Here is a 144,179-nt window from a genome sequence, read left to right as displayed (position 1 = left end):
CACAAACCATGTGCCAAGACGTCAATGCATCAAAAACCTCTTCCCATTTATTTTGCAACCTGTATGGTGGAGCTGTCAACATATTTCATATTTCACATGAAACTGGTATATTTGTCTATTTATGACAATTCTTTTCAGTCAATTTGTATCTTTAATATATGGCAGACAAACAAGTTCCCTCCACTTGCCTCCTCCATTTTTGTGGTAATGAAGCAATCAGTTGGTTACAAGTTTGGATTGAGCAGACATTACCATGTATTTTCGATAGCTGCATATGTGACATAACGCCACCGTTTCTAATAAGCACTAAAAGTGGTATTATAATAAATATAATACCTTTTTTTAAATTAATCAGTATATTTGAGTTTAACCATAATGTTTGTTGTAATATATGTTCTACAGGAAACACAGGTCTATTCAATGCTGGTCTGACCAATCGGAATCCATGCTTCAAAATAGTTTTGATCAAGAGGAATGGGAATTGTTCTGGGTAGCCTCTGAGAATAACATAGACTAATACACGGATACAGTGACAGAGTTAATCAGGAACTGTATAGGAGATGTTATACCCACTGTGAATATTAAAACCTACCCAAACTAGAAACCATGGACAGATTGCAGCATTTGCTCAAAACTGAAAGCGCGAACCACCGCACTTAACCACGGCAAGGTGACTGTGAAAATGGCCGAATACAAACAACATAGTTATTCCCTCTGTAAAGCAATCAAACAGGCAAAACGTTCAACATTCAACGGCTCAGACATGAGACGTATGTGTCAGGGCCTACAGACAATCACAGACTACAAAGGGAAAACCAGCCATGACGCGGACACCGACTTCTTGCTTCCAGACAAACTTAACACCTTCTTCACCCGCTTTGAGGTTAACACAGTTCCCCCAATTCGGCCTGCTACCAAGGACTGTGGGCTCTCCTTCTCAGTGACCAACTGAAGAAGACATTTAAGCGTGTTACCCCTGGCAAGGCTGCCGGCCCAGACGGCTGGAGAGTTTATGGACATATTCAATCTTCCCCTATCCCAGTCTGCTGTTCCCACTTGCTTCAAGACTTCCACCGTTGTTCCTGTACCCAAGACAGCAAAGGTAACTAAACTAAGTAACTATCGCACCGTAGCACTCACGTGTCATCATGAAGTGCTTGTGAGGCCTCTCATGAAGTCCTCATGAGAGGCTAGTTAAGGATCATATCACCACTACCTTTAAAAAATATATATATTTCACCTGTATTTAACCAGGTAGGCTAGTTGAGAACAAGTTCTCATTTAAACTGCGGCCTGGCCAAGATAAAGCAAAGCAGTGCGACACAAACAACAACAGAGTTACACATGGGATAAACAAACATACAGTCAATAATCCAGTAGAAAAAGTCTATATACAGTGTGTGCAAATTAGGTAGGATAAGGGAGGTAAGGCAATACACAGGCCATAGTGGCAAAATAATGACAATATAAGCAATTAAACACGGGAGTGATAGATGTGCAGAAGATGAATGTGCAAGTAGAGATACTGGGGTGCAAAGGAGCAAAATAAATCAAATAAAAAGAGTATGGGGATGAGATAGTTGGATGGGCTATTTACAGATGGGCTATGTACAGGTGCAGTGATCTGTGAGCTGCTCTGACAGCTCATGCAGTTAGTGGGGGAGATGAGTCTCCAGCTTCAGTGATTTTTGCAGTCTGTTCTAATCATTCGATGGCAGTTATGATCTCGTTTAGGACCTTGATCGTGGCTGAGGTGCACCCATGACCAGCTCGGAAACCAGATTGCATAGCGGAGAAGGAACGGTGGGATTCGAAATGGTCGCTGATATGTTTGTTAACTTGGCTTTCGAAGACCTTACCTGATACTGTAGACTCACTTCAATTTGCTTACTGCCCCAATAGATCCGCAGACGATGCTTACGCCATCACACTGCCCTATCCCATCTGGACAAAAGGAATAACCTAAAGTAAGTAAGAATGTTGTTCTTTGACTATATCTCAGCGTTCAAAACCATAGCACCCTGAAAAGCAGTTAATGTCTTGAGTGAATAAGTATACAAGCCCTTTGTTATGGCAAGCCTAAATAAGTTCAGGAGAAAAAAAATGGATTAATAAGTCGCATGATAAGTTTCACGGACTCACTCTTTGTGCAATAATGTTGTTTAAAATGACTTTTGAATGACTACCTCATCTCTGTACCCCATGCAATTAATTATCTGCAAGGTCCCTCAGTTGAGCAGTGAATTTCAAACACAGAGTCAACCACAAAGACCAGGGAGGTTTTCCAATACTTTGCAAAGGGCACCTATAGGTAAGTGGGTAAAAAAAAAGCAGACATTGAACATCCCTTTGATCATGGGGAAGTTATTAATTACACGTTGGATGGTGAATCAATACACCCAGTCAATACAAAGATACAGGTGTCCTTCCTAACTTGCCGGTGACTTTAACACAATTACAATTATTTAATGTTTGTGATAGGAAACAACATTCTAGTTATGCCACAATACTAAACTGACAGAGTGAAAACATTGCATCCTGTTTCTAAACAAGGCACCAATGTAAAAGTGCAAGAAATGTGGCAATGAAATTACATTTTATGTGCTGAATACAAAGCGTTATGTTCGGGGAAAATCGAACAAATCAAATCAAATCAAATGTATTTATATAGCCCTTCGTACATCAGCTGATATCTCAAAGTGCTGTACAGAAACTCAGCCTAAAACCCCAAACAGCAAGCAATGCAGGTGTAGAAGCACGGTGGCTAGGAAAAACTCCCTAGAAAGGCCAGAAACCTAGAGAGGAACCAGGCTATGTGGGGTGGCCAGTCCTCTTCTGGCTGTGCCGGGTGGAGATTATAACAGAACATGGCCAAGATGTTCAAATGTTCATAAATGACCAGCATGGTCATATAATAATAAGGCAGAACAGTTGAAACAGGAGCAGCAGCACGGCCAGGTGGACTGGGGACAGCAAGGAGTCATCATGTCAGGTAATCCTGGGGCATGGTCCTAGGGCTCAGGTCCTCCGAGAGAGAGAAAGAAAGAGAGAAGGAGATAATTAGAGAACGCACACTTAGATTCACACAGGACACCGAATAGGACAGGAGAAGTACTCCAGATATAACAAACTGACCCTAGCCCCCCGACACAAACTACTGCAGCATAAATACTGGAGGCTGAGACAGGAGGGGTCAGGAGACACTGTGGACCCATCCGAGGACACCCCCGGACAGGGCCAAACAGGAAGGATATAACCCCACCCACTTTGCCAAAGCACAGCCCCCACACCACTAGAGGGATATCTTCAACCACCAACTTACCATCCTGAGACAGGGCCGAGTATAGCCCACAAAGATCTCCGCCATGGCACAACCCAAGGGGGGGCGCCAACCCACTCAGTTGACGCACCCCTTCCAGGGACGGCATGAGAGAGCCCCAGTAAGCCAGTGACTCAGCCCCTGTAATAGGGTTAGAGGCAGAGAATCCCAGTGGAAAGAGGGGAACCGGCCAGGCAGAGACAGCAAGGGCGGTTCGTTGCTCCAGAACCTTTCCGTTCACCTTCCCACTCCTGGGCCAGACTACACTCAATCATATGACCCACTGAAGAGATGAGTCTTCAGTAAAGACTAAAAGGTTGAGACCGAGTTTGCGTCTCTGACATGGGTAGGCAGACCGTTCCATAAAAATGGAGCTCTATAGGAGAAAGCCCTGACTCCAGCTGTTTGCTTAGAAATTCTAGGGACAATTAGGAGGCCTGCGTCTTGTGACCGTAGCGTACGTGTAGGTATGTACGGCAGGACCAAATCAGAGAGATAGGTAGGAGCAAGCCCATGTAATGCTTTGTAGGTTAGCAGTAAAACCTTGAAATCAGCCCTTGCTTTGACAGGAAGCCAGTGTAGAGAGGCTAGCACTGGAGTAATATGATCAAATTTTTTGGTTCTAGTCAGGATTCTAGAAGCCGTATTTAGCACCAACTAAAGTTTATTTAGTGCTTTATCCGGGTAGCCGGAAAGTAGAGCATTGCAGTAGTCTAATCTAGAAGTGACAAAAGCATGGATTAATTTTTCTGCATCATTTTTGGACAGAAAGTTTCTGAATTTTGCAATGTTGGAAAAAAGCTGTCCTTGAAACGGTCTTGATATGTTCTTCAAAAGAGAGATCAGGGTCCAGAGTAATGCCGAGGTCCTTCACAGTTTTATTTGAGACGACTGTACAACCATTAAGATTAATTGTCAGATTCAACAGAAGATCTCTTTGTTTCTTGGGACCTAGAACAAGCATCTCTGTTTTGTCCGAGTTTAAAAGTAGAAAGTTTGCAGCCATCCACTTCCTTATGTCTGAAACACATGCTTCTAGCAAGGGCAATGTTGGGGATTCACCATGTTTCATTGAAATGTACAGCTGTGTATCATCCACAACACTTCACTGAGTACCACTCTTCATATTGTCAAGCATGGTGGTGGATGCATCATGTTATGGGTGTGCTCGTCATCGGCAAGGGAGTTTTTTGGGGATAAAAGAAAAGGGTAAAGAGAACTAAGCGCACGCAATGTCCTAGAGGAAGACCTGGTTCAGTCTGCTTTCCAACAGACACTGGGATTGAAATTCACATTTTAGCAGGACAATAGCCTAAAACACGTGGGGAGGACTTTTGTTTTCCGGCTGTAACACAAATTGCGGAATAAGTCAAGTGGTATGAATACTTTCTGAAATCACCCTACGTACAGTCACTGTGTGGTCGTCTCTAATGTCAAGTCATAAAGATGTGTAACTGAACATCCCCTAGCTTGGTTCCTTGGCAGTTGTGGGAATTTACATTTTTGGGAATGAAACCATGCTTTTCCTGACCGGTAAAAACATAACTTTTAAAAAAAATTCAGGGAATGGACATTTTGAGGTTACTTGAATGTTCTGAACATTTTACTATGGTTCTGAGAAAGTTTTCCTGGAAGGTTCTGTTAACGTTCAGAGAATGTAAAATTACAGATTATTGGAAGGAAATTAAATAACATTCTGAGAACATGTTTGAATAAGACAACACTGCTAGCTTAACTGTTAGGCATTAACTTTGCAAACGCGTCTTTATTGTTGCACAGCGTCAGTGAGATTCAAACCTATGTTCTTCTGTTCTCTACCCATGGAATTAGTCCACTGCGCCACCAGGATGGAGATAGCATGCCATGTCTTTTGAACTAATACAAAGCTCTTCAAACAGATCCCATTTCGAAGGAAACAAGCACTCATTAAGGTCAGGTGTGGTCAATTAATGGGCGTGGCCATCACACCTGAATACACTTAACAAGATTGAGGGAGTTTTGTTGACACTGAGAACAGAATGTATACATACCATTAGGAAGGTTTTCAGACCCCTACCCTTTTTCCACATGTTATGTTACAGGCTTATTCTAAAATGTATTAAATTAAACATGTTCCTCATCAATCTACAGACAATACAACATAATGACAAAGAGTAAACAGGTTTTTAGATTTCTTTTTGCAAAATTATTACAAATAAAAAACAGAAATACCTTATTTACTTAAGTATTCAGACCCTTTGCTATGAGACTCGAAATTGAGCTCAGGTGCATCCTGTTTCCATTGATCATCCTTGAGATGTTTCTACAACTTGGAGTCAACATGTGGTAAATTCAATTGATTGGACATGATTTGGAAAGGCACACATCTATCTATATAGGGTCCTACAGTTGACATCAGAGCAAAAAACAAGCCCTGAGGTCAAAGTGTTTTTTATTAAATTTTTCCATTTTATTTTGATTGAATATCCGAAACATACAATATACTTGCAGTGAAGCAGCTCAACAAGTACACCACACCAGTCTTCCAATAGATTCCCATTCTGAGCAACACACAGAAGCATCCAGGGCCAATGCCCTGCTTAAGGGCACGTTGACAAAAAAACGTGAACCCGAAACCTCAAAGATCCCCCCCACAGTCCCCCAATAGCTGTCCCTCAACCATTCGAGACCCCTCCCACAGTCCACAGCCCCAAGAAGATTTTTTTAAATAAAAATCAAAAATACAATTAATTCCATTCCCCACCAACAAGAACCCCCCAATGCACCCAACAACCAAGAAAATGAACGAAAGAGAAAAAAGACGGAAGAAAACAGCAAACAACAATGCAAAAAATTTTTTGGGAACAAAGACATCAAGGACAACTAAAATCATAACAGCAATACCAACTGTATATGTTTGTGTTCATGTCTGGCACTATTACATGTGTGTGTGTGTGTGTATATATATGTGTGTATTTGAATGAGAGTGTGTGTGTACAAACGTGAACAAACACCTGCACGGCATCAGCCTCATTAGCTGTAAAAACACTGCCCCTTAGTGTCATTCAAACATACTTTTGTATTGTTTTTGTTTTTTTAACTTTTATCTTTGACCATCATTCTATCTCCCGCACAGCAACACCACTCCCACTTGTCTCCAATTCCACATCTCAACCCTCAGCATCCTTCAACCCATCCCCCCTATCTCCGCTGGCCACCCTCTTTGGATTTCTAAGCAACGTTTATCTTTCAACTATGCTGGGATGTTTAGCGTACAACTGAATCTATCTAATCAAATAGAATCCACATATTGCAAGTTGAAGATAAATACTTTTGCTAAGAGTATTAATATATTTGTAATTGACTGACCCCGGTCTCTCCAGATTTCCTGACAGTACCATTTCTATGGTCAATTTTAGATCAATGCTAACCATTTTCAGCCATTCCTGAACCTGAGACCAGAAACAGGCTACCTGAGGGCAATACCATAATAAATGGTCTATTGAGTCTGTATCCTCACAACAAACTCTGCAGAGCTTCGATGATTCTATGCCCTAAATATTCAACATTTTATTGGTGGCAAGAATTCTATACAATCATTTTAGATGAAAAGCACCAAGTCTTGAATCTTGTGTCGTTTTATATATCAACCATGGAATCGGTACATCAAAAATCTCTTCCCAACTATTTTGCAATCTGCATGGCACAGTTGTCAACATCCTGGTCCTCAAAAGAAACTGGTATACCTTCCTATTTATGCTATTTTCATTCCACCGCCAGTTTTGATCGTTTATATTGGGCAGTTCCCTACATCTTCCCGCTGCCACCTGCCTCCTCCATTTTTGGGGTAATGCTGTAATCAATTGGTTGTATTCTAGGATTGATCAGACCTTCCCGTACAATTCTGATAACTACATGAAGGAAATAACTCTTCCATTCCAATTTACAATATCATTTAAGAAAAAAAATATCCTTTTCAAACATCTTTCCCATAAATACAAGTATCAACCAGAACATTTGAGTTCAGTCATAATATTTGTTGTAATATTTCTTCAATCTTTTCAGGGGGATGAAATTGAAATTGTATCCAGCTCTGCAATGCTTGTTTGAAAAAGAGAGATACTTTGAAAAAAGTATAATTTTCAATTAAATCAAAAATGAGACAGGGCAATCTGTACCAAGGCAAAAAGGTCATTTTTAAACAATGGATGAGCTTTTCTAGTAATCTACTTGAGAACCATTTAGGGTTTAAGTAAAACATTTGAATAAGTGAAGCTTTTAGAGAGAGGTTTACTGTTTTTATATTTAAAAATCTCAACCCACCCAATTCATATTCATTATTTTAACTCAGCAAAAAAAGAAAATGTATTTTTCAGGACTCAGTCTTCCAAAGATAATTAGTGGAAATCCAAATAACTTCACAGATCTTCATTGTAAAAGGGTTTAAACACTGTTTCCCATGCTTGTTCATTGAACCATAAACAATTAATGAACAATTAATGCACCTGTGCACCTGTGGAGCGGTCGTCAAGACACTAACAGGTAGGAATGAGCGTTACACCGAGGCCGTCCGTCATGGTCTGGGGCGGTGTGACACAGCATCATCGGACTGAACGTGTTGTCATTGCAGGCAATCTCAATGCTGTGCGTTACAGGGAAAAGAGAATTACGGGCATTTGAAAAATGCAAGCATTTATAAATAAAATCCATTCTTTATCAAATGCCTTTTCAACATCCACTATGAATACCAGGCATGGCTTCTTGGATGTTTCATGATGTTCTATTATTTCTTGTAGTTGTCGTATATTATCTCTAATGTATCATCCATGTAAAAAAAATATATGTTTATATTTTTATAATATATTCCTTTTCCTTTAGCCATGTAAAGACTGATCTGTTTTATAATCTGCTAAATCGTTACAATTAGAACTGGCTATACTTATTTCACCTATTACCATAACTAGATACTATTCTCAGTCTAAATTGACCATAATTAGTGCTTGTAAAGTTACTGCCATCAGAGGTATTATGAAGGTCAAAACTAGAGCTTCCAAAGGTCTGATGGTTCTATAATAGGTTCTAGCAATATTTGTTTTATTCCCTTGCCTGTTTGTCTGTGAGCCAATGCCACAGATGTTATTTGTGTAGTAAATCTGAGTAGGTTGATGTGTATGATATTGGATGTGATTTAGTGAGAGTATGTACAATGTCTGTATAAGAGTAAGACTATAATGTGTGCTGTCCAAATAAATAATAACTCCACCAATTTGCGTGGTTGTATCCTTAATATTCATGATGATAATTGTAATCCATATCGTATCACCGTCATAGTTGCATCATAATTACCTTTAACATAATTGAAAAACACATCCCAGCATTTCCACAGCAATTGACGTTTCACATGATCATGAAAGACTTTGCATTACTCTAGAGACGGCTTCACTACAGTACAACTGTTTTCCGTACAATATGTTATTCCCCAATGCCCCTATTCTGATTTCTTCCCCTTGCTTGATGTAAACATCTATACAAATACATTAAAAAAGACAGACAAACAAGAGACATATTAAATTATTAAACAGTTCTTGACAATAGAGGTGAGAGAGGAAGAAAAGAGAGAGAGAGTGAGAGCGAGATCAGGTGTGTGTGTGTGTGTATGTATAAGTCCGTATGTGTAAGTGAACATGTAATTGAGTACTTGTGTGTTCATATCCACGTCATAATGTTAAGATATTTTTACAGTTCCCATACTTTTTTTTAGTACAGCCATGGTGTTAGGGAGCTGTCTCGGGAATAGCTGTCTATCTATAAAGAGTTTGTCCACAATGAGAAAGGCACACTTACCCTTCTCCCTCTGTTGCCTCTACCGGATGCAGTCTCTTACGACGTTCGTTTATCTCCCTTGGAAATTGGTCTTTGAGACCGAATTTGGTCCCTTTAAGCTTCCTTCCCTTGCTTTTGATCAGCTCCTTTTGTTGGTAGTGTTCAAATTTCGCGATTATTGGTCGGGGACTTTTGGTCTTGTCGCTCCGAGCTCCAAGTCTGTGAACTCGGTGGAAAGCCATCTTGTTTACAGCCTCTATAGGAAGTTTCAAGGCGGATTGCATGAATTCTCTGATCGTGCCCTCCGGATTATTGGATGCGTCCTCAGGAATCCCAGAAAAAACTATATTTTCACGTATGCTACAACTTTGTATGTCTAGTAGCGACTCCATCACCCTGTTTTCCCTGAGTAGACAACCCATGTTGGAATTGTAGATTTTAACCTTGGCTGTGAGTGCCTTGTTCCCTCCTTGGAGTGTGAGAATTTCACTCAGGCTAAATTCCAAACTCCCCCTCAGCCCTGCTACCTCCTCACACAACTTTTCAAGTGTTGCATGGATTCCAGCCAGAGCACTAGCCTCTACTTCAACGGTAAGTAAATCGTCTGTCTGTTGATGAATGTTTTCCTTTTTTTTGTCAGGTTAAAGTTAGTTATTTTGTGAGGTTGTCGGATCTTTCCATGATGGAGTATATTTTTCCTCCATAGCGAAAAGCTGTTGGTCCTCATCGATTTCCCCCAGGATCTCCTTAGTACCCAGCAGGAACTGGGAGACTAGTCAGGATCGAGGGAAACACGAACGGCGCAAAGTACAGAGAGATCCTTAGGGAACACCTGCTCCAGAGCATTCAGGACCTCAGTCTGAGGCGAAGGTTCACCTTCCAACAGGACAACGAACCTAAGCACACAGCCAAGACAATGCAGAGGTGGCTTTGGGACAAGTCTCTGAAAGTCCATGAGTGACCCAGCTAGAGTCCAGACTTGAACCTGATCGTCCACCTCTGGAGACTTGACAATAGCTGTGCAGCGATGCTCCCCATCCAACCTGACAGAGCTTGATAGGATCTGCAGAGAAGAATGGGAGAAACTCCCCAAATACAGGTGTGCCAAGCTTGTAGCGTCATACCCAGGAAGACTCAAGGCTATAATCGCTGCCAAAGATGCTTCAACAAAGTACGGAGTAAAGGGTCTGAATGCCTATGTAAATGTAATATTTCAGTTTTAATTTTTTTATACTTTTTCAAAAAATATATATAGTTTTTCCCTTTGTCATTATGGGGTATTGTGTGCCCGATTTTCGAACATAACAAAATGTGAAAAAAAGTCAAGGTGTCTGAATACTTTCCAAATGCACTGTATGTTAATAAATAACTAATGTTAACATTACTAATGTTTTCTTGGAATGTTTTCAATGGTTTGAGAACATGACTTTAAATAAAAACATGAGGATATCTGTAGAAAACATTATGCTGAAATAATGACATTTCCACAGAATAATTTGGTTTCATTAACTTTCTCTGAACGTTCTGAAAACATGACTTTAAAATAATTTGAAATAGAACCATGAGGAAACCTACAAAAATTGTTATGTTGAATTACTGAAATTCTCACAGAAGAATGTTGTTTCTTTACGTTCTTGGAACCAATTAAGAACATTACTTTTACAATCTAAACATTATCCTGAAGTGATGAATTTCCCACCTAAGAAAGATATTATGGTTCTCTAAATGGTATGTGCTAACTGGGTATCCTGCACCATTCTCTGAATGTTGTGGGAAAGTTGAATGCAAAATAACCATAGGACAACTACGTTCTCACCAAGCTCTAAGAAACATATGGCTCTCAGAACATTTGTGCCAGCAGGGAATGTTATAATACTGAATTATCATAAAACTTGTTTTTCAAATGTTTCAAATGAATTTGACCCCCTATGAAACATTGAGTTGTGTGGCACACTTTCAACAACACAGCAAGAACCCACTCACACGGAGATGGATGAAAACATTTTGTCCTATGATTCTTCCACACAACTGCATAGACCTCAACTCACAGCCATGCCATTGTGTGATGGCCTATTGCCATGCTCCTGCCTGCCTCTTTTCTTGCTGCCTGTCTGTCTAGTGTGGCAGGGGTTAGAGGTCAGAGATGACATGACAGATGTGATGTCAAGTCTCCCCATCCTGGCGTCTCGGCAACGAGAAACGTGGCTGTTTCTAAGGGGAAGTGACCCGTGTCTGAAGGGTTCCTCTGTCGTCCAATCAGAAGGCTGCTCAAGCCTAGCGACGGCTACCTGTGTCAGATAGGTCTCTCTCTGAGGGGAGGCGTGACACAACAAGCCATTTTGACATTCTGTATGTGTGTCTGAGTATTACCGAGTGCTGAAGCTAATCTAATTAGGCATAGTAGTTTACATTACAACGACAATGAGGTTTAGGTGGCGAAAGAGAGAGTCATAGAGAAAGAACACCAAAGATAAGGAGTGAGAGAGATAACTAGAGAAAGAACACAAATGAGTGCAAGAGAGAGAGAGAGAAAACTAGAGGGGGATTGATTATAGAGGTGGAATGCCAATCTGTCCCTGTCTGTCTCTCTGTGCCCGTCACTCAGACTGAATATTATGCCCAATGGGAGGCAGAGCTGGCATTCCCAAAATTATCATCCTCTGACCCAACAACCACACAACTTTCACTACTGTTTCTTCTAACTCAGGGGTGGCCAATCGTTTTTTAAAAAGGCACTCTTACATGTACTGTGTCACATGTATTTAAAAGTATAGGATACTCCAAAGACTTTGGTGAAAGCAGTTTGATATTGGTATAACACACACACACACACACACACACACACACACACACAACTGTCCTTCGCAAAATCCACAGGAAATAAATGATCATACTTTACCAAGTAGTAAGCGCATTCTTCATAAAAACATGAGCACCATTATCACAAGTCTGATCCCATAGGACAAATCACAGTAAGGATGCTAGTAACTTCAGAAGTCATGGTAAGCAAAGCTAAAAGCTTGACCTACAGTATTGGGTGTGGTTAGCCTCTGTCTCTGTATTTTATACAAAAAGCCAAATACAAATCTGTTTATTACAGTGCCTCACAGTGTGCAGTGACATAAAGCTATGTTATGTGTTATGTGAGAAATAAGGGCGGCAGCGTAGCCTAGTGGTTAGAGCGTTGGACTAGTAACCGGAAGGTTGCGAGTTCAAACCCCCGAGCTGACAAGGTACAAATCTGTCGTTCTGCCCCTGAACAGGCAGTTAACCCACTGTTCCCAGGCCGTCATTGAAAATAAGAATGTGTTCTTAACTGACTTGCCTGGTTAAATAAAGGTAAAAAAAATAAAAAAGTGCCTCAACATTCTCAAACTGTGCTCCAGTCCAGTGGTTCTCAAACTGAAAAAAAAGATTGTATTTCTATGTTTTTCTATGTTTTTTCTTAAATCCGGAACTCAGTCTGGCTTGCAATTTACTGTTGAAAGCTGTGATAGGTGTGCATCATCAGTTGTCCACTTGTCATGTCAGTCATTACATACCTTAGAGAGCTATTCATGACTTGTAAGAAATGTCCAGATCAACTGGTCCGTGTCAGTTAATGTTTTTAGCCCATAGATTTTTGTCATGTTTGAGTCACTCAAATATCACAGGAATGCCAGTGTCAGTCTGTGTCGTTTAAGATGACGGAGGGCAATATTTTTTTTTAATGAGCATGGCCTTTTTTCTATTACAGCATATTGGATGGCTGTCATTCATATTCACCCAGTTCAATGTAACAGTGATAGGTTTAGGCTACTACATGATACTCCAATTTTTCTTATACCCATCCTGAGGTTGCTACAACCTAGCCCATGAAAAAAAGTTTACAAAAAGTTTACAAGTAGGTCGAAAAATGTGAGGTGACAGTGACACATTCAATACCGGCTTGCACACTCTTGCCTGCATCTAGCTGATCTAGGGTATAATCATTAGTCCAACAGTTACAAGAGTTTCTACTGGACAAATTTGGGTAACTACATCCTCTCACCTTTTTCCTTCTTGTGAAATTCAATGCAAAATGCATAAGCTATGTGACAAGGCAAAAAAAACTTTCCAAGACAAACCATATCATAACCACTACACACAGCCTACTTCATTGTCACCACATTAGCTAAAGTGACATCATAGTCAACATAGCTGATAGAACTACTGTTGACTAACCCCATTCCGAACAAATTTGCGTAACCACGGCATTCAAACGAGGCTGCAATGAAAACTAATGGGACTGTGTTGGCATCAAAATCTGCGGTGTGAACTACGTTTCTATTCAAGCGTCGATTGACATGGTAATGGCCCGATAGTATTGGAGAAAAGTTGAAAAAAACTGACCTCTGGCGCTGTACATTAAATTGTGACATGTCATGATGTAACGTACAGCACGCATAAAGAAACTCATTGTGTCGTACAGCCTCACTCCACCAGGTGTAGCGCTTCTCTCGCAGTTTTAAAATAAGAAAGAGACAGGGACAGGGTGAGGGGGGGGATACCTAGTCAATTGTACAACAGAATGCATTCATTTTTTGTGTCATCACTGCAAGCCATCATGACTCTCAAAAGCCAAGACAGCCGCTGTTCACTTCTGAAGGTAACTAAAAACCAGATTCAAATTTGACACAAACCTTCAAATAGGTATGTAATGTCAGTGTTTCATTTACGTTTTATTGACATTTTTGGACAGATTGGGTGAAAAAAAGCTGTTTCCCCACACAGCTCATCTCCTTCTTTCCCGCAGTAGGTTTCGCTTCCCTAAACGTCATTTTTTTTAAAGACACGACGGAGCTCATTGCCTTCTTCAAACATGCAGAGACCATAAAGGTCTCGTCATTGATTTTGCAGGAAAGGGGAGAAATTGTGCTTTTCAATGTTTTTCAATATTACAGTTGACCTGGAAGTATTACATTTCTTGGGTGCTAAAATAAGGTAAATTGTACATTACAGCGCGATGTACAGAAATGTGTTAGCTTACAGTAACGTGTCAGTAAACCTGCTACAATCATGCAGTACAGTGTACATTCAGCAAGCAGTTACATTGGTGGGCCCCGGTGGCAATACATTCGTAAAACCAAAAGCTTACCTTGGCTTGAAAGAGTTCCAGTGTTGTGTTTGTTAGTCATAGGCAGTTAGCTAATGTAGCATCCCTCCGTTTGAGCCAGGTGTTTGAGTAGGCTAAACAAGATAGCTGCATATGCTAGTTAACTGAGAGTGGGAAAAAAAGATGACATATCTCTATCTTGATTCTCCTTCATTTTTGAAGAAATTACTTTTTTCAAAATTGTTCAACTATTGTCTTTCTCTCTCTTTGAGTCAACTACTCAACACATTTAATGCACTGCAGTGCTAGCTAGCTGTAGCTTATGCTTTCAGTACTAGATCCATTCTCTGATCCTTTGATTGGGTGGACAACATGTCAATTAATGTGGCAAGATCTCTGCTAGGTTGGAGAACGTCCTCTAGAAGTTGTCATAATTACTGTGTAAGTCTATGTAAGGGGGTGAGAACCATGACCCTCCTAGATTTTGTATTGAAGTCAATGTACTTAGAGGAAGACGGAAGCTAGCTGTCTTCTGGCTACACCACAGTGCTACCCTAAGGAGTGCTGTTGAGGCTACTGTAGAACATTGCAAAACAGTGTTTTAATTATTTGGTGAAGTGAATATATTTAGTATAGTTTTATCTAAAAAAGGATAACTTTTTAAACATTTTATGAAATTCACTGAGGAGGAAGGTCCTCCCCTTCCTCCTCTGAGGAGCCTCCACTGATGAATACACATTAGACATGGCAAAATGTATAGAATTGCAAGAAAATATGCTTTAAACTGGCAACATATTCTCTCCACTAACAAGAGCAGTGTGAACGGTGCTTGTGCTCTTAGAAATAGACGTAGAGCGCGGGATGTTCCAAAATAATGTAAGGGGGGCCCTGAGTGAAAAGGTTTGGGAACCCCTGCTCTAGGGGGTCTCAGATCTCCAGAAGATTGGCAGGGAATAACCCCAGCTTCCATACAGTGTTGACTTTCAGATACCCATTCACCTCCTCTCCTTTCTTCACAAAAATCTGGGAAAACAGACAGAGGAGTGCTGATCTAGGATCCAGTCCATAAAATCTTATTCATTGGGATCTAAAAGGCATATCTGATCCTATATCAGCACTCCTATGCTGAGACCTTGTGAATAAGGGACCTGGACTAGAGGAAGAGGAACTACAGAAATCCACATCTATAATTGATTTCATATATAATTCAGTAGTATAGACTCAGCATGTGTCTTTAACCTCATGCATACGCCAAATCAATTCCCTGAATATATTTAGAAGGAGTAGCAGCCTTGGACAGGCTACAGTGATTCAAAACTGCCTGGTCAGTGTTTTGGGTCTGGTAATGGGGGTCTGGATTGGTCTTTAACTAAGACTCAGATAACACAATCCATGGCGACTCCAACCAACAGACATATATACTGTAGACCTGTGCCAAAGTGTGCCGACCTTAAAAATAATTCATACATAATTCAGCATTCATTGATCCAAATGCGAGCCAGGCAGACCAAGATCGAAGACTACAGTAGAACTTGCAATGTTACAAATTAATTACAAATTAATGGCAACATATCCATAATTGTAGAATACTATGTGCGTTATGTGCTGGAAGTGCAACTCTAGCTTGTGTCTTATGACAGAAAGACACTGCAAGACAGATTTACTGTTAACTCTTTAATACCAATGTAGCCAGAAGAATGATGCAGATTAGCTCAATATGTGTGTGTGTAATGCCCGAGAAGCCGGTGTTTTGTGGATATATTGGCACGGCTGCTGTTTGGTCTCGGGGAAGCAAACCGTGCTAATATATCCAACAAACACGGGCTTTGAGGGCATTATCACTTTTATACAACAAGGTTACCAACATAATCAAATAATTGTCGACATATTTTCATTAAAAAAACGTTATATTGATTAATTTATTCGTACCATTTCATCCTTCCACAACATATAGTCCCGACAGACATCTAGGGTTGCTAGAGACACGACCCAGTCGTTCGTTCTTTTTATTCTGTATCTATAGACGTGACCCAGTAGTTCGTTCTAAATGTTCCATTGCCATATTGACTGGCAACGGTCTTACCCCTTGCTTGCTAGCTAGCCAACTACGGCTAACTTGTAGTCACATCAAACAGTGCAGACAGAATAACAACAGTAGCTGCATTTGTTAAATCGGTTTTCTAATGACATTTACATTGGATACATCCATGACTATTGGAGGCACGATTTCGCTTGGCATAGAAAATGTGCTCTCTCGTTAGGACACTGTTGTTCAGAGGAGCTAGCAAACAACACAGCTAACACAATAACTTCAAACTGAAACTGGAAAGACTGTAAATGAGCTGCACTTCATTTCGTTTCACCTTTCTTCAATTGACATTTCTTTGTATATATCCATAAAACTTATGCTAGCTGATTCATAATTTCAATTGGCTGAGAAACGCTGCCTGCCTCTCTCTCTCTCTCGTCCCGACCCCTACACGTTCATTAAATTAATGTGGGACAGATGAAGATTGAGTTTGAATAGTGAAACAATGTTGCAAATGTCAGAGACAGACAGTAAAGTTTATACAAATCTCCATTGTTGAAAACTAAGTCTAAAAGAAATGTGAGATAATGTCTAGATGCTTTTTACAGTTGAGATGTCTGGGCTGATACAACAGTGGATTGCGCAGTCAGATGGCATATGTTTAAATAGGCATTTAAACGTCATATAGTGGGGAGAACAAGTATTTGATACACTGCTGATTTTGCAGGTTTTCCTACTTACAAAGCATGTAGAGGTCTGTAATTTTTATCATAGGTACACTTCAACTGTGAGAGACGGAATCTAAAACAAAAATCCAGAAAATCATATTGTCTGATTTTTAAGTAATTAATTTGCATTGTATTACATGACATAAGTGTTTGATACATCAGAAAAGCATAACTTAATATTTGGTACAGAAACCTTTGTTTGCAATTACAGAGATCATACGTTTCCTGTAGTTCTTGACCAGGTTTGCACACACTGCAGCAGGGATTTTGGCCCACTCCTCCATACAGACCTCCAGATCCCTTCAGGTTTCAGGGCTGTTGCTGGGCAATACGGACTTTCAGCTCCCTCCAAAGATTTTCTATTGGTTTCAGGTCTGGAGACTGGCTAGGCCACTCCAGGACCTTGAGATGCTTCTTACGGAGCCACTCCTTAGTTGCCCTGGCTGTGTGTTTCGGGTCGTTGTTATGCTGGAAGACCCAGCCACGACCCATCTTCAATGCTCTTACTGAGGGAAGGAGGTTGTTGGCCAAGATCTCGCTATACATGGCCCCATCCATCCTCCCCTCAATACGGTGCAGTCGTCCTGTCCCCTTTGCAGAAAAGCATCCCCAAAGAATGATGTTACCACCTCCATGCTTCATGGTTGGGATTGTGTTCTTGGGGTTGTACTCCTCCTTCTTCTTCCTCCAAACACGGGGAGTGGAGTTTTGACCAAAAAATATAATTTTTGTCTCATCAGAACACATGACCTTCTCCCATTCCTCCTCTGGATCATCCAGATGGTCATTGGCAAACTTCAGACGGGCCTGGACATGCGCTGGCTTGAGCAGGGGGACCTTGCGTGCGCTGCAGGATTTTAATCCATGACAGCATAGTGTGTTACTAATGGTTTTCTTTGAGACTGTGGTCCCAGCTCTCTTCAGGTCATTGACCAGGTCCTGACGTGTAGTTCTGGGCTGATCCCTCATGATCATTGATGCCCCACGAGGTGAGATCTTGCATTGAGCCCCAAACCGAGGGTGATTGACCGTCATCTTGAAATTCTTCCATTTTCTAATAATTGCGCCAACAGTTGTTGCCTTCTCACCAAGCTGCTTGCCTATTGTCCTGTAGCCCATCCCAGCCTTGTGCAGGTCTACAATTTGATCCCGGATGTCCTTACACAGCTCTCTGGTCTTGGCCATTGTGGAGAGGTTGGCGTCTGTTTGATTGAGTGTGTGGATAGGTGTCTTTTATACAGGTAGCGAGTTCAAACAGGTGCAGTTAATACAGGTAATGAGTGGAGAACAGGAGAGCTTCTTAAAGAAAAAAACGAACTGGTCTGTGAGAGCCGGAATTCTTACTGGTTGGTAGGTGATCAAATACTTATGTCATGCAATAAAATGCAAATTAATTACTTCACAATTCGATTCGATTTTTGTTTTAGATTCCGTCTCTCACAGTTGAAGTGTACCTATGATAACAATTACAGACCTCTACATGCTTTGTAAGTAGGAAAACCTGCAAAATCAGCAGTGTATCAAATACTTGTTCTCCTTACTGTATATTTAGCCAGTGGTAACTTTTAACCAAATCAGCATTTAGGATTAGGCCCACCCGTAAAAACACGCATAAATATGATGTACAAAGTATATTTTTTGTTGTTGATTGAATATCCAAAACATACAATATACTTGCAGTGAAGCCGCTCAATAACTACACACCAGTCTTCCAACAGACTCCCATTTAGAGCGGCACACAGAAGCATCCAGGGTCAATGCCCTGCTTAAGGGCACTGTAGTATCTGGGATCTACATCTGTTTATATTAGTTACTGTGCTGTTACTAAGCAGTAATGCATTACGGCAGTGTTACGTTACTACACCTAATAGGAAATGCACATGCACACTGGAATGCCGCGAACTGTAGAGCTCGAGGGGTTTTGACTAAACGAAAACTAACTGTACTCCCGTCTCCTGCCTGGTCATTTCTCCACAACACAAATATTACAGTGGCGACGAGGATGGGATTAAACTACATAAACGGACATTGCATGAAGGGAAGAATGTTGCGTGAGTAATGAAACTCAAAATAATTATGTAATTCGTCAGTTATATTTTTTTTCTTTCGCCAGTAGAGAAGGCTAAGCACTGCTAGCACTGCTAGTACAGTATTCAGGAGCTGCCAAGTAGCAAGACTATTGGAGTCCAGAATAGCGACACTGCCCTCTGGTGGTTAAATAAAATAAATTGTCATTGAACCCATTGGAATTAGTCGATCTAAGTGGAGAAATATTGTCAACAAAAAAAAGGAAGAAGGAACGTAACACGGTGTGTACATTATTACAAATGAGTGCAGTGAATGAAGTAATTGCAGAAACTTCTGAAGTGAAGAAGTAGATGAATATTCAGAAAATTAAAGAATATAAGGAAACTGAACAATTACCTGTGAAAATGGCAACCATTGGTCGAGTACCAGAGTTTGAGGCTACAAAAGAGGATTTTAATTCCTATTTGGAGCGTTTTGAGCATTGGCTGGCTGCAAATGAAATCAAAGATGGAAAGAAAGCAGACGTATTTCTCAGAGTTGAACTATGCAGAACTGACTGAAACTCTTTCAAGGTATTTCAAGCCTTAAGCCAATTCTCATTGCAGAACGTTTCAGATTTTACCAACGTCACCAGAGTCAAGGGGAAACCGTGGCTGACTACATCCTTGCTTTGAAAAGGCTGGCAAGTACATGTGAGTTTGCACGATTTCTTGATGATGCTCTCCGAGACAAGTTTGTATGTGGTCTCACAGGTGAAGCATATCACAGAAGGCTCCTGTCAGAGAAGGACCTGACCTATAAGAAAGCCTGTGATATAGCACTTGGACTCGAGCTTGCCCACAGGGATACTATTGAGCTATCGGGACATGCAGAATGTCAGAAAGGTGTTCACAAGGTCAGTGATGCACGTGGTGGAAAAAGCTCACAGAGGTCACACTTTTTTCAGTCCCGTCCTCAAGGTTACACAAGAACAAAGCAGCCCACATCTCAAAGGTCTAAGCCAAGTTGCTACAGATGTGGGGGAGATAATCATCAGCACAGTGAATGTCGATTCCATAATGAAAAGTGCCACAATTGTGGAAAGGTTGGACATTTACAGAGAGTGTGTAAAGCCTCAAAACGCACAGCAAGAGCGCACAAAGTGTCAGACGCAGCACAAGAAGAGGAAGGTACAACTGAAACAGTAGTGGAACTGTTCACAGTGTACACAGCTCAACAACTAAAAGATGGAATCTATCTCAACATGGAGTTAGCGGGAAAACAGGTTAAAATGCAGCTGGACACCGGAGCGTCTGTATCTCTGGTTCCAGAGAGACTCTACAAAGAAAAACTGAGAGTGTCCTCTTCAGCCCACGTCCATCCGCCTTTCTTCATACACTGGTGACACTATTCCTGTGTTAGGGCAGATCCAGGTACCAGTCCGGTATGAGGGAAAGGAGTTGACGCTACCGCTTGTCATTGTTAAAGGAGAAAAATCAGCCTTGCTAGGCAGAAACTGGCTACAAAAGATCAAGTTGAACTGGGGAGAAATCTTCAGTCTGAGAAATGACAAACCAGTGAGTCAGGCTACACTCACTAACATGCTGGAGACGCACAAAGAACTTTTCAAAGATGGCTACGGTGAAATACAAGACTTCACAGCAAAAGTCAGAGTGCAAGAAGGAACCAAGCCTATCTTTCACAAACCACGTCCGGTTCCCTATGCTCTTAAGGAAGCAGTAGAGAAGGAACTGGAACGCCTACAGAAGAATAACATAATCACGAAAGTAGCGAGGAGCGACTGGGCCGCTCCGATTGTTGTAGTCCCAAAGAAAGTCAAGACCGTCAGAATGTGCGGTGACTACAAGGTCACAGTAAATCGCTGCATACTACCAGAGGAATATCCACTACCAAACGCTGAAGATCTGTTTGCCCCTCTAGCTGGTGGGAAGGTTTTCAGTAAACTGGACATGGCATTCGCTTATCAGCAACTGAAGCTGAATCCGGAGTCAGAACAGTATCTGACCATCAATACACACAAGGGGCTATTCAGATTCAATCGCTTGGCCTATGGAATCTCGACAGCTCCAGCGATATTCCAACAAACAATGGATCAGATCTTGGACGGTATAGACCATGTTGTGTGCTTCATGGACGACATCCTCGTGTCAGCACCAACCATTGGAGAGCACCTTGTAGTGCTGGACAAAGTGATGTCAAGACTGGAGAAATACGGAGTGAGAATGAAACTCAGCAAGTGTGAGTTCCTCCAGGACTCAGTGGAGTATCTCGGTTACAAGATTGATGCACAAGGCCTGCACCCAACCAACAGCAAGGTGGAAGCAATCGTAAACGCTCCAGCACCCACAAATATCTCAGAGCTGAGGTCATTTTTGGGGCTCCTGAACTATTACGGAAAGTTTGTGGCAAACTTGTCCACATTGTTGCATCCGCTTCACCAACTGCTGCAGGCCGATACAAAGTGGAATTGGTCCCCACAATGCGAAGAAGCATTCAAGACTTGCAAACAGCGTCTGCTAAAGAGCAAGTGGCTTGCCCACTATAACACAGAGATGAAGCTGAGACTCTCGTGTGATGCATCTCCATACGGAGTAGGAGCCGTCATCTCACATGTTCTACCGTCAGGTGAAGAACACCCTATTGCATTTGCATCACAGACTCTGTCACCAAGTGAGAAAAATTATGCTCAAATTGAGAAGGAAGCCCTGAGCATAATATTCGGAGTGAAGAAGTTTCACAAATACCTCTACGGAAGGAAGTTCCAACTGCTGACAGATCACAAGCCTCTGTTGGCCATCCTTGGACCAAAATCAGCTATACCAACCCTTGCTGCACTTCGAATGCAACGTTAGGGTCTGATATTGTTAGCCTACGACTACGAGATTGAGTACAGACGATCCAGTGATCACGTAAATGCCGATGCACTATCAAGACTACCATGCAATAGTGACTCCGACAGTGAAGATGATAGAGCAGTCTTCCAGATCTCTCTCATTGATGAACTGCCCATATCTGCTTCTGACATAGCAGAGGAAACAAGGAAAGACCCAGTGCTTTCCAAAGTCTTGGACTTAACATTAGGCGGTTGGCCAACCTTCGTAAATGACGATAACCTTCGTCCATTCATCGACAAGAAAGACCAGTTGTCCACTGATCAAGGGTGTGTTCTGTGGGGATCAAGGGTGGTGGTACCTCACAAATTCCAGGAGACTGCTATCTGACCTGCATGAGGGACATCCAGGGATCACTCGAATGAAAGCACTCGCTCGCAGTTATCTGTGGTGGCCTGGATCAGGACATTCAACAGCATGTAGGCCACTGCTCACCTTGTGAAGCTGTTCGCAACAAGCCTGCTGCTGCACCTCTTCATCCATGGTCCTGGGCTGCTACACCTTGGGAACGCATCCATGTGGATTACACCGAAATTGACAAGAAACATTTCCTTGTTGTCGTCGATGTCCATTCCAAGTGGATGGAAGTGTTCCCTACTCAACTGACCACAGCTGAGAAGACCATCAATCTTCTCAGACACCTGTTTGCATCCTTTGGACTAGTCAAGGAGCTCGTATCGGACAATTCCCCCCCCCCGTTCACGTCAAACGATTTTGAAATGTTTCTCAAGAACAACGGAGTAAGGCACATCCTGTCACCACCTTACCATCCGGCATCAAACGGAGCATCGGAGAGAGCCGTGCAAACCTTTAAGAAGGCCTGGACTAGACTCGAGGTTCAGTCTGTGCCCATCCACCAAAGGCTTCCCCGGTTCCTGTTTACTTACCGTAACACCCCACACACAGTAACGGAATGTACACCAGCTGAACTGTTTCTGAAACGCCAACCACGTACCCGCCTGACATTGTTGAAACCAGACTTGTCAAGCACTGTGGCAAAGCACCAGCTACAGCAGAAGAAAGCTCATGACAGACAATCAAAGACTGTCAGAGAATTCAAAGAGGGTGATGGTACGTGATTTCAGACACCCTAAGTGCCTGTGGAACTCAGGTGGGATCTTGCAACGCAGAGGATCTTTGACTTACCAAGTCCAAATTGGTCATCGCCAGGTCAACGTTCATGTGGATCATCTGCTACGGTCCAACGCCCCAGCAGAGACATGAGAGAACAAGAACAATAACGACCCCCAGGACTATTCTCCTGACTGTGGACGTACGGGAGAGACAGAGCCTGACCTTCCACCCGAACCTGGCCCACCACAGGAAGCCCAGGAGGAGCGGAGATATCCTATTCGACAGCGAAGGGCACCTCAAAAGCTTGACCTGTGAGTTGAGCTGGTTAAGGAGGTAACGGACAGTAAAACAAACACTTTAATATGTCCTAGATAAAAGGAAAGAAAAAGGACATTACCTGGGTTAGTTATTAGGACACAAACTCCATCTTCGGGGCAGAATAATCCCCTGGATTTGTGCTGGGCTCTGAAAAGTCTGCTTCAACCCAGTAGTTGAAAAATGTGAAAGAATGCAAAATGAAAGAATGCATTGTTCAGATATTGCATTAGTAGTTACTTAACATATTTACCTTGTTCTCTGGGAGTTAAACACTATGGGGGAGGAGTGTAGTATCTGGGATCTACATCTGTTTATATTAGTTACTGTGCTGTTACTAAGCAGTAATGCATTACGGCAGTGTTACGTTACTACACCTAATAGGAAATGCACATGCGCACTGGAATGCCGCGAACTGTCGAGCTCGAGGGGTTTTGACTAAACGAAAACTAACTGTACTCCCGTCTCCTGCCTGGTCATTTCTCCACAACATAAATATTACAGGCACATTGACAGATCTCCCACCAGGCCCAAAAAAAGTGAACCCGAACCCTCCAAGATCCCCCACAGTTCCCCAATAGCTGTCCCTCAACCATCAGAGACCCCTCCCGCAGTCCACACCACCAAGAAGAAAAATAAAATAAAAATACAATTCATTTCATCCCCCCCCCCCCCCACTACACCAACAACCAAGAAAATTAACTGAAGATAAAAAAAGAAAAAGACAGAAGAAAACAGCAGACAACAATGCAACCCGCTACCCCTCCCTGCCAATAAAACAAAAGCACAAAAGGACAACTAAAATCATAACAACAATGCCAGCGGTATATGTTTCTGTGCGTGTCTGGCACCATTACATGTATGCGTGTATTTGAATGAGAGCGTGTGTATATGCATGTGAACAAACACCTGCATGGTATCAGCCTCTGGCAAACCGGAATTAGCTGTAAAAACTGCCCCTCCGTGTCATTCAAACGTACTTTTATTATGTTTTATTGTACAATGGGAATATGCATAAATATAGCAGCAAGAATATACATAATAACATGGAATATGTACACCCAAATAACAGTAGCCATTATAGGAATATGCATACATATGTGACTGGAATATATACGGTCAAAATTTTAGAACACCTACTCATTCCAGGGTTCTCTGTGATTATACTATTTTCTACATTGTAGAATAGTGAAGACATCACAACTATGAAATAACAGATATGGAATCTTGTAGTAAACAAAAAAGTGTTAAACAAATCAAAATATATGTTATATTTGAGATTGTTCAAATAGCCACCCTTTGCCTTGATGACAGCTTTGCACACTCTTGGCATTCTTTCAACCAGCTTCACCTGGAATGCTTTTCCAGTAGTCTTGAAGGAGTTTCCACATATGCTGAGCACTTGTTGGCTGCTTTTCCTTCATTCTGCGGTCCAACTCATCCAAAATCATCTCAATTTGGTTGAGGTCAGGGGATTGAGGAGGCCAGGTCATCTGATGCAGCACTCCATCACTCTCCTTCTTGGTCAAATAGACCTTACACAGCCTGGAAGTTTGTTGGGTCATTGTCCTGTTGAAAAACAAATGACAGTCCCACTAAGCCCAAACCAAATGGGATGGCGTATCGCTGCAGAATGCTGTGGTAGCAATGCTGGTTAAGGGTGTCTTGAATTCAAAATAAATGTCAGACAGTGTCACCAGCAAAGCACCTCTATACTATCACACCTCCTCCTCCATGCTTTACAGTGGAAAATAAACATGCATGTGGAGAACATCCGTTCACTCACACAGCGTTTCAAAATTCTCCAATTTGGACTCCAGACCAAATGACAAACTTCCACCGGTCTAATGTCCATTGCTCGTGTTTCTTGGCCAAAGCAAGTCTCTTCTTATTGGTGTCCTTTAGTAGTGGTTTCTTGGCAGCAATTCGACCATGAATGCCTGATTCACACAGTCTCCTCTGAACAGTTGATGTTGAGATGCGTCTGTTAATTGAACTCTGAAGCATTTATTTGGTCTGCAAATTCTGAGGCTGGTAACTCTAATGAACTTATCCTCTGCAGCAGAGGTAACTCTGGGTCTTCCTTTCCTGTGGCGGTCCTTGTGAGAGCCAATTTCATCATAGGGCTTGATGGTTTTTATGACTGCACTCGAAGAAACATGACATGTTTCGTATTGACTAACCGTCATGTCCTAAAGTAATGATGGATTGTCGTTTCTCTTTGCTTATTTGAGCTGTTATTGCCATAATATGGGCTTGGTCTTTTACCAAATAGGGCTCTCTTCTATATACCCCCCTACCTTGTCACAACACAACTGATTGGCTCAAACGCATTAAGAAGGAAAGGAATCCCACAAATTAACTTTTAAGAAGGCATACCTGTTAATTGAAATGCATTCCAGGTGACTACCTCATGAAGCTGGTTGAGAGAATGCCAAGAGCTTGCAAAGCTGTCATCAAGGCAAAGGGTAACTATTTGAAGAATCTCAAGTATAAAATATATATTGATTTGTTTCACACTTTTTTGGTTACTATGTGTTATTTTATAGTTTTGATGTCTTCACCATTATTCTACAATGTAGAATATAGTCAAAATAAAGACTTTTGACCGGTAGTGTACATATGCTTAATCCTGTACAAACATTATGCATATATTATATTATATTAAATAATTAAGTGTTGCGTCGACCCAGGGAGCAGCATGGAGGCCCGAGGATGGAGAGCTGTATAGACCCAGAGAATTTGTTCATAACGGGCTTGCCTAGTTAAAATGGTTAAAAATATATATAAAAGGGACAGTGAGCAGCGTGGCTCTGGACAGGCACCACCATGAGCAGGCGAGGAACCCGGGACCATGAAGCTTGACAGGGACTGATACGGGACTGCACACGGAGAAGAGAACTGGACCCCAGACTTAGGTAAGGAACTGTAGGGAGAGAAGAAAAATAAAGCTAGATATCAGTGGTAGGAGGTAAAGCCCCAGACTGGAAACATGATGCATTACAAGTCAAACGCTCCAATGGAGGAGGTTGATGCATCACAGGCTGAGTAGATGGCTGCAGCATGGGCTGTATTCCTATACAGCAGGTTCTAGGACCAGCTGGGGCTTGAGCTGTGGAGCTGGCTGAGGCTCAGACTGGGCAGGCGAAGTCAGCTTTGGCCCCAGTAGAGCAGACGGACCTGGCTGCGGCTTGTACGGTGAAGCTGGTATGAGTTTGGGCTGCAACTTTGGTTGAGCTCATTGTAGAGCTGTTTGTAGCTTTGGCTGGTAGGATGGCTGTGGCTCTGGTAGGACAGGCAAAGTCAACTGTGGCCTATGTAGGTTATGCAGAGCAGGCTGAGCTGACTGTGGCCTTAGCAGAGCAGGCAAAGTCATCTGGACAGGTACAGAATGGGTCCCCAGTGTCGGTGATAACTGAGGCACGATGGAGGGGACCAAACTTGGTCAGGAGGAGTGACAGGTGACTCCTGGATGGCAACTCGCAAGGCTCATAAAACAGCAGGTTAACAGCGTCCGATTGAGGCTCCATGGCGGAGGTCGTGACGAGTTCCATGGTGGCAACTGGCTGAGTGATGAGCTCCAGGGCGGCGTATGCAGAAACTCTTCCATGACGGGTTGCATGGATGTGCGAGTCAGGAGAAGAATGGTTCTAAGCTGGTGTCACTCCGTGGCTGGCTGGGAGGCTGTGGAGCGGGCTGGGGACCAGGATGAGGCACATGGTGTAGAGCAGACTGAGGCTTGTGTGTCCATGGACTCCTTGTGGGCTGGATTCCAAGGCAGAGGCTCGGCTCAGGAGGATGTAGGCTTCTGGAGAACCATGAGGGAGGCCACTGAATTTGCTAAGAGGGTGTGCAGGAAGAAGCAGCACGCTGCACGGTTGTCTGGCGTCCTAGTGGGAAGCCATGCTCAGAGAGCAGTAGAGTGCTTTCAGGCTCAGGATACGAGTAGTAGTGCTGAGGGCTGGTTACCTCTGGGTATGGGAGGCGGCGTCCTTCGTCGGAGGGCTGCCGAGTGCACATGGCATCTTCCATGTCTTTGCACAGGAGGGTTACGCTCCGACAAAGGCGGCTCACGCATTGCTCCACCTGGCGGCGTATCTCGATGTAGTAGCTCTCGTAGGCCTCGTAGCGTGGGGGCACAGAGCATGGTAGACCTTCCATGCTTGGTAAGGATCTTCGGGGATGGAATATGGACTCTAGTGTTGTGGGGAGTAGTTTGACACGTAAGCCCAGCGGATGCCCCAGAATCCGCTGGATCCCGGCGGGATGGGGATGGTGTCGACTCCTCCCAGTGAATCTCAGGCATTACACTTGGTTGCCTACGAAGGAACCCATCACCTTGCACCGCTTCCCGAAATGCACTCTAATGATGTAGTTAGCTGACAGGAAGCCAGCCCTCTTCCCGATCTTACCCTGAAACACAGGTAGGGAGCGAGTTGAAGTGATACAACTTTCACTTCCCATCTTATGTGCTAAGTAAAAAGGGCTAGCAGTGTCCTGTGAGATTTGCCTACTGTTCCAGATCAACCCCTAGCCCCTAAAGCCTGTGCACTTCTTAAAAGGTATAAGCAATACCAAATTGTCCACGTATGATAAGGCATGCTGGATCTACACAGTAGCGGTGCATGGGTAAAGTCACTGAGGAAGCCAAGCCAAGTCAGTAAAAAAAACATATTGCAACCTATGGTGTGATAATTGGGTTGTTTGCTCTATAACCCATTATTTTATACACCACCGTGATATATGATAAGGCCGTGACAACAAAATACAACTGTCACAGTGGAGGAATGAATTAAACTACACACATACAATACCAGTCGAAAGTTAACACATCTACTCATTCCAGGGTTTTTCTTAATTGTTCATATTTTCTACACTGTAGAATAATAGTGGAGACATCAAAACTATGAAATAACACATATGGAATCATATAGTAACCAAAAAGTGTTTAAAAAAAAAAATCAAAGTAGCCACCCTTTGCCTTGATGACAGCTTTGCGGCCGTAACAAATCATTCAAATGCCACGGTGGCAACATGTTATACTCTATTGGTCTGGACTGCATCAGATACATGGGCTACACATACTGAGGCAGATGGGGCACTGTTTCCCTCACTTGGATCCTTACTCCGGGGAGATTCAGCCCCTTTATCCAAACACAGAAAGAGATTTTTAAATGTAATTTATTTATTTATTCAATTATTTGGGGAAGCCTGGCTTCCATTGACATCCATGTATACACACCACTGGATCTACTACCTTTTTTTTTCCTGAAACCTATCCAATCCTTTTAGATTTACATTAAATGTAGTACGGGTTAGGGATCGATTTGTCATTCAGACCCTCATTGGGGTCATCTATCACTGTGATCCGGTCCCCCTGCACTACAACAAACACACAGATCAAGATCAAGATTGACATGAAGATCAAGATGGGGAGACATCAGGACAGCGAGAGAGTGAATCAGTGCATGGAGTTAGGTGAACATGAAGTATGAATTACTATAGGCTACAGTATAATTATTAGGCAGTGATGACTCCGGGTCCTCTTTCTCCACAGCCTTGATGCAATACAGTGCCAGGTATTAGTGAGGCAGAGAATAAACCAAGCTTCCCCTCTGGCTGAGGCTTCTTATTCTGACAACACACAGCAGGCAGTCACTCACTATCATTATCACTCTCTCTTACCTTGTCATCTGCGGCAACTGTCTCCTTTCTTGTTTCCCTCCCAGTTTGCTTTGTGAAACGTCACACAACACACACAATGTCAGCCACACCATTCTTTAACAATCCCATGTATAGTCATACAAGCACTGCTCCCTATCCGAACAAACAAACACTTGTAAAAGTTTAGCACTGGCACCTGTTTATCCTCTGTTAGCATGCTGTGTGAGGTATCTAAGAGTGTAGTCTGAGTCATCACCATCCTCCTACTCCTACTATCTATCAATTTATCCTGCTAATGGTCACCACTAATCCTTTTTATTACCATAAGTATTTATATATTACTGCTACCAGTCACTTTTCAACCCTGTTTGTGTACATGCATATTCGCATATCACACTTATACTGACACTCTTGAACACACACACAATTACACTTACATAGACTGCTGTCGTACTGTTTACTATTATTGGCGCAGCGGTCTAAGGCACTACATCGGTGCTAGAGGCGTCACTACAACCCTGGTTCGATCCGGGGCTGTATCACATCTGGCTCGGGATCTGGAGTCCCATTGGGCGGTGCACAATTGGCCCAGCATTGTCCGGGTTAGGGTAGGGTTTGGCCGGGGTAGGCTGTCATTGTAAAATAAGAATATGTTCTTAACTGACTTGCCTAGTTCAATAAAATAAAAATGATACTAAATACTATTTATCCTGCTTACCAGTCACTTTCTCTTAATCCCTGCCTACATGTACAGTTGAAGTCAGAAGTTTACATACACTTTAGCCAAATACATTTAAAAACTCAGTTTTTCACAATTCCTGACATTTAATCCTAGTAAAAATTCCCTGTTTTAGGTCAGTTTGGATCACCACTTTATTTTAAGAATGTGAAATGTCAGTCTAATAGTAGAGAGAATGATTTATTTCAGCTTTTATTTCTTTCATCACATTCCCAGTGGGTCAGAAGTTTACATACACTCAATTAGTGTTTGGTAGCATTGCCTTTTAATGGTTTCTTACGGCTCGGATCCCGCTAGCGGGATCAAAACCGACAGCATCTGGTGAAGCTGGGGCGCGCCATATTCAAATGACGAAATTGTAATATTAAACATTCATGAACATACAAGTGTCTTACATCATTTAAAAGTTTAACTTGTTAATCCAATCGCGTTGTCAGAATTGAAAAAGGCTTCACGGTGAAAGCATACCATGCGATTATCTGAGGACAGCGCCCCACATCAAAATACTTTTTCAACCAGCACCGGCTTCACAAAAATCACAAATAGCGATAAAATAGATCACTTACCTTTGAAGATCTTCCTCTGTTTGCAATCCCAAGAGTCCCAGCTACACAATGAATGTTCGTTTTGTTCGATCAAGTCCTTCTTTATATCCAAAAAGTCTGTTTAGTTGGTGCCATTGATTTCAGTAATCCACTCCTTCAACATGCATACAAAGGAATCCAAAAACCTACCGGTAAACTTTGTCCAAACAAGTCAAAAAAAAATTCTAATCAATCCTCAGGTACCCTAATATGTAAATAAGCAATCATATTTCAGGCGGAAAGAACAGTGTTCAATAGAAAAGGAAAATAATGAAGAGCGCACCCTCGTTCACGCGCGCCAAAAGTCAACCTGCCCTGATGAGAACACCTTGGATAAACTACAACTACTTGTTAGTTTTTCAAGAAACAAGCCTGAAACAGTGTCTAAAGACAGTTGACATCTACTGGAAGCCATAGGAACTGCAATCTGGGTGCTATTCCCATAGGCATGAATTGAAAAGGCCTGTGACCTAAAATTAAAAATTAAAAAAACATTTTCCCGGATGGATTTTCCTCGGGTTTTCGCATGCCATATCAGTTCTGTTATACTCACAGACATTATTTTAACAGTTTTAGAAACTTCAGAGTGTTTTCTATCCAAAGTATATACATATCCTAGCTTATGGGCCTGAGTAACAGGTAATTTACTTTGGGCACGTCAGTCATCTGGAAATTCAGGGTTTTGCCCCTAGCCCTAACAGGTTTTTAACTTGGGTCAAACATTTTGGGTAGCCTTCCACAAGCTTCCCAGAATAAGTTGGGTGAATTTTGGCCCATTCCTCCTGACAGAGCTGAAGTAACTGAGTCAGGTTTGTAGGCCTCCTTGCTCGCACATGCTTTTTCAGTTCTGCCCACAATTTTTCTTCAGGGTTGATATCAGGGCTTTGTGATGGCCACTCCAATTCCTTGACTTTGTTGTCCTTAAGCCATTTTGCCACAACTTTGGAAGTATGCTTAAGGTTATTGTCCATTTGAAAGACCCATTTGTGACCAAGCTTTAACTTTCTGACGGATGTCTTGAGATGTAGCTTCAATCTATCCACATCATTTTCTTGACTTATGATTCCATCTATTTTTCCTGCAGCAAAGCACCCCCACAACATGATGCTGCCACCCCCGTGCTTCACGGTTGGGATGCTGTTCTTCGCACCAAATGCTTCAACCGATCGCTACCCACACCTGCACGCCTGTCCAGCATCACTACTCTGGACGGTTCCCACTTAGAATATGTGGACAACTAAAAATACCTAGGTGTCTGGTTAGACTGTAAACTCTCCTTCCAGACTCACATTAAGCATGTCCAATCCAAAATTAAATCTAGAAATCGGCTTCCTATTTCGCAACAAAGCATCCTTCACTCATGCTGCCAAATATACCCTCGTAAAACTGACTATCCTGCCGATCCTTGACTTCGACGATGTCATTTACAAAATAGCCTCCAACACTCCACTCAGCAAATTAGATTCAGTCTATCACAGTGCCATCCGTTTTGTCACCAAAGCCCCATATACTACCCACCACTGTGACCTGTATTCTCTCGTTGGCTGGCCCTCACTTCATATCCGTCGCCAAACCCACTGGCTCCAGGTCAGTGGTAAGTCAGTGGTAAGTCTTTGCTAGGTAAAGCCCCGCCTTAGCTCACTGGTCACCATAGCAGCACCCATCCAAGCACGCGCTCCAGCAGGTATGTTTCACTGGTCACCCCCAAAGCCAATTCCTCCTTTGGCCACCTTTCCTTCCAGTTCTCTGTTGCCAATGACTAGAACTAATTGCAAAAATCACTGAAGCTGGAGACTCATATCTCCCTCACTAACTTTAAGCACTAGCTGTCAGAGTAGCTCACAGATCACTGCACCTATACATAGACATCTGTAAATAGCCCATCCAACTACCTCATCCCCATACTGTTATTTATTTTATTTATTTTTTGCTCATTTGCACCCCAGTATCTCTACTTGCATTCATCTCCTGCACATCTATCACTCCAGTGTTTAATTGCTAAATTGTAATTATTGCACCACTGTGGCCTATTTATTGCCTTACCTTATCTTACCTCATTTGAACACACTGTATATAGACTCTTTCTGCTGTGTTATTGACTGTATGTTTGTTTATTCCATGTGTAACTCTGTGTTGATGTTTGTGGCGCACTGCTTTGCGTTATCTTAGTTGTAAATGAGAACTTGTTCTCAACTAGCCTACCTGGTTAAATAAAGGGTTAAATAAAAATAAATTTAAAAAAGATCATTAAGGACCAACCACTCCAGCCACAGCCTGATCACTCTCACGCTATCATCCATAAGGCGAGGTCAGTACAAGTGAATCAAATCTGGGACCGAGAGAATGAAAAAAAGCTTCTCTCTCAACGCCATGGAATCACTTGCCACTTTAATAATGTTTACGTACTGCTTTACTCATCTCATATGTATATACTGTATTACATTGTACTGTATTTAGTCAATGCCTCTGACATTCCTCGTCCTAATATTTATAAATGACATTTTACTTTTCGCTTTGTATATTCTTGTGAATTGTTAGATACTACTGCACTGTTGGAGCTAGGAACACAAGCATTTCGCTACACCCGCAATAACATCTGCTAAAATATTTGATTTCATTTGGGGAATTAGTGGGGGGGGGCTCCTAAAATAACCTTCAATAGAGATACAGAGAAATGCAATTTTTTATTAATGGAGAGTGACATTGTTCCTAAATAAACTTGACAAACACACACTGAAAGCCCAACGCCCCCCACACAACCAGGATTAAAACTGTTGCCAGGAGCTCAATTGAGTAGCTCAATTCTCACTAACTGTTTAATACCTGCCTATTTTTCACACATTATTTGGTGTGTTAGCTAGTTGGGGAATGTGGGGACCACTGTGTCAGACTGACTGAGAACACTCAAAACCGCATCTCAAATGGCACCCTATTCCCTATATAGTGCACTACTTCTGTCAGTCTGACACACAGTGGTCCTCACAGCTCCAACAGTGCAGGTCCCACTGTGTTTCCCGCCTCCTCTGACTAAGTTCTGAGGGGCTGGAGGGTTGTCATGGATATCCACAGAGTGAGTCCTTATCGTCCAATTTGGAAGGTCGGACTGAACAATACATGTCAAGGACAAAATATTTGCAACAAATATATTATGTGGACAACAAATAAGTGAAAAATATGAGACAAATAGTCCCAATCAAAATCTCTCTGGATTTAAAAACAAATCTGTTGAAGAGGATATTAAAGTGTCAAACGTAGCCACTGTGTCACTATGCTCTTTGGTCAAGTCCTGGCGTCTGTGGAACAGCAGAGGGAGCTGTAAGATGCTGTCGAGACAAACAAGCCACTGCTAAAGCTGCTACTGCTGCTCTTGTGACTACTGTGCCATACAACAAACAAATACATTCACTTGTAACTACTGTGTATTTACCATGTTCCCATGTCCTTTTATTAGGACATGTAGCTAGCTACCATGGCATTTGCTGTAGCCAAAGTAGTTCTATAAATCTATGATCATGGTACTTATTATAGACTATTTTACTGTCAATTTAGTACACAAGTGGACAACAGAACGTGGTACATCAAGGGTAATGACATACATCATGTACAAAATGAATTGTATATATTCTTATTACAAGTGATTTATTACTGCATAAAGGCATCCTAAATACTCAACTTCCTTTTGACAATGGGGTGGGATCACCTTGCTTCTGAAAGTTCCTCAGCAGCTGAAGAGGTCCGCATCCAGCCAGAACAGTCCACTCAACTCAAGCTCTGTCCAATAAAAACATGGGTGGCATCATAGGTCCTTCGTTTGGGTCTTTACATAGTCAACTTCTCAAATGCCACCCTATTTCCTACATAGTGCACTACTTTTGACCAGGACCCAGTAGTGCAATAAGTTTGACCAGGACCCAGTAGTGCACTATGTAGGGGAACAGGGTGCCATTTGAGACACAGAGTCAACTGTCCAAATGGGGTTCAACAGGTGGGAGATTGAGTGAGTAATGGTGTAGCCCAACCCTGTTTATTGTGGAATTTGTGTGGGCATGTAAGAGGGCATGTGTGCGTGTGTCAGACAGCAGAGTAGCAGAAAATACAGGAGAAACCTTTGCTTTACAAAAAGTATATATTACATGACTCACAATCTTAGAATGTGAATTTCCAATCAATGACATTGGTGACCATCTGGTAATTTAGAAGTCAAGTGTTGAGTGTTTGCATTTAAGGCCTAATACCTCACCCAGGGCCTTGCTTCAGGTTGACATGGTAAACATTGTTAATAAATCAAATTAACTCCAGTATGCATGTCCCGGAACTCAAACAGCGTTGTTGTACCTTCAACAGTGAACTGGACAAGGAGATTGATTGACACATCTCTAAACTGTACAAAGTCATTACATCTGTCCAGTGATGCTGACGTCAACAGGTGACTCACTTCAGGATTCTAGAGGGGATAGAACATAGAGCTAGGGCGCATTGGGAAGTATCAGACCCAATGATTTCACACTTTTTTTTACGTTACAGCCTTATTCTAAAATGGATTAAATTGTTTTCCTCAAACTACACAAAATAACCCATAATGACAAAGCAAAAACAGGGTTAGGGTTAGTTTTTAGAAATGTTTGCAAATGTTTGAAATATCACATTTACATAAGCATTCAGACCCTTTACTCAGTACTTTGTTGAAGCACCTTTAGCAGCGATTATAGAGTCTTGAGTCTTCTTGGGTATGACGCTACAAGCTTGGCACAACTATATTTGGGAAATTTCTTCCATTCTTCTCTGCAGATCCTTTCAAGCTCGGTCAGGTTGGATGGGGAGTGTCTCTGCACAGCCATTTTCAAATCTCACCAGAGATGTTTGATTGGGTTCAAGTCCGGCCTCTGGCTAGGCCACTCAAGGACATTGAAACCTGTCCCGAAGCCACACCTGCATTGTCTTGGTTGTGTGCTTAGGGTCATTATCCTGTTGGAAGGTGAACCTTCGCCCCAGTGAGGTCCTGAGCACTATAGAGCAGGTCTTCACCAAGGATCTCTCTGTACTTTGCTCCATTCATCTTTTTCTCGATCCAGTCTAGTCTCCCAGTCCCTGCAACTGAAAAACATCCCCACAGTATGGTGCTGCTACATGCTTCACTGTTGAGATGGTGCCAGCTTTCCATTTTTCCATTGTAGAACAAGGCTTAAACGTAACAAAATGTGGAAAAAGGGGTCTGAATACTTTCCGAATGCACTGTATACACTCAGTGGCCAGTTGAGTAGGTACACTGCCACATTCACGAAAATGGACACTGAGCGATGTGGCAGTGACTTGCTATATAAAGCAGGCAGACAGGCATGAAGTTACTGTTCAATATAACGTTAGAATGGGCAAAATGAGTAACCTACGCAACTTTGAGCATGGTATGATCTTTGGTGCCAGATCCAGTATCTCAGAAACGGCTGGCCTCCTGGGTATTTCACACACAACAGTGTCTAGGGTTTACAAGGAATGGTGCGACATACAAAAAAACATCCAGTCAGCATCAGTCCTGTGGGCTAAAACAGCACGTTGGTGAGAGAGGTTGGAGGAGAATGGCAAGATTTGTACAAGCTAACAGGCGGATTAAATAACAGGCGGACAGTGCAGATTAAATAACAGCGCAGATTAAATAACAGCGCAGATTAAATAACAGCGCAGTTCAACAGCAGCGTGCAGAACGGCATCGTAGAACGCACAACTCGTCGATCGTTTTCGCAGATGGGCTATTGTAGCCGGCAACCACACAGGGTTCCACTCCTATCAGCTAAAAACAAGTGTCTCCAGTGGGCACGTGATCACCAACACTGGACAATTGAGTGGAAAATATTGACTGGTCCTGACGAATCCAAGTTCTTGTTGCATCATGCTGATGGTGTAACGGATGTGAAATAACTAGCTAGTTAGCAGTGGTGCGCGCTAATAGCATTTCAATCGGTGACGTCACTTGCTCTGAGACCTTGAAGTAGTGGTTCCCCTTGCTCTGCAAGGGCCGCGGCTTTTGTGGAGCGATGGGTAACAATGCTTCGAGGGTCACTGTTGACGTGTGCAGAGGGTCCCTGGTTCGCGCCCAGGTCGGGGCGAGGGGGCGGTCTAAAGTTATACTGTTACATTGGTGCCGTGACCCGGATCACTGGTTGCTGCAGAAAAGGAGGTCAAAAGGGGGCGAGTGTAACGGATGTGAAATGGTTAGCGGTGGTGCGCGCTAATAGCATTTCAAATCGGTGAAGTCACTAGCTCTGAGACCTTGAAGTAGTGGTTCCCCTTGCTCTGCAAGGGCCGCAGCTTTTGTGGAGCGATGGGTAACGATGCTTCGAGGGTGACTGTTGACGTGTGCAGAGGGTCCCTGGTTCGCGCCCAGGTCGGGGCGAGGGGACGGTCTAAAGTTATACTGTTACAATGGCAGTCAAGATTTGGCGTAAGCTGCCTGGTGTCAACAGTACAAGCTGGTGTCCTGGTGTGGGGTATGTATCCTGGCACACGTTAGGGTCTTGATGCGTGTAGGGCTTGTAGGGAAGCATTTCACTGTAAGATCTACACCAGTTGTATACGGCACATGTGACAAATAACATTTAATTTGTAACCAATTGAGCGGCTTTTTAACGCTATGCCCCGAAGAATTCAGGCTGTTCAGGAGGCAAAGAGGGGTCTGATCTGGTACTAGATGGGTGTACCTAATTAACTGGCCACTGAGTATATAATACACAGTGTTCTATTTAATTCCATGGGACAGAAGAAAGGAATTTAAAAAGGAGCAACTTGCTTCATGATACCCCCAGAACTTCTTAAATTCCTTGGATAGAAGAAAGTCTGTGTTCCATAAACTGCAAAACACACCTCAATCTCATGATTCATATTGCTTAAATAAATCTAACAGCAAAGATTCCACCCAGATCTGTTAAAACAATGACAACAAACACTTTTTTTTTGCTTTTATATTTTTAAAAACAAACCAAAAAAATAACATTAAATAAAATTTACAGCAGACATTATGCAATCATTGTGCACTTTTAACTATTTAATCTGATACGTTCTGCACAGCTGTCAACAAAAAACACAACCACAATGAAGATGAGAGAGGGGGTTAGAGGGTCAACAGGAGAATGAGGTAAGTTGTGGGGTATATTGGGTTAAGAGGGGTAGGGGAGAAAGGTAGTTTGGGTGGGGATCGTAAGGTAGGGGTATATGGGGTAATTAGGGATAGAGGGGCGGTGGAAAGGGGTAATTATGGGAGTGGGGTGGGGGAGAATGGGTAAGAAGTAACAGGGTAGGGGGAGCACAGGGTACATTTGGACAATGGGGTAGGTTGTGAGAGTAAGGGTAGAGGAGGGTATGGTAGTGGGGGTAGGATAGAACAGGGTAAGAGGGGTAAGGGTAGGAAGGGGTAAGTTGGAGTTGTGAGGTAGGAGAAAAGGGGGCAGAAGGAACAGGTTGAGAGGGTATCATAAAGGGGATCCTAAACTTACCCACTGAAAAAAAAAAATCACTGAATATATAGATTTATTCCTTACATCACTTATATAAATATATCGAACCGCAAAAGAACAATACTCTTCTGAGAAAAATAGCGCAATACAGAAACCCACAACAACAGTATAAGGCAAACAGAAAGCCAGAGGAGAGAGAGGAGTGAGTGGGGGTAAGCAGAGGAAGAGAGCATGAAAAGAGTATGAGACAAGTGGCGAGAGGGTAAGAGAGAGTAATAGAAAAAAATAGAAAGAGTGACTGTGCATAAATATGTGCGCCTAAGAGCGGGGCGATGGGAGGGAGAGCGAGGAAGAGGAAAGAGAAAGTATAGACAGAAAAAGGAGGAAGGCTGGAGGAGAGCAGGGGAAGGATGGACTGAGGTTGAACTGTCCAGTGTGTTCAGGTGTGTGCTACGTGATCCTGTTGCCTGTCTGTACATGAGTGTGTGTGTGTGTGTGATGGCACCCATTTATGGCAACAGTGATCCACATGCTCACGTGTCTTATGTGCTCTTCAGGTATCAATAATATAAAATAAAACAATCAAAAACAAAAACAATTATTTTATAATTTGCAAACACCATCCTCTCCATTTGTGTTCTGTGTTCACCTCATCCTTTTAATGTGTGACGTCTTATCCATCTTTTCTCGTTTGTCCAAAAACTGTCCAGTTCCCTCAGTCCAACTCCTTTCCACTCCTCATTTCCAAAAGTATTTTTCTTCATCCCCCTCTCTTTTCACTGGGAGCTGGCCCTCTCCAGTACTCTCAGGTCATAGTTCTTTTTGGCGGCCCTCAGTTTGAAGAGGCTGACCCCACTGTTGTTGAGTTTAAAAGAAGCACTCTGTGCAGCCATGGTGGAGGGGAACACAGCCACCACCGTGTAGAGGTGAGCTGGGTCACTGCCGGGGCCATCACCCTTCCCCCCTCCAGCCCCAGGACAATGCCCAGGGCCGTGATGCACTCCCGGGCCACCATAACCTCCACGGCCCCCTGCCACCGGGTCCTTGAGCCACTGGATTTTGGCACCACACATGGAAAGCTGGTTGAAGAGCTTCTCAGCCTCTGGACGACTAATGCCCTCCGGGAGATCGGTCACCTCCAGCACCCGACTCACCACTGGAGACAGGGAGGAGAAAGATCAGACACTAATACAACTACTGTTTTCATCCAGGCTATTTATTGTAAATAATAATTTGTTCTTAATTGACCTGCCTGGTAAAATTAAATAAATTAGTTAATACAAAAACCAAGAATTTGTGTTCTGGATGTGCGTGTGTGTGTGTGTGTGTGTGTGTGTGTGTGTGTGCGCAGGACGTAAGTCAAGTGTATTGAATCGTAGGCACAAACCTTGAGTCGAGGTCATCTGGATCTTGAAAGTACAAAATATACTGCAGATATACCACATCGACCGTAATGAAGACGTCTGTGTCTGTTGTCTTACCTACGTCAGTGGTGCCCAGGTCTGTAGATTGAGACTTCAGTGTCTGCCTCTTCCCTCTTGCACCATGCTTCATTCCTACTTGGCTCTGCAACACACCAACAGCTAAAGTGTCAACAAGGTTACAGGCTAGTAGATATGCAGGAATGTAGTGGAGAGATGGATGGATGGAGTGGTAGCGGCAGTGCGCTTCAAGGGGGGTGAGAAGGGAGGGATGGAGAGAAGTAGTACCTGATGCGAGCTGTAGTTGGTCTGGCTGTGCATGAGAGGGGGACATAGGCTATACTGGAGAGGCTGGCCCAAAAGAGAGTAGCGCCCATCACCTGCACACACACGGGACACAGCACAAACATACACATGCTAAAATACGAATTGACTAATGTCGGTTCAATTATTTCAATTCCATTTAGTTTTTGTTCTTCCTCTGTGAGCGAGAGGTAAATCAGATCAAACCTAAAATGTGCAATGTAGTAGGGAGTTGCAGTTTCCAACAGGCCAATAATCCACATGGTTAATTACAACATTTTTTGGGGGCGATAAACTATGACCCATTGCGCGCCTACAGTACTTGTCCGGTCTGTGACAAGAATACACAAGAAAATACATGATGTAAGTGATGGATAGTTTGTGTTCAGCAGTCAGTCAAAAGTAAACCTGATTTACTCTGAACTACTAAAATAGTGATTTTGTCAGACTGCATAAGTAGCAGCTCTATAGATATTAAAATACCTGGAATGAAACAAAGTCATCTAATAAAACAAATGTAATATATGAAATATTGTATTCAAGTAAATAAATGATGGTTGTTAAGTGATAAGCAGTAATGGGCAGTCATAACCATCATGTGACTTTAATTCATTGTTTTATTCTGTGTTAACAGCATTCTACCCACATAATACATAGTGCATTTAACGTTTTAAAAAGGAAAATTGCACCGTAATCGACCTCAAAAAGCACTAATTGCTCAGCACTAGTGAGAGGGCATGTTATACATGAGATGGGTGTGTGTGTGTGTGTGTGTGTGTGTGTGTGTGTGTGTGTGTGTGTGTGTGTGTGTGTGTGTGTGTGTGTGTGTGTGTGTGTCTGGGTCAGTGCCAGCCATAAGGGTAAGGTGAGTAATGCAAAGTCAGGTTCTCGGGCCTATTAGTGGCTGGCCAAAGACGAGATGGAAAGGTCATGAACAGGTCAGAGTGGAAGTGGGTGAAAGATAAAGGACTAGGGTTTTATCTTAACCGAGGGGCCGTGTTATATTTTACAGCAAAGGCTGCAGCAGAAGCAAAGTCCTTCATCACCGGCTCTTTGGTCTGCGCGATTGGCTGGGGGAACAACGCATGTGCGCTGGTGGCGCAGTCGTGGGGAAACTTGAATGCTCTCATATCTCTTCTGTGGGGAAACTCATTTAAACTTGTTTAAATCTGTCTGAAGGCTTTCATACAGTTGAAGTTGGAAGTTTACATAAACAAGTTTTAATGACTCCAACGAAGTGTTTCAACAGTTTTAGAAAGTCGGTTAGGACATCTTTGTGCATGAAAAGTAATTTTTCCAACAATTGCTTACCTTATAATTCACTGTGTCACAATTCCAGTGGGTCAGAAGTTTACATACACTAAGTTGACTGTGCCTTTAAACTGCTTGGAAAATTCCAGAAAAGTATGTCATGGCTTTAGAAGCTTCTGATAAATAATGTCAATTAGCCTGAGTCAATTGGAGGTGTACCTGTGAATGTATTTCAAGGCCTTCCTTCAAACTCAGTGCCTCTTTGCGTGACATGGGAAAAAAATCAAAAGAAATCAGCCAAGACCTCAGGAAAAAAAAATCTGGTTCACCCTTCAGGGGAAATTTCCAAACGCCTGAAGGTACCACGTTCATCTGTACAAACAATAGTACGCAAGTATAAACACCATGGGCCATGCTGCCGCCATACCGCTCAGGAAGGAGACGCGTTCTGTCTCCTAGAGATGAAAGTACTTTGGTGCGAAAACTGCAAATCAATCCCAGAACAACAGGTACAAAAGTATCTATATCCACAGTAAAACGAGTCCTGTATCGACAACCTGAAAGGCCACTCAGCAAGGAAGAAGCTACTGCTCCAAAACCGCCATAACACCATCCGAACCGTGAAGCACAGGGGTGGCAGCATCATGTTGTGGGGGTGCAGGAGGGACAGGTGCGCTTCACAAAATAGATGGCGTCATGAGGAAGGAAAATTATGTGGACATATTGAAGCAGCATCTCAAAACATCAGTCAGGCAGGATGTTAAAGCTTGGTCGCAAACGGGTCTTCCAAATGGACAATGACCCCAAGCACACTTCCAAAGTTGTGGCAAAATGGCTTAAGGACAACAAAGTCAAGGTATTGGAGAGGCCATCACAAAGCCCTGACCTCAATCCTCTAGAAAATGTGTGGGCTGAACTGAAAAAGTGTGTAAGGAGGCCTACAAACCTGACTCAGTTACACCAGCTCTGTCAGGAGGAATGGGCCAAATTTCACCCAACTTATTGTGGTAAGCTTGTGGAAGGCTACTCAAAACATTTGACCCAAGTTAAACAATTTAAAGGCAATGCTACCAAATACTAATTGACCCACTGGGAATGTAATGAAAGAAATAAAAGCTGAAATAAATCACTATTATTATGCTGACATTTCACATTCTTAAAATAAAAGTGGTGATCCTAACTGACCTAAGACAGGGAATTTTTACTCTGACTAAAATGTCAGGAATTGTGAAAAACTGAGTTTAAATGTATTTGGTTAAGGTGTATGTAAACTTCCGACTTCAACTGCACAGTATCCTTCACTATCTATTATTTAACATCTATTGCATCTTAGCCGCTCTGTCACTGCTCATCCATATATTTTATACTTATATATTTTCATCCCATTCCTTTACTAGATTGTGTGTATTAGGGTTTGTTGTGGAATTGTTAGATATGACCTGTTAGATACTGCTGCACTGTTGGATCCCGAAGCATAAGCATTTCGCTACACTCACAATAACATCTGCTAACCATGTGTATGTGACCAATAAAATTGGTTTATATTCCAAATATTGAGTTGCTACCATACCCTGTACACAATCCATGTCCCAACTGTCTCAAGGCTTAAAAATCATTATTTAACCTATCTCCTCCCCTTCATCTATACCGATTGAAGTGGATTTAACAAGTGACATCAATAAGGGTTCATAGCTTTCACCTGGTCAGTCTCATGGAAAGCGTAGGTGTTCTTAATGTTGTGTACACTCAGTGTACAGTATATTCAGAAAGTATTCAGACCTCTTGATGTTTTCCACTTTGTTATGTTATAGCCTTATTCTAAAAATTATTAAATAGTTTCTCTCTCAATCTACACACAATACACACCTATAACGACAAAGCAAAAACCGTTTATTTTTCAATTTTTTCAAATGAATAAATCAAATTTAGAAAGTACTTTGTTGAAGCACCTTTTGCAGCGATTACAGCCTCAAGTCTTCTTGGGTATGACACTACAAGCTTGGCACACCTGTATTTGGGGAGTTTCTCCCATTCGTTTCTGCAGATCCTGTCAGGTTGGATGGGCAGAGTCGCTGCACAGCTATTTTCAGGTCTCTCCAGAGATGTTTGATCGTGCTCAAGTTCGGACTCTAGCTGCGCCACTCAAGGACATTGAGACTTGTCCCGAAGCCACTCCTGCGTGGTCTTGGCTATGTGCTTAGGGTCCTGTTGGAAGGTAAACCTTCGCAACAGTCAGAGGTCCTGAGCACAATGGAGCAGGTTTTCATCAAGGATCTCTCTGTGCTCCATTAATCTTTCCCTCGATTCTGACTAGTCTCCCAGTCCCTGAAAAAATATCCCCACAGCATGATGCTGCCACCATCATGCTTCACCGTAGAGATGGTGACAGGTTTCCTCCAGACACGAGTTCAATCTGGGTTTCATCAGACCAGATAATCTTGTTTCTCATGGTCTGAAAGTTCTTTAGGTGCCTTTTGGCAAACTCCAAGCGGGCTGTCATTTGCCTTTTACTGAGGAGTGGCTTCAGTCTGGCTACCATAAAGGCTTTATTGGTGGAGTGCTGCAGAGATGGTTGTCCTTCAGGAAGGTTCTCCCATCTGCACAGGGGAACTCTGGAGCTCAGTCAGAGTCACCATCAGGTTCTTGGTCACCTCCTTGACCAAGGCCCTTTTCCCTGATTGCTCAGTTTGGCCAGGCAGCCAGCTGTAGGAAGAGTCTTGTTAGTCCCAAACTTCTTCCATTTAAGAATTATCGAGGCCACTGTGTTCTTGGGGACCTTAAATTCTGCAGAACTGTTTTGGTACCCTTCTCCAGATTCGTGCCTCGACAAAATCCTGTCTCTGAGCTCTAAAGACAATTCCTTCGACCTCATGGCTTGGTTTTTGCTCTGACATGCACTGTCAACTGTGGGACGTTATATAGACAGGTGCGTGCCTTTCCAAATCACGTCCAATCAATTGAATTAACCACAGGTGGACTCCAAATTGTAGAAACATCAAGGATGATCAATGGGAACAGGATGCACCTGTCTCATAGCAAAGGTTCTGAATACTTATTAACTTAAATAAGTGATTTCAATGTATTTTTTAATAAATGTGCAACAATTTATAAAAACCTGTATTTGCTGTCATTTTGGGGTATTGTGTGTAGATTGATAAGGGGGGAAAAAATTGTCAATTTTAGAATAAGGCTATAACATAAAATATGGAAAAGGTCAAGGGGTCTGAAAACTTTCCGAATGCATTGTATATACATATGTGTGTGCACAAGCGTGACTGTGTGTGACTGCACACCTGTGTGTGTGTGTGCCCGTGTATTGTTACCTTGCGCAGGCCCTGGTCCGGGCCGGGGGAACTGTGACAGTAGGGGCAGGGGGCCGAGGCCAGGACAGACGCTGCTCACGCTGCCTGAGGGGGAGAGAGTGGGGGACTGGGTAGGGGAGGCCAGGGGACTGCTCATCTGAGTACTGGCCTGGAAAGGAAAGGGGGGGGGGGGGGGGGGGGTCAGAACTCTGCAAGGATCCTTTACATGAATGCTATACAGTATGTGTGTGCTGTATTGCATGTATGTGAATGAGTGAATGTGAGTGAGTGAGGTATGAGCATAGTGGTATAGTGTACCTGTTGTGTGTTGTCAGGTTTGTAGAGTTCTCCAGGCTTGCTGGGCCTCTGCTCTAGGCTGTAGTATTTGCAGGGGTTCCACTGTACCAGAGGAGGGTTCTGGGCAGGCTGCGGTCCGTTGGGGACGCTAAGCTGCATGACCATCACCCCGGGGCCTGGGGGTGGCACTCCTGTAGCACACAGACAAAGTTGAATGATGTTACACATTGCAGCAGTGTTCTTCAATCCAGGCAAGGCCACATTTAGTATAACACAATGTAGTCAAGTGTCCTGAAAAATATATAGTGGAGAACACACTTTCCGTAGAGTTAAGAATGTTAGCTCTCTTTGTGGCATTTCTATTTGCAATGGCCCATGTACAGTATGTTGCAACCTCCTAAATGCAACGCTGGTCTCGGCTTATATGTCTAGGCTTATATGTCAAGGCCAGTACGAACACAGCCGATTGACGTAATCAACAAAGTCCGAAAACATCTCTTTGTGAACCAGATGAACAGTCACCTGAATATTGCTGCTGCATCTGCTGAGGGTTGCAAGGGGATGGAGACTGGCTTATCTGGTACTGCTCTGAGTTGGGCTGCAGGTACCCCACTGATGGGCTGGGAGAGACACACACACAGCGACAGACACACACACACACACTGTGTAAGCACTTGGCAGCCCGCCACATGCACAGACGGTAGGCATATCACGCCGACAAGCTGCGGTCTGCTAGACTTCAATTACAATGCAAATATTTTGTTTAGCAAGCGTGTAGAAGGAATCTGAAAGCAGCAAGTGTGTGTGTGTGTGTGTGTGTGTGTGTGTGTGTGTGTGTGTGTGTGTGTGTGTGAGAGAGAGTGTCACAGAAAATACATATTCAAATGTTCAAGAGGTTGCTTATTGATTCCAGTCTTGTGAGTTTCTATCCTATTCAATAGTTTGTAATGACCTCCGTGTCAAACACTTAAGAGTGCATTCAAGCTGTTGACGTGTCAGCAGGAGAACGTGTTACAGATAGACGCACTGGCAGAACACGTCTTGTCACAGATAGTGTTAAACAACTTAATTCATACCTGGATGGATTCAGACCATTACTCTGCTTCTGGAATTCAGACAAATTCTATGCAATGCTTTTGTTTTCTTATTAAGCGTACTTTATTACAATTCTGTGAGTTCTACAAGTGAGCTGTAACTAATACTTATTAAGAACATGTTATCTAGTGTTCGATCTCAAAATGTCTGCTGTGGCATCACCCGGGTGTGTGTGACATGTTGGGAGTAGTGGATTTTTTCCCTATACAATATCAAGCACTTATATAATAAATCTTATTTTACCCATCTACCTTGTGCTGTTCTGTTGTGTGGGGGTGATGACGCTGTAGTATATGGGCATCCCTTGGCCTGGCATGGGTCCCTGTACCCCCTGGACAGTCTGGAGAGACTGGCTGACCGGCACCATGACTTGCTGCTGGTACTGCTGCTGTACCACCTGCTGAGACTCATTGGCCACCGGCACCTGATGGGAGATGTAGAAGGTGATATACTATAGATATCGCTTAGCCAGAACAGGGCGTAAACTAATGACACTGTGGAATACTTGACTTGGGAAAGGTTATTGGGGTTCATTTATGTTCTGGGGTTTGTCTTTGAACGAAACAACACATTCATAAATATCCCTAATCGAAGAGAGAAGTTGTCTGGCTCCTCTTTAGATCCACGTCTTAAAGAGACAAGAGTCACAAACCGGTTAAGACTTTTATCAAGAAACGGGTTGTAGTTATTTTACCATGTTGCATTGAAAATGTACAGCTGTTCATCGTCGACATGGCAGTAAAACGCTAGGAATACCATCAACAGAGGTGGCATACTCAATAAAAACAGAGCCTTCAGGAACTCTGAAACATTCATGTACACTTTGCGTGATTTAAGAATGCACATCATCATGCATGGAATTCAAGTCAATTCAATACACCTACATGTAAGACAGGCAATTTGCCTTTCTTAATTGCCCCTGAGGGAATAAATCAAGTTTCATTGAATTTACTTGAGGGCCTACTGTACCGGATATGAGGACATTTGTGGGTACTGGACCATCATCCCTGTCATCTGTCCTTGTATGCCCTGCCTCTGAGAAGTGATGAGGGCCTGGTTCTGGGGCTGCTGAGGTACTCCTATCATCCCCTGGTACTGGGGCTGCTGGCTGGGCATCATGGTCTGGAGACCTGATGGAAACAACATGCAGTGTGTTAATACAGGTGTGTGTGTGAGAGTGTATTCTGGGAATGCTGCACTCCTATTCCCCCTGTACCTACTGGTGATGACCATATCACGTCATGGTTATGTTAACACAGGCTGTCTAGAAAGGAAGGAATGTACACCTAAAGCCAAGGAAGACCCGGGTCTGGAGCTTAAAAAGTTGCCATGGACAGTATAGCAGGGGGTAGGCTTGTTGCAGCCTTAATGCTCAGGGTCCTACAAGTATAATCATGGTAACTTTCGGGAAATCATTGCATCAGTACTGTTCTCCCCAATTACACAATGTGGTAACTAAAATAGCCATTTAATCCTGGTGACCATTATTTAGCTGACCTTGATCATTGTGTAAAGAGATATCAAAAAGTCCTACAGTTGCACCATTTAGCGCATCCTGACTGGCTGCACCACCGCTTGGCATGGCAACTGCTTGGCATCCGACCGCAAGGCGCTAGAGGGTAGTGCGTAAGGCCCAGTACATCACTGGGGCCAAGCTCCCCGCAATCCAGGACCTCTATACCAGGCGGTGTCAGAGGAAGGCCCTAAAAATTGCCAAAGACTCCAGCCACCCAAGTCACAGACTGTTCTCTCTGCTACTACAAGGCAAGCTGTACCGTAGCGCCATGTTTGGAACCAAAGGGATCCTGAACAGCTTCTATCCCCCAAGTCATAAGACCGCTGAACAGTTAATCAAATGGGCTAGCTGGACAATTTGCATTGACCCTGTTACTTTTTTTGCACTGGCTCTATGCACACTCACTGGACTCTACCTACAAACTCATACACACTACACACACTTTCACCCTGCTGCTAATCTGTTTATTATCTATCCTGACTGCCTAGTCACGTTTACCCAAAGGTTTGGGCACACCTGCTCATTCAAGGGTTTCTTTTTTTCAACTATTTTCTACATTGTAGAATAATAGTGAAGACATCAAAACAATGAAACATATGGAATCATGTAGTAACCCCAAAAAAAAGTGGTAAATCAAAATAGATTTTATATTTGAGATTCTTCAAAGTATCCATCCTTTGCCTTGACGACAGCTTTGCATGCGGTTGGCATTCTCTCAACCAGCTTCACGAGGTAGTCATCTGGAAGGCATTTCAATTAATAGGTGTGCCTTGTTAAAAGATAATTTGTGGAATTTCTTTCCTTCTTAATGCGTTTGAGCCAATCAGTTGTGTTGTGACAAGGTAGGGGGTATACAGAAGATAGCCCTATTTGGCAAAAGACCAAGTCCATATTATGGCAAGAACAGCTCAAATAAGCTAAGAGAAACGACAGTCCATCTTTACTTTAAGACATGAAGGTCAGTCAATCCGGAACACTGCCAAGAACTTTGAAAGTTTCTTCAAATGCAGTCGCAAAAACCATCAAGCGCTATGATGAAACTGGATCTCATGAGGACCACCACAGGAATGGCGGTGGATAAGCTCATTCGAGTTACCAGCCTCAGAAATTGCAGCCCAAAGAAATGCTTCAAGCAACAGACATCTTCAACATCAACTGTTCAAGGAGACTGCGTGAATTAGGCCTTCGTGGTTGAATTGCTGCAAAGAAACCACTACTAAAAAGGTCACCAATAAGACGACTTGCTTGGGCCAAAAAACACGAGCAATGGACATTAGACTGGTGGAAATCTGTCCTTTGGTCTGATTTGAGATTTTTGATTCCAACCACCGTATCTTTGTGAGACGCAGTGTAGGAGAATGGATCATCTCTACATGCGTAGTTCCCACCGTGCAGCATGGAGGTGGTGGTGTTTGATGGTGTGGAGGTTCTTTGATGGTAACACTGTCAGTGATTTATTTTAAATTCAAGGCACAGTTAAGTTAACCAGCATGGCTACAACACCATCCTATCTGGTTTGCGCTTAGTGGAATTATCATTAGTCGGGACAATGACCCAATACACCTCCAGGCTGTGTAAGTGTTATGTGACCAAGAAGGAGAGTGATGGAGTACTGCATCAGATGACCTGGCCTCCACAATCAACCGACCTCAACCCAATTAAAACAGCGCCGGAGAAGGCGGCTGACGTTTTACGTGTCCCCAACTGATTTTTTTATTTATTTTTTAAAACGTATTTTGTACATAATGTTGCCGCTACAGTCTCTTATGACCGAAAATAACATCTGGACAGCGATTACTCACCACGGACTGCCAGAATCTTTATTTTTCCTTTAACGAGTCTGACGAGCCCGACGTGAATGATATACTGCTTTCTTAGGAACAAGCCCAGATCCCCGTGATTAACATGAAGAGGCGGCGGAGAAAAAGGGCTGTCTCCAGAGAATTTGTAGGCGATCAAATAAACCCCCACCTCCTTCCATTCTGCAAGCAAACATGCAACTTTTGGAGAATAAAATCGATGACCTACGCAGAAGATTAAACTACCAATGGGACATTAAAAACGAATATCTTATGCTTCACAGAGTCGTGGCTGAACGACGACACTATCAACATACAGCTGGCTGGTTATACGCTGTACCGGCAGGATAGAACAGTGGTGTCTGGTAAGACAAGGGGCGGCGGACTATGCATTTTTGTACATAACAGCTGGTGCACGATATCTAAGGAGGTATCAAGGTATTGCTCGCATGAGCTCATGATAAGCTGTAGACCACACTATCTACCTAGAGAGTTTCCATCTGTATTTTTTGTAGTCGTCTACATACCACCAGACTGAGGCTGGCACTAAGACAGCATCGAATAAGATGTATTCCGCCATAAGCAAACAATAAAACGCTCACCCAGAGGCAGCACGCCTAGTAGCCGGGGACTTTAATGTAGGGTGACTGAAATCAGTTTTACCAAATTTCTATCAGCATTTTAAATGTGCAACCAGGGGGAGACATTGGACCACCTTTAGTCCACACACAGAAATGCATACAAGGCTCTCCCTCGCCCTCCATTTGGCAAATCAAACCATAATTCTATTCCTCCTGATTCCTGCTTACAAGCAAAACATTTAAAAAGGACGCACCAGTGACTCGATCAATAAAAAAAAGTGGTCAGATGAAGCAGATGCTAAGCTACAGGACTGTTTTGCTAGCACAGACTAGAATATGTTCCAGTATTCCGTCGATGGCATTGAGGAGTACACAACATCAGTCACTGGCTTCATCAATAAGTGTGTCGATGACGTCATCCCCACAATAACCATACATACCCCAACCATAAGCCATGGATTACAGGCAACAGCCACACTAAGCTAAAGGCTAGAGCTTCCGCTTTCAAGGAGCAGGACTCTAACCAAGAAGCTTAGAAGAAATCCCACTATGCCCTCTTACGAACCATCAAACAGGCAAAGCATCAATCCAGGACGAAGATCGAATCGTACTACATCAGCTCTGACGCTCGTCAGATGTGGCAGGGTTTGCAAACCATTACAGACTACAAAGGGAAGCTGCCCAGTGACACGAGCCTAGCAGATGAGCTAAACTACTTCTATGCTCGCTTCGAGGCAAATAACACTGAAACATGCATGAGAGCACCAGCTGTTCCTAAGACTGATCACGGTCTCCGCAGCCAATGTGAGTAAGACCTTTAGACAGGTCAACATTCGCAAGGCCAGACGGATTACCAGGATGTGTACTACGAGCATCAGCTGACCAACTGGAAAGTGTCTTCACTGACATTTTCAACGTCTCCCTGTGAAGTCTGTAATACCAACATGTTTTAAGCAGACTACCATAGTGTCTGTGCCCAAGAACACTAAGCTAACCTGCCTAAATGACTACTGACCCGTAACACTCACGTCTGTAGTCATGAAGTGCTTTGAAAGGCTGGTCATGGCTCACATCAACACCATTATCCCAAAAAGAATAGACCCACTCCAATTTGCATACCACCCCAACAAATCCACAGAAGATGCACTCCACACTGCCCTTTCCCACCTGGACAAAAGGAACACCTATGTGAGAATGCTACTCATTGACTACAGTGTCGCGTTCAACACCATAGTGCCCTCAAAGCTCATCAATAATCTAAGGACCCTGGGACTAAACACCTCATTATGCAACTGGATCCTGGACTTCCTGACAGGGCCACCCCCAGGTGCTAAAGGTAGGTAACAACACATACGCCATGTGTGATCCTCAACACAGGGGCCCCTCAGGGGTGCGTGCTCAGTCCCCTCCTGTACTCCCTGTTCACTCATGACTGCACGGCCAGGCACGACTAACACCATCATTAAGTTTGCCAATGACACAATAGTGGTAGGCCTGATCACCGAGAACGATGAGACAGCCTATAGGGAGGAGGTCGGAGACCTGGCCATGTGGTGCCATCATGGCCATGTGGCTCTCATCGACGGGGCTGCAGCAGAGCAGGTTGAGAGCTTCAAGTTCCTTGGTGTCCACATCACCAACAAACTAACATGGTCCAAACACACCAAGACAGTCGTGAAGAGGGCACGACAAAACCTATTCCCCCCCAGGAGAATGAAAATATTTGGTATGGGTCCCCAGATCCTCCTCAATGAGAGCATCACTGCCTGGTATGGCAATTGCTCGGCCTCCAACCGCAAGGCACTACAGAGGGTAGTGTGAACAGGCCAGCACATCACTGGGGCCAAGCTTCCTGCTATCTAGGACCTCTATACCAGGAGGTGTCAGAGGAAGGCCCTAAAATTTGTCAAAGATTCCAGCCACCCTAGTCATAGACTGTTCTCTCTGCTATCACACGGCAAGTGGTACCGGAGCACCAAGTCTAGGTCCAAGAGGCTTCTCAACAGCTTCTACCCCTGCGCCATAAAACTCCTGAACATCTAATCAAATGGCTACCCAGACTAATTGAAACCCCCTTTTACACCGATGCTACTTTCAGTTGTTATCATATATGCATAGTCACTTTAATAACTCTACCTACGTGTACATATTACCTCAACTAACCGGTACCTCCGCACTTTGACTTAGTACCGGCACTCCTTGTATATAGGCTAGTTATTGTTTATAGTTTTTTTTTTTTTTGTTACCATTTCCTCTTTTTTATACATTTTGTCTTTCTTTTTAACTGCATTTTTGAGAAAGGGCCCGTAAGTAAGCATTTCACTGTAAAGTCAACACCTGTTGTATTTGGCGCATGTGTCAAATAACATTTGATTTGAAATATTTTAGATATCTGAACCTTATTGGTGGTGTTTCTGTTGATCGTGTTGACTGGGTGGCCGAACGGACTCACGTATACAGTGTTGCCGAATCAGGTAGGCAGCGATTCGGTCATCAACGCCTTGATGAAGGTTTTAATGCCTAAAACGCAACACACTGTTGATAAATGTTTATTCAGGAAAAACACAGTGTACAGGAGTCCTGCCTTTCCCCAGTCCTGCTTACTCTTCACCCACACTACTGGATCTAAGCAAGATTCTCACTCAACTGTGCATCTTCATTTTAATATGAAGTGTAGAAATGTAGTTGGCGTTTGGCACCCCAAAACCCAGAATTTGACATGCTAATGGTCCTGTTTAAAATCTGGTAATTGGTTCTCAAAAACAGCTGTATTCTGTACCCCCATGCAAGTAGATTGATCTAAATTGGTGTGTGAACAAGGATGTGGTCGGATGTAATTTAAACTGCACAGCACTTTAAAGACCGTCAGATAGGTAGATGAGAGGGATGGGCATGATATTGACCTGACTGCTGTGTGGGCTGGGGCATCGGCTGGGAGTGCTGGGTATGGGCAGGGTAGGACACCTGGTGAGACATGGGTCCAGGCCGGTACTGCTGCCCCGTGTTGGGGTACTGCCCTGGTGGGTAATACGACACATGAATCTGCGGAGGGGTTCGGTAGAGGGAGGGAGGGAGGGAGAAATACACAGTTCAGTTTTTAAAATTATTATTCCAACCAAGGTGCATAAATAGAGAAGCAAACTAGAAATCAACTATTGCACATCCAACAAACTATCCCAGGCAGTGCAGGGTGTTTGCGTTCCACCCTACGAGCTTGACTCCGTCGGAGTTAGCTCCCTATTGTTTAGTTCTGCGAGAGAGACAGATCTGTAAGCTGTGAGCCATGCTGCCTTAAAGCTTTAGTGGCTGTCATGAAGGGCACACTACAGGAACTACTAGTGCACTACTAGCGCTCTAGAGAAATCTCACTCTACCCATGGTATTCTCCTTACTGTGAAAGCACTGCCACTTCCTCATGAAGCCAGCAAGAGACATCAGTGCAGCTATTTGCCAAATTCCTACTTGGGCATTGTAGGAACCCCAGTGTAGGATCAATGACATGGAGGTTTTGTCCTCCAGAATATAAATGAATATTTTATGGATCCAAACGCCTCGTTACTGACTTGGCTGGAGGGCAGTGTGATGAGAAGAGAGAGGTAGAGGCAGGGAGAGAGAGACTGAGAGAGACGCAGCGGTGGAGGCAGTGAGACGCAGCGGTGGAGGCAGGGAGACGCAGCGGTGGAGGCAGGGAGACGCAGCGGTGGAGGCAGGGAGACGCAGCGGTGGAGGCAGGGAGACGCAGCGGTGGAGGCAGGGAGACGCAGCGGTGGAGGCAGGGAGACGCAGCGGTGGAGGCAGGGAGACGCAGCGGTGGAGGCAGGGAGACGTAGAGAGATGTAGATATAGCAGAGGTAGAGATGTGTAGAGAGAGATAGAGGGAGATGTGTAGGGAGACGTAGAGATGTGTAGAGAGAGATAGAGGTAGAGAAAAGATAGCACAGAGAGAGCGCAGACTTCACAGCCAGTCACACAGCACTGAGTGGAAGAGAGACACTGTCATACCGTCGCTGTGTGTGAATCCAGCTGCGATTTCACAGGAATCACACCATTGACACTTTCTTACATTTGATGGTAAAGTTGTCTAACAAAAAGTGTTTGACTCTCTCTAGCTTCTCAAGCTGTGTGTGTACTTTCAGTCAACTTATATTCCAACTTCAGCTCTGTATTCATTATATTTGTGCACAGCTGCTGATGTAAAAAGGGCTTGACAAACATCTGATTGCATCAACAAAAAAACTATATAATACCTGTTGCGGGGGAGGTGGCTGCATGTATCCCTGTGGCGGTGGAGGGGGCTGCATGACGGTCTGGGAGGGAGGGGGTGGAAGAGGAGGGGGGTGGGGGTGTCCAGTGTTAGGCTGGTAGCCAGACGGAGGGGCCAGGGGCTGGCTTGTGGTGGCCATGATGTAGCCAGTCTGGGGTGGGGGGTGTTGGGTGAGGACAGTGGGCCCCTGGGTCTGGTACATGGTGGGGGGCTCCGGGGCCTCGCTGGAACCCTGTCTACTCAGAGTCATCTGGCTGAACTGGGGAGCCAGTTCCTCACCCTGAGAGAGAGAGAGACGAGGGATTAGAGTTACTAGTGGGTTGAAAACCGTAAACATACTGGGTAAAGTTCACAAGGGATATCAAGGATCTGGAACGATTCTGTATGGAGGAATGGTCTAAGATCCCTCCCAACGTGTTCTCCAATCTCATAAAATGTTTTAGAAAATTACCTTTATCCTCACAAGGTGAGGTATTGAAAAGAGGGGTGTCAATTGACCCCTAGCTTTTAGAGAATAATTTTTATTACTTTCTCTGAGTAGTAGTATAAAATAATACAATAAAAAAGTGTGCATAGAATTATTATTATTTTATTTAGCTTTATTTAAATTGGCAAGTCAGTTAAGAACAAATTCTTATTTTCAATGACGGCCTAGGAGCGGTGGCTTAACTGCCTTGTTCAGGGGCAGAACGACAGATTTGTACCTTGTCAGCTCAGGGATTTGAATTTGAAACCTCTCAGTTACTAATCCAAACGCTCTAACCACTAGGCTACGCTGTTCAGTATATAAAAAAAATGGTTTGATCATCCTTATCGAGGGTGTCAATAATTTTGAACCACACTGTATAACAGTATATACACTCACCAGCCAGTTTATTATGTACACCCACCTAGTACTGGTTCGGACCACCCTTTGCCTCCAGAACAGCCTGAATTATTCGGGGCATTCTACAAGGTGTCGGAAGCGTTCCACAGGGATGTTAGTTCATGCATCACGCAGTTGCTGCAGATTGGACAGTGGTACGTTCATGCTGTGAACAGAGTTCTCCATCTCGTGCTAAAATGCGCTTTTGGGTTGATGGTCTAGCGAATGTGCATGCCACTAAAGTAAGCTGAACTTGCTGCCATGTTCCAGGCAATGTTTTTCCACTCCTCAATTGTCCAATGTCAGTCGAGTAAACCATTCCAACGTTTTTGCAACTACCTCCCCCTAACAAAAACGGCATTCTGAGATGCCGTTCTGCACCCCACTGTTGTACTACATCGTTATTTGTTTGTGGCTCGCCTGTTAGCTTGCACGACTCTTGCCATTCTCCTTCGACCTCTCTCATCAACAAGCTGTTTTCGACAACAGCACTGCCACTGACTGGATGTTTTTTTGTTGGGTCGCACCATTCTCAGTAAACCCTAAACACTGTCTTGCGTGAAAATCCCAGGAAGGAGGACGTTTCTGAGATGCTGGATCCGGCGTGCCTGACACCAACAATCATACCACGCTCAAAATCTCTTAGGTCACTCGTTTTGCCCATTCTAATGCCTCGATGCATTGTGCCTGCTTTATGTGACAAGCCATGTCACTCATCCATTTGTGAATGGGGTGCTGTAATAAACTAGACAATAAGTGTATAATAGCTACAGTACACTCCACTGCTACTGAGCCTTCCATACCATGCCTTTCTCTCTATCAGTCTCACAAACAAATCACTATTATTCATTAGACGAATGACATGGTAACATGATAATTCCCCATTTACACCAACGGCCTTACAAACAGCCTGTGTTCATTGTGTATCTGTTAGTGCATGTGGTGAGACAGGATGGTAGTAGTACCATGTACTGCTGGGGAGGAGAGACAGGCAGCAGAACCTGGGGACAGGAGGATGAGGAGTAGGACACAGGCTGAGCTGGCTGCAGAGACCCCACCGGCGAACAGAGGGAGAGATGGAGGGAGAAGGAGAGGCGGAGACGCAGACAGAGTTCAGGTAAGGACACAGAGGGCAGTTATTGGGCAAAAGAAGATGAAAAAATGCAAGAATATACTAATTTCCAGTTACATTTTTCTACAAAAATGTAAATTAAGTTCATGCCATGAGCTTCTCCCTCACCTGAGACATCATGTGGTTGTGATTATGGTTGTGGTTGCCCAAGGGGTGTTGCAGTGGGGTGGGCAGCAGGGCGGTCTGGGGAGGCTGGGTCTGGACCTGTTGGGAGGGGCAGGGCAGCAGGCTGCGACCCCCAGGGCAGGGGCCAGGCTGGGGGGCCGGGGGCTGAGGACAACCATCTGGACTCACCAGGGGCAGACCTGCAGGAGATGAAAGTCAAAACACAGAAACCGCACTGTCTGCTTCCTCAACATTTCCGCACTCTTCAGCATTTCTTTCCTCTACAACTTGTGAGCTGTCGATACTCCTCAGACTGTCTTCTCTGTTCAGTATGGAAATGTGTGTGTGCGCGCGCAGCGTAAAATACGCACCAGTGCGTGAGCCCCTGCAGGAACCCTGTGAGCTCTTGTTGCTGCCCAGACTATCTCCTCTGGTCAGAATGGAGATGCCAGAGAAGCTGGATGCCTTTGTGACCGGGGGCCGCAGGGTCCTATTGGAGCTGTCTGAGTCTGTACTGCTCCAGGGCCTTGGCTCCAGGCACTTCATTTCACTGTCCGTACTGCTCTGGCGGCTGCTGGAAGCACGGCTGGAGCTCTCACGGTTACCCCTAGAAAGGGGAGAGAGGAGAGAGGGAAGTGAAGGGGAAGGGGAAGAGAAAGAGTGAAAGGGGCAGCGTAGAGAAGGACAGAGGGAGAAAGGGGAAGATGAGGGAGAGAGATGGAGGGGGTAGGGTAGATGAAAGAGAGAGGAACAGAGAGGTGGCGAGAAAGAGGGAAGGAGAGAAACGGGGTACAGAGGCACAGGGTGATCAGCAACAGGTTAAGAGCATGCACGTTGACAGGGCGTGAGAACGCTATAACCCACCGCCACCATGGGGCACTCTCTGTTCACAACGTTGACTGACATCAGTAAACCGCACAGCATTCAACAAACCAAAATGCAAATGCAATAAAGACGTCGACTGGCTGGTGAAACCAAAATTCAGGCAACAAACCACACAGTTACCGCCACACTGTAGTGCACCCTCCCCCAACCAGCACAGAGAACCACATGCAGGTGACTGATGCTTTATCCAATCAACACCAAGGTGAAAGAACAAAGGACGAGAAGAAGACATGAGGACAGCAGAATGAGGGTGTGATAACTCACACCTGACACACCACTACAAATACAATAAGGCCAATGGACAAAACACGCCTGCGCATAGACACACACACACACACACACATATATATATATATAGAAACCAGGCCCCCCCTGGGTGCGGTCTGAAGCATGAAGTCACAAGCGCTGCTGGTCAGCTACTGTGTAGCAACCTAGCGATGCCTATTTTAATTAAATAGCGATCCATTGTGACTACTACATTCGTCGTCACAAAGTTCCACGTGCTGACACCGACCAATCGCGGGCCGGCAAGCTACGAGGAGGCTCACGCCCCCATGCCATAGACATCAAGGATCTCTCTCAGACCAGGATGAAAACTACTACATCGACAATGATCCTTTGCTAGTTTTGGCCTCCATCACCTGTTCGGCGTGATCCTTAGTGCTTTTCCTGGTGCCATTCAGCCCCACTCATCAATATGGTGCGCTTCAAATTCTTCCACCTTCATGCGCCGTCGGGAGTTTCCCCATAGGAATATGTCAGCGCTATCACCATCTACCGGGTCTTAATGTCTATGATAGAAACACACCGTCTCGTTGCAATATTCATAAGGTGCTGTCACCCTGGATGAGGGCTGCTGCCAAGATGATCCATCACACTTGGCATTATTAGAATGCATCCAGAAACGACCAGGACGCTATCAACTTGTCATAACCTACTGTCCTACCCCAACATCGGCTCACTGTCGCTATGTTTACGTCCTACGGCTTACTTATATCTTAATCTAATATGGATTTTATTGCATCTCAATCAAATTTGACAAATGCAAGTTCGGGACAGTAACGTGATGACAGTGTTTGAGTATTCAGACTCATCACCGAAAACTGACAACAAATGCTTGGATTTTTGACTAACAATAGAAAATTCAACTCAACTGAAATACAGTGGGGTGCGATGACTGCACATACTGTGGTACCCTATTGGAGGGGAATATCCACAGAACAATAACAAGCTATACCACCACAAGAAATCACAGACAGGCAAAACGGCCAAGTCTGTTAAACTCGTCTGTGCCAGATATTCTGAGAAATGACTGAGGTATCCTAAAGCGGATTTGAACTTTGTCTCTGCCATAATTTCCTATAACCTAAAACAGCTTCTGGACATCGGAACAGCGATCACCAACCTTGATTTGGGATGAAAATATCTACTTCAATGAGTCTGCAGCTCTGGATGTTCTGCTTACTCTGGACCAGGGCTGTTACGGTGACCGCATTACCGCCACACCGGCGGTCACGAGTCATGAATGAAGTCTAATTCCACATGACGTTTAGTCACAGTAATTAGCCTTCTCCAAGCTCTGAAACTGCTGATGGTAATTAGTAAACTAAATGCCTGGTACTCAGCACTATTGTCCCTCTAATCACTCTGACGTCAATGCAAATGTAGGCAAAAATCTAATCAAACACTTCATGAGAGCCCATGTTGCACAACATTTCTATAGACTATGAAATTACGTGAGAAAACTGATGGCCTCTATTAGAAAGAGGATCCCATCAGCTATCTATAGGCTAGGCCTACTATATTTAATCAACTTTCCTAGTATTAAGCACATTGCTCGTCTTTACAACAGTATTGCCTACTTGGCTGGCATAAAATGGACCACGGGAAAAGCGTCCTCCATTTGTTATTTAAGTGCATAGATGACACGTCCCCCCCCCCCCCCCCCCCCCCCTTCTACCCCTTATTGATACAGCTGCATGTTAATGGTCCATTCTAAATTAAAACAAATTAGACACATTCTATTTTGTGTATGTAAAGCCCAGATTAAATCAAGAATAAAATAAATAAAAATATAGGACAAAAACACACATCACGACGAGAGACCACAACACTACACAAGGAGAGACCTACGACAACACAGCATGGTAGCAACACAACATGGCAACAGCACAAAACATGGTACAAACATTATCGGGCACAGACAACAGCAAAGGGCAAGAGGGTAGAGGCAATAATACATAACGACCAAGCAGCCACAACGGTCCATAATTGAGTCTATGAATGAAGAGATAAAACTGTGGTTGTATTAATCTATCACATCCCACAACTGTCCCAGACTATGTTTGGAATATTTATTTCTCGCACAGAATAGGTCAAATTTTGTATTATGGGGGATAGTGGATTGACATAGGCTAGTGCTTTTGATGTTCGTTAGGCCTACTCCTCTTGTTGGCTGACGAAAAGTATGTGGACAGTTCTTCCAATATCATCAATGGGCACCTCGGAATTGGATAAGGATGTGCGCAGTTGCGTCCCCAATGTGTCTCGTCTTCACTTGCAGCCTGTGAGAAAGATCCGATCACATGACGGACAGCCATGTGAGTGAGAGGTATGTCGGAGCACGAAGAAAGAAGGGAATTAAAGTTATATTCAGCCCAAGGGCACAATGGCCACCAAAGGTATGGATTCTTTTAGGGGGCATTTACGGCCACATAAAGGGGATGCCGCTGGAAAATTTTAGGCATTATTAAGTGCTTGTGAAATTGTAAATGAGAGACTGATGAAGTGTGTACAGCCTGCACAAAAACCAAGCAGGGCTCAAGCCTTTCATACAACTTTTTTCAAATCATCATTAGTCACATAATGCAGCCTGAGAATGTATTAAAAAAAATCTAAACATATAGCCCAACGTTTGTATCACAACTAAAGTTACATTAATAACTCTAAATTAATCATATAGGAGGTCCTATTTCTTTGTTAACCGCTCAACACAGAAGCCCTCAAATGTTTGGAGAAAATATCCTTTATTTTTTATTAAGCTTTGTTCAATTGTATTCTTCATACTATAAAATATGAGCGCAGCCCACATCCATATGGCACAGCCAGATCAGGACCTAACAAAGACTCAGAGTATGCTATTCTGTTCTTCTGAAATAGACTACATTTTCTTCATATCGTGTTTCTTTAGACCTGTCTAAAATAAATAATACATTTATTGTGAAGGTATAGGCTATATTAAACAGATTTTTTTGACTTTTTAAAATGTAGATGTTACAAAACGTTTGCATCAGTGGCTTGTAGGTTACGCGTGGAAGCCATTAGATGCTAAACGTGTATGTTAAAAGGTAAATTATCGTGAGACCGGCAGTAATTTGCTTGACAATTACCGGCTGACAAAGTAGACCGCCGTTGCCCTCTGTTCAATTGGCAAGCATGCAGTCACTGGAGAAAAACGGGATGAGCTCCATTCTAGACTATCCTATCTCATGGCTGAACGAGGCCATGGATCATTTACATTGAGCAAAAATATAAACGCAACATGTAAAGTGTTGGTCCCATGTTTCATGAGCTGAAATAAAAGATCCCAGAAATGATCCATATGCACAAAAAGCGTAACTCTCAAATTTTGTGCACAAATTTGTTAACATCCCTGTTTCTCCTTTGCCAAGATAATCCATCCACCTGACAGACGTGGCATATCAAGAAGCTGATTAAACAGCGGGATCATTACACAGGTGCACCTTGTGCTGGGGACAATAAAAGGCCATTAAAATGTGCAGTTTTGTCACAACACAATGCCACAGGAGCGTGCAATTGGCATGCTGACTGCAGGAATGTCCACCAGAGCTGTTGCCAGATAATTGAATGTTAATTCATCAATTTGGCCGTACACCCAACCGGTATCTATATCTGTGACCAACAGATGCATATCTGTGTTCCAAGTAATGTGAAATTCATAGATTAGGGCATTATTTATTTATTTCAAATGACTGATTCCCTCATATGAATTGTACCTCAGTAAAATCAATGAATGTTCCGTTTATATTTTTGTTCAGTATACATCTTGCTGGTTTTTCTATGCATCAAGACCAGATGGTAGACTCGGGTAAGACGAAGGGAGGGGTGTGCCCCTTTGTTAACAACAGCTAGTGCAGGATCTCTAATGTTAAGGAAGACTGAATTTTTTTTTTTTTAATACCTCATGATAAGCTGCAGACCATACTATTTACCAAGAGAGTTAATATACATGTTTATACTGTAGCTGTTCAGATACCACCACAAATCAATGCTGGCACTAAGACCGCACTCAACGAGCTGTATAGGGCCATAGGCAAACAAGAAAATGCACATCCAGAGTCGGTGATTTTAATGCAGGAAAACATCACCCTAACGCCACACACAGAAACGCATACAAGGCCCTCCCTCGGGAAAATCAGACCATAACTACACTGAGAATACCAAACATTAAGAACACCTGCTGTTCACGGCAGTCAAGTCATTCCGCCAAAAGTTGTTTACAATCTAGGCCGGTTGTGGCCACAACTAGACCTCGTTTAAGAAACAATCGTATTTGTACAGTACATTGTTTAAAGCACACTTTTGTGTCTCAGTCACAAACAACAGCTCCAATAAGCCTGCTATAGTGAAAGGCTTGTAGAGTTTCAGAGTTTTTAGTTCGTCTTTCGCCGGTAGGGGTCATGCGAGCTCTGGGCATTACTGAATCAAATTAACAAAATGAGTTGAAGAGTCATTCTTTTTGACTGAACGACGTGAAAAGATCTGAGTCAGTAAAAAGAGTCAAACTTCCTTTCACAAATGTCTATGGAACTAATTACAACCTACCTCAAATCCCTTTTTCAACATTACTGAGCTAAGTCGGCTAAAGACGTTTCAGTATGATTGTTTCACTGCTGCAGATCACAACCAAACACAAAGAGATCTCTCCTTAGGATAGCACAGACAGTAATAGTAGAGACAACTGCTGTGCAAGTAGTAGAGCAAAGATGAAGGGGTTACAAAACCAAACCAGATTAACAACCACCAAATCAACAACAACAAAAAATAGGGGGATGCAATGCAGTAGTACAGTACTATAAAAGATGTAGTAGTGGTGATGACAGGTAGATAAGTAGTACCCACTCCCAGAAAAACCAACCACAAAGCAGCCATGCAGTGGACCTCACAGTGCCAACCCCACGCCAAGCAAGAACACCTAGTGGCTGCGTCCGAAATGGCACCCTATGCCCTTTATTGTCCCCTACTTTTGACCAAAGCCCATAGGTCTCTGGTCAAAAAGAAGTGCACTATATGTAGGGAATAAGGTGCCATTCCGGACACACCCAGTCAGTCATAAAATCACCACTAGATAGAGGGTAGATGGGCATGGCAACACAATCACAGGCTACTAGTCACACATCACCAGGTTGTGTCAGTACCTAAAGATCTGTCTCCTCTTTTGAGAGCTAGAGGAGTAGCCTTCAGTGGAAAGTCTGTTGGGTGATAGTGGAAGGAGAGAAAGGCAAGGCCGGGTGTTAGTGGGTGGGTATAGGAGACGGGGCCAGGTAGGTAGGTAGGTAACAGTGCTGCACTGTATCTAACCCCCAGAACAGAGAAATAATGCACACAGAGCAAAAATGTAGACAGCTCAAAACAAGGAACAAAGTTATCATAGTTCTTTCCTTCTCTCAGTACATCTGTTAATCGTTCATCTCTATCAGAAAGGGAGAGGGGTTGAAAGCTGTACTTATTTGTTTGGAATATATTTGGAAAACTATTCTCAGCTACACATGAGTATCAATTCACCCCACATTCCAACCAATGAATTACACTAGATGACTGATAGGGAGCGCTGTGTTGAAGCTACCATGGCTCCCATCTTGGAACTACTCCACCGTTGTAAAAAATATTTAGTAAGTTATAGAAATGCATTTATTAATGTCTAAATTCATTTTTGCCACATTTATTCTATTACAGACACCTTAATTCAGACTATTAAATTATATTATAAAATATTATAATTATAATATATTTAAAAAAATGTCATTAAAGTATCATTTTTAGAGATCACTAATGTTACTGTCCCCACTACAACAAAATATCTAAAACACCTTTAATTTTGTCTTGTAACATTTAATTGAAATACTATAAAATTCCTTTCGTTCCTGTGGAGGACTGCTACCTACTGGGGAGTGCCAATATGGCTGACTGGTTGCTTCAAAGCCTCTCAATGGCCAATACATAGCATCAGCAATCCAGGGTTTATACACATCATTAATTCCAACTCAGCAAAACCGAACCCTGGTCCGTGAAACTTCAACGTACTGCCAGCATGATTATATTGCCAGCATTATTGCATGTGAACTTTGATGTCTTGAAATACACCTAAATGTAACTTGGTGGCATAGTTTGATGGTGCCAGGGGGGTTGGAACAGGGTTAGGAGCCCTGATGTGACCAGGCCACCCCCTGACTACTTCTCCTACCCACCTAGGGGAGTAAACTAACTCCATACTCCCTTTACAAGTGCACACATGAAGCTGTCCATTGTGATGCATACTGTACTGTTACTGTGAGCTTACCTGTTGTCGTTGATGTATCCATTTTGAGAGGACTGAAAAGGAAGAGACACCTGTACATTACGAATAGCTACAGCTAGTCGATCCCAAAACTATATGTATTTATTAGCAATAATTGGACCGGGTAGTTTATTGAGAACATATTCTCATTTACAGTAACTGCCTGGACAGTGAAAACTGACTCATGTCAATTCTGTCAAGTACTGTATAAGCTAAGGTTACCTAAAGTTCACTCACGACCTCCAAAAATATTAACTTCACTTATTACTCTGCCGTCTTAATTCTATTCCACCTGAATAGACTCTACTGTATGAAGTAAGCCGTTCTCTCTCCACCCATAAGTTAATACAATTAGCTGTTAGTTTATACAATGGGAGGAATGGTTAGTGGAACAGACAGTGGGGGACAAGTTAACAAGTTAGTCCAACTGCCCATCTCCACTGTTGAGTGTGCCCCGCCACTTACTTCTCGGGCGAAGATCCGGTCTCGTACCCTCTGATACTCCTCCTCCCTCTCTTCTATTGACTTGCTGCGCCGCCCATCCTGCAGCGGCACACGGATCTGCGATTGGACAAGAGGAAAGAGGGGCGGGATCAGCAACCTCATTGGACAGAAGTGGTATTCACTGAATACTCTTCAGAGCATCTTCACAAAAATACAGTAAGTGTGAGGTAAAACATGCAATTTATTATTCAACAATTTGTTATCAATACTAAAGTCAATGGGATATATGATATTCAGCCTTCTCATATCTCGTGTTGTAGAAAGCTAAAGAGAGCAAGAAATACTTTTAAAGTGTCTATCATCACCTGATTATCATCCTTGTCCATACTAACATCGTCTCTCTTGAGGATAAACTTCTTCTGGAAGTCCAAATTCCTTTCATCCTTGATGTGCTCAGAGAACCTTTGATCTGGGCTGAAGAAGAAAACATATTCAGGAACTCTTGGTCGGACAATGGAAGCTATTTGTTTCTTTGTCTTACAAAGTTCTACTAATTGCCCTCTAACTTCTATTAATATCCTTCTATGTTCTACTAATTGTCCTTTTCATTGCCATTTAAGTTCCACTCATTGTCTTCTAACTTATACCATTCTCCCACTTACATGCGTGTGTTGCCAGTCTTGTTGATGATGACGGCCTTGCCAGTCTGGTCTACGTTGTGGTCCATGCCAAAGTAGGCAGCTACACGGTGTAGCAGCATGCGGTGGTACGATGTCATCTGGGGGAACTTCTTGTACTGGTTACTGGATGGGAAAGGAGAAGATGACACCATAGAACTACATATTATATTAACTACATATTATAACTAATTTAATAGGATATCTGTGATGGACACCAAACTATCAGTCAAGTAATGATACCCTTGTGGAAGTACAGTGTCTCTACACATCTTTCTTAGATAAAATGGTAAAAAAGACTAAATAAACTCGAGATGAGAGTAAAGACACCATCTGTGTGGTAAATAAACGTTTTGGTCCACCAGCCATTCAAGATTCTTTACCTGCCAAAATAGGCCTATTTTGGCAGGTAAAGAATATATATAAAATCCAGATGGCCGTGCTTTCTGTTTTTCTAAAACAATAAATGTATTACTAGTAAGAAGTAAATGGTGTACAAATAAATTGTTTAGATCATTTAGTTCTACAATCATTTAGTTCTACAACTGAATAACAACAATAAACAAAGTGCACAAAAGTTCAGGGTCCGGATTCACAGAACTATTTTTCAGAACAAACATATGAAGTATTTTAAAGAAGAAAAAAAAGAAGTTCATAAGATGAAATGCAATTCCTCAATTTTCTTAGGAACTTCGTAAATATCTTATGTGGCATTGATATTCGTGACGTGCTTGAAACCAATAAATTACCCTATGCGACAGGAATGATAGGATTGTTATTTTTCACACATTATAGGCATCAGATTAGCTATATCAATGTCAAAAGTGGATAATCAAGGAAAGCGCAATAAAAACTTCAGCAAACAAGAGCTTGAAGTGACGGTGGAGGAAATGGCAGCCAGGAAAAGGTTGCTGTTGGGGAGACTTGATAACTGTGGTCACTGCAGAGACCAAAAAGAGAGGATGGGCGAGATTGGCCGAGTCTGACTCTGCATTCCGGGGTATGGCAAGGGACAGTGACGGCCGTAAAAAAGAAGTGGTCCGACATCAAGTCGGCTGCTAAGAAGAAGGAAGCTGAGAGACAATTAATGTGGAGCAGCTGGAGAAGGTGATTTCCATGATAGGAGACGGTGGTAGAGGGACTGCGGGACCGGTAAGTAAGTTAACTAACGTGTAACAACTTTATAGCCAACATAGCTAATGTTAACGTCGTAAGCCGAGTTAGCCAAGTGTTTCTTTGCAAATTGACGAGATAGCGCAAGCTATTAAACACGTCTAGAATATTGTTAATTACTAGCTAGCTAGATAATGTGCGTTTAATTTATTTTCTTGCTGTATTTAAATACCCGGTAGCCAAGTGTCTGTGACGCAAGAAAATTTTCATGGTTACAAAAGCATCCATTCGTCTCAAGACAAGGGTTTAGCTGCCCTAAAGTTAAGTACATTTCCAAGAAGAAATCTAAAACATTATTTTCAAAAATCCAATTTCTTGCGTATACTCTTAGGAAGAAATATAGAATATATAAAATTAAGAACATTTCCAATAACTTTATTGAGAAATAGCAACTTTGTCTATAGTTTAGGGAAAAAATGGACGTTAAGAAATTTGTTCTTAAGGTTTTGTGAATCCGGCCCCAGGGCACCACGCTGGAGTTCACGATGTGCTCCTGAGTAGAAATGTAGCAGCACACAAATATATCTAGGAGAACAAAAGTATTTGAGTGTTTTAATGATACGAAATACCTAAAGTTTTTAGGAGTGATCCATGCTCAAACCTTAGGTAAGACCAAAAATGTAAAGCTGCCCCCTTAAGGGACGAGCAGTTACCATGGTAACTTGGGTACTCGCTTGTCTCTGATGAAAGAAATCCGTCTTCCTAGTGGCATTGAACAACCACCTAGCGTGTGAATAAAACAATATAACTGGCCATGAAACACGAGGACAAAGTCACGTTTTAGTAGCCTTCCTTGTCAATTTGACCAACTTCTTCTACATGTGGCATTTAGATTTTAAAAAAATAAACAATGTTCCCAAATGGTCTGTGTGACCAGCTGCCAATGTGGCTGGTAAAATATACATTCTTACCCTGCAATGACCAAATCTCCCAGCATTTGGCAGGTGTTAATTTCCAACCCTGTATACCATCCAATCGACAGGAGGACACAGATTTCCAGGCTGATATACCAACTACAGTACAATATACCATCTAAAAATACTGTGACGGGGAGACATAGAAAGCTAAAATGTAAGTAGAGTGAGTCAATTTGTAGTAGAGAATGTGTATGCATCCCAAATGGCATCCTGTTCCCTATCTAAAGCACTACTTTAGTGTACTATATATATATATATATATATATATATCTATATATATATATATCTATATATATCTATATATATATATATATATATATATATATATATATATATATATATATATATATATATATATATATATATATATATATATATATAGGAAATGTGTCTCACTCGTCGTCATTAATGAACTCCAGGATATCTTGTTCTAGTTTCAGCAGCATCATTCGATCCCTGTTGGAGAGAAAGAGGGAGAGTGAGGGAGACAGAGAGAGAACGAGATGGAGAGAGTGGCAACTACTCATACAAAGAGCAAAGGCTCCATTCACCGCAGTGAATACTCCAGCAAGCCGTCCTGACTGAGGCTGGGCAGCTACTGTAGCGTCCAGACCACCGCAGGATTATTACAACTGCAGCAGCATTCGCTTACAGCCGGAACCCAACTTGAGATCTGTGCACCTAACTTGGATTTTCACTTCAGTCATGCATTGATGATAGATTTGTGGAAAAAAACTTGTTGCGATTCGGCCCTTAGAGCAGAATTTCTCAATCCATTTCCATTACTAGGGGGACCTGCAGGCTCATATGGCAACAGACTACATCTAGATACTATTTAGTGATGTGGCTGTGATAGGAGATCGATAAGGTTCCTCTGCCTCAGGTTGTTTTTAAGTGTGTGTATGTGTGTTACCTGGGGTTGTTTTTCAGTGTGTTGACCAGGAACTCGTGCACGTCGATGCCGGTGGAGTCTGTGTACTCCTGGCTGGAGTCTGAAGGGGAAAGAGACAGAAAAGAATGACACCACACACACACCATCTACAAACCGCATGCAATCAGGAGCATCTACACACACACAAAGCGTCAGAGGAGTCAGAGAGGGTGTGTTGTTTCAAAACGCACTTAGAGGATTGTTTCCATGTCAACTATTTTCTGCTACGCACAAACACACACACCACCCAAGCGTATACATTATGCTCGTGTGCACGCACACGGTCAGAGTTGCTTGGCTCACAGTGTGTTGTTTCTGAACACACGAATGGAAGATCTTTTTTTACACACACTCTCACTAATAATAATAAAAACACTCCCTGCATATTCCTCTTCAGCGCTACATTTAAAAACCCTAACTCCTGAACTGATATTCATTGTAAGGACAACCATTTTTTCCCTCAGGTAGGCAGCTTACCTCGTGAAAGCATCTTGCGTGGAGTCTTGTCCTTGTTCTTCTCCTCGTTCTCGTACTCATCCTTAGAGGACTTCTCCTCCTCCTTGTCTGATGGGCAGCTGATGTGCAGCTGGATGACGTCCTGGTCTGGAGGTCCGTCAGTACAGAACGGACCTGATGACTCCTCACACACCGCCAGGCTCCTCACCAGCTTCAGCTTGGCATTGGACTATCATACACACAACCAGATAGGAGAAACTTATAGTACTTTGGTCCTTAGATACAAATAGACCAAACAACATTGCACACTGTAAATATTTTTAAGCATATGTTAAATGTTGTAGTGTAAAGTAGGTAAAAGTTAACTGATGTGAGAGAAAAAAAGCTGCATGCCGGCAGTGCTGAGCGATTAGCTGAAATGTCAGTTTATTTACGTCAGCTCAATTATATGAAAACCATTTACTTTTTGTGTTTTTTTGTGAGCTCAATGCGCCGTTTCTGTGGGGAGAAATCATATCAGGCATAAACTGTGACGTTGCAGGAAGGTGTAGTCTTCAACAGGCCAATATTCATAGTTAATCACCACGTTTTCTGCACTTTACTACAATGACGGGAATCCATTGCACCTAGCCTGTTCTCATGGGTTCTTGCCCGGGCAAGCCTGTGGGGCCGGCAGACAGACGAGGAAAGGAGTGACAGAATGCTTCATGAACGAGAGGGATATAGACAGTTTCTTAGGTACAGTGCATTCGGAAAGAATTCAGACCGCTTCACTTTTTCCACTTTGTTACATTACAGCCTTATTCTAAAATGGATTAAATAGATTTTCAGAGAATCTTGTTTCTCATGGTCAGAGTCCTTCAGGTGCCTTTTGGCAAACTCAAGCGGGCTGTCATGTGCCTTTTACTGAGGAGTGGCTTCCCACTGGCCACTACCATAAAGGCCTGATTGGTGGAGTGCTGCAGAGATCGATGTCCTTCTAGAAGGTTCTCCCATCTCCACAGAGGAACTCTGGAGCTCTGTCAAAGTGACCATTGGGTTCTTGGTCACCTCCCTGACCTAAGCACTACTCCCCTGATTGCTTTCTAAAAACCTGTTTTTGCTTTGTCATTATGAGGTTGTGCGGATTGATGAGGTGGGGGGAAAAATGATTTAATCCATTTAATTAAAAGAGTCTTAACGTAATAAAACGTGGAAAAAGTGATGGGGTCTGAATACTTCACGAATGCAATCGTGTCTACCCGACAATACATCTAAATGATAGATCGCTTGTATTGAGCAGTATGCCTGATCTACTTTGAAGAACTACCCACTAATCGCTCAGCACCAGCAGACATGCATGTGATCCTTTTGAGATGTATAGCCTTCATAATCCAAACGTTGGGAAGGATTTCATTTGGTGGAAGGGCTAACCCACTTCCCATCGTCTCAATCTAGTGAGAGAGCAGATGATGTCATGATGAAGCCTACACTAGAAATTATGTAGGGACAGACAGAGAGAGAGCGGTTTGATGCAAAGACCTAACCCAGCTGCATGGAGGGTGTGCGTGTGTGGTGTGTGCGTGTGTGGTGTGTGCACAGACAGAAATGAGATGTAAGGGAAGAGAACATGTACTATCCTATTGGCAAGGAAATTGTGAGTACACACACAAAAGCAGACTTCCATAAATACACTCGGTAAGCTGAGCTCATGGTTTGGGGGACCTCACTTCTGCGACTTCTCCTGGTCTATCTAACCTTCTAACTAGCATGAGCGAACTTTGTAGATGATAGAAAGGGTCCTACTAGCCGTAACGGGTGGACTTAAGTTCCTGGATTAGGATCACGATATGCAAACTTAAACCAACAACAATGCAACAGACAGAATAATGCAGTCCTTACCCTGGCCCTTTTCCTCCCATGGCCGTGGTTCTGAGCCCTTCTCTGCAAGGGGAGAAAACGTGGTAATACTAAGAATACTAGCTACACTCAAAATGACAATTTAAGATTTACAACGTTAAATAACGTTTGTGAAAACCGTATTTTAGTGAGAAAAAAGTTAAAAGGATTGGTTCACTATTTTAGAACCAAATCTCTATTAATGTAAATGGCATGTTATGGAAGGGTCCAAACACGAACCGCACCCGCAATATACTTCCCCATTGTTCATTCTGCAGTATGGGGTCTCCGGAAAAACATAAATAAATAAACACCCAAATACATCCTTTTAGAAATGGCGAAGTTCTCAGTGTAGTGCTGCGGGTCTTTAGATGTTGTAAACATGAAATTGTGTAATGACGAACTTTATCTGCAAGCTTCTATTCCATTTTGTGTGAATCAAGTGGTTTCCACCTACCAATTGTTCTGCTTCTCCGTGTAGCCCGCGCTGCACAGCTGGTAGGCGAAACCACTAGATTGGCACAAGATGGAATATAACGTTGCTGATAAAGTACTGTTCACTTGACATTTCTACTCCATTAAGATGCAGATAGTGTTTGAAGCTAGAAGCACGGCTAGCAACATATTTTACTGTTTCAACAAACTAGCTAGCTACAGCTAAACTAGCTAGCTACAGTCAAGCTACCTTTGACTGGACCAAGTGTAACAATTTGCTAGCAGTACTAGTCAGCTGCATGCATTAAGCAAGCAGCTGACACAACTAGCTAGATACTCTTGCAAACTGACTGACATGCCATAATATGTAGTTATGCAGTCTAACCTGTTAACTAGTTTGGAGTGCTTGTCTGGTAACAGCATAGTCACTAGCTAGCTAGTCAGCAAGCCAGACAGAGCAGGTAGCAGCTACCTACAGTGAACCGACCTAGCTAAATAGACACCTATGCTTCAAATTCAATATTCAAACAAGGCATGAAGATAACATGCAATTTGTTTGTAATGTTTCAATGACAGGCATTCCAAAGGGTTCAATTTGTCTCAACTGTAACGACATCCATTCCTGCCAACCCACTCCCACTACACTCCTTTCACAAGCTTGCACCACATACGCATCATGGCCATAAGCAACTACGCAATGCATGATGGGAGATTCAGTTCAAACAGAGCAGGAAAAAACCCATGTCTGCAAAAATATACTTTGTCATCACAATATAAATGGCTGAATGTTCTAATCTAAATAGCCACAAAATTCACTGACATTCAATTCTGGACTGTAGTATTCCTTAAAAACCTTTCCAGAAATTGGAACTCGAGTGCAGTGCAGAGGAGGCAAAGGGTGCTTCTCAATAATCTCTCTTTCCTCCAGAAGTGTGCACCCGTTCACGACAGCCCACACATTTAAAAGCATTGGATTAATGTTGGCATGGACTAGAGTTTCCATATACCAGTCATTTCCTTTTCCAACCTATGAAGAAAAGTGAACAAGTTCACACTTCGGGAGAAAGGAGAGATTATTGGGACACATCCAAAGTCGCCTGGAGGTCAGTTACCTGCGAGTCCTGTGTGGCACTCTCCTCTGCCTCCATGCCCTCCCCAGTGCCTCCAGTCCCAGTGCCTCCAGTCCCAGTGCCCTCTTTCCACTGGCAGGGCTCAGGGGATGGGGAGAGCTTCCCTCTGTTGCTGGAGTCATCATGGAGCACTCCACTACTTCCACTCTTACCCTCCGTCTGGATATCCTCCCCAGCCAGGCTCACAGACATCTTCTCAGTGGAGGGTGGAGGGTAGGAGGATCCAGAGACTACTTCAAGATGAGGAGGGAGGGAGAGGATAGATCCATTAAATGGTCCTGAGTTTCAAATGCAGTACAGGGCCAAGGAAAACCCTAAACATGGTAAGAATCAGGAGACACGGACAATGTAGTTAATGTATACAGTGAACAGTACCTGAGAAAGATCAGCTATGCTGATTCCTTATGGAGTGGGTTCCCAGGAAAGGGTCCTAAAGAGGACTGTGCTGGTCCACTAGGTGAGGGCATTCCATAGCAAGCTCTGTACAGGGGGGAGGTAGCCGGTGGGAGAAACAGCTGACACAGAGAAGGGGGTGGCACCCGCTGACTGGGTCTGTCAGTCGATCCTTCCGTCTGTGCGTATCAGTGAAGCAGCATGGTGAAGATAGTTCCACCAGTCACGACCCCTGGGGATAACAGGAAGACAATGACTTCACTAACAGTTACAACACACTGGTCTGACTCACTGCTCAAAGCGTGGGATGAGTAAACCATAGGGCTAGCTGTGGAAGTAGAAATTCAGCCAATGCATGAATGACCACTTGCAGACCAGAGCTGAAAAAAGTATGGTTTTCGAACCAATTTACACAAACTGACAGGTGAGATGGCGTGTTTCTCTCTCCCACTCATAAACAGCACTCCATTAAACGTTACCATGACGACATACTGCTAACATCTTCAGGACAGGCAGCGCTCTCACTACTCAACAACAAACACACATAGGAAGACTAATACCAGAAGCTTTGAAAAACGCACCATCTGTCCCACAAACACACACTTCAGCTTTAACACAGTTTCCTCTGACATCATCAGGAGGCTGTGTGTGTGTGTGTGTGTGTGTGTGTGTGTGTGTGTGTGTGTGTGTGTGTGTGTGTGTGTGTGTGTGTGTGTGTGTGTGTGTGTGTTTGAGAGAGTGTGTGTGTGTGTGGTGCTGCAGCAGTATGGCATGCAGGGATTCCCACAGCAGGGGAAGACCCAGGCACAGCATCATCAATGACCAGGGCACGCACACGGATGAACGCCAACCAACTGCACTCGGCGCTGAGGAGTCCCGGCTTATGCAACTCTGCACCACAGAACAGCCTTATATCTACGCAGATAAAGACAGGGAGACACGGACACGTTGCAAAACTCTCACACAGTCAAACACACACGTCAACATTATCGAATGACTAGATAAAGGTCTGAGCAGAACAAATGTGTAATTTTTTGTTTGGAGAATAACATGGCTGAGAGACTGTGGCTCTAATGGGCAGAAGAGAGGGACATGCTGTGCTAAAAATAACACTTATTTGTCTCTCTCTGCCAGAAAACCTGAATGAGTGTGAAATTGAGGTGCTTATGAATGAACCGGGCTACCCCAGCCAGCCTATTCTCAGCTACCATTTCCTCTCTCTCCCCCTTGCTTTTTCCTCCCTTCTTCACAGGCAGAGTTTCCAGGGAGACGGTGACGTCATTCTCAGCTGCTGCCATTGGTATGGAGGGGGGGGGAGAGAGAGAGCAAAAGGAAGATTGATTTTAGAAATAAATATGTAGATTAGAGAAAACGGAGCCGAGGAGAGCAGGAAGAAGAGACCCGAATCATCCACGTCACATAAACAGCTTTCTAAAAACGAATGAAAGACACATGAAATGGTCTCAAATGGTCAACACTAGACATTTGCAATAGTTAATAAAAGCCTACACAGCATCCTTTAAAGGGATAGATAGTTCACTCAAATTCCTAAATTATATTATTTTCCTTACCCTGCAAGTAATCTAACAAATTCACAACTACCTTATACACACAACTGAGTCTATGGACAAGGTATGACAGCAATCCTTTCTATGGTTTCGTTTCCCTGGCACTATTCCCACACGCTAACGTTTTTTTCCATTTGTCGCACAAATCCAATTCAATTCACTGGACCGATATTAGCATGTCCAAATCAACCCGAAAGTATCTCAAATTGATTGTGAAGCTCAACAAAGTCCCTCATAGAAGATTTGAACATGTGTGAAAAATGCTAATATCTGACTTTGTGAGTCATCTTTAGTCTCAATAGTTTTGTAGGCCAGACTGTGACGATAACGTCTAAAGCGTCCTAAGAAGACTGATTTTCAGGATGTCTTATGGTCCAACACTGCTCTAGCTCTGTCACCTTTCACCACAGATGCGCAACCCATGCAAAAAAAAACACATCCCTTGCTTTTTAGACAGATTTTGATTCGATTTACAAAGGCCTGGGAAATCGTAGGAGAAGGGTTAACAAGCAACATGTCCTGTCATACCCCTGCTCTGTACAACCCTGTGTGGATGAACCGGTCATTAGGTATGCACGATATAGCGGTGAACATATCGGAATCGGACGAAATTGGCTAAAAATGCAAACATCGGTATCAGGTATCATGTCTAGTTAAAAAACGATGTCAAAGCTACTGTGCATACCTATATAACGTAGGTGACATAACGCAGCGTAAAATGTTGCGCTACACATGCAACACAGCATTCCTTACCTAGCCCACAATGTCTTCTGTGTGGATCGAGCAGTCAACGAGTCGAGCAGTCATTTGAAAGAGTAAGAACATTTCAGTGAGACAACTCAAAGGCAAAATCCATTAAAGCCAAGATAATGGAATTCATTGCCCTTGACAATCAACCGTTCTGTCGTGGGTGATGTTGGCTTTTGCCGACAGGTCGAGCACCGGTACACACTACCAAGTGCGCTATTTTTCAGACATTGCCCTACCGGAGTTACACAGTAATAGCGTCACTGCTATTAGCTTCAAGACATACAAACTATGGAAAGCCGTTTGGGTCTTCGCGTGTCCAAAAAGATACAGTTGCACTGTCAAAGCTGTACAAAGAAGTCTGCAAACAAGCAAACGCCGGCCACGAACGATGTGTTTACAATATTGCGTTGGTAATAAAGCATCATTTGTTCGACCGCAACTTCTGGGGTAACTAGCTTTAGCTTGGTACCTAGCTAGCACCAATACATTACCCGATGTCAGAGAAAGGCCAAAAAGATAATCAAGGACAACAACCACCGAAGCCACTGCTTGCTCACCCTGCTATCATCCAGAAGGCGAGGTCAGTACAGGTGCATCAAAGCTGGGACCGAGAGACTGAAAAACAGCTTCTATCTCAAGGCCATCAGACTGTTAAACAGCCATCACTAACAGAGGCTGCTGCCAACATACAGACTCAATCTCTAGCCACTTCAATAAATAACACCACTTTAATAATGTTTACATATGCCACATTACTCATCTCATATGTATATACTGTATTCTATACCATCTTGCCTATGCCACATGCCATCACTCATCCATATACTTATATGTACATATTCTATTCATCCCTTTACATTTGTGTGTATAAGGTAGTTGTGAATTTGTTAGATTACTTGTTAGATATTAGTGCATAGTCGGAAGTAGAAGCACAAGCATTTTGCTACACTCGCATTAACATCTGCTAACCATGTGTATGTGACCAATAATTTTTTGGGGACAACCAGCCTGAAAACAATGACCAGTAGAAACTGCAGTTATTTTCATTATTCTTAGCAATGATTTAGGAATCATTGTAAGAATTAGCTAGATTGCCACTTGTTCGTCTATTGAAATTGAACGTAGGTTAATGAAAATAAATAGCTAGCCAGCTACTTAACCCTGTTGCCCAAAGCTAATGTTATAAGCAGCCAGCTAGCTTAATCTGGCTAGTGAGGTTAGACCACAATAAGCATTAGGCACAAGTTGAATTTGCGTACTGACTTCAAAATAAAAGTATGTCATTGACAGTGATGCAAATGAATACAAATTAGAATTATGCCAAACATTTATTTTGAAGGCTAACCGCAAAGTCCACTATTGTGGCAAGCTTCACATAGATGGGTCCGACCACCATTAATCAAATAAGAACTCTTATAAATTAGGGTCATTTTAATTGACATTTAGCTATATAGTTAGCTAGCTAACTACAGCTACTGAAACAGATAGTTATTTGACACATCAAATAATGTTATTTGATGTCTTTTTTGAAAACCCCAAAACAGCATTCCAAAAAAGTCCTGGTTGAGAATTAAACAAATGAACAACGAAACAGCACAGCAAGAAAGTGAAATAAATAGGGTTTGATTATGTTTTACTGGAAATGGGGACATACGTAAATGCATACAAAATAACTTTTTGGTCAGTGTGGTGTAACCTTTATTTAACTAGGCAAGTCAGTTAAGAACTAATTCTTATTTACAATGACAGCCGGACGACGCTGGGCCAATTGTGCACCGCACTGTGGGACTCCCAATCACAGCCGGATGTGATACAGCCTGGATTCAAACCAGATGAGATGCAGTGCCTTAGACCGCTGTGTCCATGTGTGTGTTAACTATTTAACTGTACTAGAATGGTTAAAAGGCATATCAGTTATCGGTATTGGGTTTATTTTGGCATATCGGTGCATCACTGGTCATACTTTCAGCTTTTTTGCCATTTTCAGTGCAGGAGAGCCCTGAAATCCTTAGATCAGAGATATCCTGATCCTTGCTTTTTAAAACTCGCTGCTGATGTCATAGCTGAAACACGTATGTATCTGTTCAATCTAATCCTGAAATGTAATGAAATTCTAAGGATCTGGAAATCCGCACTTGTCCTACCACTTTCAAAAAGGGGGAGATCCAACTCTTAAATAATTATAGTCCAATCTCAAAGCAGTCACCCCTGGCGAAAATACTTGAAACCCTTGTTAGTGAACAACTATACGTTATACACTTATTTTATCAATGTACCAAATCAGACTGCAGGAAGAAGCATAGCACAATTACAGCAGCCATGAAGGTTTTGACAATGAAGCTCTTGACAAAAAACAGCACTGTGCCTCACTTTGTATTGATCTCTAATGCTTTTGATACAGTTGATCATGCGATACTGAGGCAGAGATTGTCGAGCGTAGGTCTTTCCGAGCATGCAGGTGCGTTTGCTAACTATCTGTCTGATAGCCCATAATTAAGTGCACTGAGTTCTATTAAATTGTCTGTCTAATGGTGTGCCCCAGGGCTCTGTACATGGTCCCATCTTATTCACTATTTATAGAAATAATTTAGACAAAAATGTGCAAAATACGCAACTTCACTGTTATGCTGATGTTATTTATTGTTGTGCCTCGTTTTTAATTTGACGTTTTATGATTAAGTTAAACTCCTGTTTTCTCTATGGTTTTTACTAGATTACTTGTAGTTTTTCATGTCTGTCTAATTGTGTAATGACTTGGTCCGACAAAATAGAAGATAAAGAGTAATAGAAAAAAAGTGTGTGGAGAGTGTGTGTGTGTGTGTGTGTGTATCTCATAGAAAGAGAGTGATGGAGCGAGGGAGAGAGTGATGGAGCGAGGGAGAGAGTGATGGAGCGAGGGAGAGAGTGATGGAGTGATGGAGCGAGTGATGGAGCGAGGGAGAGAGAGGGAGAGAGAGAGAAAGAGGGTGAATGAGTCAGAGCTGAGCGTGTCCCACAGGAGTGAGTGGGCTGAGCAGAGAGGAGGAGGATGGCGTCAGCAGGCTGACAATTTAAGAGAAGACATTAAAAGAGGAAGAGGAAAAAAGAACACTGCAGAGAAAAGAGAGGGAGGGAGAGAGGAGGGACAGAGCAGGGGTATCCTCTATGACACATATGAGGAAAGAGTGTATGGCAGGTCAGGATTGAGAGAGAGAAAGAGAGGGGGAGAGAGAAAGCGAGAGAGTTATATGAAGAGATGGCGCGTGAGAGCAAAAGGTGTTGGCCAGAATGTCACACCTCCCTCATTCATTACGACTGACAGAGAGGAGAGAAAGAAAGGAAGAGGGGATACTGATCTTTCTATGCATTATTGACAAGGGAAGGAGTGCTGGAATGTGTGCGGGGGAGCGAGAGAAAGACAGGGGTTATTTAAGCCAAGACAGCATGAGAGCATTTCTTTATGAATGACTAACAATCGACTAGCCTATTGCCTACCTCACAACTATTTTCACCCACACTTGTCAATATCATTCATCATCACCATTAGAATATAAGGAGAAAGGGCAAGTCACAAGTACACATAAGAGTGTTACTGGGACGGGATGTACCCTAAGCCAAAAACAACTGTATGAGTCACCGCCTCTCAGCACCGCTACCCACGGAGGACAGACAGGGGGACTCCACCATGCAGCATCCTTTCATGTCCACAAGCCTTTACATTCACATTTCCTAACAAACGGGCAGATTATTCAAGACACTAAAATACCAGTGGAGTTGCACCCATTGGAGTTAGGCACAGCATGAGGTTAGGACTAGGCTACATGTGTTGAAATCTAGGATAAATCTGTGCCAATGAGCGTGTATCTTGATTAGCCTCATTCAAAAAAATGCTGCCTGCAACAGATCGGTTGCTACATTTTCATTCACTCACACAAAATGTGTGTCAAGACAAACATCAGAAGCTAGTCCCGCTCCCATTACAAACCTTATGTAATTTCGCCACTTTTTATAGTACAGGAAGGAGGAGCAGTCAGTGATGAGAGGGAGAAAGAGAGAAATGGCAGAGAGCAGAATTTTTTTTTCTCAATGATGAAACGGACTGTGCTGCTGTGTGATTGGCCCATGCCTCCACCAATGGGAGGCCCAGCTCCATGGCAACAGGCTCTGTCACCAAGACTACTTTCTGTCGTACCCCCTTCCTGCCTGCCACACACACACCTCTCTCTTTTTAGGCTATATCACCCTGCTTCCTTCCCCAATTACCTGGCTCTGTGCATTTAAGGAGTTCAGCTCACACACACAGAGAGAGATAAAGACATCAGGGTTTTGCACACTGGTTCATGTACAGATCATTTGACAGGCCACATTTTAATTTTACCGGACATTTATATGCATTGGGTGCGTAACCTGATTAGAGTGTCCACCCACTGTGCTCAGAATGACATTAACCCCTTTAGATTATGGTAATTCATATTAACAGGGCATCAAAGGTGATGCAACGATGTGCAGCCCTTTTTTTACCGAATTCTCATGCGCACTTTGAAGATAGTTATTCTATCCACATTTACAGTTGTGGGATGATAGATCCCACATTCATACAGCCCGTATGCCTAGGCTACAGCCCAAAAACAGTAAAAAGCAAGAGTCTGACGTAACAGATCAGAACGATTAGCTTAAAATTTTGATAAACGTATTTATTCACATTATAAACACAGTAGGCCAAGTGCAAATTTTTGTTCCACAAAGCACATGAGAACAGTTTCATGAGACAGATGTAAAATATTGTTTAGAAAGAAGAGGGGATCTAATATGAAACAACTAGCGTGGGTTGCTAATATGACTAGGATTGTGCGTTTGGCTACTGGACAATGAAAGAAAGTTTATATCAAATAATTGGTCTGATTTGGGCTAGGCTACTTTGAAGCAAGGTAAGACATGCCTCAAAATATGAAGTTTAAAAACAAAATGCAGGTTTCAAACAATTAAGTATATGTTTTGAAAACGCATACTGCCTCCAGCTCATTGCAAAGTGGTGTGTGACGTGCTGATGAAGCCTACCTTCCATTTGCCTATGCATTTAGTGTTTGGGATGCTGTAGCAGCAGCTCTCGTGCTGTCTGGCAGATTTCCCACTCAAAGGCCCCATCTGTACTCGTGTGATAAATAAGAAACATAAACGAATATACTGAACACACAGGACAATTTAATACCACTAAACTATGCAAATTAACCTATAGACTGATAAGCATGACCAGTCAAATGTGTTGACAGGCTGCTATTTCCATCAATTAATAGGCTAAAAAGCCTTTTCTTTTTCTCCCAGACAATTGGCTGGCACCAATTTCATTTATCGGCTTTTCTATTTTTTTAAAATTATTTATTTTGGGCCAAAACCTGGCTATTACCGGCTAACGTAAATCCTGGTACAGATGGTTGACTCCCTCACACACTCTGCTCTGTTATGTTCTGTGTTATGTTGGTGAATAAGCAGGCTGCAGCAGATCTGCTCCAAGTGAACCCTGAACTTAGCAGATTTGAGGAGCAGACAAACACAGAGAGAGGGAGACGGAGTGAGGTCTGAAGAGCTAACTAGTAAACCTCGACAGATAGAGAGGTGAACTTCCTGTTCCGGGGTCCTGCACTCGCATATGGACAGCTAGTAGCCTACTCAGCCCAGCCTGAGCCCCACACATCATTAGGCTGATTCCCTACTTTCCACATACTGTGCCAACGTAGCCGAAAGCATTCACCAAATGTTTCATAAATACCTTATAGTTCTCCAAACATTGCCAGTTAAAACACATGGCCCTTATAATATATCTCAAAGTGAGTTCATACAGTAGGCTTCAGTGTGTGGGGTCGGTGTGGAATTCCTTCCTTCCCTCCCTTTACACATCCTTCACACATCCTTCCATTCAGGGGTTTTCCGGGAATGCCTGAGCCAGACTGCAGCCCCCAGGGAAAGAGGGGATGATTTGAATGGAGGACACCATCCAGCCAGCCAGGCACCATGCCACACCCTTCCCATCCTCCTTCACATTCTCAATCCATCCATCCAGCCAGGCCCCCTGCTACCTCCCTCTCAACCCCAGACATCCAACAATAGATAGGGCTACAGACTTGGGCAGCACACCTGTCCAGTAGGGCTTAGAATTGCCAGGGACCTCACAATATGATATCACGATAGGTGGCGATACGAGATGTACTGCAATACTAACGATTCTATATGTATTGTGACTCCATCGTCAAAACATACCGCTCACCATATGTCTGCTGCAGAGGGACAAAAGACAGCCTGGAGAAAATGAGTTGATCAGCCACAAACAAAAGTTCTGAAAACAAAATTGGCATCCTGATTTAAAAGATGGGGAACAAGCTACGCAGGAAAAATACTGGAGTTTTGGTGAAGGTACAGACAACTTGCACAAAAAATAATATTGCGATATTGTCCATTCTGGAGAGAAACACGCCATATCGGCGCCAAACACCCCTCCCTTTATACTCCAGACATCTTCACACATATTGCCACATGCACTGCACATATTGTGGGCTACCAAAATAGGCAGAGGCCAACACGCATCTGATTTGAAACAATTCACAGCCATTTTTATTTATTGATCCTCTGTGGCTAAGTCAATTTTGTGCACAAATTTGTTTACATCCCTGTTAGTGAGCATTTCCCCTTTGCCAAGATAATCCATCAACCTGACAGGTGTGGCATATCAAGAAGCTGATTCAACAGCATGATAGTTACACAAGTGCTGCTATTGCTGGGGACAATAAAAAGCCATTAAAATGTGCAGTTGTGTCACAACAGGAATGTCCACCAGAGCTGGTACCAGAGAATTGAATGTTAATTTCTCTTCCATAACCCATCTCTCCAAAGTCATTTTAGAGAATTTGGCAGTATGTCTAACCAGTCTCAAAAACCGCAGACCACGTGTAACCACCCCAGCCCAGGACCTCCACACCTTGGCTTCTTCACCTGCGGGATCGTCAGACCAGCCAGCCGAAACGCGTAGCACGTGTCTATAGGCTATGCAATTTGCGTGACAAAACAGTGATGGCCTCTATTAAAAAGAGGATACCATCAGCTTTCTAGGACTACTATATTTATACCTCAACTTTCCTAATATTAAGCACATTGCTCATCATTACAACAGGAGTACAGCCTACCTGGCTGGCATGAAAATGAACCACTGAAAAAGTGTCCTCGATTTGCTATTTAAGTGCATAGATGACAATTTATTTTTCACCGACCACTATTTCGAGACAGGTGCATGATAATGGTCCATATTCAATCAAAACAAACTTCACACATCATTTAGTATATGTAAAGACAAGATTAAATCAATAATAGCCTGATGGGTGACAATATTAGCCTCTCTTGTGAATTATATATTATCAATTGTGAATGATGCCCAGTGTAAGGCAAAGTACAATGCAAAAAAAATGTATTGACTTTTTGGAATCACAGTCCCACACCTCATGTAGGCCCATAGGCCTATATGTTTTGATAAGGTTTATATCACAACTAGAGGTTGATCGATTAATCGGAATGGCCGATTAATTAGGACCGATTTTAAGTTATCATAACAATCGGTAATCTGCAGTTTTGGACACTGATCATGGCCGATTACATTGCACTCCGCGAGGAGACAGCATGGCAGGCTGACTACCTGTTATGCGAGTGCAGCAAGGAACCAAGGTGCTAGCTAGCATTAAACGTATCTTATCAAAAAAACTATCAATCTTAACATAATCACTAGTTAAATTAGTAATATCATCAACCATGTGTAGTTATCAAGCTTGTCCTGCGTTGCATATAATCGATGCGGTGCCTGTTAATTTATCATTGAATCATAGCCTACTTCGCCAAACGGGTGATTTAACAAGCGCATTCGCTTGTCGTTGCACCAATGTGTACCTAACCATAAACATCAACGCCTTTCTTAAAATCAATACATGCATAATATTATGCATATTATTATTACTAGTGGATAGAAAACACTCTGAAGTTTCTAAAACTGTTTGAATTATGTCTGTGAGTATAACAGAACTCATAGGGCAGGCAAACTTCCAAACAGGAAGTGGAAATTCTGGGGCTGGTTGATTTTCAACTCATCGCCTATTCACATCCAAATAAGATATGGATCTGTTCGCACTTCCTACGCCTTCCACTAGATGTCAACAGTCAGTAGAACGTGGAATGAAGCCTCTAGTGTGATGTGGGACCGGATGGCAGCTATTTGAGTCACTGGTCTGGCAGAATGCAAAAACGAATGCTCCGGTTGGAACGTTATTGGATATATATGATAATAGCATCCTGAAGATTGATTCTCTACTTAGTTTGACCAGTTTATTCGACCTGGAATATACATTTTTGAAGTTTTCGTCCGAGTTCACCTGGACCAGCGCCAGCTTTTGAACATGTGAACTAGACGTGCTAGCAAAAGTAGCTAATTGGACACTAGTAATGGACATTATGGAACAAAACAACGATTTATTGCGGAACTAGGATTCCTTGCACTGCATTCTGATGAAAGATTATCGAAAGGTAAGGGAATATTTATGATGTAATTTCATATTTCTGTTGACTCCAACTTGGCGGAGAAATATATTTACTTCTGAGCGCCGTCTCAGATTATTGCATGGTATGCATTTTTCGTAACGTTTAAAAAAAAAAATCTAACGCAGCGGCTGCATTAACAACCAGTGTATCTTTAATTATATGTAAAACATGTATCTTTCGTCAAAGTTTATGATGAGTATTTCTGTTATTTGACGTGGCTCTCTGTAATTACTCCGGATATTTCTCCGGATATTTCATTTCTGAACATGGCGCCAATGTAAACCGAGATTTGTGGATATAAATATGCATATTATCGAAGAAAAAAAACAAATGTATCGTGTAACATGATGTCATACGAGTGTAATCTGATGAAGATTATCAAAAGGTTAGTGATTCATTTTATCTCTAATTCAGCTTTTGTTACCATCTTTGGCTGGGAAAAATGGCTGTGTGTTTTTTTACGTAAATATATGTTGTGTGTTCGCTGTAAAACATTCTAAAAATTGGACACGATGGGTAGATTAACAAGATGTTTATCTTTCATTTGCTGTATTGGACTTGTTAATGTGTGAAAGTTAACGTCGGGGACCTGTTGGATCGGAGGATGAGAGCTAGGGCCATTCCCCCCCAGAAATGTCTGGGAAATTGCAGGTGCCTTGGTGGAAGAGTGGGGTAACATCTCACAGCAAGAACTGGCAAATCTAGTGCAGTCCATGAGGAGGAGATGAACTGCAGTACTTAATGCAGCTGGTGGCCACTCCAGATACTGACTGTTACTTTTGATTTTGATCCCCTTTTGTTCAGGGACAAAAAAAAACAGAAATTCCATTTCTGTTAGTCACATGTCTGTGGAACTTGTTCAGTTTAAGTATCAGTTATGTTCATACAAATATTTACACACGTTAAGTTTGCTAAAAAATAAGAGGACGTTTCTTTTTTTGCTGAGTTTACTAAAGTTACTTTAATAACTCTAAGGCACATAGGAGTACCTATTTCTTTGTTAACCCCTGAACACAGAATAGCCACATGTGCTCACTCCCTCAAATCGTTTGGAGAAAATATCCTCTCTTTTATTCAGCTTTGTTCAATTGTACTTCATACTATAACATAATATACAATAATGCCACGTAATTCTAACCAAATCTTGTCTGCTAAATTAACTAGTATAGCTCACAGCCATATAGTATAGCCAGATCAGAACCAAACATAAGGACAAAGCAGAGTATGCTATTCTATTATTCTGAAATAGACTACATTTTCTTATCATGTTTCTTTAGACCTGTCTAAAATAAATAATGGATTTATTGTGAAGGTGTAGGCTATATTATTTATTAGACTTTTTTTAAAATGTAAATGTAGATGTTCTAAAAAAGGTCTACATCAGTGGCTTGTAGGCTATGCGCGGAAGACAGGAATGCTAATTGTGTTTGTTAATTAACGGTCAATTACCGTGAGACCAAGTTATTCGCTTGACAATCACCGGCTGATTACATTTTGTGACCGCCACAGCTCTACCTCAGAGTTCCAAATTGCTTCTGGAAGAAGTAACGTCCGCACAATAACTGTTTGACAGCAGCTTCATGAAATGGGTTTCCATGGCCTAGCAGACGCACACGCGCCTAAAATCACCATGCGCAATGCCAAGGCGTCGGCTGGAGTAGTATAAAGCTAGCAGTCATTGGAGCAGTGGAAACGTGTTCTCTGGAGTGATGAATCACCCTTCATCTGGCAGTCCAACGGACGAATCTGGGTTTGGCGGATGCCAGGAGAACGCTACCAGCCACGATGCATACTGCCAACTGTAACGTTTGGTGGAGGAGGAATAATGGTTTGGGCTAGGCCCCTTAAATCCAGTAACGGGAAATCTTAACGCTACACCATACAAAGGACATTCTAGACGATTCTGTGCTTTTAACTTTGTGGAAGACCCTTTCCTGTTTCAGCATGACAATGCCCCCGAGCACAAATCGAGACCCATACAGAAATAGTTTGTCGAGATCGGTGCGGAAGAACTTGACTGGCCTGCACAGAGCCCTGAACTCAACCCCATCGAACACCTTTGGGATGAACTGGAACGCCGACTGCAAGCCAGGCCTTATCTCCCAACATCAATGCCCGACCTCACTAATGCTTGTGGCTGAATGGCAGCAAGTCCCGGCAGCAATCTTCCAACATCTAGTGGAAAGCATTCCCAGAATAGCAGAGGCTGTTACAGCACAAAATGGGGGACCAACTCCATATTAATGCCCATGATTTTGGAATGAAATGTTAGTTGAATTTTGGTCATGTAGTGCATTTTTATTCAGTGTACTTTAAAGAACTAGTAAAATGATTGTCAGACAGCTCTGCTGCATACTTAGGCAGGCAAGCCTAGCTAAATAGGATAACTAAAGACAGTACGTTGAGCAGAGATAACATTGTCTGGCTGGCTGCCACTCCCTAAGGAGAGATGAGATGATTTTAAAAATAATAAAGCCATCAAATAAAAACTAAGTAATATACACAACTGAAATATTATAGTATTTTTCATTTGATGTCTACACAATGTGGACCCTGACAGAGTAAATGGAATATTTTGGCAAATTAATGAATGTTCACTATTTGGGTTTTTTGAATTAAAATGGTGTAAAATCATTTCAGTACATTTTTCATAACGCACATTTAAAATGTTATCAAAACCAAAATGGAAAACAACGAGTATTATCTAACAGAAACAACCTCAAAAAACACTAATCGCTCAGCACTAGCCCATAGATAAAGCTGTAGGTTCTTCAGCCATTCCTTTTACTCCCTTCCCACCAGCCTAGCCCTCTGCCCCCTGGAGAATCAACCCTATCAGAACACGCAATGTAAGAGACGGGAATATATATTGAACAAAAATATAAACACAACATGCAACATTTAAAGATTTTATTGAGTTTATAGTAGAAAATCTGAATTTAAATAAAATAAATAGGCGCTTATCTATGGATTTCACATGACTGGGCAGGGGCGCAGCCAAGGGTGGGCACCCACTTGGGAGCAAGGCCCAACCAATCAGAATTAGTTTTTACCCATAAAAATGGCTTTATTACAGACAGAAACAATCCTAAATTGCATCAGCAGTCAGGGAGGCTGGTCTCACTGTAGTTGAAGAAGCCGGATGTGTAGGTCCTGGGATAGCGTGGTTACACGTGAGCGGTGGTTGTGAGGCCGGTTGGACGTAATGCCGAAAATGAGGTTGTAGGCGGCTTATGGTAGAGAAATGAACATTCAATTCACAAGCAGCAAAAGCTCTGGTGAACATTCCTGCAGTCAGCATGCCAATTGCATGCTCCCTCAAAACTTGAGACATGTGTGGCATTGTGTATGACAATGACCGGCTGACAGCCTTTCATTACCGCCACAGCCCTCGACCGGCACACCAGTTTGGGTCAAGAACTGCAACGCTGCTGGGTTTTTCACACTCAACAGTTTCCTGTGTATATCAAGAAGGGTCCACCACCGAAAGGACATCCAGCCAACTCAAAGCATATGAGTCAACACGGGCCAGAATCCCTGTGGAACACTTGACACCTTGTGAATTCCATTCCCAGAGAAATTGAGGCTTTGTCTTCAGAACAGCCGGAATTCTTCTGGGCATGGAAATGCTCAAATGGTATCAAGGGACCAAACATGTGACAGGAAAACATTCCCCACACCATTACACCACCAGCCTGTACCGTTGACACCAAGCAGGAAGGGGCCATGGACTTATGCTGCATACGCCAAATCCCGATGGCCATCTGCATGATGCAAAAGGAACCGGGATTCGACGATTTTTGCGCTCCTCAGTTGTCCATTGTTGGTGATCGCGTGCACACTGGAGCCACCTTTTCTTGTTTTTATCTGATAGGAGTGGAACCCGGTGTGGTTGTCGGCTGCAATAGCCCATCCGTGACAAAAAAAAGACATGTTGTGCCTTCAAGATCATTTTTGGTAGGCAAACAGGGTTCGTTCGGTCATTAAAATTGCAGCAGTATTCTTATAAATTAAAGATAGTCTACTACATAACCTATTTAAAACATTGTGTAGCTGGGCTGGCTATGTTGGTACTTAACTATTTAGCTAATAGTATGTATGAATGTCATTGTTATGTCTGATAAAACTCTCCATCGGCACTCGTGAATAACCGCAAATGGCTAACACGCAGTTGATGAACTGATGCGCGTTAATTATACAATCCTATATATTTTGGTTGTAAAACTCTCAATATGAGAAAAATTGACACCGTTGGAAAACTGGGATTTCCCTCTATTCAACATTGGCCATGTCTTGATAACGACCATACAGTCCCCCTTTTGGCCCATGGTGTTACAGACAATTATTTTTAAGTGACTTTAGCTTTCGGAGACGTAAAAAATACTAATTAAATCTGGCATACTTGCGACCATTTTACTCGAATGTGCAAGTAAATAAATATTTTGATGTGTGACCTGGAATGTTAAATTAGGAGCACCAGTGCACCTAGAATTAAGGATTCTAGCTTTATTACCTACAAAATGTTTTCATTGTGCTCCTAAACATCTGTGTGTGCCTACATTTTTCAACTTAGGTGCACATGTGCTCCCCTTGTAAAAAAATGTTTTTAAACATTTAAGTCAGCGTAGTGCCCTGCTACTTGTCCAAAGGACAAGTGGCTAAAAATGTTAATGTCAAGCTCTCGGGTGCATTTTGCAAATCAATAGCAGCTTAATAGCCTCTGATATTGACATCTAAAACCTAGGCAACACCTTATTTAATCCATACTATCTGATACACACCCATCAACATATCTCCCATGTCTCACCAGAGATAGATTTGCTAAACACTCTCCACATTAGATAGAAACAGACAGTAACACAAAGTGACCGTCACAAAAACCATCTGCTGACAAAGAAGCCTCGGGAAAATGGCTATAGTATAAAGAGGCGAGACCAAGTATTACGGGGTAAAGAAGGCAGCTTTTCATTCACCTGAAAGAGCAAATGAGACAGAAAGAGAAACGAGAGAGAGAGAGAGCGATTGGTGTGAGGGAGGAGAGAAGAAGACACTATGCTATAAATAGCAGCAGATTTTTTTATTCAAGAGGATTTTGCTGCTGCGCTCTCTTTCTCAGTCTCTGGGAGGATCTCAATTGCATACTCTCTCCTCACCTTCTCAAAACCCATTGTAGGAGAAGGTCAGAGGGGAGGGACCTCTGGCTTTCTCATCCAATGGGTTTTGAGAGAAGGAGGCGAGGAGAAAGGATGCGGGGAGTACGCAATTGAGATTCTCCCCCTCTCTAGCAAACACTCTTTTCTCCCTCCATCTCCTACCCACCTTCTTTTCTTCTGTCACCTGCATCTACTTTCTCCCCATCTCTCCACCCCACTCTCTGTTCCTAGCACATTATGTTCTGTGCTAGTCTTAACGGTTAACTAGATGTTCCCACCCAATGTTTTGTAAGAATCATCTATTTGCTGTCACATATAGCTACAGTACAGTACACATCTCCATGGATAGCAGGCTTCTTATGACGAATTCTGTCTGTGTCCCCCCCGCCCCCTCTTCTCTGCGTAGATGCACAAACCAACTAAGCCACCAACAGGGTGACCTCGCACCCACTCCCTTCCTCCCCACTTCTTTCACTCCCTGTCTCCATCTCTCCTGGCTCAGTCTCTGTTATCCCTCCCTCTACTACCTCCCTTCCGTCCTCTCTGCTCCATGACAGGTCCCAAAGTGACGGACCCTTCCTGTCAACTCTCCACCCCTGCCCCGGCCTCCCCTCCCCTCCCCTCCGCCTACAGGCCAACACAGTAGCAGGGAATTCCTCATTACCTCAGCACTGTCTTCACCAAAGTATGTGTTCTCACACTAGCCAACCCACACACTAGCACAATATATAAAGCCATAATTATGCAGCATAGCCTACATGCACCACTAATAAAATGGAACAGTCCATAGACATAGTTAGATAGTCAGTGATTTCATTAACATCACAATTAAAACCAGTACATCCAAACCATCTAAAAACCAATGCAGGTGAACAGATTACAGAAGGGTAAATAGATTGATTATAAAAACATAGTTATGGGGACAAATGGAAAGTTACATACCGTAATATTATTTTAATGAAATCTTATCGTTTTGACAATATCGCAATATTTTTTGCGCTAGTTGGCTGTATCTGCACCAACATTTTCCAAAATAGCGAGCCAATTTGTTTTCAGCACTTTTATTTCCTTGACTGATCAAAACTTGCTTTCTAATGTTCTCATCTCCCTGCAGCAGACACATGGTGAGCAATATGTTTGGAACATCGAATCACAATGAAGTCACAGAATCAAAAATACATAACCGGTACCTAAGTATCGTGATAATATCGTATTGTGAGGTGCCTGGCAATTCCCAGCCCTCTAAAACTGTACTTTATAGAAGCTATTCTAAGCTCCAGATAGATGTCAGCTAACGTAGAGAAAAGACAGGACACGAACAGAGACCGATAAGAGGCGGTAAGCTAAGGCAATCCACCGAATAATAGTTTGAAGTTTAACTTTGACACATCCGGCGTAACTGGTAAATGTGAATAATACAAAACACAGTGGCGCACACGCAAACACACATCGCTTGCTTACTGTGTTTAGAGATTTGCAGCTCCCATGCAGAGGTTTTGCAGGATGAATGATCGGGTGGAACGACAGGCTACAACATATCGCTATGCTAGCAGATCGCTGACATCACTTTAGTCTCAATAAAAACTGACTGTATCCGAGGAGAACCCATCCGTCCCCCACGGTCATCTAGCCTAAAGCTTATTTTATGGTCTGGGAGCACTCACGGTCTTGTCTGTCCTCTCCGTCTGTTCTAGCTAGCTGTACATGGTCGGAGCTATTCTATGTCGAGGGTTTTGTAAACGAGGAAGGAAGGACCCCTCTTTTGACTGCCCCTTTTTCTGAATGAAGTGTACAAGCACAGAGACGGTGAGTGAGAGAGCGAGCAAGCACTCTCCTCTCACTATATCATGTGCACACTGCTCTGCCTTACTCTATTCCTTCACCAACCCTCCCTTCCTCGCACTCCCTCTCCCTTTCTCTCTCAGTAACAATATAATTGTGCTGACAGGCAGCCCAGGGCTAGTGAGGAAACCCAGCTGTTTAAAGGACTATGTCACTGGGGGAGCAGCACGACGGCAAGACACACTTCAATGACGAGAAACGGACAATGAAATGTTCATTCCTCCATTCACCCACTCAAGGTTTGCATTGCATCCCTCCTTGCTGTATAGGAAGCCACATATAACCTAGATCCACAAGAGCAAGCCATGTGACCATCTCTAACCATCAAGTACAACCAACAGTGCTAGATTCTCTGCTACACTAGTCTCATTCAGTGCCCTTGGGTTTGGATGAAAAACAAACTGGTGTTGGTAGGAGAAATGCACTGCAGGGGTATGGATGGGCATAAAGAAGAAGAAGAAAAAAGATTGCAAGAAAGAGCTCATTAGCAGGGGGAAAAGATCATTCCCTAGACAGGATGAATGGATTTGAATCATCTTCCTTAGTTCTCCCTGCCTGCAACAAGCCCTCACTGCAGCACAGAATGTGTAAAGGCAGTCAAAAGTTCAGCAGCATCAGAAAGAGAGAGGCTGGATTGGACTTGAAAAGGGTCAGAAGAACAGCAGGATTGGGGTCAATTCAGAAAATTGGAATTTCAGTTTACCTTGAGAAATAATCAGACCGATGCACTGAATTAAGTGTGCACAAAAAAAAATCATAGAACATACACATTTTTTGACAGTGAAGATAACAGTTGTACATTTTGCTCTACACTCCAGTATTTTGGATTTGAAATGAAATGTTTCACCGGAATTACGGGACCAGTAGCGGCGCGAAAGGGCTGGGTTGAGATTCTAAACAAGAGGTGGGTGTGTCGAGGCTTGCCCCCTCACTGGCAAATCAGAACATGCTCCATGGCTAAATATGTGGTTGCTCCAAGTTGCGTAGTTATGGTCTTTCATCCCATTTCGTTCTCAAATCTGTTAGTCCATAATAACCTAGTTCATTAAATGTCCCGCATTTGCTTAATATTTTGAACATGTTTGCAGTCCACATTGCTCCAATATACACAGGCTACAGCATTCAGACTGGCCTAATTGCAAATTATCAATTGCAAATTGCTGTCTGGACATGAACTTGCCAACGTAGTCAATAAGCAAGATTCAATTCATCAGGCTATTGATAAGACCTAAAAAGACAGTATAATTCTAATAAAAACAAAACTTGTTTTAAATAGGCTGTCTAAATACAGTTATAAGCAACATATTTGCTCCCCGTGGGCGCATAATAATAAGGACAAGGCAACAAACAGGAGGGTTTTACACACATCCAAACTGTTCATAGGAGCTGGATAAATATCCAATATGAAGAAAAAGGGAAGGAATGTCCACTTAACATTATACTGAATGCAGGGACCATCTTACAGATGACATTTGCACTTCTCAGAAATAGCTGACGAAATTGCACCGCATTTTAAACCATATAACCTACCGTTCAAAACGTTTGTGTTCACTTAGAAATGTCCACGTTTTTGAAAGAACATTTATTTTTGTCCGTTAACATCAAATTGATCAGAAATACAGTGTAGACATGGTTGTAAATGACTATTATAGCTGGAAACGGCAGATTATTTTATGGAAAATACCACATAGTAGGCTTACAGAGGCCTATTACCAACAACCATCACTCCTGTGTTCCAATGGCACGTTGTGTTAGCTAATCCAAGTTTATCATTATAACAAGTTTATCATTATAAAAGGCTAGTTGATCATTTCAAAAACCCTTCTGCAATTATGTTAGCACAGCTGAAAACTTGTTCTGAGTAAAGAAGCAATAAATCTGGCCTTCTTCAGATTAGTTGAGTATCTGGGGCATCAGCATTTGTGGGTTCGATTACAGGCTCAAAATGGCCAGAAACAAAGACCTTTCTTCTGAAACTCGTCAGTCTACTGTTGTTCTGAGAAATGAAGGCTATTCCATGCGAGAAAGTGCCAAAAAACGGAAGATCTCGCAGAACGCTGTGTACTACTCCCTTCACAGAAAAGCACAAACTGGCTCTAAACAGAATAGAAAGAATGGGAGGCCCCAGTGCACAACTGAGCAAGAGGACAAGTACATCTGTGTCTAGTTTGAGAAACAGACGCCTAAAGTCCTCAACTGGCAGCTTCATTAAATAGTACCAGCAAAACACCAATCTCAACAGTGGAGAGGCAACTCTGGGATGCTGGCCTTCTAAGCAAAGTTCCTCTGTCCAGTGTCTGTGTTCTTTTGCCCATCTTAGTCTTTTATATTTATTGGCCAGTCTGAGATATGTTTTTTTCTTTGCATCTCCACCTATATGGCTAGCAGTCACAAGTAAACTAGCTAACGAAAAAGCAAGGTCGTTTTTTGCAAAAACGATGCATGGCCATCATATTTCTAATGTTGATCATTGAAAGAATGTAGCCAGCTACATTAACCGTTTTGCAACTTAACTTGCTACCAGAGAAAAACTACAATGGAGGAAAGTACCAGAGAAAAGTAGCCTACAGAGCGCTGTCTGGTGATCCAATGATGTGAGCAAAATCCTTTGAGCATGAACAGAGTTAACAAATAAGAAGCATTTTAGATCTGCATTTACAAAAAGCAGCAAGATATTTTCGTTCCTTTTGTGTGTGAAAAATGCAGAATCCTGCATTAACGTGACCCCTGACATCAAGCGTGTGACTCTACACATTTTTGGGATGCATTTACAGTTTGTTCCTCTTTCTCACCGAAGCACAACCAAAACAAAGATCATACACCTGGTTGTTGGCAAAGGGGAGAGGTTAGCTTTTTTTTGGGGGGGGGGCATTTGTTCCTCTAACTTTCTCACTCATCATTATCCACAATTCATTAAAACCAGTTAAGCATTAGGGGGCGCTATTAAATGTTTGGGGATGAAAAACGTTCCCATTTTAAACAAGATATTTTGTCACGAAAAGATGCTCGACTATGCATATAATTGACAGATTTGGATAGAAAACACTGACGTTTCCAAAACTGCAAAGATATTGTCTGTGAGTGCAACAGAACTGCGAAACCCAGATAAAAATCCAACCAGGATGTGCCGCATTTTTTGAAACCGCCTCATGCCAATGATTCCTTATATGGCTGTGAATGAGCTACGAATGAGCTTACGTTTTCCACATATTCCCCAAGGTGTCTACAGCATTGTGACGTCTTTTTACGCATTTCCATTGAAGAATAGCCGTAAGGGACCATATATAGCAAGTGGTCACATGGTGTCTCCCGCAGAAAATCTTGCGTAAAATACTGAGGTAGCCATTTTTCCAATCGCTTCTTATGAGAAACCAATTGCCTCGACGGATATATTATCGAATATATATGTTAAAAACACCTTGAGGATGGATCCTAAACAACGTTTACCGTGTTTCTGTCGATATTATGGAGTTAATTTTGAAAAAAGTTTGGCGTTGTAGTGGTAGCATTTTCCGGTCGATTTCTCAGCCAAGCATGATGAACAAACGGGAGCTATTTCACCTACAAAAATAATATTTTTTGAAAAAAGGAACATTTGCTATCTAACTGAGAGTCTCCTGAGTGAAAGCATCCGACGTTCTTCAAAGGTAAATTATTTAATTTGGTTGCTTCTCTTATTTTCGTTAAAATGTTTCCTGCTGCCAGCAGAGCCTAGCATAGCATTATGCCATGATAAACTTACACAAATGCTTGTCTAGCGTTGGCTGTAACGCATATTTTGAAAATCTAAGATGACAGTGTTGTTAACAAAAGGCTAAGCTTGTGTTTTAATATATTTATTTTATTTGCGATTTTCATGAATAGGAAAAGTTTCTAGGGGTATTTATGTCCGCTGCGTTATGCTAATTCATTTGAGGCTATGATTACGATCCCGGATCCGGGATTGCTAGTTTCAAGAGGTTTTAATGATACTCCATAATCATGGTAGCATCCACATGGATGTAGTGTGGAAAAAGATCCCATTCTTATTTACAATAAAAAGTTACTCCAAATGACAACACATTAATTATTCTGTTCCTATTGGGCAAAACAATCTGAAACAACCAAAAGTAACTGCAAAGGCATCCAACAAGTTTATAGAGTCCCAAGCTTGATGTAGTCATTGCGTGCTAGGAATATGCGACCAAATACTAAACTCTTGACTACTTTGATACAGTAAGTGGATTTGTCCAAATACTTATGTGGAAAAATATATACATAAAGTGCTAAAACAGATATGAAAATAATGCAACGGAAAATTTTATGTTTGTGCTTTTCCTAATAACCAATTTCTGTGTTCATGCAAGTGACTGATTGAACGTGCCTGGGAGGAATACTCACTATCAGTATGTTTCAAATTTGGTATTAAACCCAGATCTTTGTTTGGAGAATGGAAAGGTATATCCCAGTTTCAAGGTCTCAGCTTGGAGAGGAGAATCCTCGTGAGGTATTGGTCTGTCACATGCATGAACCAGTATTGGTCAGTTACACGCATGAACCAAACAATAATGATGAATTAAGAACGATGAATCATGCAAATATAACTTGTGTGTGTAAGCAGTATATAAAAGAGAACAGGACTGCCCCGGGGGAGCTCACTTCAGACCGGTACTTTGTGCATTTAAGTTTGATTGTGACCTCTCCAGCTTGTTGTTAATAAACAATGATTCATTTAAGATTGACTTTGAGTGTCCCTGTGTAGAATTTCTACGACAATACACTAATAAAAGCCTTCCACAAGCTTCCCACAATAAGATGGGTGAATTTTGGCACATTCCTCCTGACAGAGCTGGTGTACCTGAGTCAGGTTTGTAGGCCTCCTTGCACGCACACGCTTTTTCAGGTCTGCCTACACATTTTCTATGGGATTGAGGTCAGGGTTTGTGATGGCCACTCCAATACCTTGACTTTGTTGTCCTTAAGCCCTTTTGCCACAACTTTGGAAGTATGTTTGGGGTCATTGTCCATTTGAAAGACCCATTTGTGACCAAACTTACACTGATGTCTTGAGATGTTGCTTCAATATATCCACATTATTCTCCTACCTCATGATCGCATCTATTTTAAGTGCACCAGTCCCTCCTGCAGCAAAGCACCCACAAAACATGATGCTGCCACCCCCGTGCTTCACAGTTGGGATGGTGTTCTTCACCTTGAAAGCCTCCCACTTTTTCCTCCATTATGGCCAAACAGTTATATTTGTGTTTCATCAGACCAGGGGACATTTTTCCAAAAAGTACGATCTTTGTCCCCATGTCCAGTTGCAAACTGTAGTCTGCCTTCTTTATGGCAGTTTTGGAGCAGTGGCTTCTTCCTTGCTGAGCAGCATTTCAGGTTATGTCAATATAGGACTCGTTTTACTGTGGATACATATACTTTTGTACCCGTTTCCTCCAGCATCTTCACAAGGTCCTTTGCGCTCCTGAGCGGTATGACGGCTGCGTGGTCCCATGGTGTTTATACTAGCGTACTATTGTTAGTACAGATGAACGTGGTACCTTCAGGCATTTGGAAATTGCTCCCAAGGATGAACCAGACTTTTAGAGGTCTACAATTTTTTTCCTGAGTTCTTGGCTGATTTTTTTTATTTTCCCATGATGTCAAGCAAATAGGCACTGAGTTTGAAGGTAGGCCTTGAAATATATCCACAGGTACACTTGAAATAATCATCTGTAAACAATTGTTGTAAATATTACTCGTGTCATGCACAAAGTAGATGTCCTAACTGACTTGCCAAAAGTATAGTTTGATAAGAAATTTGTGGAGTGGTTCAAAAACTAGTTTTAATGACTCCAACCTAAGTGTATGTAAACTTCAACTGTATGTACAGTGGCTTGCGAAAGTACGCAACCCCCTTGACATTTCACATCCTTAAAATAATGTGTTGATCCTAACTGACCTCAGACAGGGCATTTTTACTAGGATTAAATGTCAGGAATTGTGAAAAACTGAGTTTAAAATGTATTTGGCTAAGGTGTATGTGAAACTTCTGACTTTCAACTGTATGTTCGTTTTCTTTGAGACCTAAAAAAAATTGGTAGTCTGAGTTGCGCATTGACATGGAATCAGTACATCCAATTTTCTATATGAACAATTGTAATTTAACAAAAAAAAATCTAAAACCAGGGAAAACAGAATATTTTGGGGGTGTGAATTCAATTGTTTTGCCCCCCTCCAGAGTTGTTTATTGATCTTTATTTTACCCAGGTATATTAGGTAGAAAACAGTGTACAAGAGAAAGTAGTGCACTAAGGACATGGAGAAGAGCTAGAGAAGGTTGGAGACCTCTGCATTAAATAGCAGGAATGGACTTCATCACCCACTTGAGCCTTGAAGACAGAACCTCACCCAGAGAGCTGTGTATGTCAGTGTGTGGTTAGACAGCCAAATCCTAATAGACCATAAAAATAGAATGCCATACTAGTTCTGGGACAGCTGAAGTTGTATCAAAGATATTTATTCTCCTTGTTCTGTGATTGTACTCCAAACACAACTTATTTTGATTTTCTAGGTAAGTGTAGACATGCTGTAAATCATGCTGTAAATCACTATGATAGCCAATTTACAGCATAATTTTTTGTCTTTGGCCCAACAATCTTGTGTTGATAAATGCATCTACTCAAGCTGTCCATGTTTGTGCAATGTCCACATGCAGCGTAACATAGGGCTGGGCAATATACCATATTTTACTATATACCGGTATTGATCCATGGAACAGTTTGGATTTTTTATTTACCTTCTATAACAGTATTTGAATGTCTGGTTTGTTAAATGTGTTTTTTTTTATTTTACCTTTATTTAACTGGGCAAGTCAGTTAAGAACAAATTGTTATTTACAGTGACGGCCGAGTTTAACATCCATTTTTATAGTTTACTTGCTACTTAAGTCATCTCTCTCCGTTCTCACTTGCTCTCCATGCCGCTTTCCACACAGACATAGCCCCGTCCCTTCACTCAAGGAGCGCATTTGTTGCTGCTCAACCATGAGACACAATGTTGCCTACAATGCTGTCTCCACTTTGCTTCTTAATAGAAATCCACAAGCATTCTATAATTACACTGAACAAAAATAAAAGCAACATGTAAAGTGTTTCATGAGCTGAAATAAATAAAAAAATACAAGAAATGTTCCATACGCACAAAAAGCTTATTTTCCCTCATACTGTGTGCACAAATTTGTTTACATCCCTGTTAGTGAGCATTTCTCCTTTGCAAAGATAATTAATCCACCTAACAACTGTGGCATATCAAGGAGCAGATTAAACAGTCTGGACACTACACAGATGCACCTTGTGCTTGGGACAACAAAAGGCCACTTTAAAAATGTGCAGTTATCATTCAACAATGCCACAGATGTCTCAAGTTTTGAGGGAGGGTGCAATTGGCATGAATAAACATCCACCAGAGCTGTTGCCAGAGAATTGCATGTTAATTTCTCTACCATAAGCTGCATTCAACATTGTTTTAGAGAACCTGGCAGCACGTCCAACCGGCATCACAACCACAGACCACGTGTAACCACGCCAGCCCAGGACCTCCACATTCGGCTTCTTCACCGGTCTGAAAACTGAAACAGTGCATCCCGAATGGGTGGAGGAAGCAAACAATACACTAGGCCAGCTGTGATTTACAACCTGATAACAGTATTTTTTGGACTACTAAGAAATGTATTGGTGAACTATATTACTCATGCATTGAACTGCATCTACCTATTCTGCAAACAATGTCTTACTGTACGTCATGGAATTGAGTCAATTAGAACCTATTTTTAAAACCACATAAAGTTGGTTTCGTAGCATAAACTGGGAATATGATATGTTTTACTTACATGACTGTCTGTTTGTTAAATATCTGCATAGTTAAAACACTGTCAGATCCACTAACTGTCTAAAATGTGCTAAATTCTCTGCAGTTGTGCATTAATTTCTTCTAATTTAAATAAAATCTAATTGTATTTGTCAGATGCGCCGAATACAACAGGTGTATACCTTAGTGAAATGCTTACTTACAAGCCCTTAACCAACAATGCAGTTAAGAAAATAACAAAAAAAGTCAGATAAGAATAACAAATGATTAAAGAGCAGCATTTAATAACAATAGCGGGGCTATATACAGGGGGTACCAGTACAGAGTCAATGTGCGGGTGTCGAGGTAATAAGTACACGTATAGGTAGAGGTATTAAAGAGCCTATGCATAGATAATAACAGAGTAGCAGCAGCGTTCCAGAGGAGAGGGTCAATGAAAATATTGTCTGGGTAGCCATTTGATTAGATGTTCAGGAGTCTTATGGCTTGGGGGTAGAAGCTGTTTTGAAGCCATTTGGACCTAGACTTGGCACTCCTGTACCGCTTGCCATGCGGTAACAGAGAAAACGGAGTGACAAGGGTGGCTGGAGTCTGACAATTTTTAGGGCCTTCCTCTGACACCGCCTGGTATAGAGGTCCTGGAAGGCAGGAAGCTCGGCCCCGGCTCCACAAGGAGACTAACTGTTACGTGAATGCAGTAAGCCAAGGTAAGTTGCTAGCTAGCATTAAACTTAACTTATAAAAAACAATCAATCATAATCACTAGTTAACTACACATGGTTGACGATATTACTAGATATTATCTAGCATGTCATGTGTTGCGTATAATCTGACTGAGCATACAAGTATCTGACTGAGTGGTGGTAGGCATAAGCAGGCGCGTAAACATTAATTCCAACAGCACTTTAGTGCGTTTTGCCAGCAGCTCTTCGTTGTGCGTCAAGCATTGCGCTGTTTATGACTTCAAGCATATCAACTCCCGAGATGAGGCTGGTGTAACCGAAGTGAAATGGCTGGCTAGTTTGCGCGCGCTAATAGCGTTTCAAACGTCACTGAGCCATGGAGTGGTTGTTCCCCTTGCTCTGCATGGGTAACGCTGCTTCGAGGGTGGCTGTTGTCGTTGTGTTCCTGGTTCGAGCGAGGAGAGGCACTAAAGTGCCTATAAGAACATCTAATAGTCAAAGGTTAATGAAATACAAATGGTATAGAGAGAAATAGTCCTATAATCCCGATAATAACTACAACCTAAAACTTCTTACCAGGGAATATTGACGACTCATGTTAAAAGGGACCACCAGCTTTCATATGTTCTCATGTTCTGAGCAAGGAACTTAAACGTTAGCTTTCTTACATAGCACATATTGCACTTTTAATTTCTTCTCCAACACTTTGTTTTTGCATTATTTAAACCAAATTGAACATGTTTCATTATTTGAGGCTAAATTGATTTTATTGATGTATTATATTAAGTTAAAATAAGTGTTCATTCAGTATTGTTGTAATTGTCATTATTACAAATAAAATAAAAATCGGCCGATTCATCGGTATCGGCTTTTTTGGTCCTTCAATAATCGGTATTGGCGTTGAAAAATCATAATCAGTCGACCTCTAATACGCACCACCCTCTGTAGTGCCTTGCGGTTGGAGGCCGAGCAGTTGCCATTCCAGGCAGTGATGCAACCTGTCAGGATGCTCTCGATGGTGCAGCTGTAGAACCCATGACAAATATTTTCAGTCTCCTGAGGGGGAATATGTTTTGTCGTGCCATCATCACGACTGTCTTGTGGTGCTTGGACAATGTTAGTTTGTTGGTGATGTGGACGCCAAGGAACTAGAAGCTTTCAACCTACTCCACTACAGCCCCATCGATGAGAATGGGGGCGTGCTCGGTCCTCCTTTTACTGTAATCATCTCCTTTGTCTTGATCACGTTGAGGGAGAGATTGTTGTCCTTGCACCACACGGTCAGGTCTCACACCTCCTCCCTATAGGCTGTCTCATCGTTGTCGGTGATCAGGCCTACAGCTGTTGTGTCATCAAACTTAGATTAATGGTGGTGTTGGAGTCGTGCAGTCATGAGTGAAAAGGGAGTAGAGGGGACTGAGCACACACCAACTGAGGGGCCCTCTTATTGAGGATCATCGTTGCGGATGTGTTGTTACCTACCCTTACCACCTGGGGGTGGCCTGTCAGGAAGTCCAGGATCCAGTTGCAGATGGAGGTGTTTAGTCCCAGGGTCCTTAGATTGTTCACCAATCAATCAAGTGTACACTGCTCAAAAAAATAAAGGGGACACTAAAATAACACATCCTAGATCTGAATGAATGAAATATTCTTATTAAATACTTTTTTCTTTACATAGTTGAATGTGCTGACAACAAAAATCACACAATTGATCAATGGAAATCAAATGTATCAACCCATGGATGTCTGGATTTGGAGTCACACTCAAAATTAAAGTGGAAAACCACACTACAGGCTGATCCAACTTTGATGCAATGTCCTTAAAACAAATCAAAATGACGCTCAGTAGTGTGTGTGGCCTCCGTGCCTGTATGACCTCCCTACAACGCCTGGGCATGCTCCTGATGAGGTGGTGGATGGTCTCCTGAGGGATCGCCTCCCACACCTGGACTAAAGCATCCGCCAACTCTTGGACAGTCTGTGGTGCAACGTGGCGTTGGTGGATGGAGCGAGACATGATGTCCCAGATGTGCTCAATTGGATTCAGGTCTGGGGAACGGGCGGGCCAGTCCATAGCATCAATGCCTTCCTCTTGCAGGAACTGCTGACACACTTCAGCCACATGAGGTCTAGCATTGTCTTGCATTAGGAGGAACCCAGGGCCAACCGCACCAGCATATGGTCTCACAAGGGGTCTGAGGATCTCATCTCGGTACCTAATGGCAGTCAGGCTACCTCTGGCGAGCACATGGAGGGCTGTGCGGCCCCCCCAAAGAAATGCCACCCGACACCATGACTGACCCACCGCCAAATCGGTCATGCTGGAGGATGTTGCAGGCAGCAGAATGTTCTCCACGGCGTCTCCAGACTCTGCCACGTCTGTCACATGTGCTCAGTGTGAACCTGCTTTCATCTGTGAAGAGCACAGGGCGCCAGTGGCGAATTTGCCAATCTTGGTGTTCTCTGGCAAATGCCAAACGTCCTGCACGGTGTTGGGCTGTAAGCACAACCCCCACCTATGGACGTCGGGCCCTCATACCACCCTCATGGAGTCTGTTTCTGACCGTTTGAGCAGACACATGCACATTTGTGGCCTGCTGGAGTTCATTTTGCAGGGCTCTGGCAGTGCTCCTCCTGCTCCTCCTTGCACAAAGGCGGAGGTAGCGGTCCTGCTGCTGGGTTGTTGCCCTCCTACGGCCTCCTCCACGTCTCCTGATGTACTTGCCTGTCTCCTGGTAGCGCCTCCATGCCCTGGACACTACGCTGACAGACACAGCAAACCTTCTTGCCACAGCTCACATTGATGTGCCATCCTGGATGAGCTGCAATACCTGAGCCACTTGTGTGGGTTGTAGACTCAGTCTCATGCTACCACTAGAGTGAAAGCACCACCAGCATTCAAAAGTGACCAAAACATCAGCCAGGAAGCATAGGAACTGAGAAGTGGTCTGTGATCACCACCTGCAGAACCACTCCTTTTTGGGGGTGTCTTGCTAATTGCCTATAATTTCCACCTGTTGTCTATTCCATTTGCACAACAGCATGTGACATTTATTGTCAATCAGTGTTGCTTCCTGAGTGGACAGTTTGATTTCACAGAAGTGTGATTGACTTGGAGTTACATTGTGTTGTTTAAGTGTTCCCTTTATTTTTTTGAGCAGTGTATTTGTAAAGCACTTCTTACATCATCTGATGTCACAAAGTGCTGTACAGAAACTCAACCTTAAACCCCAAACAGTAAACAATGCAGGTGTAGAAGCATTTAAGACAGTACTTAGTGTTAATCAGGGCCCGGTTTCTCAAAACCATCATACGGCTAAGTTAATCATTGGATGCCTTAAAATGTGTTTTGGAAACGGGGCTCAGATATCCAGTTTCCTCTTCTTCTTCCTCCTTTTTCCATGTAAGTCATCTCCCCCTCCTCCTCTTTCACTCCATAAACTACATCCTCCACTTTCACTCAATGCGTCTTTCTTTTTAACTGTAACAGCCTCACACTCTATTTCTTGTTTTACTGTGATATCCTCTTCCTCCGTCCAGCAGACCTCCTCTTCTTTAGCAGGAGGAGAGTAGTTTAGTGACCGCATGGTCGAGGATGTTAGCTAGCTAGGTCATTGCTAACTTAACCAGCCCGCTAGCTGACTAATAACACCGTAAATATGAATTTAAATCAGATAACTAACTAGATGACAGAAGAGGGTTTAAAACACCGTAGCTAATATACACTAAAGCGTCTAAAGAGCTTTATTGGTTTGGCTATTTTGGCTAGCAAGCTACCGAGGTGGCGGACAAACTGTTGCTGCTGTTGAAAGAAGCATTCCGTCCACTAGATTTTACATCACACCAACAGCATTGCCTTAAATTCCCACACCGCCATCTGCTGACTGGAGTGGGTAACGTAGTAGAGTAAAATGTATATTTAATTTTCAGACAAAAGTTAAAGTGTAGAACAAACAGTTATGTTTTTGCGTTATTCCATATTTATTCACTTATTTCCAGATATCTTCTAAACTACCTACAATGCACTATTTCTCAACGTCATATGGAGGATCTACTCTGTGCTACGGAGTGTGTATGCTAGCTCAAGCTTGCAAATGTTAGCCACACCTCATGCTTTCCATGTACTGTGTGACTTATCTAGAGAACCCTTTATCACGGTAGGCTCTGGTGCCTTCTTGCCGTGGGCTCAAAAGGAAAGGGAAAATCATAAATATCATACAAAGTGATAAGCTTTGAGGGCACTATGGTGTTGAATGCTAAGCTGTAGTAAATGAATAGCATTCTCACATAGGTGTTCATTTTGTCCAGGTGGGAAAGGGCAGTGCAGAGTGCAATAGAGATTGCATCATCTGTGGATCTGTTGGTCGGTATGCAAATTGTAGTGGGTCTAGGGTTTCTGGGATAATGGTGTTGATGTGAGCCATGACCAGCCTTTCAAAGCACTTCATGGCTACAGACGTGAGTGCTACGGGTCGGTAGTCATTTAGGGAGGTTACCTTAGTGTTCTTGGGCACAGGCACTATGGTGGTCTGCTTAAAACATGTTGATATTACAGACTCAGACAGGGAGAGGTTGAAAATGTCAGTGAAGACACTTGCCAGTTGGTCAGCGCATGCTCGGAGTTCACGTCCTGGTAATCCGTCTGAATGTTAACCTGTCACACAGTCTTCCAGCTGATGCTCCCATGCATGTTTCAGTGTTACATGCCTCGAAGCAAGCATAGAAGTAGTTTAGCTCGTCTGGTAGGCATGTGTCACTGGGCAGCTCTTGGCTGTGCTTCCCTTTGTAATCTGTAATGGCTTGCAGGCCCTGCCACATTTGACGAGCGTCAGAGCCGATGTAGGACGATTCGATCTTAGTCCTGTTTTGATGCTTTGCCTGTTTTATGGTTCGTCGAAGGGCATAGCAGGATTTCTTATAAGCTTCTGGGTTAGAGTCCCGCTCCTTGAAAGTGGCAGCTCTAGCCTTTCGCTCAGTGTGGATGTTACCTGTATGGCTTCTGGTTGGGGTATGTACGTAAAGGTGGTCTAGAATTTTTTCCCCTCCAGTTGCACATTTAACATGCTGATAACATGCTATTTAGTGGTTGGCTTCTTCCAAAATCAAGCATTGCTTGGTAACAGCAAATACTTTTTTTGTTACTTGTATAAATATGAGCTGGGATGTCTGTCCTGCAAATACTTTAGGTCAGACACTATATAAATTGTTTGCAATGCACTCATTAGCATTTAGTTAGCATGCTCTATTGCATTTTATATGCATTTGTTAGCACTGCTAACATTTGAAGCAAAGGCTCAGTGTTTTGTTTTTTAAAGCATCCCTTGTGTTCAGTGCCGGTATTACCGAATATGCCGGTATGGCACAAGGTCGGTTTGAAGATAATCTGGATACCACCCAGGCCTAACACACTCTCTCGCGCACACACACAGGTATGAACAAGAGGTCGACCGATTATGATTTTTCAACACCGATACCAATTATTGGAGGACCAAAAAAGCCAATACCGATTACTCAGCCGATTATTATTTTTTTTATGTATTTATTTGTAATAATGACAATTACAACAATACTGAACGAACACTTATTTTAACTTAAAATAATACATCAATCAAATAAATGTATCCTCCTTAAATAATGAAACATGTTCAATTTGGTTTAAATAATGCAAAAACAAAGTGTTGGAGAACAAAGTAAAAGTGCAATATGTGCCATTAAAGAAAGCTATGAAAGCTTATGAACATATGAAAGATGGTGGTTCATTTTAACATGAGTCTTCAATATTCCCAGGTAAGAAGTTTTAGGTTGTAGTTATTATAGGAATTATAGGACTATTTCTCTCTATACCATTTGTATTTCATATACCTTTGACTATTGGATATTCTTATAGGCACTTTAGTATTGCCAGTCTAACACTATAGCTTCCGTCCCTCTCCTCGCCCCTACCTGTGCTCGAACCAGGAACACATCGACAACAGCCACCCTCGAAGCATCGTTACCCATTGCTCCACAAAAGCCTTGCAGAGCAAGGGGAACAACTACTCCAAGTCTCAGAGCGAGTGAAGTTTGAAATGCTATTAGCACACACCCCGCTAACTAGATAGCCATTTCACATCAGTTACACCAGCCTAATCTCGGGAGTTGATAGGCTTGAAGTCATAAACAGCGCAATGCTTGAAGCATTGCGAAGAGCTGCTGGCAACACACGAAAGTGCTGTTTGAATGAATGCTTACGAGCCTGCCGGTGCTCAGTCAGAATGCTTCTATCAAATCATAGACTTAATTATAACATAACACACAGAAATACGAGCCTTAGGTCATTAATATGGTCAAATCCGGAAACTATCATTTCGAAAATAAAACGTTTATTCTTTCAGTGAAATACGGAACCGTTCCATATTTTATCTAACAGATGGCATCCCTAAGGCTAAATATTGCTGTTACATTGTATGACCTTCAATGTTATGTCATAATTATGTACAATTCTGGCAAAATAATTATGGCCTTTGTTAGGAATAAATGGACTTCACATAGTTCGCAATGAGCCAGGCGGCCCAAACTGCTGCATATACCCTGACTGCTTGCACGGAACGCAAGAGAAGTGACAATTTCCCTAGTTATAAGAAATTAATGTTGGCAGGCAATATTAACTAAATATGCAGGTAAAAAATATATATAAATTGTATTTATTTTAAAGAAAGGCATTTATGTTTATGGTTGGTGCAACGACAGCGATTTTTTTCCGCAAACGCTTTTTTTTCATCACCCGTTTGTCAAAGTAGTTTGTGATTCAATGAGAACAGCCTACTAACAGGCCCTGCATCAATTATATGCAATGCAGGACACGCTAGATAACATAGTAATATCATCAACCATGTGTAGTTAACTAGTGATTATGTTAAGATTGATTGTTTTTTATAAGATACGTTTAATGCTAGCTAGCAACTTACCTTGGCTTCTTGCTGCCCTCGCGTAACAGAGGAGCCTGCGAGCGTGCCACGCAGGCTCCTCGTGGAGTGCAATGTAAGGCAGGTGGTTAGAGCGTTGGACTAGTAACCAGAAGGTTGCAAAACGAATCCCCGAGCTGACATGGTAAAAATCTGTCGTTCTGCCCCTGAACGAGGCAGTTAACCCACCGTTCCTAGGCCGTCATTGAAAGTAAGAATGTGTTCTTAACTGACTTGCCTTGTTAAATAAAAGGTGTAAAAAATAATTATAATAAAATTTAAAAAGGCAAATCGGTGTCCAAAAATACCGATTACCGATTGTTATGAAAACTTGAAATCGGCCCTAATTAATCAGCCATTCCGATTAATCGGTCGACCTCTAGTATGAACTGCATGCACCTCTCTCACATGCAGACACCGTTATGCACACGCTCTCATGCATCATGACAAAAATATGGCAAATGTTAGGCTAGTTAAAATGTACAATATTGTTGCTTAATTCAAACAAAATCAAAACATTACAACTCCACGTGCAGATTTTGGTCCTATTGCGTATGATAGTCCAGTTCCGTATGAACGCTAGGGGGCTATGACGTTCTATCAAATGTAGTCACAGGCTGAATCTCAAACCAAACACATGGCCCATAACCCCTTTATCGAGTTGCCACTTGCCCTTGTGTTCAATAGTGATCAATCTAGTCTGTTAATGCTAATTTAGGTTAAAACACTTGAGACAACGCGCACTTGACATCAACTGCCACTTATCAATATTCCAAAATTAAAAATCTATTTGGTACCATTGTCTCCTGTGACCTAAATTGTGCATGGCTCACTCACAATGATACACAGGCACTGGGGCAGAAAGACGCATACTCTGATAGACAGTGAGAAAGTTGTAAAAACATCTCTATTCCTGTACAAGTAGGCTATATCGGTCACAAGTAATTTCATCAGCTGATTTAAATTGTTGTAGCCTGCTTGCGTATAGCTAGCGTCACTGACAAACACAGGGATGGAGTTTTAGCTAGCTGGGCACTGCACTGAAACATTAGGGCTTGCACAATTACCATATAATCGAAGGTTATGGATGAAGACAGTCATGAAAATAAAACTGCCATAACCGTTTATGACCACCTATTATGCCCTCACTGACTTGAATGGGGATGTACGTTCTTGTCATTCAATTTCTATGGCAGCATATGCAGTCAGGAGCGGAGGAAAGAAAAATGTATATAGAAATAAAATCGATACAGTATAGATATAAATCTGTACAGTATGGAAATAAATAAAGATATATAGCTACGTAAAGTAGGGTCAGCTAAAAGCACAGAGAGCAGCAGCAGACTCAATACTGTACTGACTGGGGGGCAGAGCAGGCTGTTTCGCTGCTGTCACATACCTTTCACTGCCATTTTTCAACTTAACAACGATGACGTGCCGAGCACCTTATATTCATGGCATATAATTTGAACGATGCAAATCTCATACTAACGTTACAGCATTGCTGCATTGGGTATGTTACATTTTTATTTTTCCCCTTTATGGTGATCGGGACCTGTTCGTGGTAGTTTCGTGATAACTGCAATGTGCCTTTAATTTTGTGGAAGAAACCTTTTTCAATTTCGTTTTAATGTTTAACCATTCACACTCCTAGCGTAGTGATAATGTGTCCAACAGAATTTATTTATTTATTTATTTTTTATTTTACCTTTATTTAACCAGGTAGGCAAGTTGAGAACAAGTTCTCATTTACAATTGCGACCTGGCCAAGATAAAGCAAAGCAGTTCGACAGATAAAACGACACAGAGTTACACATGGAGTAAAAACAAACATACAGTCAATAATGCAGTATAAACAAGTCTATATACAATGTGAGCAAATGAGGTGAGAAGGGAGGTAAAGGCAAAAAAGGCCATGATGGCAAAGTAAATACAATATAGCAAGTAAAATACTGGAATGGTAGTTTTGATGAATGAATGACCAGCAGCTGTAGCCAAATCTTATTGCCATTTATTTTTTGTATATATTTTATATCATTTTTAAACAATTTAACCTTTATTTAACTAGGCAAGTCAGTTAAAAACAAATTCTTATTTTCAATGACGGCCTAGGAACAATACCTTGTCAGCTCGAGGATTTGATCTTGCAACCTTTCGGTTACTGGTCCAACGCTCTAACCACTAGGCTACCTGCTGCCCCAAATTTATACATCTCACAACAATGGATTTATTGCGTGCTTTTGTTTGGACATCTTGTGACTGAAATATCAGCTCTAATAGTGATGACTGATGATCCAGTTTCTCTCCCCCTCGATACCGGTTCATGTCTTCTCCCAGTGAGTGGTTTGCTGCCTCAATCCTCTCCTTTGCAGCACAAACCAGTTTCCCTGACTGAATAAAATAATGTCACGACAGGCCTGACTGAAACAGCTAATGTCTGTAAATTTACCAAATGTCGACAAAATAAAATATGCTAGACAAGGTGGGATATTTTTCTGCCTGTAAAATAGAATTGCTAGAATTGGCAGTGGGAAATTATTTTATGTGAAATATTTATATAATAACCATCATACCAAAGTAACTTGGAGTCACGCGATGATATGTTGTGGGGTCCTCCCCCTACGATTTGGGAAAGCATGCAGTTTATTAGGCTAAAAATTACAGATTAAATAAGTGATATACTTCACAGGGTGGTGAAAGTGCACAGCGATGATGCTCCTTTCCAATAAATATTGAGGGTCTTATTCTGGTGACATGATGATCGATTCTTGACTGCAGTTTGCCAAAGAAAAATGATCTTGCTACTTTGTCCATAACAATGTCATCATGTAGGCTATACCTGCACTGTATCTGTGAGCTGTTGGCAAGAGCACACGTGCCAAGACCAGAGTGGGAACAGTCGCTATATAACGCAACATTTTTTGGGGATAAAACCAGTAACTTGTATGTTTTAAATTCCATACATGGGAATTTAACCACAAAAAAAAGTTATTTTCATGTGCACTACATCATCACGCACAGCTTTTAATCTGCAAAAAGTACAATTGATGGAAACATCTTGTGGGACAATGTGCATATTGTTTCCATACAGATTTTAGAATATTCGCATTCAAATTTGTCCTCATTTGGATGGAAGTCAAGCTACTGACAGTAATGGCAGGTCTGATCCAGTCTGGACCCACAGCCATGCAACCAGTCACCTATTCCCTCCCAGCCTCCAGGTCTGATCAATTATTTACATCTAGCAAGCAGTGGAAGGATTATATACATCTAACAAGGCGTGGAGGGAAAGACAGCGAGAAGGAGAGATACACAGATAAATCGAGGGGGTAGATAGAAGGAGAGGGAGGGAGAGGATGAATAGAGAGAGGGGGGGGAAGAGGAGGAGAAAGAGAGAAGCAGCAGTAGCACCAGATCTGTGCTCAGGCAAAGATCTATAAATATCTCTTCACGTCTCTCTAGAAAAAGCCACCATCTCCACTGCCGCTGCTGCTGCAAACACAGAAGCAGATCTCAGGTAGACAAACTGATGAGTAGGGATAGGGTTCTATGGCAGTGAATCTACCCCAGGATTTTATCCGGATCAAAAAGGTATAGAAACAGTTGCATTTTTAAGCCAACTTCCTGCAATTCTACAAATTTATCCATGGAGCAGAGATTTTTTTATTTCTGTTTTTAAAGCTGATTTCCTGCAATTACTCCCATTTTGCAATGCAGCGGAGTGAAAAATGCAGTTTTAAAGCAAGTTTCATGGAATTCAATTAATTTTGCCATGGCTTATGCTGTGTTCTTTGCTCAAACATAAAATTAACACTGATATGGGTATTTTCAGATCTTCCTGTCTAGCTTTCATTTAGGTGATTTTTAGTTCTCAGATACATAGGATACAAAACATTAGGACACATGCTCTTTCCATGACAGACTGACCAGGTGAATGCTATGATCCCTTATTGATGTCACTTGTTAAATCCACTTCAAATCAGTGTAGATGAAGGGGAGGAGACAGGTTAAAGAAGAGTTGTTAAGCCTTGACATGGATTGTGTATGTGTGCCATTCAGAGGGAGAATAGGCAAGACACAATATGTAAGTGTTTTTGAATAGGGTAGAACAGAATGAGATGACTCATCACTTTGAATCACAATTACTCAGGGCTATCAAATCACCATCTCAAAGAATTATATTTATGATATACAACTTCCATCTATAGGCCTATCAATTGTATGTCTAATCTAGTCAAACCAGTTCATCTATAAATTAAAATAAACGTTTTAAATGTGGCTAGATAACACATGGTACAAACTAAGGATAGAAAATCAAATATCTCTTTAGAGCCTTTTCATGTTCCAACAAAAAATGTAAACTAAACAGGCTCAAATAAGGGAAACTGCATATTTATGTGTGTTTATGTACCAAATGATAGTTAGGGTACAACCACCAGTGCAATAGCAAATTGAGGTGGATGACAGAGACAGGCAGCCACAGCAGGCAACTCCCACCACACTGCCGCTTCATTAGGAGCAGACTGTTGAATCAATGGTTCACCTACTGAAGACAAGCCTGTCCCTAAAACCACACAAGCTACTCTCTAAAAACCACATGCCCCACACAAAACATTCTGACACCAGTTTACTATATGCTGCTGCTGCACAGGGAGTGAGCAGCGTACATTCATCTGCACTACATGCTTTTCCTATCCAATCTCTTATGTGCTCATTAGGCAAGATGAGTTGGGGGGGGCTGAAGTTGGCTACATTAACTAATCTAATAGACCATGCTATTCTGTGATATTCAAACCAGATTGTGGAGTACTGTTAGTTTAGGCTGTATAGTATATGATGGATATTTGATCCCCTTACAACTAAGAGTATTTGAATAGTGCTTCCCAAAACACGTAGGCTCAGGCTGAGGCTATATTTCCAGTAAAGCTTTCAATCCCCCCCCCACAACACAGTTCCTAGTAAACTGTATGATATGTAGGGTATCCAACAATGCATCCAGAAATCAACTATTCTCCCAAAAATACAGGTAGAGGGGCAATGACTAAAACACACACACACACAGTGCTTGGCACTGTGCATATGTTGAGACCATAACAAAATATAGCTACACTTCCATACAGCCGTTACAAAGTAGTTTGTGTAAAGCATAGCACAGCGACTTGGAAGACAACACGTCTTCTAAATTTCCATGTCTTGTTGCAGAGGGTTAATTTGAATTGAAAAAAATGCTCCGTTATTAAATGAAATAAATGTTTTGCTCCAAGAAGTAATCCAATGTTTTCACCATCTTGTCCATTTCAAATCTTCTCTCATTGATTGAGGTGGGTGTCCACCCAAAGTGCCGCATGCCAATACACGGAGTTCGGAGTACAATCACGTTTACATTGAAGACACTGGAGCCGACAGGAGATATGGGTCAGAAAACGTTCCTCGATGCAGGAATGGGATATGCCACTGTACTCCAAGTTAACTTCATCCACATGGACACATCGAGAAGATTGAAATACTGCTAGTTTTCCAGGAAAACTGCCCTTTTCGTCATAATGCTAACTAGCAGGAGCCACCGCAGCCATTTTGGAATGGCAGTGTCAGCCAATCAGCTCATTTGTTGTTCAACCCAACATGTAATTTCATAATGGCTGCTGTTGGCTACTGCTAGTTAACATGAGGACAAAAAGGGCAGTTTTCAGGGAAAACTAGCAGTATTTAAAGACCAGTGTTGATAAAAGGTACGATTTGGAGTACAGTGGCATATCCCATCCCTACATTGAGGTACGTTTTCCGACCCATATCTCACACCAGCTCCATTGTGTCTTAATGTAGACCATGATTGAGTTCAGACTTCAGTGCAGCTCAGTGTAAAATAGCTTCACGATAGGGTCGGTATATTCTGGCAAGTACATTAGGTAGACTAGCTAGTTAGTTAGCTAATTTACAGTGGTTGGTAGAAAAACGATCGCTTACCGTTTAGATGAGTCTTCTCTCAACGAAAGCTTCTTCGATGTTTGTTTTTTTCGAGTTGAAGGCTGCTAACGCGTTAGCTACTGCTGGTACACAGACAGGCTAACATTAGTGTAGGTTAAGCTAGCAGCTGCTAGTGCAGTGCTGAGTTCCCAAATGTTTAACGTTAGCTAGCTAAACGGACAGTTCACACTGACAATACGCAGCAACCAAGTTAGCCTTTTCTTCTTATCTAACGGTAACAGTAACGTTAACTTAGCTGTCAAACAAGGTGTCAGCTCACCTGCTCCTTTTAGCTAGCTAATTGTCTTCAACGTTAGCTAACGTAACATTCGATTTTAAAAAAATATCGATGACAAGATCATGGGTTACGAGACAATTGAAGAAATGCCGATATGTATGCGGTTAGTTAGCGATACCGCTTGTCAACCACCCTCCGAATGGTTTACCCAATGCTAACTAATAATGGTAAGAATAAATCGCTAGCTAATTAGTAACGTTGGCTCCATGGCTAACCAAACGCTGCCCTGGCTGAGTTGGCTCACGGTGAAAGCCACTGCACTGTCAAACGCTATCGACTCAAAACCGCACAAACGTGAGGGGTATCTACATCGAACGTGGAAGATAAAATCAGAGAGAACGCATCCAATAACTTCTAAAATGAAAATAACGAGAACCTTACACTTTGGATAAAATAAAGAAAAACGAGATTCCCTTCAGCTCCGGCTTCCAATACTGTGTGATTGCGACCCGCAATTCGGGGTGTTCCTGCATGTGGGCATTCCTGCATCTGCAGGAACGCCCCCCCTCTCGAGCATCCAATTGGTTCCTGCTTGACCGCCTTTACCCTCAGAAATACAGTGTAGACATTGTTAATGTTGTAAATTAATATTGCATCTGAAAATTGCAAATTTTTTAAATGGAATATCTACATAGTAGGCTATTATCAGAAACCATCACTCCTGTGTTCCAATGGCACGTTGTGTTAGCTAATCCAAGTTTATCATTTTAAAAGGCTAAATGATCATTATGACCCTTTTGCAATTATGTTAGCACAAGTGAAAACGAAACTGAAGGAGCAATAAAACTGGCCTTCTTTAGACTAGTTGAGTGTCTGGAGCATCAGCATTTGTGGGTTTGATTACAGGCTCAAAATGGCCAGAAACAAAGACCTTTCTTCTGAAACGCGTCAGTCTATTCTTGTTCTGAGAAATGAAGGCTATTCCATGCGAGAAATTGCCAAGAAACTGAAGATCTCGTTCAACGCTGTGTACTACTCCCTTCACAGAACAGAGCAAACTGGCCCTAACCAGAATAGAAGGAGGAGTGGGAGGCCCCGGTGCACAACTGAGTAAGAGGACAAGTCTAGTTTGAGAAACAGACGCCTCACAAGTCCTCAACTGGCAGCTTCATTAAATAGTACCCGTAAAACACCAGTCTCAACGTCAACAGTGAAGAGGCGACTCCGGGATGCTGGCCTTCTAGGCAGAGTTCCTCTGTCCTGTGTCTGTTCTTTTGCCCTTCTTAGTCTTTTCTTTAAATTGGCCCGTATGAGATATTCCTTTTTCTTTGCAACTCTGCCTAGAAGGCCAGCATCCTGGAGTCGCCTCATGTTTTCTAGCTCTCCCGGTTTTTGACCATTCTGCCTGCCTTGTCACACCACTCTGGACTACTGACCTCTGCCTGCCATGACCCTGAGCCCTCCCGCCGTTCTGTACCTTTCGGACTCTGCTCTGGATTACTGACCTCTGCCTGCCCCTTGACCTGTCGTTTGCCTGCCCCCCTGTTTCTGTAATAAACTTTGGTCTTCCCCTGAGCCTTGGCACTTTCTCTACTACTCTCGTCACTGTCTCAGCACACAACATCTTCTACACTACTCTGATCCTGGCAATATCAACCAGCCTTTCTCTCACCGGACACCGCTTATCTCCAGAACCATGGTTACTCCTACAGTTTACACACACTTTTTCCACCGATACTATACATTCCTTTGTCTCATGTCATCTTGCACACTTCTCACATCTAGGAATCTCCCTCCTACACACTGCTGCCACATGACCATAAGCTTGACACCTAAATCAAATCAAATTTTATTTGTCACATGCGTCGAATACAACAGGTGTTGACCTTACCATGAAATGCTTACTTACAAGCCCAACAATGCAGTTTTAAGAAAAATAAGAATTAACTAAATATTTACTAAATAAACTAAAGTGAAACATTTTCAAATAAAAGAGCAACAATAAAGAGGCAATATACAGGGGTGCCAGTACCGAGTCAATGTGGGGGTAAAGTGACTATGTGGTTGTAGTCTTTGGCATTTTTTAAGGCTTTCCTCTGACACTGACTGATGTAGAGGTCCTGGATGGCAGGGAGTTCTGCCCCAGTAATGTACTGGGCCGTATGCACTACCCTCTGTAGCGCCTTGCGGTCGGAGGCTGAGCAGTTGTCATACCAGGTAGTGATGCAACCGGTCAGGATGCTCTCAATGGTGTAGCTGTAGAACTTTTTGAGGATCTGAGGACCCATGCCAAATCTTTTCAGATAACTCATGTTACTCTTATTTGGTAATTCAATTTGGTACCCATCTATTCCACCCTTGTCTGGAAAACACTCTGTTACTAAAAATAGAATTGTCGATATACTGTAGCTAACTCACTCGCTGTTTGTGTGTTGGTAGTAATGATTAATGTGTTTTAATACCCCAAAGCGGCAGAATTTTGTGTACACAAGCATGAGGGAATGGAAACACCTTATGGAGCACAACAAGATTGTGGGACAGAAACTAGCAAGGGACACTGAAAGGTATCAAGATCAGAGAATACCAAGAGTGTGTCAAGCAGTCATCAAGGCAAAGGGCGGCTATTTGAAGAATCTCAAATACATACTCAACTTTTTGGGTTACATGATTCCATATGTGTTATTTCATAGTTTGATGTCTTCACTATTATTCTACAATGTAGAAAATAGTTTTACATTTTTTTACTTTTGACCGGTAGTGTAAATTTGCAGAAATTCGCATAAAATAACCAACCAACAGGAACTCTTGAACCGTTCAAGCTAGAGACACAAAACCAACTTTCACATGTTCAGGCTATCCTAACTTCAAATTCTTTAACACTTTTATCAATTATCATTAAATAAATGTGCATGCATCTGCATGAAATAACCAACCAACAGTAACTCTTGAACCATTCAAGTTAGAGACACCAAACCAACTTTCATATGTTCAGGCTATCCTAACTTTTCATACACCTACAGTTGAAGTCTGAAGTTTACGTACACTTAGGTTGGAGTCATTAAAACTCGTTTTTCAACCACTCCACATATCTCTTGTTAACAAACTATAGTTTTGGCAAGACGGTTAGGACATCTACTTTGTGCATGACAAAAGTCATTTTGCCAACAATTGTTTACAGACAGATTATTTCACTTATAATTCAAAGTATCACAATTACAGTGGGTCAGAAGTTTACATACACTAAGTTGACTGTGCGTTTGAACAGCTTGGAAAATTCCAGAAAATGATGTCATGGCTTTAAAAGCTTCTGATAGGCTAATTGATATAATTTGAGTCGATTTTTATTATTATTATACCTTCATTTCAACAAGGAACACTGAGACTGAGACCAAGGTCTCTTTTACAGCTGGGCCCTGCGTAAACATGTTCGCATACAGTTGGTGGTGTACCTGTGGATGTATTTCAAGGCCTACCTACCTACCTATTGCCAACAAAGGGTATTTAACAAAGTATTGAGAAACTTTTATTATTGACCAAATACTTATTTTCCACCATAATTTGCAAATAAATTCATTAAAAATCATACAATGGGCCTCTCATCTTTTTAAATGGGAGAACTTGCACAATTGGTGGCTGAATAAATATTTTTTTGCCCCACTGTAAACACCATGGGACCACGCAGCCTTTATAATTCTGAGATTTCCATCCCCAACTACAACATTTTCCGTCAAGATAGAACTGCCAAAGGGGGAGGAGTTAGCCTGCAAAGTTCTGTCATACTTTCCAGGTCTATGCCCAAACAGTTCGAGCTTCTTCTTTTAAAAATGAATCACTCCAGAAATAAGTCTCTCACTGTTGCCGCCTGTTATAGACCCCCCTCAGCTCCCAGCTGTGCCCTGGAAACCATATGTGAATTGATTTCCCCCCCCCCCCCCAGCTATCTTCAGAGTTCGTTCAGAGTTCGTTTAGGTGACCTAAACTGGGATATGCTTAACACCCTGACAGTCCTACAATCTAAGCTAGATGCCCTAAATCTCACACAAATTATCATGGAACCCACCAGGTACAACCCTAAATCCGGAAACATGGGCACACTCATATATATTATCCTGACCAACTTTCCCTCCAAATAAACCTCAGGATCTCAGCGATCATTGCCTCATTGCCTGCATCCGCTATGGGTCCGCGGTCAAACAACCACCCCTCATCACTGTCAAAGGCTCTCTAAAACACTTCTGCGAGCAGGCCTTTCTAGTCGACCTGGCCCAGATATCCTGGAAGGATATTGACCTCATCCGGTCAGTCGAGGATGCCTGGTCGTTCTTTAAAAGTAATTTCCTCGCCATCTTAAATAAGCATGCCCCTTTAAAAAAATTGAGAACTAAGAACAGATATAGCCCTTGGTTCACTGCAGAGCTGACTGCCCTCGACCAGCACAAAAACATCCTGTGGCGGACTGCACTAGCATCGAATAGTCCCCGCGATATGCAACTTTTCAGGGAAGTCAGGAACCAATACATGCAGTCAGTCAGGAAAACAAAGGCTAGCTTTTTCAAACAGAAATGTGCATCCTATAACTCTAACTCCCAAAAAGTTTTGGGACACTGTAAAGTCCATGGAGAATAAGAGCACCTCCTCCCAGCTGCCCACTGCACTGAGGCTAGGTAACACTGTCACCACCGATAAACACATGATAATCGAGAATTTCAATAAGTTTTTCTCTACGACTGGCCATGCTTTCCTCCTGGCAACCCCAACCCTGGCCAATAGCTCCGCACCATCCGCAGCTACATGCCCAAGCCTCCCCAGCTTCTCCTTCACCCATATCCAGATAGCAGATGTTCTGAAAGAGCTGCAAAACTTGGACCTGTACAAATCAGCTGGGCTAGACAATCTGGACCCTCTCTTTCTAAAATTATCCACTGCCATTGTTGCAACCCCTATTACCAGTCTGTTCAACCTCTCTTTCGTATCATCCAAGATCTCTAAAGATTGGAAAACTGCCGCAGTCATTCCCTTCTTCAAAGGGGGTGACACTCTAGACCCAAACTGTTACAGACCTATATCCATCCTGCCCTGCCTTTCTAAAGTCTTCGAAAGCCAAGTTGATAAACAGATCACTGACCATTTCGAATCCCACCCTACCTTCTCCGCTGTGCAATCCGGTTTCCGAGCTGGTCACGGGTGCACCTCAGCCACGCTCAAGGTACTAAACGATATCATAACCGCCATTGATAAAAGACAGTACTGTGCAGCCATCTTCATCGACCTGGCCAAGGCATTCTACTCTGTCAATCACCGTAATCTTATGGGCAGATTCAACAGCCTCGGTTTCACAAATGACTGCCTCGCCTGGTTAACCAACTAATTCTCAGACAGAGTTCAGTGTGTCAAATCGGAGGGCCTGTTGTCCGAACCTCTGGCAGTCTCTATTTTACCTACCTCATCCCCATACTGTTTTTATTTATTTACTTTTCTGCTCTTTTGCACACCAATATCTCTACCTGTACATGACCATCTGATCATTTATCACTCCAGTGTTAATCTGCAAAATTGTAATTATTTGCCTACCTCCTCATGCCTTTTGCACACAATGTATATAGACTCTTTTTTTCTACTGTGTTATTGACTTGATAATTGTTTACTCCATGTGTAACTCTGTGTTGTCTGTTCACACTGCTATGCTTTATCTTGGCCAGGTCGCAGTTGCAAATGAGAACTTGTTCTCAACTAGCCTACCTGGTTAAATAAAGAAGGAAATAAAATAAAAAATAAATAAAATGGGGGTGCCACAGGGTTCAATTCCCGGCCCGACTCTTTTCTCTGTATACATCAACGATGTCGCTGGTTCCCTGAACCACCTCTACGCAGACGATACCATTCTGTATACATCTGGCCCTTCTTTGGACACTGTTTTAACAAACCTCCAAACAAGCTTCAATGCCGTACAACACTCCTTCTGTGGCCTCCAACTGCTCTTAAACGCTAGTAAAACTAAATGCATCCTTTTCAACCGTTCGCTGCCCGAACCCGCCCGCCCGACTAGCATCACTACTCTGGACAGTTGTGATTTAGAATATGTGGACAACTACAAATACCTGTGTCTGGCTAGACTGTAAACTCTCCTTCCAGACTCATATTAAACATCTCCAATCCAAAATTAAATCTAGAATCGGATTCCTATTTCGCAACAAAGCCTCCTTCACTCACGCCGCCAAACATACCCACGTAAAACTGACTATCCTACCGATCCTTGACTTTGGCGATGTCATTTACAAAATAGCCTCCAACACGCTACTCAGCAAATTGGATGCAGTCTATCCGTTTTGTCATCAAAGCCACGTACACCACCCACCACTGCAACCTGTATGCTCTCGTCGGCTGGCCCTCGCTACATATTCGTCGCCTGATCCACTGGCTACAGGTCATCTATAAGTCTTTGCTAGGTAAAGCTACGCCATATCTCAGCTCACTGGTCACGATAACAACACCCACCCATAGCACGCGCTCCAGCAGGTATATCTCACTGGTCATCCCCAAAGCCAACACCTAATTTGGCCGCCTTTAGTTCTCTGCTGCCAATTACTGGAATGAATTGCAAAAATCGCTGAAGCTGGAGACTTATATTTCCTTTACTAACTTTAAACATCAGCTATCTGAGCAGCAAACCGATCGCTGCAGCTGTACATAGCCTATCTGTAAATAGCCCATCCAATCTACCTACCTCATCCCCATGTTATTTTTATGTATTTTTCTGCCCTTTTGCACACCAGTATTTCTACTTGAGCATCATCATCTGCACATCTATCACTGTTAATTTGCTAAATGTTAATTACTTTGCTACTTTTCCCTATTTATTGCCTTACCTGCTCAATCCATTTGCACACACTGTATATAGACTTTCTTTTTTTCTATTGTGTTATTGACTGTACACTTGTTTATTCCATGTGTAACTTTGTGTTGTTGTTTGTGTCGCACTGATTTGCTTTATCTTGGCCAGGTCGCAGTTGTAAATGAGAATTGTTCTCAACTAGCCTACCTGGTTAAATAAAGGTTAAATAAAAAAATACAAAATAATAAATACCACTCAGGAAGGAGATGCGTTCTGTCTCCTAGAGATGCACGTAAATTTACTTCCTGCGCCGACAGAGATGGCCGCCTCGCTTCGCGTTCCTAGGAAACTATGCAATTTTTTTACGTGTTATTTCTTACATTAGTACCCCAGGTCATCTTAGGTTTCATTACATACAGTCGAGAAGAACTACTGAATATAAGATCAGCGTCAACTCACCATCAGTACGACCAAGAATATGTTTTTCACGACACGGATCCTGTGTTCTGCCTTACAAACAGGACAACGGAATGGATTCCATGCAGCGACCCAAAAAAACGAGGCGGTCTTCTGGTCAGACTCCGGAGACGGGCACACCGTGCACCACTCCCTAGCATTCTTCTTGCCAATGTCCAGTCTCTTGACAACGAGGTTGATGAAATCCGAGCAAGGGTAGCATTCCAGAGGGACATCAGAGACTGCAACGTTCTTTGCTTCACGGAAACATGGCTCACTGGAGAGACGCTATCCGAGGCGGTGCAGCCAACAGGTTTCTCCACGCATCGCGCCGACAGAAACAAACATCTTTCTGGTAAGAAGAGGGGCGGGGGCGTATGCCTTATGGCTAACGTGACATGGTGTGATGAAAGAAACATACAGGAACTCAAATCCTTCTGTTCACCTGATTTAGAATTCCTCACAATCAAATGTAGACTGCATTATCTACCAAGAGAATTCTCTTCGATTATAATCACAGCCATATATATCCCCCCCCCAAGCAGACACATCGATGGCTCTGAACGAACTTTATTTAACTCTCTGCAAACTGGAAACGATTTATCCGGAGGCTGCATTCATTGTAGCTGGGGATTTTAACAAGGCTAATCTGAAAACAAGACTCCCTAAATTTGATCAGCATATCGATTGCGCAACCAGGGGTGGAAAGACCTTGGATCATTGTTACTCTAACTTCCGCGATGCATATAAGGCCCTGCCCCGCCCCCCTTTCGGAAAAGCTGACCACGACTCCATTTTGTTGATCCCTGCCTACAGACAGAAACTAAAACAAGAGGCTCCCACGCTGAGGTCTGTCCAACGCTGGTCCGACCAAGCTGACTCCACACTCCAAGACTGCTTCCATCACGTGGACTGGGACATGTTTCGTATTGCGTCAGATAACAATATTGACGAATACGCTGATTCGGTGTGCGAGTTCATTAGAACGTGCGTTGAAGATGTCGTTCCCATAGCAACGATTAAAACATTCCCTAACCAGAAACCGTGGATTGATGGCAGCATTCGTGTGGAACTGAAAGCACGAACCACTGCTTTTAATCAGGGCAAGGTGTCTGGTAACATGACCGAATACAAACAGTGCAGCTATTCCCTCCGCAAGGCTATCAAACAAGCTAAGCGTCAGTACAGAGACAAAGTAGAATCTCAATTCAACGGCTCAGACACAAGAGGCATGTGGCAGGGTCTACAGTCAATCACGGACTACAGGAAGAAATCCAGCCCAGTCACGGACCAGGATGTCCTGCTCCCAGGCAGATTAAATAACTTTTTTTGCCCGCTTTGAGGACAATACAGTGCCACTGACACGGCCTGCAACGAAAACATGCGGTCTCTCCTTCACTGCAGCCGAGGTGAGTAAGACATTTAAACGTGTTAACCCTCGCAAGGCTGCAGGCCCAGACGGCATCCCCAGCCGCGCCCTCAGAGCATGCGCAGACCAGCTGGCCGGTGTGTTTACGGACATATTCAATCAATCCCTATACCAGTCTGCTGTTCCCACATGCTTCAAGAGGGCCACCATTGTTCCTGTTCCCAAGAAAGCTAAGGTAACTGAGCTAAACGACTACCGCCCCGTAGCACTCACATCCGTCATCATGAAGTGCTTTGAGAGACTAGTCAAGGACCATATCACCTCCACCCTACCTGACACCCTAGACCCACTCCAATTTGCTTACCGCCCAAATAGGTCCACAGACGATGCAATCTCAACCACACTGCACACTGCCCTAACCCATCTGGACAAGAGGAATACCTATGTGAGAATGCTGTTCATCGACTACAGCTCGGCATTCAACACCATAGTACCCTCCAAGCTCGTCATCAAGCTCGAGACCCTGGGTCTCGACCCCGCCCTGTCCAACTGGGTACTGGACTTCCTGACGGGCCGCCCCCAGGTGATGAGGGTAGGCAACAACATCTCCTCCCCGCTGATCCTCAACACTGGGGCCCCACAAGGGTGCGTTCTGAGCCCTCTCCTGTACTCCCTGTTCACCCACGACTGCGTGGCCACGCACGCCTCCAACTCAATCATCAAGTTTGCGGACGACACAACAGTGGTAGGCTTGATTACCAACAACGACGAGACGGCCTACAGGGAGGAGGTGAGGGCCCTCGGAGTGTGGTGTCAGGAAAATAACCTCACACTCAACGTCAACAAAACTAAGGAGATGATTGTGGACTTCAGGAAACAGCAGAGGGAACACCCCCCTATCCACATCGATGGAACAGTAGTGGATAGGGTAGCAAGTTTTAAGTTCCTCGGCATACACATCACAGACAAACTGAATTGGTCCACTCACACAGACAGCATCGTGAAGAAGGCGCAGCAGCGCCTCTTCAACCTCAGGAGGCTGAAGAAATTCGGCTTGTCACCAAAAGCACTCACAAACTTCTACAGATGCACAATCGAGAGCATCCTGGCGGGCTGTATCACCGCCTGGTACGGCAACTGCTCCGCCCTCAACCGTAAGGCTCTCCAGAGGGTAGTGAGGTCTGCACAACGCATCACCGGGGGCAAACTACCTGCCCTCCAGGACACCTACACCACCCGATGTTACAGGAAGGCCATAAAGATCATCAAGGACATCAACCACCCGAGCCACTGCCTGTTCACCCCGCTATCATCCAGAAGGCGAGGTCAGTACAGGTGCATCAAAGCTGGGACCGAGAGACTGAAAAACAGCTTCTATCTCAAGGCCATCAGACTGTTAAACAGCCACCACTAACATTGAGTGGCTGCTGCCAACACACTGACACTGACTCAACTCCAGCCACTTTAATAATGGGAATTGATGGGAAATGATGTAAATATATCACTAGCCACTTTAAACAATGCTACCTTATATAATGTTACTTACCCTACATTATTCATCTCATATGCATACGTATATACTGTACTCTATATCATCGACTGCATCCTTATGTAATACATGTATCACTAGCCACTTTAACTATGCCACTTTGTTTACATACTCATCTCATATGTATATACTGTACTCGATATCATCTACTGTATCTTGCCTATGCTGCTCTGTACCATCACTCATTCATATATCCTTATGTACATATTCTTTATCCCCTTACACTGTGTATAAGACAGTAGTTTTGGAATTGTTAGTTAGATTACTTGTTGGTTATTACTGCATTGTCGGAACTAGAAGCACAAGCATTTCGCTACACTCGCATTAACATCTGCTAACCATGTGTATGTGACAAATAAAATTTGATTTGATTTGATTTAAAGGGGTCCTAAAATTGCAAATCAAATAGCTAAATGACCAGTAGTTGTGTTCAGTAGTTGTCAGTAATTGTGTTGAGTAGTGTTGTGGTCCTTAGTTTTGTGGTCAATAATTGTTTAGTTGTGGTCAGTAGTTGTGTTCAGTTAGTAATTTATATAAGCAGGTGTATGATCAGTAGTTGTGTGGTTGTGATCAGTAGTTGTGTGGTTGTGATCAGTAGGTGTGTGGTTGTGGTATTAATTGTGGTTAATAGATGTGGCCAGGTGGTTGTGATCAGTGGTTATGGTGATTAGATGTGTGATTGTGGTCACTAGATGTGGTCAGAAGTTGTGTGGTTCTGGTCAGTATTTGTATTGTTGTGGTGGCTAGATGTGGTCAGAAGTTGTGGCTGTGGTCAGTAGTGGTGTGGTAGTGGTCAGTAGTTGTGTGGACGTGGTCAGTAATTGTGTTCAGTAATTGTGGTGAGTAGTTGTGTGACTGCAGTCTGCAGTTGTGTGGTCAAAATTTGTGTGGTTGTGGTCAGTAATTGTGGTCACTCTCTTCACCCTCATCATAATTGTTGCCTTCTGCGGCTATTGTTGCCTTCTGCGGCTATAGAGTATCCATAGCAACGGTTCTGTTCAGGCTGCTCAATGATGACACAGAGAGCTGTTAGTAGATGTTAACTAGCCACTTTTTGTCACTCTAGAAGCTATTCCTAATCCGCTCTATCCAATCAGAGGGGTACAGCCCACCCGTGTCTTTAGAGACCGGTAAACTAGCCAGTTGGGTTATATAGAGCATGGAGCTGATGCATGATCCTGAGAAGGAGGACAAAGCAATTGAGCCTTAGAAATATTCTCTTTATCATTCCAGGTCGTCCAGACCAAGGAAGCATTTGAAATCTTACCACTAGCTGTTCGGTCTGAAAAAGATTCATAAATCATGGGAATTTGTCGAGCTATGAAGACGTTCTCTCCTGCCGAGCAAAGCGTTGCTAGGGAACAGTAGCCTTGGAAACATTGCTCCCTTATGGCTAAAGCAAGTGTGAGAAACATGCTAACATACAGTACGTTTGTGATTTAATACTAAATAAATACTGCACTCTGACCCACAAAATGTATTTGTTAGATTCATGATACTGTTGTTAGACAAAGCAACGAAAGTGACCTTCAAAGTGTGATGTAGTTTTATTGGAATTTGCAGCTGTTGTTGCAGCTGTTGTTGACATGACTTGCTGCATCTAGAAAAAGAGCAGTTGATGGCTAACTAAAACAGCTCTATCTACTATCTGATTCAAGCTATTCCTAAAATGTCAAATGCTCTGTTTTTGCTGACTTGTTGGGGTAGTGGTCAAAATGGCAGTTGTTTGCAAAAACGTTACAGAAAATGTTGTTGATGTGATTACTAAAACAGCTGTAATGTTTTAGCAGAATATTTTGGGGGGTTGAAAAGCCATATGAGTAACAGAGAAGTAAACAAAGATGTAAACGCTCTAAATTTTGTCTAAGTTGTTGCAAAGCGCTCAAAGTAGCTGAATTGTGTCAAATTGCATTATTGCATTTACAGTAAATGGAAGTTGGAAGTGATAATGTCACAATAGGGCCTGCAATGATGCCTTTTTGATGGATGACAAAAAGGACAAAAAGTTTAATATTTCAAAAAGTTGTATACAAGCAACTCAAGCGTGACCATTATGCACATTTTAAAGTTTGAGCTGCATTTCTAGCTTGTAAGAGGAGTAGCGTGCTAAATATGAAGAAGAAGACGAAGAAGAGGTATGTCAAATGATTGAAGCTGGAGATTTTGATTTGCAAGCTTCACAATAACTTTTTACAAGTAAAGTTTTGAGGCTTGCTAAAGCTCTTTAAAAGTATTTTTGTGGTGGAAGTTTAAAACCTTTTACTTAATTTTTTTGTTGCTTTAAATAGTAAAGTATGTATGGTTTTGAAAAACATTATAGTAGTGGTAGTGTCTGCGGTAGTAATTGTAGTAACTGGTTATAGCTAAAAAAGTAGGTACATGAAAAGTTAGGATTCCATGAATAATATGAAAGTTTATCGGTGTATCTAGCTTGAACGAATCAAGAGTTACAATTATTATTGTTAGGTATTATATGCTAATTTATACATATTAACGAGTTATAATTTATAGTGCAAACCAGTTAGACCAAAGCAAGTGCGAGCCAGAGTAAGCTAGCTATGCCCAGGACCAGAGCTGGACAAGAGCTAGTAGTTGTGGTCATTAGTTGTGGTCAGTTGTTTTGTTGTGGTCAATAATTATGTGGTTGTGGTCCTTAGTTGTGTGGTTCAGCATTTGTGTAGTCAGTTGTTTTGGTTAGTAGTTGTGGTCAGTAGTTTTGGTAAGTAGGTGTGTGGGTCAGTAGTTGTGGTAAGTAGTTGTGGTCAGTAATTGCGGTCAGTAGTTGTGGTCAGTAGGTTTGTGGTTGTGGTCAGTCGTGTTGTGGTCAGTAGTTGTGGCCAGGTAGTTGTGGTTATTTAGATGTGTGGTCAGTAGTTGTGTAGTCAGAAGTTGTGTGATTGTGGTCACACTCTTCACCCTCGTCATAATCTTTGCCCTCTGTCTGTGAGTATCCATAGCAACGGCTCTGTCCGAGCTGCTTAATTAATGATGACACAGAGAGGTGTTAGTAGACGTTAGCTAACCACTTTTGTCACTCTAAACTCTGATAAACAGCTGTAACTGTTTTTTGGTAGAAGCTATTCCTAATCCGTTCTATCCAATCAGAGGGGTACTGTTGAGTTATTTAAAGCACGGAGCACGATCCTGAGAAGGAGGATTAAGCTAGAGAGCATGAGAAATCTTCTCTTTATCATTCCAGGTCATCCAGACCGGGGAAGCATTCGAAATCTTTGCAATAGCTATTTGGTCTAAAGCCGTTTCACCGATCATGTGATTTTGTCGAGCTATGAAAATGTTCTCTCCTGCTGACCCAAGCGTTGCTAGGCAACAATTGTCTTGACAACACTGCTCCCTATGGCTAAAGCAAGTGTAAGAAACATGCTAACTTTGTCTTTTTGGCCTTTAATACTAAATAAATACTGCACTCTGACCCACAAAACGTATTTGCAAGATTCATGATAGTGTTGTTAGACAACGCAAGGAAAGTGAAATTCAAAACATGATGTAGTTTTATTGGAATTTACAGCTGTAAACTAACGTTAATCTGCTAGATTCTGACATGACTTGCTGAATCTAGAAAGAGAGCAGTTAATGGGTTATTAAACAGATTTATCTACTGATCGATACAAGGTATTGCTAAAATGTATTCTGTTTTGAAAATCAGAGGAAAATGTCATACGCTCTGGGTGGGCTGCACCAACATGGTTTAAATGAATCTAAGATTAGAGCTAATCTAGGTTTATAATTAATCAGATATGTGTTGCACCACTTAATTTTAAATCTGGATTAGTAAATATATGATTAAATGTTTTAAACTGTGATTAATAACAATGTAATGTTGTTAGAACTACTGCAACTCCATCGTGAAAGGTTATCATGGGTTGGCTGATTTGAAATAAAATCCGTTATTTGCCTGTACTGGACCAAAAATGTATTTGTTAGCTAACGGTAGCTACTGTAGCTAGCTAGTTTATAAACTAAGATATCATAAATTATAATTTATTGCTGTCATTACTTAACTTTATTTAGGCATTTTATTATTTGTCCGCTAGCCACCTGATCATTGCACGTCAAAGAAGTTCACATTTCTCCACTCATGAAAAAAAACTCTTGTCGGAGCTGATGGAGGAATTTAGTAACATACTTGAGAATGAAAAGACAGACAACACGACTGTCAAAAAGAAAGAAGATCTAATGAATCGACACAGGTTAAAGAGAAATGGACCCAAATCGGATGACGATGTGCTGGAAAAACTTCAAAGTGAAAGCCAAAAAGAATGTGGCAGAGCTGAGGAGAGATGATTCCCCAGCATTTTGCACCTCTCCTTAACCCCTAACCCCTACAGACAACTACTGTAGAACCACCAATATTTAGTAAGCATAAATAACTCTACCGCACCTGCTGTCTCACTACCGCACCTGCTGTCTCTAACTCTGAATGATCGGCTATGAAAAGCCAACTGACATTTACACCTGAGGTGCTGACCTGTTGCACCCTCTACACCCACTGTTATTATTATTATTTAACCCTGCTGGTCATCGATGAACGTTTGAACATCTTGGTCATGTACTATTATAATCTCCACCCGGCACAGCCAGAAGAGGACTGGCCACCTCTCAGAGCCTGGTTCCTCTCTATGTTTCTTCCTAGGTTCCTGCCTTTCTAGGGAGTTTTTCCTAGCCACCGTGCATCTACATCTGTATTGCTTGCTGTTTGGGGTTTTAGGCGAGGTTTCTGTATAGCACTTTGTGACATTGGCTGATGTAAAAAGGGCTTTATACAGTTGAAGTCGGAAGTTTACATACACCTTAGCCAAATACATTTCAACTCAATTGTTCACAATTCCTGACATTTAATTCTGGTAAAAACTCCCTGTCTTTGGTCAGTTAGGATCACCACTTTATTTTAAGAATGCAAAATGTCAGAATAATAGTAGAGAGTGATTGATTTCAGTTTTTATTTCTTTCATCACAATCCCAGTGGGTCAGATGTTTACACACACTCAATTAGTATTTGCTGGCATTGCCTTTAAATTCTTTAACTTGGGTCAAACATTTCGGGTAGCCTTCCACAAGCTTCCCGCAATAAGTTGGGTGAATTTTGACCCATTCCTCCTGACAGAGCTGGTGTAACTGAGTCAGGCTTGTAGGCCTCCTTGCTCGCACACACTTTTTCAGTTCTGCCCACACATTTTCTGTATGATTGAGGTGAGGGCTTTGTGGTGGCCACTCCAATACCTTGACTTTATGACAGGTGCTCATATTGATGTTTTGGAGCTGGAGAGAGAAATCTTACATTTTATTTTATTTCACCTTTATTTAACCAGGTAGGCCAGTTGAGAACAAGTTCTCATTTACAACTGCGACCTGGCCAAGACAAAGCAAAGCAGTGCGACACAAACAACACGGAGTTACACATGGGATAAACAAACACAATAGAAAAATATATATACAGTGTGTTCAAATGTAGTAAGATTAGGGAAGAAAGGCAATAAATAGGCCATAGTGCTGAAATAATTACAATTTAGCATTATTAACACTGGAGTGATAGATGTGCAGAAAAATCTACTGCACATTGAGGTCCTGAATTTACAAAAAGAGCTACTGCAAATTCAGAAACAGAAACTCCTGCAGAGTAACAAATGCCCACTGTGTAAAGAATGCTGATCTTTTTATTTATTTAAACAATAATTTATCAAAACAAATGCTTTCCCAAGCAATTTTGTGTCCTCCAGTCTTGTCCTCACTCTTGTGTTCGTTCTGGTGCTTCCAGTTCCACCCTGTATGGTATTGAGAATAACAAAGTCTTAATAATACATTTGAATACAGATAGCCTAATTAGGAATTGTGAGTTTCGATCAAAACATAATATTGCTTTTTTACATGTTACCAATGTTACATTATACACACCTTTGGCTGCAAAATGGTTCTCAATCAAGGTTCTCTTCACAGCATTCTCATTTGCATTGGCAGCATTTTGCACCTGGCCATCTTCCTCATTCTCCTCAGGTAGGTCCTCCTCAGGTGACTCATCTCCTTGTCTCTTGCCAAAGTTATACAGAACCGCCACTGCAATAATGATTGTCAGGGTAGTGTCCATCTTCGTGCGGAGCCCCTCCTTTAGGCAGGGGAATCTTTTTTTCCACACCCCCAAAAACTCTCTATATGAGACTTCTTGCCAGGATATGAGAGGGGTTGTAATTCTCTCTCTTCAGATGTCTGGGGTTTTAAAAGGGGAGTCATAAGGTACCCACGACAGGCATATCCATTGTCACTGAGTAGGTGGCCTTCATATGCCCCCCTTTCCAGCATTGTCAAGGATTCTGCTGTCATGGGTGGACGATCTGGCGTGGTCTAGCGGAATAACATAATCTCCCGATTGACTCTAGAAAAATTACATATTTAAAAAATGAAGGACAGTCCAAGGTCATTTTACCCCTAATCTTGAGAAATGATCATACCATACACTTTTGGAAAACATAAATAGTAAACAAATTAAATAACAGTACACCAATGTCAGTTTCCATTCATACAAAGTGTTGGGTAAATTGCCACAGTAGATTTGCCATGCTTGTAAAATAGATCAATCAACCATAGTCTGATAAAAAAGGACTAAATTGTTCCCGACGACGATACCAACCAGAGGGTAAATATATCTTGAAAGACTTTTGTGGCAAGCAGGCCTAAGCAACGAGGAAGAAGTGAAGCGAGAGGCTTCACTCACCAAAATAAGACCAATGCATTTCTATGCGTTTAATATGCAAACTTAAACTTGTTGCCTGCCTCACTGCCTTTGGAACGACTTCCGTTGTTAGGGCGGAGACATGAGTATCTCGTCATTATTTACATATCTCTGACTAACACCGACGTCATCTTTATTTAGGGAGCAGCTGAGCGGTAGCGGTGACCGACCAATAATAATTTGCAGAGGTGGGTAGAGTACTGAAAATGTGTAGTTGAGTAAATTACAATCTAAGTCACTGCACTTTTACTTAAGTAAAATTAGCCTTACACTACTCAAGTAAGAACAAAAATGTACCCGGTCAGAAAACCACTTAACTACTAGTTACATATTTAGTTTGGTAATGTTTTACACCTTATGGTAAACTGTGACAGCAAACAAAAAGGACAACTTAGTGCACTTGTGCACTAGGCCTTTACTAGTCACCTATTAGCGGACCGATTTAGCTGTCTGTAAGCGCGAGCAACAAAATATGTCATTTCACAAGCCACAATAATAAAATGTGCACCTTACTGTAGACTCTAGTGTTGCAATGCCTGTTGTAGTTTCATTTTAGTATCCACAACTCCCCACATGGTGGCGAGGAAGTACTAGTCTGGGTACCAGTCTTTTTAGCGAACATTCCAATCCATTCCTGTCATTTGCCAAAGAATAATTTGACCAATGATTGGAGTGGCAAGGAGTGGAATGTAAAAGTTGAACAGAGATGGCAATCATGCAAGGCAAGTATTGAGATGTGATAAAATAACCATGTGAATTATTATAAAACTACACCTCTGGTTCCACTAGGGTTCACATAGGCCTACAGTTTAGGATAATTGGTTACACTACGTGAGTGTCTTCTATTGTGCTGTTATTGTGAATGTCATTGACCTGGTTCAGATGTGTTAGTGTGCAGTGAGTGGGCAGGCAGAGACAGGCCTATTGGCCAAGGCCTATATACACAGAAATATGCTTGGTACAAAATCAGTCTTTTATTCATAATCTCTTCTTGTAGATGCAGGCTAATATTGTGCTAACATTGTATGAATAGCTGCTTATCTCTATCAATCCCCTTTCAAGCCAATTGCAGCAATGCTTGTTCACCACGGAGCCATTAATAACTTTGAACTGTGTATTGTGAGTTTATTGGACACCATTTTGCATTTTGGCTAAAAACGCAAACCTTGCTTTACAGTACACATAGCCCATAATAATGACCATTCAATTCAGACCCTGGCAATAGGCATTAGGCCAAAAATGGTTTTATTTATTTTTAGTTCACCTTTATTTAACCAGGTAGGCTAGTTGATAACAAGTTCTCATTTACATCTGCGACCTTGCCAAGATAAAGCAAATGATTCACATGGTTAAATACATGATACAGAAAAAGCATAGAATAGAATAGAGCGCATGTGCCATGCTATCCGCCGTCTCTCTCTGCTTTGTGTGTGTGTGTGTGTGTGTGTGTGTGTGCTGTCAGAGACAGTGCCTGTCATTTCCTTGATGCGCTCATTGGTGTGTTCCTATAACGTGTCACAACTTTTGGTGGATTACCCCAGTTCTGTGGAGCATCATTAGGTGTTGAAGTACCACTCACGCTCTCTCATCCTTGTCTTCGAGGTATCCACCTGCAGGAACAAGGTCCCTCTGACTGGAACAGTTCAGGAACTGAATGAATGCAAATAGATCAACATCCAAAGCAACTCGGGGAACAACTTTTTCAAACATGCTCTCTTTAATATTATCGGATCTTAAACTTGCGCCTGCTTCTAAAATACATAGTATCCATGTGTCTAGAGAGCCCACCAACATGCTATTTTCTTCTTCCACATTTCTAATGTTTTCATTGATGACGTCTCTGCTGGTGAAGGGACTGGAGACTGCGACCACCACAGGGACCACGTCTGGCTGCGCGTCTTGTGGCATTCCGCCGATGGAGAAGGATTCGGAGCAGAGGCTCCTGGTTGAGATCGCCAAGCAACAGATCTTGAACAAGCTGCACCTGAAAGAGAGACCGAACATCACCTCGACTGTGCCCAGCGCTGCGCTTATCACCGCTCTCCGCAAACTGCACGCGGGGCGAGTCAGACCGGACGGCACCATTGAACTTGAAATGAAGATCAATGATACAAAAGATCAGGGATATGAAATAGTGAGTTTCGCAGAAATGGGTAAGTTAAGTTATTTTGAACATTATAGTGTAGCCTACACTAGTGTCACTATTGTTTACTTTCTTATGGACTTTATTGGGCGTTTGGTTATTACCTCCATTGTGGACTAGTGACTAAATCGAATGCGCTTTTGGAGAATTGGAAATAAGCAAGGTCAATTAAAATACTGAGCTCAGACATTTACATTGAAACCCTGACTTGAGATAACTGGGGAATATCAAGGTAGGCCTACAGATGTCTAATCTTAACTTGATCACTATTTTGTTGCAATAATTTTCTAGATGCTTCAGGAAATTCAAATGAACTTAGTGATTCAAGCTGGTCTCAGAACATTTTGTATTATTCTATACTTAAATTGAAGACCCTCGATTTAGTTTAATAAGCTACCTTTCTTATTGTATTTATTGATCAGATGGCCATCCTATCCATGCTAGATTTCAGAGATGTAAATTATACATCGGCAGGTAAGGGTACTCTTGTGCTGCTAGATGTTCTTTTAATATTCTGCCATCAGATTTGCCACCAATGTTAATTGAAGGACACATCACTGCACTCTATACTCCTCTGTAATCTCTGTATTTAATTTTTTTATGTTATTTTTACATGTTATTTTTACCTTTTATTTCACCAGGTAGGTCAGTTGAGAACGAGTTCCCATTTACAACTGCGACCTGGCCAAGATAAAGCATAGCAGTGCGACAAAAACAACAACAACAACACAGAGTTACACGAACAAATGTACAGTCAATAACACAAATGAAAAATAGAAAGATCTATGTACAGTGTGTGCAAATGTAGAAGTGTAGGGAGGTAGGCAATAAATAGACCATAGAGGTGAAAATAATTACAATTTAGCATTAATACTGGAGTGATAGATATGCAGATGACGATGTGCAAGTAGAGATAATGGGGTGCAAAAGAGCAAGAGGGTAAGTAATAACATGGGGCTGAGGTAGTCGGGTGTGCTATTTACAGATTGTCTGTGTACAGTGATCGGTATGCTGCTCTGACAGCTGATGCTTAAAGTTAGAGGGAGATATAAGACTCCAGCTTCAGACTTTTTTGCAATTCGTTCCAGTCGTTGGCAGCAGAGAACTGGAAGGAAAGAAAGCCAAAAGAAGTGTTGGCTTTGGGGATGACCAGTGCAATATACCTGCTGGAGGTGTGCTATGAGTGGGTGTTGCTATGGTGACCAGTGAGCTGAGATAAGATGGGGCTTTACCTAGCAAAGACTTATAGATGACCTGGAGCCAGTGGCTTTGGCAATGGATATGTAGTTATGGCCTGCCAATGAGAGCATAGAGGTCACAGTGGTGGGTGGTATATGGTGCTTTGGTGACAAAACGGATGGCACTGTGATAGACTACATCCAGTTTGCTGAGTAGAGTGTTGGGGGCTATTTTGTAAACAACATCGCCGAAGTCAAGGATTGGTAGGATAGTCAGTTTTACGAGGGTATGTTTGGCGGCATTAGTGAAGGATGCTCTGTTTCGAAATAGGAAGCGATTCTAGACTTACATTAAGCATCTCCAATCAGAAGTTGAGTCTGGAAGGAGAGTTTACAGTCTAACCAGACACCTAGGTATTTGGAGTTGTCCACATATTCTAAGTCAGAACCGTCCAGAGTAGTGATGCTAGTCGGTTGGGCGGGTGCGGGCAGCGATTGGTTGAAAAGCATGCATTTAGTTTTACTAGCATTTAAAAGCAGTTGTAGGCCACGGAAGGAGTGTTGTGTGGCGTTGAAGCTCGCCCAGAGGTTTGTTAGCACAGTGTCCAAAGAAGGGTCAGATGTATACAGAATGGTGTCATCTGTGGAGAGGTGGATAAGAGAATCACCAGCAGCAAGAGCGACATCATTGATATATACAGAGAAAATAGTCGGCCCGAGAATTGAGCCCTGTGGCACCCCCATAGAGACTGCCAGAGGTCCGGACAAAAGGCCCTCCGATTTGACACACTGAACTCTGTCTGAGAAGAAGTTGGTTAACCAGGCAAGACAGTCATTTGAGAAGCCAATGCTATTGAGTCTGCCGATAGGAATGCGGTGATTGGCAGAGTCGAAAGCCTTGGCCAGGTTGATGAATACGGCTGCACAGTACTGTCTTTTATCGATGGCAGTTATGGGTGGCACGTTGCTGCAGTTGGTGCTGAGGTGTTGGCCGGAGTAGGGGTTGCCAGGTGGAAAGCATGGCCAGCCGTGGATAAAATGCTTATCTTAAAAGAAGAAGCTTGAATTGTTTGGGCACAGACCTGGATAGTATGACAGATCTCTGCAGGCTATCTCTGCAGTAGATTCCAACTCCACCCCCTTTGGCAGTTCTATCTCCCTAATGTTATAGTTAGGGAGTAACTCTGGAGCTCTGTCAGAGTGACCATCGGTTTCTTGTTCACCTCCTTGACCAAGGCCCTTCTCCACCGATTGCTTAATTTGGCCGTGTAGCCGGCTCTAGGTGGTTCCAAACTTATTATATTTAAGAATGGATACCACTGTGTTCTTGGAACTTCAATGCTGCAGACATTTTTTGGTACCCTTCTCCAGATCTGTGCCTCGACACAATCCTGTCGCCTCAGAGCTCTACGGACAATTCTTTCAACCTCATAGCTTGATTTTTGCTTTTACATGCACTGTCAACTGTGGGACCTTATATAGACTGGTGTCTGCCTTTTCAAATCATGCCCAATCAATTGAATTTACCCCAGGTGGACTCCAATCAAGTTGTAGAAACATCTCAAGGATGATCAATGGAAACAGGATGCACCTGAGCTCAATTTCTACATTTCTAAAAAGCTGTTTTCGCTTTGTCATTATGGGGTATTGTGGTGTTTGAGGATTTGTATTTATTTAATCAATTTTAGAATAAGGCTGTAACGTAACAAAATGAAAAAAGGCAAGGGGTCTGAATACTTTCACTGTATATGGTAGTCGAGACATTGGAATAATTTTACGATTTCAATAGCGTTAATAAAAAAAAATTCACTATATAATTTCATGTATATGTGATGGTGAATGCATACTAAAAAGATTTACACCAAGTGTGATGTTTTAATTGTTACAAGTGTTACAACAGTCAAACAATCAATACCGAAATTTCACTTTCAATCATGTTACTAATATGGAAATCAAAGACGTTTCACCATGGAATTAAATTTAAGTTAAAAGTAGATATATATTTTTTTAGCTAGCTACATGGTTGACACTGCAGCTAGCTATCTTAGTCAGCTTGGCAACCTACTGTAATAGCTAGTTAGCTATTGCCACACACATTCGATTAATCTGTTCACTCTTTATGCCAATAACAAGTTGGCTAGTTGGCCAACAAACAGATCATATGGGGAGCTAAAAACAGGAGGTTAAACTTAGTCAGATTGTGGATTAGCCAAAGCTAGTTAACTAGTCCTCGAAACACAATTTCAATAGCAGAAATATATCTTATAAATACTTATCTTACTCCATAAATCTATAATATTACAAACGCTGAAGGTAATTAAAGTGTAACTTTCCTCTGATTGAGTCTGGCTATGAACCCACGGAGAGAAGTGAGTGGTGGTGGAGATAAAACTTGGTTTAACGGACAACTTTGAGAGCCAATGGACTGAGGAATTTGGATGACAAGCTATTTTGAATACATTTCATCGGTCAAGGGGTTGTGAAACGTTCATACAGACGTAAAGGGGAACCAATAGTATTGATTAATGTGTAAAAAAAAAATGGGTTAGGAGGTTATCTGACAGTGACGATATAGTAATATAACTCTATGTAACTGAAGTTATTTGGTATAAATAATGTAACAGAGTAAAAAGTAAGTTGCTTCATTCAGAAATTACTTGAGTAAAAGTACAGCCTACAGAGAATAACTAGAAAAGTACTAGTTCCTTCAATTTAAAGGGCAGTAGTGGGCCAGATTTGAAGCCATGCCTACTCTGGCATATGTGTGCCATTGTCAGTGGCTGTACCCGCTGGACCTGAGATAAATTTAATGGTTATCTCGCGTATTGCTTGCATTCAATATATAATAAAACAATAAAGAAAATTAAAAACGGATTATGACAAATGAAAAATACATCTTCACCCTACAGACATTGGCAATTTATTATATTCCACATAAGAATTCACATGAGACCTGCTGTAGCCTGCACGTAGTTTACATAGGCTACTTGAACTGACACCCAGTGAACCTGCGGTCTAAGTTATTGTATAGGCTCCAAACACTGCTTCCAGCTGCCCCCTGGTGGCAATTCTAAATATTAAATTTCAATTTTGAACCTGGATGACGTAACGTAGTAAAGTAAATCCAGGACACTTCAATTATAGTGTGATATGTTACATATTTTGAGATTGTATCTTTGCTTAAATAAATAACATGCTGTAACTTTGACTTGTGAACTTATATGAAAAATAGTGTTACAGCAGGGCTGTCAAACTCATTCCATGGAGGGCCTAGTTTCTGCCTGTTTTTGTTTTTTCCTTTCAATTAAGCCCTAGACAACCAGATGTGAGGAGTTCCTTACTAATTTAGTGACCTTAATTCAACAATCAAGTACAAGGGAGGAGCGAAAACCCCAGACACTCAGCCCTCCATGGAATGAGTTTGACACGTGATTTACAGTAAATTATATATACACCTACAGGTAATACCGTTTATTGTGATAAAATGCCAAACCAATCCTCACACGCTATCTTCTCTCTGTGATCTAGATGAGATGGACACTACTGGTGCTCAGCCACGCCTCACCTTCCAGTTCCTGCAGGAGCAAGGCCACAGCATTCAGGTGCTCCAGTCAGCCCTGTGGCTGTACGTCCGCTCCTCTGACGCCCCTAACTCGGGGCCCCGCCCCACCGTCACAGCCCACATCTACCTCTCCGGGCCTGGGGAAAGCTGCTCTAACCGCACCCTCCTCCTAGAGAAGATCCTGGATGTGCAGAAGAGCAACTGGTACACCTTCCCCATTACACGCACCCTGCAAGCATTCATGGACGGGGGCCAGCGGCTGCTACAACTGGAAGTCACCTGCGCAGAGACCGGGGTAGCCGGGGAGAATGGCGTTAGCCAGAACCTGTGTGAGCTGGGTAAGACCATGGACATGGCCCACCAACCGTTCATGGTGGTCCAGGTGCGGCTCCGCGAGGACCCCAAACACATCCTCCAGAAGAGGTCCCTGCAGTGCGGAGATGATGTTACGGTCTGCTGCAAGAAGGACTTCTACGTGAAGTTCAAGGATATCCAGTGGCAGGACTGGATAATAGCTCCAGAAGGGTACCACATGAATTACTGTATGGGCCAGTGTCCCCAGGCCCTGGCTGGGTCTCCAGGCATCGCGTCTTCCTTCCACGCTACAGTCTTCAGCCAGCTCAAAGCCAATGGCATCAATACAGCAGTGTCTTCCTGCTGTGTGCCCATCCAGCGCAGGCCTCTGTCTATGGTCTACTTCAACTCACAGCACAGCATCGTCAAGACCGACGTCCCTGACATGATCGTAGAGTCCTGCGGCTGTACGTAAAGAAATGGAAGAAAGAGAAAGACGAGACATTCAGCTAGTTATGCTTTTAGTCTGAGAAGACTAGATTGAACGTGTCACACATGCACAGACAGATGCAAAACACATACATACATACTTCACGATCATGTAGTATAGAATTTAAGATATTCCGTCTTCATCAATTCGATAGAGGGTTTTTGAATGCCAATGGGGAATAGTACTGAGTGCTCAGAGGGGTTTGTTCAGTCAATTGGTCATACACAGATAGCACATGACAGAAAGAGGAGAGAGATTCATGTATCGCCTTCATTCCTTTTTTAATTTACTGTAAAACTATGAGCTATTGTATTTCCTTTTATACTTAGTTGTTTTGTATTACTGGTGAGCGTGAGGTGAGCTAAGACAGTAAGATTTATGCAGTCAGTGCCTGGACCTAAGGGAAATGGAGTAGAGCTTACTCTTTTTTTTCTTTGTTTCTAATAAGATGTGTGTTGCATCGACAATTTCCACACATATCCCACGTACATATCCGGCTGAGAATGCCCATCATAATATAGTGCCATTGTATACACTAGTATAAAAATATTAATTTGAAAGTTGTCTAACTCCTTCTAGTCCATTACAAGTATAGTTACATACATTGCAGAGCATTTTGGATTTCCCCACTGTTTTGTAATTTAGAAGGCAAATTGGGTGTTCTGATTCTGAATTCTAAACTGTCTTGAGAGCCATAGAGGAGCTACGTTCTAGAGACTCATGCAATTCTGATGATTTATACAACACAAGACAGCAGTAAAAGCTTTCAAAAAATCTCACTCCTGGGAAACCACCCAGACAGGAGCAGATATCTGATGTGGATCGGTTAAAAATGGTTTCATCAGCATCTGCACTGTATTATTTGCTCAGATAGTCAGTTAGGCAACAGTCTGGCTTTGACGGCATGAACTCAAGGTTATTACTCAGCTGTACAAGCAAACATTTAGCTATTGCCACAGTGTCAGGGAACGTGAAGGTCCATGAAGCACACAGGTCAACAAGCATGTGCATGTTCCAAGGCACATTGGAGTTTGCATTTTCCAAAATCTAAAGTTTAGGGCTGATGTAAATTAGATTAATCCATTCAAGCAAATGAAGTATCTGTCTATCTTTGTTTTCGTGCTATAATGTTTACACTAAATGGGTATAATGTGTGTTTATGATAAGTTTAAAGCTGAAACCTCTTTGCTGCTTTGTTACTGGTGTGCATCTTGTGTGTGGTTGGCAGTAACCGTGTATACTGTACTGTAGACTTTCCTACCCTACCCTGGACTATGGTTCAAAAGTCCCCATATTGCATGATATGCTAGCATGGCCCTCAGGATCCTATAGCAAACACATCCTGGTTACCTTGCTCTTTAGAACATTAGAATAATAGAACATTTATATTGTTTTTCTGCAAGCACTTCCTGTCCTAGAGCTTAATGTATGTCACATTGAGGAGCCATCCTTCCATAGGGAACATGTACTGCAGTCTGGAATGTACCATGATGATAACTAATACCGTTGATTGTGAGACCAAAAAGTGAAAGTTTTTCCAAACAGAAAGCGTCATAACTTTCATGATTGGCAATGATTTCTTCATGAGCACTTTATCGGCTTACTGTATATTTATGAGATTCTGCAACGGGTTGTTCTCTACTGCCATTTCCTATTTTTGGTACTCAGTCACTGCATGTTTAGAACAATGATAATGGCCAAAATATTGTTATCAGGTTATTTTCGTAAGCCCTTGCTTTTATGTACAGTATGTGTGGCCCTTGATATAACTTCATATTGTATCTGTTGTAAACAGAATTTCTCTATACTGTAACTGGATAATGACACCAGCATTTTGATTGAATATCAATTCCAGTAGATTCTATAGTTTTTTTTATATTACATGATATTTTGAATAATTTGTATTAATAAACTTTATTTTTTTATGTGTCTATTGTACTGTATTCCATAATTCTATTGAAAATGTATTTTAAACAAAACAAATAAATATTTTTGACTTGACACTGATGATGTTTTTCATTTCTCAAGTAGTTGCACTTCCTGTTTTACCAGAAAAAAATGCTTACAAAGAACAACACAACTTAAGGGGAAAAATCATTTTTTTAATAAAATTTTTTACATGTCGACTTATTTTCACTCTTCTGTCCTTGTAGTTTTGTTTTTTGGTATTTTGTTACATAGAAAATTGGTTGTCATCACTTGCCTTTGACTACAATGCGTTATGAAAATGTTTAAAGCATGTTAGAAAACACAAACTCTAAACTCATATACATCAGAATCCCATTCTGAATGATTTCTCTGCACTCAATTTTGTTAAAAAAAATATCCACTGTCCCATAAATCAATATTTGCATATTTTTGTTATTGTTGTAAACAGTATCATTCAAACATGGATTTATGGCACAGTGGAATATATATTACTGAGTGCAAAGACATCATTAAGAATGGGATGATGCAATATGAGTTGGTGTGGAGAATTGTAGTGTTTTCTAATACGCTTCAGACCTATTTGCATATAGCATTATAGTCAACTGCAAGTGATGACTCGGCAACTTCCCATTTAATGTTTACACAGCTATGGCTTCAAATATCTTCATCAAAATACAACATTCTAAGCTACTCTCTTTGAAAAGACAGTAACACAATTCAACTTCCCATATTTAAACTGCAAAGTACTATGACAGTGATTGGATTTATTTGTATATATATATATATATATCAAAAACTAAAATCAATAGCGTCTGAAAGGCAAAGAGCGTGTTTGCCCGGACAAATACTGGAAGTGGTTTTATGGACTGTCTGTGTTTGTCAGGTAAATAGTTGCCATATTTCTGGCACCCAGCAGCCTCTGTGAGCATATCATGCATCCACCCGCACCCGGGCCCCAAAGGTCAGAGAGAAATAGGTTATGGTCAGCACGTAAATGCTCTGGCGAAGGCCAAAAGGTTGAAAAGTTAGAATGATAAAACTTGAATAGTTGACGCGCTCAGTTTGCTGGAGTTTTCGAAAGTTTATCTGGTATGTAGTAGTGTAGTGTTTCATATCACACCAAGTTCTCTATAATCATAAGCTCTTCAAAATACATTGGTAATATATACTGAACAAAGATATGAACGCAACATGCTACAATTTTAATGATTTTACTGAGTTACAGTTCATATAAGGAACTCAGTCGACTGAAATTAATAAATGAGGCCCTAATCTATAGATTTCATGACTGGGAATACAGACATACATTTGTTGGTCACAGATACAAAAAAAGGAAGGGCATGGATCAGAAAACCAGTCAGTATCTGGTGTGACCACCATTTGCCTCATGCAGCGTGAAACATCTCCTTTGCATGGAGTTGATCAGGCTGTTGATTGTGGCTCTTTGGAATGTTGCCTCACTCCTCTTCAATGGCTGTGCGAAGTTGCTTGATATTGGCTGGAACTGGAACACGCTGTCGTACACGTCAATCCAGAACATCCCAAACATGCTCAAAGAGTGACATGTCTGGTCATGTCAGGCCATGGATGAACTGATGCATTTTCAGCTTCCAGGAATTGCGTACAGATCCTTACGACACGGGGCCATGCATTATCATGCTGAAACAGCAGGTGATGACGGCAGATGAATGGCACTACAATGGGCCTTGGGATTTTGTCACGGTATCTCTGTGCATTCAAATTGCCATCGATAAAATGCAATTGTGTTCATTGTCCGTAGTTTATACCTGCCCATAACATAATCCCACCGCCACCATGGGCCCTCTATTCACAACGCTGGCATCAGCAAACCACTCGCTCACACAACGTCATACATGTAGTTTGCGGTTGTACGAACTAGCAAATTCTCTAAAACAACGTAGGAGGCGGCTTATGGTGGAGCAATTAACATTAATTTCTCTGTCAACATGGACATTCCTGCAGTCAGCATGCCAATTGCAAGCTTCGCCAAAACTTGAGACATCTGTGGCATTGTGTTGTTTGACAAAATTGCACATTTAGAGTGGCCTTTTATTGTTCCCAGCACAAGGTTCACCTGTGTAATGCTGAATCATACTGAGTCATGCTGATCATTATTTCTTTTTTGAGAAATAGGCTTTTTGTGCATATGGAACATTTCTGGGATCTTTTATTTCAGCTCATGAAACATGGGACCAACACTTTACATGTTGCGTTTATATTGTTGTTCAGTGTCTTTCTTTTGCACTGAAAATCAAGGGGGAATTCCAACCCGAGTTAAATTGAATATAATTTCCTTTTTATACACTTTTCTCTCTACGCTTCTTCTGACTTTGACTTAATTCCCTTACAATTCCACCACCTTTGCGCGCGAGAAATAAGATCGAGCAACCTGTGGAACAACATCTACTTTATTTTTCCCGATCGAAATAACACCATTCTTCATGCACTTTAAATTACAAATTGATAAGAGCCTGAGCTATTGATAATAGCTAGGTAAATGAGTAAGCCATTTGGATACATCTTTTTTTAATTGAACCTTTATTTAACTAGGCAAGTCAGTTAAAGAACAAATTCTTATTTACAATGACGGCTTACATGACATTCTAGACGATCCTGTGCTTCAACTTTGTGACAACAGTTTGGCGAAAGCCCTTTTCTGTTTCAGCATGAGAATGATGAGTAAGTTATTTTGAATCAGATGTGTTGTGCTAGGGCAAAAACCAAAACGTGCACAGGAGGGTCCCTAGGTCCAAATCCTGATGTCTATTATTTAGGCAAATTTTGGTCTGAGTTCCATAATGATTCAAATAGGCTAGATGTCCCAAATTATTGCACAACGTTAGTGTAACATGATCCACGAATGCTAGCGACCCTCAGGAACAACTACACAGACGTGACAGAGGAAAGAAAGGTCAACGGAATGGAATGATGCAAAATGTAGGCTACAATTCAAGGAAACTAGCACTAAGTGACAGTTATGAATGTATGTGGGTATTAGTGATGGTGGATTCCGATACTGGCTAATATTTAACATGATACAAATTGTAAAATAAAACAGAGAAAAGCCTGGGCATAAAATAAAAACATTTTAAAGTGCACATCTCAACTCGGCAGGCCTCCAAATTTCATCCACGCAAATTATGAGGAAATAACGGCACAGCTATTTATAGCCTACTTGTTGAAAAAGGGCCACAACACATGTCATTTTGATATGATTTTCAGTTTACTTCCATATGACTGGTTTCACATTAGTCTCCAGTAAGGGAAAAATCATCTAAAACAATTACTTTGTGTATTTTACAATTCCCTTCTACAAGCGGATTACTTACTCATTTACCTGTAGCTCTTATACATTTATAAATGACAGTGCATAGAGAATGCTGTTATTTCTATCTGGAAAAAAACAAACAAAGTAGAGGCTTTTTCAACTTGGGACTGGCACGTTTGCTCTACCTTATTTATGGTTTCCTCGCACTTAAAGGTGGTGGAATTATGAGGGAATTAAGTCATGGTCAGAATAAGGCGTATCTGTAGACACACCTTCACTTCTTTCATTTCCACTCCACGCCGAATGATTAGCAGGTGAATAGCACACTATTCTCATGCTTAAACTCAAGGTCAGAATACGCATAGAGAGAAAACATTCCATTACGAGCCCCCCCCCCCCCCCCCCCCATTTAAAAAGTGTTGTTGAGTGATGCAAATTCCAGACATTTTACATGTCAATAATAATCACTTTGGGATAAACATTTGTTAAATAATAACATGTAAACCATCTCTGCCCATGCAGTTGGCTGTGCTGCATGTGTTCTTCAGTTTGAGGACAGTAGCTTTATGTTGACATGTGAGGCATTCACTGCAGGAGTGGCCTACACACTGCCCCAGGAAGTGAATTCATGAAAAGTAGATTGAGCTCCAGTGGAAACAAACCTAGTAAATCACTGATATACTGACACACTAACCCAGAGACCCACTACACCGTGCCACTAAAACCCTAATCCTAATCCTGGCCGCCTGCAGCACTCTACTTATTCTCCAACGCAAATCCCTAATACAGGGTTTAGAAGTCAGCCGCAACCTGTATACAGGATGTATCTCTTCAGGTGACAGATACTGTATATAGTAAATCAAGGAGAGATGGAATGATAAAATAGGCTTCCATCTAATTGGCAAAAGATGTATGTGAATATTCTAAATTCTTGATGAAACAATATGAGCATTTCCCCACCAGAGAGTGATTTATTGTGGATAAAAGGCTGCAGGACTACGTGATGACGTACAGTACCAGTCAAAAGTTTGGACACACCTACTCATTCAATGGTTTTTCTTTATTTGTACTATTTTCTACATTGTAGAATAATAGTGAAGACATCAAAATGATGAAATAACACATATGGAATCATGTAGTAACCAAAAAAGTGTTAAATCAAAATATAATTTATATTTGAGATTCTTCAAAGTAGCCACCCTGTGCCTTGATGAGCAGCCAACAAGCGCTCAGCATATGTGGGAACTCCTTCAAGACAGTTGGAAAAGCATTCCAGGTGAAGCTGGTTGAGAGAACGCCAAGAGTGTGCAAAGCTGTAACTACTTTGAAGAATCTGAAATATAATTTTTGGGGATTTGTTTAAATGAACACTTTTTTAGTTACTACATGATTCCATATGTGTTATTTCATAGTTTTGATGTCTTCACTATTATTCTACAATGCAGAAAATAGTACAATTAAAGTGAAACCCTTGAATGAGTAGCTGTTTCCTAACTGTTGACTGGTACTGTAGTGCACATAAAAATAACTTGTGGTAAAATTCCCATATACCAAAAAAAATGTTAAATGGTTTTCCTTCACATTTTCATCTCTACTGATGTTTTTTCCCCCAAACTGTTGCATTATACAGCAAACGTGCCCACTCTTGTCTTGGCACATGGCTCTAGCCAGCAGCTCGCAGATACAGTGCAGGTAGTTTACCTACATGGTGAGATTACTTTCAGCAAGATTATTGTTAATTGTCAATCATCAGCCAAGAATCGATCCTCATGTCACCAGAGTAACACCCTCTATTTATTGGAAAGGAGCATCAAGCTCTTCACCGTGTACTTTCACCACCCCATAACTTATTTCATCTGCAGCCTAATAAACTGCATGCTTGCATGCCCTGATCTTAACCCTCAACATAGTGATATGCTTCCTGGTGTTGATAACTGGAGTTCATATGGTTGTACGTTTCACTTTATTAAGAGTAGCCCGAGACAAGGAGTGACATCTTTGGAGAGGGATAGAAGGCCAGCCCTACCCTGCTGGTAGAACACTCTCCCTGTAACTGTCAGGTAATATCAACAAAAGGAAGAGGAAGCACAGGATGCTAACAAACAGGCTACTGAGAATAAAACTTAACACTACAGAGAAATTTATAGCAAATACAAACAATCTGGTATCACCAGACTGCAACAGAGCAGCATTGCAATCATATGTCGTCTCACACACACAATCCTGTGGTGTGTAACAATTTCCATTTGACTGTCCCTATGTGCTATAGGAATGGCAACAGTGTCTTTTTGTAGAGCTACTACAATAGAGCTTTTACCCTGGTCCCTGGCCACTGTTGATGATGGAAAGGTAAATCCCTGCAGGCCACAGAGCTCAACTATTAAATTACTTGGATGTGCTTTTCAAGGATTCAGAGAGAGAGAGAGCGAAATGGAGGAGAGAGATAGAGGAAAGGGGGAACGAGCGAGAGAGAAAGAGAGAGGGGGAGAAAGAAAGAGTGCAGTATAATCAGGAGTCTATAATCACTCCAACTTTTGGATAGAGTCTTACAGTTTATAATAGTTAGTTGATCTTCATTTGATAGCCCTTTGATTTTCTGGTATTTCCACCGTATGTCTCTGATATTAAGATTACCTGCTAAAATGGTCAGTACTAGTACTGAAATGGCTGTAAATTAGTGTTACCACATGACCTTTCTTTCTAAGATGCAGGCTTGTTCCCTCCTTTCCCTCTATTAGTGTCAGCTGTCTACCACTGTCTCGTTGACCCTTCCCTGACATGAGAGAACTGCAAGAAAAGTTAAACCTAATTAAAAGGCCCCTTACTGTGTCTTTCTCTATCAGAGGTCCCAGTCAGACCACTCAGGGTTTCTGTCACCTCACCTTTTTTTTAAATAATTATTTCACCTTTATTTAACCAGGTAGGCCAGTTGAGAACAAGTTCTCATTTACAACTGCGACCTGGACAAGCAGTGTGACAAAAACAACAACACAGAGTTACACATGGGATAAACAAACGTACAGTCAATAACACAATAGAAAAATCTATATACAGTGTGTGCAAATGTAGTTAGATTAGGGAGGTAAGGCAATAAATAGGCCATAGTGGCAAAATAATTACAATTTAGCATTAACACTAGAGTGATAGATGTGCAAATGATGATGTGCAAGTAGAGATACTGGGGTGCAAAAAGAGCAAAAATAAATAACAATATGGGGGATGAGGCAGTTAGGTGGGCTATTTACAGATAATACTAGGTACCTGCATGCATGTACCTAGTATTCCATGTT

At 42.3% G+C, this 144,179-nt stretch overlaps 2 protein-coding genes across 12 annotated transcripts; one reads left to right on the top strand and one right to left on the bottom strand.

The window, feature by feature from the left end:
- Positions 1-37,182: 37,182 nt before the first annotated feature.
- LOC109891495 (R3H domain-containing protein 2) lies at positions 37,183-111,577 on the bottom strand. 10 transcript variants are annotated; one of them, XM_031824716.1, is made up of 26 exons: positions 111,498-111,577; positions 110,819-110,898; positions 71,502-71,751; positions 71,109-71,359; positions 69,565-69,606; positions 67,705-67,912; positions 67,210-67,288; positions 66,693-66,752; positions 64,192-64,332; positions 63,895-64,003; positions 63,551-63,646; positions 63,089-63,138; positions 61,947-62,000; positions 55,995-56,230; positions 55,627-55,823; positions 55,352-55,429; positions 53,505-53,801; positions 52,161-52,299; positions 46,331-46,491; positions 45,613-45,785; positions 44,789-44,886; positions 44,288-44,457; positions 43,991-44,138; positions 39,402-39,493; positions 39,174-39,258; positions 37,184-38,848 (listed from the first exon to the last, which is right to left on the bottom strand). In XM_031824716.1, exons 4-26 carry the CDS (start codon positions 71,316-71,318, stop codon positions 38,469-38,471), a joined length of 3,303 nt encoding a protein of 1,100 aa, XP_031680576.1. In that variant the 5' UTR covers positions 71,319-71,359; positions 71,502-71,751; positions 110,819-110,898; positions 111,498-111,577; the 3' UTR covers positions 37,184-38,468. The 10 variants fall into 10 exon arrangements, with proteins under 10 accessions (XP_031680573.1, XP_031680582.1, XP_031680576.1 ...); XM_031824715.1 differs by having other exon boundaries at positions 110,819-110,901; positions 111,099-111,568; XM_031824714.1 differs by having other exon boundaries at positions 111,099-111,568.
- LOC109890797 (inhibin beta B chain) lies at positions 110,495-137,672 on the top strand. Of its 2 annotated transcripts, XM_031824723.1 has the most exons (3): positions 110,495-110,626; positions 129,857-130,157; positions 134,854-137,600. In XM_031824723.1, exons 2-3 carry the CDS (start codon positions 129,920-129,922, stop codon positions 135,654-135,656), a joined length of 1,041 nt encoding a protein of 346 aa, XP_031680583.1. In that variant the 5' UTR covers positions 110,495-110,626; positions 129,857-129,919; the 3' UTR covers positions 135,657-137,600. The 2 variants fall into 2 exon arrangements, with proteins under 2 accessions (XP_031680583.1, XP_020338422.1); XM_020482833.2 differs by lacking the exon at positions 110,495-110,626 and having other exon boundaries at positions 129,462-130,157; positions 134,854-137,672.
- Positions 137,673-144,179: the final 6,507 nt, after the last annotated feature.

Source organism: Oncorhynchus kisutch, linkage group LG5, assembly GCF_002021735.2.
Source record: "Oncorhynchus kisutch isolate 150728-3 linkage group LG5, Okis_V2, whole genome shotgun sequence".
NCBI classification, from domain to species: domain Eukaryota; kingdom Metazoa; phylum Chordata; class Actinopteri; order Salmoniformes; family Salmonidae; genus Oncorhynchus; species Oncorhynchus kisutch.
This window is presented reverse-complemented; position numbering and strand designations above follow the sequence as displayed.

Bases quoted from the DNA above. Each gene is read 5' to 3' on its own strand.
- LOC109890797 (XM_020482833.2), top strand. From the start codon at position 129,659: ATGAATGCAAATAGATCAACATCCAAAGCAACTCGGGGAACAACTTTT. The intron at 130,158-134,853 runs GTAAGTTAAGTT...TCTGTGATCTAG, and splicing joins AGTGAGTTTCGCAGAAATGG to ATGAGATGGACACTACTGGT.
- LOC109891495 (XM_031824716.1), bottom strand. From the start codon at position 71,318: ATGTCTGTGAGCCTGGCTGGGGAGGATATCCAGACGGAGGGTAAGAGT. The intron at 66,753-67,209 runs GTAACACACATA...TCTCTCCAACAG, and splicing joins ACACTGAAAAACAACCCCAG to GGATCGAATGATGCTGCTGA. The intron at 62,001-63,088 runs GTAAGCTCACAG...ATCACCCAACAG, and splicing joins GGATACATCAACGACAACAG to ACTTTCCACTGAAGGCTACT.